Source organism: Triplophysa dalaica, chromosome 19 (genome assembly GCF_015846415.1).
Source record: "Triplophysa dalaica isolate WHDGS20190420 chromosome 19, ASM1584641v1, whole genome shotgun sequence".
Taxonomy (NCBI): Eukaryota; Metazoa; Chordata; class Actinopteri; order Cypriniformes; family Nemacheilidae; genus Triplophysa; species Triplophysa dalaica.
In genome coordinates, this window is record NC_079560.1 from 20,964,686 (window position 1) to 21,099,092 (window position 134,407).

At 40.1% G+C, this 134,407-nt stretch overlaps 4 protein-coding genes and 2 non-coding genes across 6 annotated transcripts; 5 read left to right on the forward strand and 1 right to left on the reverse strand.

The window, feature by feature from the left end:
* The first annotated feature begins 8,888 nt into the window (after window positions 1-8,888).
* Window positions 8,889-19,879, forward strand: LOC130407650 (protein NipSnap homolog 2-like). Its single transcript, XM_056730743.1, has 11 exons — window positions 8,889-8,907; window positions 11,639-11,765; window positions 12,328-12,437; window positions 13,580-13,625; window positions 14,242-14,336; window positions 14,486-14,556; window positions 16,492-16,632; window positions 16,813-16,844; window positions 18,780-18,874; window positions 18,975-19,058; window positions 19,239-19,879. The coding sequence occupies exons 1-11, from the start codon at window positions 8,904-8,906 to the stop codon at window positions 19,301-19,303; spliced, it is 870 nt and encodes a 289-aa protein (XP_056586721.1). The 5' UTR covers window positions 8,889-8,903; the 3' UTR covers window positions 19,304-19,879.
* A 337-nt stretch (window positions 19,880-20,216) lies between these two features.
* cct6a (chaperonin containing TCP1, subunit 6A (zeta 1)) lies at window positions 20,217-26,987 on the forward strand. The gene is made up of 14 exons (XM_056730741.1): window positions 20,217-20,421; window positions 20,757-20,820; window positions 20,993-21,127; window positions 21,214-21,387; window positions 21,799-21,902; window positions 23,857-23,967; window positions 24,038-24,197; window positions 24,631-24,713; window positions 25,005-25,101; window positions 25,173-25,320; window positions 25,515-25,648; window positions 25,723-25,825; window positions 26,446-26,518; window positions 26,751-26,987. The coding sequence occupies exons 1-14, from the start codon at window positions 20,285-20,287 to the stop codon at window positions 26,821-26,823; spliced, it is 1,596 nt and encodes a 531-aa protein (XP_056586719.1). The 5' UTR covers window positions 20,217-20,284; the 3' UTR covers window positions 26,824-26,987.
* Window positions 24,741-24,877, forward strand: LOC130408555 (small nucleolar RNA SNORA15). The gene has a single exon (XR_008904770.1). It is a non-coding gene; the product is annotated as a small nucleolar RNA SNORA15 (small nucleolar RNA).
* LOC130408554 (small nucleolar RNA SNORA15) lies at window positions 26,550-26,692 on the forward strand. Its single transcript, XR_008904769.1, has one exon. It is a non-coding gene; the product is annotated as a small nucleolar RNA SNORA15 (small nucleolar RNA).
* A 2,506-nt stretch (window positions 26,988-29,493) lies between the features above and the next one.
* LOC130408403 (E3 ubiquitin-protein ligase rnf213-alpha-like) lies at window positions 29,494-101,111 on the reverse strand. Its single transcript, XM_056731908.1, has 68 exons — window positions 100,634-101,111; window positions 98,420-98,535; window positions 97,342-97,502; window positions 96,661-97,232; window positions 96,472-96,538; window positions 96,225-96,349; window positions 87,724-87,894; window positions 86,931-87,127; window positions 86,569-86,852; window positions 83,321-83,580; window positions 79,189-79,404; window positions 77,698-77,890; window positions 77,546-77,601; window positions 72,931-73,090; window positions 72,681-72,824; window positions 72,501-72,599; window positions 71,794-71,916; window positions 71,052-71,244; window positions 70,796-70,969; window positions 70,563-70,715; window positions 69,886-70,481; window positions 69,649-69,808; window positions 69,352-69,569; window positions 69,137-69,274; window positions 68,576-68,740; window positions 67,223-68,492; window positions 65,707-65,888; window positions 65,446-65,601; window positions 61,757-65,359; window positions 61,136-61,260; window positions 60,944-61,039; window positions 60,735-60,856; window positions 60,527-60,658; window positions 60,381-60,442; window positions 60,136-60,289; window positions 59,725-59,860; window positions 59,446-59,631; window positions 59,099-59,229; window positions 58,805-58,962; window positions 58,512-58,721; window positions 58,233-58,420; window positions 57,744-57,864; window positions 57,569-57,669; window positions 57,045-57,227; window positions 55,781-55,947; window positions 55,598-55,703; window positions 55,413-55,527; window positions 54,793-55,000; window positions 54,504-54,700; window positions 54,296-54,418; window positions 52,210-52,320; window positions 51,718-51,960; window positions 51,557-51,632; window positions 50,812-50,846; window positions 50,574-50,674; window positions 49,238-49,394; window positions 48,985-49,159; window positions 48,801-48,895; window positions 42,683-42,934; window positions 37,428-37,560; window positions 37,240-37,323; window positions 36,909-37,089; window positions 36,605-36,806; window positions 36,447-36,524; window positions 35,349-35,546; window positions 33,375-33,464; window positions 33,122-33,300; window positions 29,494-30,134 (listed from the first exon to the last, which is right to left on the reverse strand). Exons 2-68 carry the CDS (start codon window positions 98,520-98,522, stop codon window positions 29,981-29,983), a joined length of 15,504 nt encoding a protein of 5,167 aa, XP_056587886.1. The 5' UTR covers window positions 98,523-98,535; window positions 100,634-101,111; the 3' UTR covers window positions 29,494-29,980.
* Window positions 101,112-109,984: 8,873 nt separating this feature from the next.
* Window positions 109,985-118,823, forward strand: LOC130407540 (interleukin-1 receptor accessory protein-like 1-B). The gene is made up of 6 exons (XM_056730528.1): window positions 109,985-110,111; window positions 113,425-113,604; window positions 116,815-116,955; window positions 117,222-117,392; window positions 117,794-117,838; window positions 118,420-118,823. Exons 1-6 carry the CDS (start codon window positions 109,985-109,987, stop codon window positions 118,821-118,823), a joined length of 1,068 nt encoding a protein of 355 aa, XP_056586506.1.
* Window positions 118,824-134,407: the final 15,584 nt, after the last annotated feature.

The window sequence follows — 134,407 nt, forward strand, 5'->3', positions numbered from 1 at the left end:
CGGCGTGAAAAAATGTGGCTAATTGCCACTGTCTGCTTCACCGTCAAAAAACTGCTGAGCGCAGTCCTCGATGGTGTTACCAACAACCCACCCTGCGAGATGGGTGCATCAAGAAAGCAGACTTCCTTAGTGTCACTCTTCTGCACAAGGTATAGCCGGGGGTGTCTGTCCTGGACCACTACCATGGACATCGTCCGACCAAGGGCCCGTGCCGGAGATCCTGCATTATACCCAGGTCGGCCTTACCCTCGTGGAGCTCTCTCAACGCGACATCTCATCTACGTCACAAACCGTTTCCGAGTGTGTGCGTGAGAATCCGGACGGTATGCCACCGCCCGTATGGGAACGTTCAGAAGAGCGAATCGGGGTGCGATCGGCCCGTGAGCACTTGGCTGGCGGGTTTACGTTCGCAGAGTTCCCCATATCACTAACGTGTCCATCCCCCTCCTCGATGAGGGTGCCGCACCCAAGAGAACAGCGGGACATGCCGCGCTGGAGAATGCTCAGTCAGTCCTGAAAAGGACGTTTTTAGAAAAAATCTCTAACGCCGAGACGCCCAGGGGAAGGTCGCTGTAGGTAGGGACGATCCGCTGCAACACATGGTAGATCCGGCAATGTAGAAGAAGAAGAATTCATTGAATTCGTTCTGTTCGTAGTCATGAGCGATGGCTCTGAAGAACAAAAGGTAAATGAATGCTGCACGCCGGCTTCCTTTTATACCGGACATCCGGGGGCGGAGCCCGGCATGCAAATTTCATTCGCCAAATTTCATTGGCCTTTTCTATAGTAGTCAGAGTTGATTGGTTCTCAAGGGCAAACCCGATCAGTCGTTCTCGACGCAACGTCGAGAGACCGACAGAAAGGGAACTATGTCTTACCTCAGGGATCGGTCTTAGGACCCTTGCTATTCTCCATATACTGTACATGCTGCCCCTTGACAACATTATTAGAAAACATGGAATTAGCTTCCACTGTTATGCAGATGATACTCAGCTATATATCTCATCAAGACCAGATGAATCCTTTAAGCTATCCAAACTGGCAGAGTGCATCGAGGACATAAAACATTGGATGACTAGTAATTTCCTCCTTTTAAACTCTAGCAAAACAGAAATATTACTTATAGCACCAAAATCAAGTAAACAGAATATCTCTGATTACAGCCTGCAAATTGAAAGCTGCACTGTTACTCCAACAAATACAGTTAAAGACCTAGGCGTTATATTAGACGGCAACCTGTCATTTAAAAATCACATCTCAAATATCACAAAAACAGCCTTCTTCCACCTTAGAAATGTTGCCAAATTACGAAATAGTTTATGTGTTGCAGACGCAGAAAAGCTTATTCATGCCTTTGTGACCTCACGGCTTGACTATTGTAATGCTCTACTTAGTGTTTGTCCTGTATCATCGATAAACAAACTACAGTTAGTTCAGAATGCAGCTGCCAGAGTTCTTACCAGGTCAAGAAAATACGATCACATAACCCCAGTTTTATCATCGCTTCACTGGTTACACATTAAGTAACTTATTGACTTTAAAACTCTTTTAATTAATTACACAACCTTAAACGGTTTAGCCGCCCCCCACATACTTAACTGAGCTTTTATCACATTACAACCCATCACGCTCTCTAAGATCTCAAAACTCTGGACTTCTGATTACACCTAGAATAACTAAATCCAGCAAAGGGGGTCGATATTTCCCTGATAGCACACATACATCTGGTTTACGTCTATTTGATGTCTGCATTTACATCTGCAAGACATCTACAATACATCGTTGGGTCATCTGCAACATGTCTCGGAGAAGTCTGCTGTCAGACGTCATATAGACATCTAGAAGATATCTGTAAAATGTTTATGATTTAGAATGGAAATGACAAAAACAGGATAGCTGGGTAATTCAAGCCCGTATAAAAAAGAGAGGTTACTTATACTCAAGAGTCAGTAACCACTCAGTTGACTCTGTGAGCCTGACTTAACTGTGGATCAGCGTATATGACAGCGTGTTCCAGTTCCTGCCAATATCCAGCAACTTCAAGTGACGCAACATTCCAAAGGCCACAATCAACAACCTGATCAACTCTATGCGAAGGAGAGTTGTTGCAGTCACGGGTAGACACGGATGAATGACGATGCACTTAACAAAAGGTATAATCCAAGGGTTTTAATGAAGACGAATCCAAACAAACATAAACAGACAAAACCAGGAACAGGAAAATCGGGGAAGACAAAAAAATTTGACATTACAATAACCGACACATAACTGAGAAACATACAGGGCTTAGATACAAATGCAAACACTCGAGAAAAACAGAATCAGGTGCGGACTAATATGGCAATAATGAGCAATAAGTGAAAACAGTTGACAATGCAAAACACGTGGGAAACACAGGCAGGGGACAGGCTGAAAAGTGTCACGCCGGTTTCATACCGCACGCGTAAGCAGATCGTGAGCAGCGCGTGAGCAGTACGTAGGCAGAGCAGGAGCAGCGCGTCGCCATTTTCCTTTCACACCTGAAGCGTTTACAGTGCGCATCTGAACCGCGTCTTGTTTACAGCATGGGTAAATTTGCATCCCTTTATCTTATTTGACAAAATATTTTGTTTTGGTTTTCTAAAAGAAGTTCATAAAACTGTATTTCTTAGATTAACATTATTTGTTGTTATCTTTGTTTGTGTGCAGGACGTATTGTAGATCGAAGAAAGGCAATTGCGCTCTATTTGCTTCTGAAGAGATTACGAAAAAGGAGACAACGTAGATTGTGGGTGCACCCAGTCAACCAACACAGGACAGAACAATCATGAAGTTATTTTATATGACATCTAATTTCAGGTGTGAAAGGAAAATGGCGACGCGGTGCTCCTGCTCCGCTCCGCTCCTGCTCTGCCTACGTACTGCTCACGTATGGGAGGTTATGGAACGCCAGGAGGGCCAAAAACGTGCTTATTTTAAGGCGTTGTTTGCGCGTAGAGTACGCGTTGTTTGCGCGTAGAGTACGCGTAGTCTACGCGTGAAAAATCGACGCGTACTCTACGCGCAAACAATGCGTTAAAATACGCACGTTGTTTGCCCTCCTGGCGTTCCATAGTCTATCGTCTGCGTTCCCTATCAAATCCATTCAAAACTCCACGCGGACTGACGGCGACGAGAGGGTAGGCTGCTCATTCTCCTTCTCCTGGTTAGGCTTCGAATTGGCAGAAAATACATCTCATAGCTCACGCACCGCTCACGCTCTGCTTACGCGTGCGGTATGAAACCGGCGTGAGGCACCTCTGTGCAAAAACCATGCGGTCTAATCAGCATCTTGATACGTCACACCTTTGAGTTGGATGGATTATCTCGGCAAAGGAGAAGTGCTCGCTAAAACAGATTTGTCAACAATATTTGAGAGAAATAGGCCTTTTGTGTACATAGACACAAATATAGAGTTCAGCTCATGAAAAATGGGGGCGTGTTGCGTTTATCATTTTGGTCAGTGTACATTATTGTGTTAAGGTAGTGACACAATTTAGGGAGAGAAAGGATATTTCCTAACTTTCTGAAATAACAATATGAAAATTAACTGCACAATTACTAGAAATGAGTTCCTAGGAATGTATGTCTACCATGAGGCAGACGCTCAGATCCCTGCGCAGAACTTTTCTCAGGCCATCTCCATCTTTAACTGCCGGTGTTGTGCCGAGAAAAGCACGCCTGCCGTGAAAAGCACCCCAGTCGCGGGAACGCGCATTTGCTGAAATTCTTCTAAATATAAAAGGCGGAAACTGCAGTGCTGTTTCAATCCACTAGATGCCCTCAGTGTGTTAAATTACAGTAATAAGACCCTCGAAGCAGTTATAAAATGCAATTGCTTTTAAAAACGGTTACTGCATACGCGTAACATAGTTTCATAAATACCAATCAGGCATTTCATAATTTATAAAGCAATTATAATTAGAAAATATTTATTAATTTTATTAAGCCATACAAATCAGGACCTGAATTGGCAGGATTTTTTTTGCCAATAAGCTTGTAAAGTGACATCTACTGTGTAATAATTTACGTGCACAGAGAAAGTTTACTGGTTTTCAGGACAAATCAACTCATTTAAATGAGCCAGTCTGCACCCTCCCGTATCTTTCACTAGCAATATTTGAATAGCTCTTTTCCAAAACGCTATAAATCCATTTTAATAGTTTTCATGAAGATGACATTTTTTTAACCTAGACCCATATATTTTGTTAATATTCAATTGATCCTGTTAAAATGGTCTGTAGCTCAGTCTGAACATGTTAAACAATGATTGTTAAATGAAACAACAATATTGCAGATTATAAATTCAATTTTTATTTTTTTCAAAAATGGTTTATTTTTTTTAAAAACAAACAAACAAGAGAACATGAAACATATGACATCAGGGACTCATACTATAAATTAATTTAAATCAAATAAATGCAAATGCATGAAATAAATAACAGCCAAATAAAAAAATTGTAACAAACTAAATGGTAAAAAAAAATAATAATTCATGTTTCAATATTTTCAATCACATACAACAAATAATTTGGAAATAACACATACAAATCCCACTAACGAACGAATTCTGATTGTCCAGAGGACATATCGCATTTAGGCTAAAAACAGGTTTGGGACTTACAGCGTTTTGGAAAGAAACTGCATCCTGCAGTACATTTTAAACACGGAAATATAGCGATTTGGCATGAAACATTGATGGAGCAGTGAATAGGTTTAGTAAACGGCAAAATGGCGTCACAAACTGTTTTTTTTTATTCGGCACTTAATGCGTTTTGGAAAAGAGCTCTTAATTTATTTCACGCTGAGGCACCTGTCTGTCAGGAAATGTACCCTCCCGTATCCCACTAGGAACGTGTCACAAGCATGAAACTCACCCCATCAGACTGTATGAGTCCTATAACCATACTTTCATAATCATTTCATGCTGGGGCAAACACAAGCAAATTTAAGATGGGGGTGCTTTTCACGGCAAGCCTGTTTGTCTGAAAATGCACCCTCCTGTATCTCCCTCTAGGAACGTGTCACAAGCATGAAACTCACCCCATCAGACTGTATGAGTCCTATAACCATACTTTCATACTTATTTCATTCTGGGGCGAACACGAGCAAATTTAAGATGGGGGTGCTTTTCATGGCAAGATTGTTTGCCTGAAAATGCACCCTCCCGTAATACCCACTAGGAACGTGTCACAAGCATGAAACTCAACCCATTAGACTGTATAAGTCCTATAATCATACTTTCATACTTATTTCATTCTGGGGCGAGCACGAGCAAATTTAAGATGGGGGTGCTTTTCACGCAAAGCTTGTTTGCCAGATGTGAAAGAGATAGAATACAATACAGTACATGTTTTTTTAGAGAGAGAAACAAAATTCTAATAAAGCAATGCTAATGAATAATACAGAACCATAAGCTAATCTAATATCACCTTGACTCCTATGATATTTTTTCTAATGTATATTTTATTATATAAAGTACCACTGTACTTTTTAGATTTGCATGAGGCATGGGCAGGGAAAGATGTGCATGTACTTCTTTCCAAAGTTGGCCCATACACACTGTTTTATGACAATATTTTGAAGATTCGTCCCAACAGGGAGCTTGAGAGTGAGATATCCCTTTTTTGTTATTGTATTACATTATGACTTTCCACTCCCTAATGTCTGGATTCAAACATATACGGTCACCACACACTGTATTACAACACAAAGACCTGGAAGTCATGCCAGGAAATTCAACAACACTTCAACAGCAAATAGTTGATAATAAATACTACAATCTGTCTAACACATAATGCCATTTGTGGGACAATTTGTTTTTATAGGTGATAAATGCATATTTGACGGTTCTTGTTCGGAAATACAACAAGTGCAATGCTGGTGAAGCAGCTGTAATTGACAGCTTTGCGATAAACGTAATCTGGAAGGGAACCTTTGAAAAATCCGGGTTTCTACTTGATCATAATAATTTCACATTCTGTAAATGATGCAAATATTCACTTTTCAGCTAAAAGCGACTTTGTATTTATTGTGACTGCATTCAGATTGATCCAAATGGCACACACAATTATTGTGGGACTTGTGAATGTGCACCATCATTGGATGTTGGTGGTGAGAACAAGAGCATTGCACAGATCTCACTACTTTAAGCTCTTTATCTATAGTGATATATACACTCCACAAAATAAGCTATTTATTAAAGAGATGGTTAACCCAAAAATAAAAATTCTGTCATAATTTCCTCTTCTTCAAGTTGTTTCACATCTGTACACATTTCTTTGTTCTGATGATGTGATGTTAAGTGATGACAAATCCAAGAGGAACAGGAGTTAAATAAAAAAGGTTTAATAAAAAAAAAGTGTAATCAGGAACAAAAAGGTCATCCAACAAACATCAACAGAACAAAATAATACAATCCAAAAACAGGGAAACATCCAAGGGAACAAATAACAAGATGATCCAAATAAATCCACGGAACATGGTACGATATATTACACTAATACTCGACAAAAAACTGTACCAAGGGTAGAAATTAAATAAAACCGATAAAAAGGACTAAACGGGGGAAGATAAACTAGAGGTGAAAACAGTCAATGATGAGGGAGCATGGGAAAAGTAACGTTCTTGGGCACTAACGGGGAAAACAAGACTAGGGACCGACAAGAATGTCACAGATGAGCATAGAGAAAAGTGAGCACCAGAGAGGGAGTTATTCATGACAGAATTTATTTTTGAGTGAACTATCCCTTTACCTAAATTGGGCTATATTTATACTATATTTAATCCATACACGCCCTCAATTATTAAAATTGATCTACAATACCCCATACTGTGCAATTTCACTAATATCACTAATACCATAGGTTTCTGCCTAATGTATGCTGTGATTCCATGTCAATAATAAAAGGTTGTATACCCACACGAGAAAAGAACCATTTTCATGGATCCAATTGGAGAAGCTGACACAAAGATGAATAGATGCCTGGAGTCTACAAGGTAAAATTGAAGTATAATGTAGTTTTACTGTCTTTTCTGTTGTTAAATTGTGATGTGTAACAGATTTCACACATATTATTTCCTTTAGAGCATTCATGAGGGAAAAGGGCTGCAATGTCTCAAGGAGGACATGCAGTAGTCTCCCTCATAGACGTCAGCAAGATGGCTCATCCTGTGGTGTCCTGGCCTTAAAAGTGGGTGTGAAATGCTGTAACCATTAGTAACAGTCAAAGTCTGCTTTATTGTTAATTCTGCCACATGTAAACTACATACATAGAGTATTGAAATTGCATTACTCTGAGACCTTTGGTGCACACAGATATATATATATATATATATATATATATATATATATATAGTGATGGGTAAATTACTCTGAAAAAGTAATTAATTACTAGTTACTCATTACATATTCAATAGTGTAATTAGATTACTGTCCAAATTACTCTGTCCAAAAAGTATTTAGTTAATCATCACTAATTACTTTCTATATCCTACATCAACCTTGATTAGTTAAGTGATTCAAGAATATACATGAAACGGCTTATTTAATTCATTCAAATAAATAATATTATTAACTGACTAAAGTATTACAAATGTGAGAATTATACATTAAAGCACAGATTTTAAAGTAAGACTTTGAATTTTGATGTCAATTACACTATTGCACACGCATTTATTTAACAAAGTATTTAGTTTAATTACATCAAAAGAAACTGTTATGGTGGTTTTTCTATTATAGTATTGAGTTTTCTTACATAAAATGATACATTTAGTTAGTTATAGGTTTCATGTATTCTTATGAAACAATATTGGGCCTCGTGTATAAGTATGAGCTCATGAACACCTGCATGAACAACAAGCATCTTATCTTAGCTGCACGTACACCACAAATAAGTTTTAATAAGGAAGTTTGGTTTGTCTCATAGAGTCAAGGACGCTGGTATCTCTAAACAGTGAGCTCATTTTAACAAAGTAATGTTATGAGTCTGAACACTTGAACATCTGCACACACACCAAATATCCTTTAACAGGGATATTTAAAAAGAAGAATAAGATAGATAATGGTAGATAGAGTGCAAAACAGTGGAATGTGGAACAGTTATAACAGTGAAACAGTTATGTCATAATCCAGCTAAATGAAATTCTCTTGTGGTTTGATATCATTCATAATTCATTAAGTTTTACAGGTGAATGGAGTCCTTTTTGCAGAGGACTGGTCTGGTTCTCATGTTTTAGCTGAGGTTTTGTGAAGGTGGACATCTAGTGACAAAGTCTTCACAGGCGATTTGTCTTTAAGACTCGTCTAGTTGTCAGTGCTGTTGTGGTCACTTCATTGTTTGAATAAGGATTGTATCTAGGTGACTACAGTGGTCATCTGGACTGGATACAAACTAGATCAAGATGACTACAGTGACCTTGGAATAAGACTGAAACAGACAAACAAATATTAGTGTAGATGTCATTCATTCATAAAGTAACAAGTACATTTAGGTATTTTCCTAGTGTTGGTTGACATAGTGCATGGATTGTGCCATTTTGCTAATAAAACTTTGCTTCAGTTTGCAGAGAACATTTTACAGACGTGATAAATATTCACACCTCACAGAAGGCAGTGGACAAGTTGAGGCTTGAGATAGCTACTTCCCTCCTCAGAGAATCAGGTCTGTTTTTTTTTTTTTTGCTCAGCATGTTAATCAATTCATGTTGTTGGTTTTATGCAATTAATAGGCCTATCATAAAAATGCAGCTCTATGCTAGTGAATCTTTGCTGTGTAATGCAAACTGTATTAGTCTGAACTTATTTGTTGAATACTGTTTGTCTTACCAGATGATCTAAGCGGCTTGTGCTTTTATTGTGGGATGGAGGACAAGGGTAAAACACAATGGGTGGGTTATTCACATTACAAAATATACAAAAAAATGTACCATTGCAGTAATAATTACATCTTTCTACAACATCTATTAATGCATGCCAGTAAAAGTTTCCCTTGCTGCAATATTTGTTTTCCTACCTGTGCCAAGTAGTTTATGTTTAACTTGTGTTTGTCGAGGTATCTTGGAAATGTTTCTTTTTCACTTTTCTGACAATGCAAGCCTTGAAGATTTTATCAGTTATATTTTATTTATTTCCTAGATTGTTTCTTTTGTTATCAAGATGTTTTTACAGATTTTTTTAAATTAAAAACCTTAAAAAAAAGTTTCTTGTAATAATTAGAACTATATTTCAATAAATGCTTTGTGTATGCTTTACCAGAAGAAGAGTTGAGGCGAATATGTTTAAAACTTCTGTCGTCCCATATCACCGTACATCTGAATTTATATTATATTTCACATACAAATTGTAATGTAATCATGAAAAACTATACATTGACGGAAAGATCCATGACTTGCCGTGAAATGCACCCCCATCTTAAATTTGCTCGTGTTCGCCGCTGAATGAAATAATTATGAAAGTATGGTTATAGGACTCATACAGTCTGATGGGGTGAGTTTCATGCTTGTGACACGTTCCTAGTGGGAGATACGGGAGGGTGCATTTCCTGGCAAACAGGCTTGCCGTGAAAAGCACCCCCATCTTAAATTTGCTTGTGTTTGCCCCAGCATGAAATGATTATGAAAGTATGGTTAGAGGACTTATTCAGTCTAATGGGTTGAGTTTCATGCTTGTGACACGTTCCTAGTGGGAGATACGGGAGGGTGCATTTCGTGACAGACAGGTGCCTCAGCGTGAAATAAATTAAGAGCTCTTTTCCAAAACGCATTAAGTGCCAAATTAAAAAAAAATAGTTTGTCACGCCATTTTGCCGTTTACTAAACCTATTCACTGCTCCATCAATGTTTCATGCCAAATCGCTATATTTCCTTGTTCAAAATGTACTGCAAGATGCAGTTTCTTTCCAAAACGCTGTAAGTCCCAAACCTGTTTTTAGCCTAAATGCGATATGTCCTCTGGACAATCAGAATTCGTTCTTTAGTGGTATTTGTATGTGTTATTTCCAAATTATCTGTTGTATTGAAACATGATAATATTTATTTTATTTTACCATTTAGTTTGTTACAATGTTTTTATTTGGCTGTTATTTATTTCATGCATTTGCATTTATTTGATTTAAATTAATTTATAGTATGAGTCCCTGATGTCATATGTTTCATGTTCTCTTGTTTGTTTGTTTTTTAAATAAATACCATTTTTTTAAAAGGATGGATTTGTAGCGTTTTGAAAAAAATAAAAATTTAATTTATAATCGACAATATTGTTGTTTCATTTAACAATCATTGTTTAACAATTTCAGACTGAGCTAACAGACCATTTGAACAGCAGTGTTGGGTGTAACTAGTTACTAAGTAATTAGTTACTGTAATTTAATTACTTTTCCCTTGAAAAAGTAAAGTAAGGGATTACTCTTATTTTTTCTGTAATTTAAATACAGTTACTTTTGATGTAATTAAACTAAATACTTCGTGAAATAAATGCGTGTGCAATAGTGTAATTGACATCAAAATTCAAAGTCTTACTTTAAAATCTGTGCTTTAATGTATAATTCTCACATTTGTAATACTTTGGTCAGTTAATAATATTATTTATTTGAATGAATTCAATAAACCGTTTCATGTCTATCCTTGAATCACTTAACTAATCAAGATTGATGTAGGATATAGAAAGTAATTAGTGATGAGTAACTAAATACTTTTTGGAGAGAGTAATTTGGACAGTAATCTAATTACACTATTGAATATGTAATGAGTAACTAGTAATTAATTACTTTTTCAGAGTAACTTACCCAACACTGTTTAACAGGATAAATTGAATATTAACAAAATATATGGGTCTAGGTTAAAAAAAAATGTCATTTTCATGAAAATGGATTTATAGCGTTTTGGAAAAGAGCTATTCAAATATTGCTAGTGGAAGATACGGGAGGGTGCAGACTGGCTCATTTAAATGAGTTGATTTGTCCTGAAAAGCAGTAAACTTGCTCTGTGCACGTAAATTGTTACACAGTTGATGTCACTTTACAAGCTTATTGGCAAAAAAAATCCTGCCAATTCTGGTCCTGATTTGTATGGCTTAATAAAATTATTAAATATTTTTTAATTATAATTGCTTTATAAATTATAAAATGCCTGATTGGTATTTATGAAACTATGTTACGCGTATGCAGTAACCGTTTTTAAAAGCAATTGCATTTTATAACTGCTTCGAGGGTCTTATTACTGTAATTTAACACACTGAGGGCATCTAGTGGATTGAAACAGCACTGCAGTTTCCGCCTTTTATATTTAGAAGAATTTCAGCAAATGCGCGTTCCCGCGACTGGGGTGCCTTTCACGGCAGGCGTGCTTTTCTCGGCACAACACCGGCACATCTACCTGTACACTACACGTATTTGACAACAACCCTAGATATTATAAAATTTCGATAATTTATAAAATATCGTATATTTATGCACATACCTTGTGTATAGTAGAGCTCCTGTAAATTCATTGTGTGTATGTGTAAACAATAGATTTGATATTGCGTTTTTTAGGTTTGTAATTTAGATTTTCTTTTCATATTTGTTATTGGTCTTGCAACATGTTTTGTTATTCCCTTCTCGGCCACCGTCTTGATGGGAAGGCGGTCACGTGAACAGGCATTGCGCGCTCACGGCAGCGAACATGGCGGCGAGAGTCCTGCACGCGCTGGGAAGCGGCCTGAGACACGAGACTCTTCAGTCAAACCTGCAGTTGCGGCTCTCTGTCAGGTCATATGAAGTCATTCATTATCATCATCATGTTATAAACACACGTTTATCTGCGCGCTGACTCACATGTGTCACACACACGCAAACGGAAGCTTTATAACGTGTTTAACAGCGTCTTTGCATGCATACGCACTTTAGATGAGCTCATCACTCGTTGCGTTTCTGTGACTCTTACCGGAAGTGTGTGATTATTGACTCGTGCTGAAGGTCAACATGTGTTTACTGTTTGATCACGTGTCACTGTAGAGCAGGGCTCCTCAAATCTTACCCTGGAGGGCCGGAGCACTGCAGAGTTTTGCTCCAGCCCTGATCAAACACACCTGAGCAAGCTAATCAAGCTGTTCAGTATCGCTAGAAAATCACAGGTGTGCAAGTGTGATCAGGGTTGGATCTAAACTCTGCAGTGCTCCGGCCCTCCAGGGTAAGATTTGAATAGCCCTGCTGTAGAGTTTAACTACAGCCACTGAGGGTCATGACAACATCACACATGAATACTGGACAGCATACTTTGTGTTGCAGGAATATATTTATGATATATTTGTTGTGAACTGTCTCATTTTAGGAGTGCGTCTTCAATCAAGTCTCTGTTTGTACGAAAGGTGGATCCCAGAAAAGATGCTCACTCTCACCTGCTCGCTAAAAAAGAAGACAGCAACCTCTACAAGATTCAGTGTATGTGTGTCTTCATGCGCTTTCACTCAAAACCAGCCGCAAGCTGATTTCCCCACATTGTCGTCTACATGTTTTATTTTGTCAGAGACATAATGTTTATGTTCATTTATACCATGGTCCGTTTGAATACTGGATTCTGATTGGCTGGAAGGTGTGCATTAAAAGCCTTTAATGCACGGGTAGCTCCAGTCAGTTTGATTACATTTAAAATTAACTGACAAAATAACCCTCATGTTCACCTGTTTGATCTAAAATGACACTGTTAACATTAAAAAAAGCTTGAACTTGGCAAATAGCCATGATATAAGCAGGATAATCCACGGCTAGCTCTTACATGTCCAGTCAGTAACAGTGACGTAACATCCCCAAAAAACATTAGAAAAAAGATGTTTGGTTCTTTTTAATACTGTGGTGAAAGAAATTAAGCTGCCGGCCTACTATTGAATGGGAAACACTGAATACTTCTAGTAGATAGCAGTGACGTCACATGCTTGATTACTCTTGACTAGTTAGATACAAGCACAGAAGAGCTGCCATTCATAAACCAACAAGCATTTACAATCCCAAACACCAGGTGGAAATGAAATGTTGCATGAATACAGTCAGTAGGGTTGGGAATCGAAAAACTAAGAATCAATCAAAACTAAAGGAATAAGAAGCGGATACTTGAGATTCAAATTTCAATTCCTCTTATCAATTCCTGTGTGCATATCATCAGAAAAGTACATGCGTTGTGTGATCTGCTGATATCTCAATAACAGCCTTTATGAAAATGAACGATGTTTTTACTACTATTTACTATAGTATTTGCATTAAAAAGCACAGCAAACACAAATTAAGCAGAGTTTCATTTGAGTTCATACAGTTGAACCATGATGTACTTCAGCTTTGGTAACCCAAATAGTAATGAATCAGAAAACATGTATACAAAACTGAGCTCAAAAATATATATATTTTTAACAAACAAGTCAATAAGCCAGCTAAATGACCGCTTGATGTCTAAATGTTTTACTTCAGCTGTGGATGGATAATCAGAATGGATGAAATTGAAACGCTGTCAGTCAGCACCTGACCTGTCTCTGATTGTGAGTGAAATATATCTGTGTGTGCAGGACTTCATCTCTCATGTCTCTCTTTTACAGTTCATAACGTCAAGCCCGAGTGTCTGGATGATTATAACAAACTCTGGTAAGATCTCCTCACATCTCTTCACTCGCGTCTAAGTGCATCACCTACATATTGTTTTGCATTGTATGTTACCAAATAACTTCTTGTCTGTTTTAAGTCAAGTTTACATGAAAATGTTGTTATTTAATCACAACTTTATTTCTTATATAACATATATGTCTACTCCTCTGTGTTTGACGAAATTGAAGACGTTATTGTCTTTAAATTGTGTTAGAACACACAAGATCAAGGGTTTGATTCACAGGACACACAAACACAGATTCATTGTAGAGAGAGTAAATGAAGACTTTGATTCCAAAATGAGAGAACTCCATCAAAAAAAATCAAAAATCATGTTGTGCATTCCATTTAATATCAATCATATTGCAGTTGGTTTGTTTTGATTTAAGCCATAATAACTCAAAAAATACAGCTAACTAACACAATAAAAACATGATGACATCATAAATAACATGATTTTTGAATCTCATTTTGGAACAAAACTCTTCAAATTACTTTAGATAAAAATGTGTTAGATTGGATTGGATTTATCGTGTTGTACAGTATTGTGTATGATGTGTTGTGTGTGTATGGGTTGGCTCATGAAGGATTTGTGTGTCTGTGTTTGTATATACAGTGAGGAGGTTTTGCCGTCTATTCACGCTGATGCCAATTACCCGTGTGAACTGGTGGGTACCTGGAACACATGGTATGGAGAACAGGATCAGGCTGGTGAGCTGTCATTATTCCCCCCCCCCCCACTGATACTTAAGTGTAATTGACCTGAACAATCATCAGCATCATTTTCACACTGCACATACAATATGATGTCATGTGTGTATGTAACACATGTAACTACTGACAACACATATGTCCGACAGTTCATCTGTGGAGATACAGAGGAGGATACCCAGCCCTGACTGATGTGATGAATAAACTCAAGCAGAATAAGGTGTGTAGATGTTCATACATGTGAATGTTTCAGTGCTGCAGTCAGGACTATATTCAGTTTTCTGTTCTGCTGTACTAGTAACAGACACTTATCCCATTGCTGCCGCTCTTTTTTCATTTCATTGTAATTTCTGTTTCATTTTAATACAGTTTATAATAGTCAAAATCCACTCGCTCCTTTCTTTTAATAACACATAAACCAGAAGTTCTCTCTAACGATGAGCGGATTCAGATTCTCCCCTATGATGATGTCATGGTGGGGAAAACTCCGCCCACAACCAGCAACAACAAAGAGCCCATTCCGTTTTAAAGGAAATAAAGCTAAATCATGTTAAAGTTGGGATTTGCCATTCTTTTATGAACGACATGCATCGCAATACACACAAGCAAACACGCGCAGAGTTTTGCACAGGCTCACTCGCTGTATTTCTCAATTTGCACAAAACACAGATCGAATACAAACATAAAAGCTCTGCGTGCAACCCAGCATTAAATGAAATTTTAAGAATGTGAGATTGTGGTTTAATTTCTTTTATTAATCATCATTTTCACTGCCATAATAGCCCATAGTTATTTACATCACATACCGAATGGGGCGTGACAAAAGACAATAGAACACATTAGAATATGACATTTTGTCCTGTATGCCTGTGTCCGGTGTAGACCTGGTGTTACAATTATGGGTTATATCCGAAAGTGTCCTTCGCCACCTGAAGTTTTGCATGAAAGATGTGAGAAACTTCCGGTTTAATGAAAAGAAACGTGTTTCTGCCGCAAGTCATTGGTTTATACAGAATGTGAACCTACAGACTGACAGCACTCATGAACTACATCAGCATTCAGTCCACTGCTTTATAGAGGAATAGATGAGGATTTTAATACTTGACAACGGATATTTAGCAACTTTATTGATTCAGTTGCTGTGACTGTAAACCAATGATCAATTAAAAAAAATCATGGAGGGTTTTCAGTTTCTTTACGTTATGTTGATTGTGTGCTATCTAAAGATGTGGTAAATCATCCTTTTTTCTGTATTTAAAAGCAAACTGCAAAGGGTTGCATGGGCCGCATGCACATATCATAAATCTGGCTATTAATCTGATAAACATTCGACTAGACACCACGTGCTAAAGCTGCCTTTTTACATTTTTAAACATTCTCTCTAGGTTAAGTTAAAAACAAAAGAGGATTCGTGGAAGAAATACCTACTGTACACCAAGCACATCCGAGGAGAAGCGTAGACCACATGATGTGAAATATCTCAACAGACAACACGTCAGTAAATCCAGTATTCAGTTTACAGTCTCGCCTTTTTATAGAAGACCATACAGTGTGCTGATGATTACATCAAACATATTTGAACTCCCTTTAAAACTGTCAACTCTCTCTTTACACTCTGAGCACATTCAGTCTGAGTTTAATGTTTGTTATCTATTTGCTTGCTTTTTAAAACTCTACAGTTCCTCACAGGAGCAGTCCGTCTTAACTTTAGATCTGTGTGTTCATCGGTTTCCTAATTATTTTGAATAGATTCCCCACATGAAACCAACAGTATTACAATTCAAAATATCAATCCGTCTCAGTTTCTGTCATCAGAACAAGTTATTTAACACTGCAATTAGTTCAATGCACTACTTTCAACAAGGACCGGGCCCGAACATGTTTATGTTTCTATTGATATTTTATTCGCCGGCGGTCGACCGTGAGGGGCTGCAGGCTGTCTTTTACTTTGGTATTGTTTTATTAAATGTTTAAATTCTTGCCGGTTCCCGTCTCCTTCCTTCCCTTTTATTGAAATGTATTACAATGTGTTTCTTAAGTGGCTGTAGAGAAATTCAAAAGTGTGAACGGAGCTTGAGAAAAAGTCAATTGATTGAATGAACACTTGTGCTCTTTTTTTTATATGTTTCTAATATTATCAATAAATTGTGTTCAGGAGTTTTTGGAGTACAGAGAGAAGCGAGGCAAGATGCTGCTGTCCCGCCGGAATCAACTTCTGCTGGAGTTCAGTTTCTGGAACGAGCCAGTGCCCAGAGACGGGCCCAACATATATGAGCTCAGATCCTATCAGCTCCGGGTGTGTACCTCCATCTCATATATGGCCCTCAGGGAACAAACTGCTTTATATGTTCAAAGTGTTTATGCCAGTTTACACTCAGAATATTTGATGAACATAGTGAACCATTTGTGTTAAAGAATGAGAGACTGTGTCATGAGCTGTGATGATGTCACGCTGATCTACTTCTTTTTCTCACAGCCTGGAACCATGATCGAGTGGGGAAACTACTGGTGAGACATTCCTCCTTCTCCTCCTCCTCCTTCTTCTCTTTCACCTTCTACTCCTCCTTCTTCTTCTCTTTCACCTTCTACTCCTCCTTCTTCTTCTCTTTCACCTTCTCCTCCTCCTTCTTCTTTCACTTTCTCCTCCTCCTCCTTCTTCTCTTTCACCTTCTACTCCTCCTTCTTCTTCTCTTTCACCTTCTCCTCCTCCTCCTACTTCTATTCCACCTTCTCCTCCTCCTTCTACTTCTATTCCACCTTCTCCTCCTCCTTCTTCTTCTCTTTCACCTTCTCCTCCTCCTTCTTCTTCTCTTTGACCTTCTCCTCCTTCTTCTCTTTCACCTTCTCCTCCTTCTTCTCTTTCACCTTCTCCTCCTTCTTCTCTTCCACCTTCTTCACTGCCTCCTTCTTCACCGCCTCCTTCTTCTCCCCCTCTTCCTTAATCTTCTCCTCATCCTCCTTCTTCTCTTTCGTCACCTTCTCCTCCTCCTCCTCCTTCTATTCCATCTTCTCCACCTCCTTCTTCTTCAATTCCATCTTCTCCTCCTCCTTTTTCTTCTCTTCCACCTTCTTCACCTCCTCCTTCTCTTTCACCTTCTCCACCTCCTCCTTCTCTTTCACCTTCTCCTCCTTCTTCTCTTTCACCTTCTCCTCCTCCTTCTCTTTCACCTTCTCCTCCTTCTTCTCTTTCACCTTCTCCTCCTTCTTCTCTTTCACCTTCTCCTCCTCTTCTCTTTCACCTTCTCCTCCTCTTTCTTCTTCTCTTACACCTTCTTCACCTCCTCCTTCTTCTCTTTCACCTTCTCCACCTCCTCCTCTTTCACCTTCTCCTCCTCCTTCTTCTCTTTCACCTTCTCCTCCTTCTTCTCTTTCACCTTCTCCTCCTCCTTCTTCTCTTTCACCTTCTCCTCCTTCTTCTCTTTCACCTTCTCCTCCTTCTTCTCTTTCACCTTCTCCTCCTTCTTCTCTTTCACCTTCTCCTCCTCTTTCTTCTTCTCTTCCACCTTCTTCACCTCCTCCTTCTTCTCCCCCTCCTACTTAACCTCCTCCCCCTCCTACTTAACCTCCTCCTTCTCCTTCGTCACCTTCTCCTTCTCCTTCGTCACCTTCTCCTCCTTCTCCTCCTTCTCCTCTTTCACCTTCTTCACCTCCTCCTCCTCCTTAATCTTCTCCTCCTTCTCCTCTTTCACCTTCTTCACCTCCTCCTCCTCCTTAATCTTCTCCTCTTTCACCTTCTTCACCTTCTCCTCCTCCTTCTTTTTCTCTTCCACCTTCGCCTCTTCTTCTCTTCCACCTTCTTCACCTCTTCTTCACTGTCACCTTCTCCTCCTCCTTCTTCTCGTTCACTTTTTCCTCCTCCGGCGTGTGAGGGGCGATGGGGGTATGTAGTGGAGTAGGCGGGGCGGGACCGTGGTTCGAGACCGTTGAGTAATTGTTGAGCTCCAGCTGTGCGCGTACCGGTCTCGTATCAGGGAGGAGATCGGGAGCATAAGAGAACGAGCGACCGGACTGTCGAAGAGAGAGGACCAGGCCAGAACATGTTTATGGTTGTATTCTCCGGCCGTCGACCGTGAGGGGCTGCCGGCTGTCTTTTTACTTCTGATTTTATGTGATTAAATGTTAAAATGTTTGACGGTTCCCGACTCCTTCCTTCCTTTTATTGAGCTTTTCTACCTTCTCCTCCTTCTTCTTTTCTCTTTCTTCACCTCCTCCTTCTTCTCCTTCTTCAGTCTAAGTATGTTTTGGGGCCGCTGATTTAGCTCTGCATGAGTTCTTTTAAAATGCTGCACCGTAACATCTGGAAGCGGTTCAATAATTCTCATATGAAAGAATCTGCATGTTTCTTAAAACAATATTGATTTGTTCAAAACACAAAGCATTCAGAAGGAAAATGTTGAAAAATGCAGTGGCATGCAGTAATAGTGTTGTTGTTGTGTTGTGCAGGGCTCGAGCCATTGAGTTTCGACAGCAGAATCAGGAGGCTGTTGGTGGATTTTTCTCTCAGATCGGTCATCTGTACATGGTGCATCATCTATGGGGTGAGAGAACCCTCCACTATGACTGTTTTTACAGCAGCATTATTTATGACTCTGTATTTTACACGCATCTATTCTAATGTAAAGTTTTTTTTTCCTTCAGCATACAAAGACCTTCAGTCGCGAGAAGAAACCAGAAACGCAGCGTGGAAGCATGACGGCTGGGACGAGATGGTGTATTACACAGGTGAGGCACATCTGGGGTGCGCTCATGATGAGCAGAGAAAGAAACCAGGGAGATTGTCTGCCAATAAAGTTATACAGACAATAACAGTTAACAATGCTCAAATAAATACACAAACCACAGGAACCCTAAATGATTCTGGATATAAAAACAATGCGTTGTGTTTTCTCCTGTGTCTGGCAGTTCCTCTGATTCAGCATATGGAGTCGAGGATCATGATCCCAATGAAGACGTCTCCTCTGAAATAACCTGCGGAGACTTTCAATTCTTGAATGTGTTGGTTCTTTTCAGTGGCTTTCACGATGCGTTTCTTATTGGCTTTTGTTGACTTTTGTTTAACCATTAAAAAAACATGACACCTTTCATCAGATAATAAAGTGTGTAGAAATAAGAGGAGATATCTGATATTTTCATTCTAGTTTGTTACAGAATTTTTGCTGTTCATCCGTCACAAGTTTGATTTCAGCAATGTTAACTGTCATTTATTTTCAATTTAATCTTTATTGTAAATGAAATCGGAATGAATAACTTGAAAATGATTAATCACAATGAAACACTAACTGAACATATGAAAATGTTGTCTTGTTTGGGCTTACATTTGATCATCTTAGCTTTTAGCGGTGACGATATTGTTTATATAACAGCACATGACTGTATTTATTGAGCTATTGTTGCCTTTCCACTGATATGAGAGCCTGCGTGTGTTAATCATGTCTTTGATATCAATAATAAAGCCTTTATGCTGTCCATGATATTTCAGGGAAGAATGAGAAAATAAACCTGTGAACTCACCCATGATATTATTAAACATTTATTTCTGGTCATTTGTGTTCAATGCTTGAGAAAAAACATTTGAACTGATGAATCATGCAGCAGTATAATGTACTATTTATAGCTTTCATTTGTCCTTTTCACAATATTTTACATATCGTTTCGCAAATGTTACGTTCGTTAAACGAGTTTTGTTTTTGTACTGCAGTAAACATCAATGATACAAAAGTTATAGAAATATAAACTCAAAAAACGTTTTTTTTTTGGATGAATCTGGATGAAGACGGACACTTCCGCGAGCCAATAAATGGACGGCATCGATGCGTCATGTGTGGATTGTCCTATGAGAGCGCGGCAGGGGGCGGGACCGAGCGTTTAGGCGCTGGAGGTTTCTGGAAGCTCGCTGTGTCTTGTGCGCGTACCCTGTTCGGTCACTCCTTCGCTGTTTGTCAGAAAGGATGTCGGCGGTGAAAGCTCTCAACCCGAAGGCGGAGGTGGCGCGGGCTCAAGCGGCTCTGGCCGTGAACATCAGCGCTGCTCGCGGGCTACAGGACGTGCTCAAGAGTAATCTGGGACCAAAAGGAACCATGAAAATGTGAGTTTGACGCGATGCGGTACGGCGCTTTGTTCGCGCACGCGCGTGATTCAGCTCGAGCTAATCCTCTAACCGGTTAAAATCCCGCATGAACACGCGCCACACACACACGTTTACACGACTAACGGACATTCAAGATGAGCGTTCGAGCTTTATCGGCGGATGAAAGAGTGACGTGTGATTTACACAGTCAATGCAGAGAAAGCACATGGTTGTCATGCTGTTAGCATTAGCGCTTAGCTTCCGCTCGTTAAGGCAGTAAGTGTAATGTGACGTGTTGAATGATCATCTTTTGGAAGTACGTCGGTTACAGTGACCCTGGATGTGTTTTACAGGCTTGTTTCAGGTGCTGGAGACATCAAACTGACTAAAGATGGCAATGTTCTTCTGCACGAGATGGTGAGAGCTTCATTTTGTGTCGTTCCGCACTCTGATGGTTTTTGATCCTCATTGTGTTCAGATGTTAGTCAGATCATCTGCTCTCTGTATATATATATATGTTTATCACATGACTGTACAGATTCATAACAGCTCGTGCTTGGCTGTGTGCCATGTGATTGATCTGTTGCAGCAAATCCAGCATCCCACCGCTTCTTTGATCGCCAAGGTGGCCACGGCCCAGGACGACATCACAGGCGATGGCACCACATCTAATGTTCTCATCATCGGAGAGCTTCTCAAGCAGGCGGATCTCTACGTCTCTGAGGTTCATGTGCACTTCGCCTTTCACAGATATCTCTGCGGTGTGACTTTTCTCTTTGAAACTGACCGCTGTTTGTTGGCCGTCTGAAGGGTCTTCACCCGAGGGTCATCGCTGAGGGCTTTGAGGCTGCTAAAGACAAGGCTCTGGAGGTGCTGGAGGAGGTGAAGGTCACTAAAGAGATGGACAGAGAGACGCTCATCCACGTGGCCAGAACATCACTAAGAACCAAAGTGCACGCCGAGCTGGCCGATCTTCTGACAGAGGTGAAGCATTAAACATCACCCGGATGAACAATAAAGTTTGGTTTGTTATTTTATGCCTGCATAAGTTCCTTCAACTGGTGACGTTGTTCATAAATAGATTTGATTTTATTCTGTGCACCTTGATGGTGTGAAGCTGCACCAGAACAATCACAATGAGTTCCTAGAACAACAGAAACTTGGAAATAGTTGATTTCATACAGTTTTATTGCACTTTGTGTGTTGTCAATACAGAAATGACTGAACAAACAATGATGACTGCTTCTGAGTTGTGTTGTTGTTGTTGTTGTTGGGTGACGGTGCGTCTCAGAATTGTTGTCATTTCACATTAATTAAGTGTGTTGCAGATGTATTGTGAATAATGATTAAGTTTTTGTAAGATTATCAATTTATTGGTTTGTGTTATGGTTTCAGGCTGTAGTGGACGCTGTTCTTGCCATCAGGAGACCCAATGAACCCATCGACCTCTACATGGTGGAAATCATGGAGATGAAACACAAAACAGACAGTGACACACAGTGAGATACTTCATTGGTTTTTCTTTACTGTGACATCACATCATGATGATGATCAATACACACGGGGGTGTGGGTGGGGGGGGCCTTCCACGTCATCAAACACAGACGAATGATTATTTTCACAGTTAACGCTATCTTAAAACACCTTTACTTAAGGACACAATATAAAGTGAAAACATTTTAAATTAGAAAATTCAGAATGATTTTATGGTCTGGCGCTGGTGTCATCTGAAGTCCTTTAAAGGGGCGATGTGTGATCAAATATTTGCACCTGTTAAAACAACGTAAAAAATGAAGGGCGTCCCTGCAGCCACATAATACCCCGGTGAGAGTGACACGCTTACTGCCTCCAATGATTGAAAATGTTAAAGAGGAAGAAGAATTGGATAAAGAAATGAAAACATGATGGATCAGGCTATTGCTGTATCTGCACAAAAATGTAGCTGTATGTAAATCGTGAGATAATCACTATTGTAAGCACAGATCGTGTCTGGGAGTCGCCTGTCAATCACGTCATATGCATGTAACCAAAGACACAACAAGGAAAGGCTGAAATCTTCCGCAGAATGCAGGGAAGCAGACTGGAGGCTGTTACATGATCCATGCTTTCTCCAGACCTTGAATCACCCTAATAACACAGTCTCTGGCGTTAACCTCGCTTTACTGCAGCAGAAACCATGACAACACAATTCTTTACCGTTTGCAGCTGGTACTGTCAACAAAGACAAACGGGTGAACTATATGACCAAAGAAGAGTTTTGGACAAGAAGATATTGGAGACATTAAACTAGGATCAAGCATTTCCTAAATGGTCAGTGTCTTCCTAGACAGAGACACTGATCTTCCTCGTGTTTTAATAGACGTGTGAGCAACTGTTTAGATTCATTTAATGACAGAAAACATGATCATAATATGGAACAAGGTTATTTTTAATGTTCAAATGTCTGTTTCTATATTTAGCACAAGTGTCATGTTTATATTTACTGAACAAGCAGTCATAGTTTTTAGATCATTTGAATAAATGGTAATATGTCAGTAAGCTCTTGCACATTTTTGTTCGCTGTGCACATACTCCCTGTTCAAACTTCGTTCACTCCGGGCACGGGTCCGATAAGACCTCTTTAACATGTTCCATACCCAATGTCCATGTAGAGCAGCAATACTCACCCAAAATACAAATGATGGTCAAGAATTCAACCAGAGCAGAATTATTCACTCGGCGATTGATATGGTTTAGTCGTGTGCACTGCCTCTGGAGGTCAGAACGAAGGGAAATAGAACCGTCACTGTTTAGGTCTCAATTGCAGAGAGGCACAAAAGTGCTTGTGTGCTTCCTGGACACACAATGATGCATTTAATGCTTGTGCTTCTCATTCTGTACAGTTCTGCACTTAAAGCTCTTCTCTTTCTGATGTTGCGGGGATCTTTGCTCATGTTCGTAACATTCAGAACCCAAAGAGTAGAGATTATCATGTTTAACACATTGGGTATTGTAGTTTCTAGTACAGTTTAAATGTGAGCTTTAAAGAGTTGTTGTGTGTGAATGAGGAACAGTGTTTAGAGCACTTCCTGAAACAATGACACTCATCAAAGAGGAACATCACCAGCTCCAGCGCTGGAGTTAAACACCCAAGTTCCCATCATTCAATGCGCCATTAACCTCTGCCATTGTTGATGTGTCGATTATGTGTGTTGAATCTACATACTGCGCCTATAATCTATGTAGAAATCAAACAGTACAGATCATTTTCAAAACATTTACAACTTCTGTTTGACCAAGCTGAAATACACAGATTATTTCATTTGTATGTTTGCTTTGACATGATGATTAGTGCTATTGCTCATACTTTGACAAGGTGTGAGCTGGGTTTGATGAATATTTAGACAAAGACTACTATCAGCAAGAAATCTAGACAATGAAAAGCTGACATCAGAGGTGTGTTGTGTTTTTCAGGCTGATCAGAGGTCTGGTGTTGGATCATGGAGCGAGACATCCTGACATGAAGAAGAGGGTGGAGGACGCTTACATTCTCACCTGCAACGTGTCTCTAGAATATGAGAAAACGTAAGCTTCTGTTCACTTGGCTGCACATTTGTCAGATGTTCGGAGAGCTTAAATATTTGTCATCTCATAGAGAGGTGAACTCTGGATTCTTCTACAAGAGCGCCGATGAGAGAGACAAACTGGTGAAGGCCGAGAGGAAGTTCATTGAGGATCGTGTGATGAAGATCATCGAGCTGAAGAATAAAGTTTGTGCGGATAGCAAGAAGGGATTTGTGCTCATTAACCAGAAGGTAAGAGATTATTCAAACTCTCAGGTGTATAAAGTTCATTGTTGTTGAGTCCGTATGTGACGGACATGTTAAAGGCAAACATCTTTGACTCTGTTGTGAGGTGTTTTAGTCAGCGCTTCTCAGACAAGACTGAAGATTCTGCTGTGGCACTGAGCAAAAGCAAAAAAAAATGTAATAACGGGATGTCTTTTTAAAACCAAGTCATTCATAGTACCTGCAGTAATGAGTGATGTTTATTCACTGAAGATCTGCTCTGGTGCTGTTATCTGTAGTGTTTTTATTTGTCTGTAGTCAGTAGTCCGTTTCCCTTTAACAGCACATACTGAAGTGTATGGAAACCCCACCTGTGAATAAACTGATCCACGAGTAACTTGAAGCATTAAAGGTTGTGTGGGGGTGCAGTAGTCACTGATGTCACTTTATATGTTCTCAGGGTACTGACCCGTTCTCTCTGGACGCGCTGGCTAAAGAAGGCATTGTGGCACTGCGCCGGGCCAAGAGGAGGAACATGGAGAGGTGAGGCCTCTAGAATCTTCTCTGCTAGCATGGCTGAATTCTGTGTTACTCTGTCAGTGAGAAAGACAGCCAGACACCATGCCACATCATCAGCATCACTCCTCACATGTGTCACGGTGGTATCACACCATTGCCATCACTTCTGCATGAGAGATGCCACACATGAATCCTCAAGGTTGATTTGTACTGATAGGGCGTCTGCTCTCCTGACCGACTGGAACCTCAGTCAAGGGTTCTCACACTAAAGAGAAGTGATGAGGTGAAGACTAACACTTGATTTCTTTATGTAAGGTTGACTCTGGCGTGTGGCGGTATCGCTATGAACTCTTTGGATGACCTGACGGCTGAGTGTCTGGGTCATGCTGGACTCGTGTACGAGCACACACTGGTGAGGAGCTGTCTCTGTCTCTCTCTCTCTCTCTGATCACAGCACATGGCTCATGTTTGTCTCTGTGTTAGGCTGAGGAGAAATACACCTTCATCGAGGAGTGTGATAACCCTCGCTCTGTGACGCTGCTGATTAAAGGACCCAACAAACACACACTGATGCAGATCAAAGACGCTGTCAGAGACGGACTCAGAGCAGTGAAAAACGCCATTGAAGACGGTATGTGCTGAAGAGAGCGCTGTGATGTTTCCATCACTAGAGGTTACGGTGGACTCACCTCTCTCTCTGTCTCTCTGTCTCTCTCTCTCTCTCTCTCTCTGTCTGTCTCTCTCTGTCTGTCTGTCTCTCTCTGTCTGTCTCTCTCTCTCTGTCTGTCTGTCTCTCTCTGTCTCTCTCTGTCTCTGTGTGTGAAGGTGCGGTGGTGGCCGGGGCCGGTGCGTTTGAGGTGGCCGTGGCAGACGCGCTGATCAAACACAAGCCCAAAGTTAAAGGTCGAGCTCAGCTGGGAGTGCAGGCGTTTGCTGACGCCCTTCTGATCATCCCTAAGGTAACATCATGCCATCTCTAACCTGTGATGTAGAAGTAAAGATTGTGTCTTATGTGGTGGTGTTGTTTTTAAAGGTTCTGGCTCAGAATTCAGGCTATGACCCCCAGGAGACACTTGTGAAGCTGCAGAGTGAATTTAAGGAGTCTGGACAGCTGGTGGGAGTGGATCTGGGCACAGGCATGTAACACACAGACACACATGTTCTCGGGGCATTGTGCTCTGACCTTTGTGCTCCCAGTGCGACAGAAAATGTTCCTGTAGTTCTGCTTTTAGAGCAAAGCGTAAAATAGTTTTGCACCAACTCTGATAGATCACCTGAAGAGTCTTTATCAGTGACTTCAATCTGCACGTGAATCGCTCACGGTACTTAAGTTTTTATTAAGTTGAACAATTCTACTGTAAAGACGCTGATAAAGTTCTTCAGGTGTTTTATATCAGAGTTGAGGCTACACTCAGCAGGAATATGGATCTCACGGGTCAGAGTTGAGAACCACTGCCTTACTTTATCACAATACATAATGAATGTGCTCACAGGAATAAGGATAGTATTGAATCTGCAGAGAAGCATATTGTCTCGAGGAAATATATTTATGTTTAGGACGGTTATTCTTTGTTAAGGTTTCTAGCACTTTTTTAGCATGAATCTCATTTCAACACCTACCTCAACAACAAAGTACTTTGCATTCTTTCAGCAGTCAGTCGAAGGTCTTATATAGATTATTCAAAAAGATTGTTGGTATTAAAAAGTTTTCATTTGTGTCTACTGTGTGTGTGTTGATGTTTTTCCTTGTTTCCAGGAGAACCGATGGTTGCAGCAGATGCAGGTGTGTGGGACAACTACAGCGTGAAGAAACAGCTGCTTCACTCGTGGTGAGTGTGAAGAGTGCGCTCAGCGTGAAGAGCATGGCCGAATTCTGTTGTACTCTGTCTATAGTGCACACAGCCAGACACCATGCAACAGCATCCTCTCTCTCTGTGCATTTCAATCGTGATGATGACCATCACACAGTCATCATCATCAGGCACATCAGAGCGAGTACATTCTCATCTCTAAACATCAGCCGTCTCATGTTTGTGTCTGTTTTTTATCTGCTTCTCACAGCACTGTCATCGCCAGTAATATTCTTCTTGTGGATGAGATCATGAGAGCCGGGATGTCGTCACTCAAAGGTTAAAGTAGTCCTGCAGCGTGAAGAGGTCTCTTCATCAGCTAAATCTGACCAATCACATGTCTCTCCCCATTTCACTCAATTGGTTTATTTATGAGATTGAGTTCAAGAACCACTGAACTGCTGTAACACACACTTTCCTTTGTATCTATTAAACATTTTGGTTCAGATATTAGTGTATTATTTGTGATGTGTGAAAACAGTTAGGTATGGAGAGAACAGCAGTCTGCATCTTTATTGATGTTGAGGTGAAAGAGAATGTGTGCAAAACCCAACCCTTCAGTGCACAAACCAAACTGTCAACAGATGCTTTTAATAAACATTATCATCAAAGTGAATAGTACAAATATTACACTTTAATATTCAAAACACTCTTTACATGGAATGACCCTCACTGGCCACTATACACATGTTCACTTGACCCTTCTCAAAGCCTGCCCACTTTTGTTATGGCTAAAAAATATTTATTTCGAAATAATCATTTCTGGGGGAAATCATGTGTGCTTTCAACATAAAGCGGTCTGGAATATGCATTTGAAGTATATACTCAGGATGTGAAATGGACTCGGAATAAAGAGAACGAAATTAAGATCCAAGCTCTTACCTAACATACGTAACTCAACTTTATTTATATAGCGCTTTTACAATTTCTACTATTACAAAGCGGCTGTACATGAGACGCATATTTACTACAAGCTAAACAACTAAAGTCATATACCTGTGAAAACACGGAAAACAGACACGCACATACAAACACTCCACACACAATATGCACACATAAACATTTAGAAACACGGATCAAATATTAAACGGACTAATTCTTCTATGCAAAATTAATTGTGTAAAACTTCTGAAATCTAAAGCAGCACCCCAACCATGCAAATAATGCAAAACAGCATATCTGCGTCTGTAATGGCTGCACTGTAGAGCCCAGGGGCCTCATTTATAAAATGTGCGGACGCACAGATTTGAACATAAAGCGTGCGTACACTGAAATCCACGGCAACCTTCATATTTATATAAACGGTCTTTGACATGGACCTACACGCTTTTCTTTGTCCGAGTGCTGCAGGTTTTTGGGAAATAAGCCTTGCCGCTCGTAAAGGATTTGGACAGGTGCTCTTTCATATATAAATGACATTAATTAGACAACATTAGAGCGGCCGAAACACAGGGTTTCTGACAATCTCATATTAAGTAGTAGTATTGCATACTTTGTATCTTCGAAGAGTCTTTGGTTTTATCACATTTATAATGGACACTGCATCGTCTACCAGATGACCTTGTAACAATGCGACACACACCCAGGTCTGATCAACCTGCGGTAAGCCTCTATTGGCTGATAGTGTCTTGTGATAAAGGACCAAAACACCCGATGAGGCTGAGGGAACCATACAAAGGGCATTATCAGCAGCACCCAACCAAAAGGCATCTTTCACTCAGGTGAAAATGTGATGAAGGTGGGACACTCAACTCATGAGATGTCTCTGTAATTCTATAATCATTTATCCCCCAAACACAAAGCATACTTAGCTTTCCTTGCCATTATCAGAGGATGACTACCCAAAGAACCAGTGAAACCGTGGAATAGTGGAATTATAACACAAATCGAACTAATTGCATTTCGATCTATATAGGTATTAGTATCTGTACAGCATCTCTGTTTGAAAGCAAAACTTATAACCCACCTTCTAGAAAAGGCCCATATATATGCTGAACTAAACTAATCTAAAAGAAAACTTCTAAGACTAGTCAGGGACCCGTTCTTTGCACCTCGCTTACATTTCTTAAATTGGGTAAACTCAGTACCAGTCGCAGGAGTCCACATCATCTGAAAAGTGCTACAGAGACCAGGAAAATAGGATTTTGTTGTGCTATTTTATTGCTGGTAATGTATTGTGAATCATTCATTTCTCTCCAAAAAAGGGCCAAGGCGCATCTATGTATAAGTCTTTAAAGGTTGGATATATGGCAAAACTTCAACACATTGACCTTGACAATATTAAGAGCATAACGTTTTTCTGCATTGTTTACTGACCTAACATCTCTTTTTTCAGGTTAAAGATGACACTGATACCTGCCTATTATTCAATGAGTTTAAAAATAAAAAGCATGTGGGCCTAAGCATGTTTGTGTTGTTTTTAACTTATATAATTAATAAAGAAATGGTATTCCAAAAGGTATATCTCATGAAGCTCAGTGTAAGTGCAGTGGTTTAGAGATCATAAATCTCTCATTAGATCACCAGTCCTGTCTTCAGTATTGACTACCTTGTCAGGGAGCTACATTTAAAAACTCACTAGCCAATCAGCGTAAAGCAGCCATAAGTCCCGCCTCCTAATGAGATTTGAGCCAGAGAGAACGAAAACTAGGAAAGAACAAATGAAATATCTAGGCATGAATTCAAACCTATTATTAGCAAAAATGAAACTTGTTAAAAAAATAGCAGTTTATTTGAAAATCATGTCACATTCCTGCATTTGAGTTTAAAGATTTCATTTTTAAAAAAAGATTCTCATTGTATATTTTTGTTCGTTATTTTTAAGTTTGCGTTCATTTTTAATGACTCAAAAGTAATCTCATAGAGTTTCTTGGTGTCTCTGGGCTGAATCGAGGGAAAAGTTTGGCATTTTCTAAAACCCTACAATGACGGCACTGGGATGAGCGAGACAGCAGAACATGTTATGAACACAACTTTATTTTAGCACATGTTAGTCATAGAAAAACATTTTGCACACAGCATCGTTTCAGCATACGTCTCGGTATATAAAACAATGTTTTTATCACAGAAAAAGAAAAAAAAAGAAAAACAACTTGAGGTTGGTCATAAGACCATCATAAGATTGTTCAGTTCTGGACTCATGATGTGGAGTGTGTATTTGAAATGACTTCTTACAAGCGTTCTTATGGATTCTAAAGTAAGAAGAAAAACGATTTTTGCAACAGATTAATGATTGTTTTGTATTTTGGAATAAATTATAACATAATTGTTAATAATCAAGAGATGAGTTTAACATAATAAGAAAGTACACAACACTGTAGAGAAAGAAGAATACAGAAGCACAGTGTGGAGCGCTGCATGAAAGGCACTGAAGTACGGCATTTGTACATCACAACGAAGCTTTCCCTGATCTGAGCGATACGGTAAGACAACGGCAGCACTTTATCTTTGGTTTCTTTCTTGTCTGAGAAGGACCGAGAACTCCCATGTGTTGGTGTATTGCGAGAGCAGGATCTCTTCAGGGAAGAACTCGTCCACCTCAGGAGGAATGTCCACATCTTTACGCTCCATGTAGGACACAAGCGTGTCTTTCAGACTGGAGGAGAGACAGAAATGAGCCAGTTATTACAGATTACACACTTTACTCTTACTTTCAGTCCCGCTCATTTTTCCCATGTTCACTGACAAACTATATGCTTATTCTGATGATAGTAGCTGAAGTATGATAAGCGTCATGATTACCAGTTTAGTGGACTGGGCCTTTTTGTAAACTAGACCAAAATTGTCGAAATGTGGTGCTGTAAAACAAAACCAGTCTAAAGGGCTCAGCATACTACACTCCAAATTGAAAAACGACCACCTGTGACCAGATTTCGAGCAAAATCTGGTCCAAACAATAATTTGTTTCACTAGTTCGCCGCAGAAAACCAAATCGAACTCTCTTTGAAAGTTGATGTTGGCCGGGAAACACCCTCGAGCCACCATTGGTCCATGGCCATTAGGTAATAGGTGGGTGTTTTATGTATCACCACCCGGTCTGTGGGAAATAACACCTCATTTTATTTAGCTGAGGTGAGGTCAGATATGCATACGTCATGTAAACCCCGCGGCCAGAAACAAATAGACGGTATAGTGTTTTAAAACAATTCAACACCTATCAAAGTTTTCGAGCTTCGTTTTACCCCAAAACGCAGAACGAAAGCGCAATTCACCTGGACTATGCCGAGCCCCTTATGGGAAATTTGGAATGTTTACATAATCTGAAATCTAAATAAATACGATTTCTATTGATGTACGAGTTGTTCAAATATGACAATATCTGGCTGAGATACAACTGTTTGAAACTCTGGAATCTGAGAATGCAAAAACAATGAAAATATGAAAAAGATTGCCTGAAGTTGTTAATCAGGGGCACTGTGACAGGCAATCCGTTGGCTGGAAGGTGTGCATTAAAACCAATTTGTAAATAGACTTTTGTTTCATTCTTTAATGTCCAGATCCCCACACCTGCATGTCTTTGGACTGGGTGAGGAACTCTTGTTCCAGCCGGGTCCTAAACTGGGGAACTTCTTGTTGTGAGACAACAGTGCTTACCACCTGCCACCTCATTAAAAGCGATTATACCATAGTCTGTTTGAATTAGTGGTGGGCCGTTAACGGCGTTAACGCCGTTAACGCAGTGAGACTATTATCGCGCGTTAAAAAAAATGTCGCCGTTAATCTATTCTCAAAGTTGGGTTGGGAGCTGGGTCTATACTACGCAAGCTATGATGACTTTCACCTTGATATTTTAGCGCGGATGTATACCAGCTTAACTGCACTGTACGGGGCGAGAACGAGATTTTTCAACTCGCGTGATTCGCGTCATTCGCGGAAGCAGAAGCCGCCTCATCATCTCATAACCAGGGCTTCATTCGCGCGATTCGCGCAGCAAGTAGGTCTATTGGCTCTTTTCATTAACATATAAATCACTCGCGCTTGAGGCGCCATTCGCGTTTGGTCTGAACACAACATAACGTTACTGTGAAATTACCGCATCAAACGTGACGTGCTAACATGCTATGAAGCCGCCGGGTTTGCTTCAGGGAATATTAATTTTTAAGAAGCTTCCCAATAGAAACATCGACAAGACTAAGGTTGTTTGCACATTGTGCAATGCGGAATTGGTTTAAAAAAAAACACTTTCTCTCAACAGGTAGTGGTCTAGCTTTAGTTGAAACCAGTAACTTTGTATTGAGATCTAATGCATTATGGCTCCTGTATGACACATCTCTTGTTGCTCCCTCACTCTTTGTAAGTCGCTTTGGATAAAAGCGTCTGCTAAATGACTAAATGTAAATGTACTGTAGGAGCTCTTCCAGTCTCAAGTACCACCTAAACGCAAATCATCCCTTAGCTAATGCGGAAGTAAACACAAGTACATCTTATTGAACATAATTTAATTTTCATCACCAATTATCATAGTTGAACAGTTTTCTCAAGCAGTTTGTGATGCATTTGGAAACAGGAGATGAGCCCCTGGTCTAATGCGCCACCCGGCTTGAGAAACCCGTTCTCAAAGACTTACTTTTAGTCATTATTTGGGTAGCACACATATTCTGAATGCCTTCGGCAGAATTCAAATGAGCCATTTTAATCTAGATTAATCTAGATTAATCTTGGAATTAATCTAGATTAATCTAGATTAAAAAAATTAATCTATGCCCACCACTAGTTTGAATACTGGATTTCGATTGGCTAGAAGGTGTGCATTAAAACCGTTTAATCCACGGCTAGGTTAGTTTGATCAATGTTTGAAATTAACCGACGGAAACGTTCACCTGTCTGATCAAAATATTATTAATAATTCCTTTCATTTATATAGCGCTTTTCATGGAAGGGGGGAATCTCCTTAACCACCACCAATGTGCAGCATCCACCCGCAGCCATACTGCGCCAGATCACCCACCACACACCAGTTTACTGGTGGAGAAGAGACAGTTGATAGTTGTGAAGCCTATGAGTATATCTGGAGATGATGAGGAGGCTTTGATGTGTAGAGGTGAACAGGCTAATTTGGCCTAACCCACCCCTAATATGATTCCAAAGACAGCTGGGTTTTTATTCTGAGATGGTGCTTTATTACAGTACTGGGGTATAAGGACCCTCACAGACCCCAGGATGTAAACCCCTGCTGGCCTAACGAACACCTCTTCCTGAAGCAAACTAGCTTTTACCAGGAAGTCGGGAAAAATGACGCTTAAAACATCAATAACAGCTTTAAGTTGGCAAATGACCACAGCATAAGCAGGATCATCCACGCACAGTCCTGCATTAAAGAATTGTAGATGCACTTCACTTCGGGTGGTTCTTTGCTTCCTTCAATGCACGGTTAGCTGTAGTTTATCCCTCATATATTACTACAGGAGTCAGTAATAGCCTTCATGCGCTTTCAGAACATATGAGAGGTCTGGTCAATCTCCTTGACATCTATATTTATCTATACACTTGGTCATAATTTACATCAAACTTCTGAAACACGAGGCAAACCCGGACCACCCTCCAGAGGAACAGTGTTATTTGCAGCACTGTTTATTTGCTCACCACCAGTCTGGCCTGAATGTGTCCGGGGCTTTGGGGTTCTTCAGGACCAAAAGCAGAAACTCATGCATCTCTAACAGGAAGGCATCAGCGCTGGACTTGGTGAAAAAACTAGTGAGCTTTCTCCTGTGTTCTTCTTGAAGAGGATGTTTGTACTCTTTGCTGATTCCCACAAATGGGTCCTGAAAAGCAGATGAAAAAAGTCAGAATCAAAGCACAAGGGAACGTCAAGTGTTTGCCGTGTTGAGTATCTTACCCTCTTCAGACGGAGCATTGTCTCTGATTTAAGAGAGCTGAGGAGCTGCCACAGCGCCACACAGTGTTTCAGACAGCACCTGCTCAATGCCTGTGCACACACACATATATAATAATCACTCAGGAATGTCAAGTTCAGTTTAATGAAGGTTGACTTCAAGTGTTCTAAGAAACCCTCCTGGATTTGACATTATGGGAGGCTCTTATTGTTTGAGGATGTTAACACAAACAAATCATTCAAATCATAAGGCTGCACTACAAACCATTATTTTCCACAAAACATGTCTTTCATGTGTTGAGGCGTGAAGAGAATAACGTAAAAGCTGAAATGTTATTGTTACTGGTTTAACATGAGTCTGTGTGACATGAGCTCTTTACTGTGACCAAAGGGCGGGCTGGAACTCAAATTTAGGCCAGGACATGCAAAATTCATCCAGCGTTGTGTGCTTAGCTTAGCCTAACTTAACTTAATTTAGGTTTAACTGAACTTAAGCTAAACTAAGTTAAGTTAAGTTAACTTAACTTAACCTAGCCTAGCCTAACTTAAGTTTGCTTAAGTTCAGTTAAATTAAGTTAAGCTAACCTTACCCTACCCTACCCTAACCCTACCCTACCCTACCCCTACCCTACCCAAACCTAACCCATCCCAACCCTACACTAAGCTAACACTACCCTAACCTAACCAAGCCTAACCTAACTTAACTTAACGCAATTGAACTGAAATTCACCTAACCCTAACCTTACCTAACCTAATCTAACTTAACCTAACTTAACTAAAATGCTTTGTAACCATCACATACCATGCTGTTAATGCTTAATTAAACCCAAAGTGTATAGTTTTTGAGCTACATGAATACGGTTTGACGCGAGAAAGTAACAAGAAACAAATATTTAAAAACACTGTCTGCATGATTGTTTTTCTCATATTGCCAAATGACAAAAAGCTTTTGTTTAAACCGGTAACTTTGTATAAGCACCTAATGTATTATTGATCCTGTATGACAGTGGTCACCAACCCTGTTCCTGGAGATCTACCGTCCTGCAGACTGTAGCTCCAACCCTGCTTCAGCACACCTGTCTGTAATTATCAAGCAAACCTGAACGCCTTGATTAGATAGTTCAGGTGTGTTTGATTGGGGTTAGAGCTAAAATCTTCCGGACGGTAGATCTCCAGGAGCAGGGTTGGTGACCACTGCTGTATGACATATCACTTATTGCTCCCTGAACTCTCTGTAAGTCGCTTTGGATAAAAGCGTCTGCTAAATGACTAAATGTAAATGTAAAAGATGTTGATCTCATGAATAGATGTCAAGGATTGTCTGGTGTCTTTTACACCTCTGACTGACATCATGAGGTCAAATGTGTGTTGGAGCTGCTGCAGAAGCACAGAAAGGAGTTTTAAACACAGACAAGCCAAAGTGTGCGCTTCTATCTATCATTACATTCATATCAGCACAATGAATGATAATAGAGAAACATGATGAGAAGCTTGACTCATCTTTCCATATAAAGGTCTGTAAGTGTCACCTCAGGAATGAGTTTTACTGTAAGTTATGTTGAACTTTTGCACCTGAATCCTGATGAAGATGAACCGTGGGTTTCCTATGGTTTGACAACACATACCACAGGTAAACCACAGTAACCGTACAGATAGCCCTCTCTTCAGATAGAACCTATAGCATGTGTATATATTGAGACCTTGAGCTCATTTTCAAACAAAGACCCAAAAAAGAAAAGAGAAAAATTTTCATGACAAGTAAAGGACATTATTTGAAGCTTGTCATTGTGAGTGGTAGGAGAATCATGAGCTCTGTTTGAAAGAGAAGAATTGTGATTGTCATTTTATCCAGAAGAGTGCAGCTCTAGAATGTTTCTCATCATCTCACAGAGCAAACAACATCTGTACCCCAAAGAGAAGAACATCTTGTGATGACATCATCTGTGACACTAAAGAATGTGTGTGTTGATGATTCACCTTATAGACGTGCGGCCCCATGTGATCTGTCATCTGTAGCACGTCCTTCAGATAGGTGCCCAGCTGCATGTGAGCCTCTCCTCCCGTCATGGCCAGGAAACCCAGAGCCAGCTGGACTGTAGAGAGCGCCTCACACACGTCACTGTGCGACTGAAGCTCCTTCACCAGATCATGGGCTGTCAGAGGCTGCAGACACTCCTGCGTGAGGTCAACAAAGCAGTATCAGTGTAACGTGCTGTTTAAAGGAAGGGTTTGATACCGGTTCCTGCATTCTGACTTCTTTACGCTGTTAAACGTGCTGGATTCTCATGATAAGCCCAGGGCAAAGTGGGGGAAAAATGTAACAGTTGGACATATAACAAAGTATTTCTGTGCCAGATTCACTTCCACATCCACTTGTGTTGATCACGGTTGTGCAGTGATGGTGTGTTGTGTGCTCGTGCTGTAGTCCCCCCCACACGCCTTCAGGGACCACCTATAGCCAGAACTAATGCTACAGCTGAATGTCTCTTTTATAAATGTGATGATCAACAATGTGCAACACGAGCGCATGGGTCCTGAAGACGAATCACAGATTGTGTTAGCTCTGCATTAAGAAAACTGCATGTTTACTAGAGTAAAACCAGGCTCAGAGGCAGAGTGAACAGATCGAATCTCATGATCAAACATCTATTCAGTTCTCTCAGGAGTGTGGCTGCCTCATGGGTTCTTTGTGAATCAAGCAGTCATGGTGAAGACAACATGTGTTCCTCACTTACAGAGGAACGCTTCCCAAACATGACACAAGGAGGTAACAAGCTTCTGACACTCATTCCTCACATTCAGATGTCAGTGTTCACTGTTTAATCTTTCCTACTACTGTAGTCAATGATCCCTCAGAACTGTCAGTTGCTCACATTCTTCCAAATATCTTGCTCTGTGTCCAAGCAAACAAAAACATGATGTGTACACACCTGGCGAGTAAACTAAGACAGAATTGTCATTTGTGGGTGAAGTCTTCCAGCACAACCATCTAGGACTTGAAAGATGACTTTGGATTGTGTTTGCACACACGCTTGGATTTTTAAGCTATTTTGCTAAACTCAAAGCGAGACTTACTTGTTGAACTTTGCTCTTCACATCTTTCAATATGTTTTCATAATTTCTGTCCTGTCTGTTGACCAGTGTAGGAATCCCCTGAAAAGAAAATGATGATGAACAAACAACTAGAGACTTCCTGCCAGTGTAAAGAAGGCCTAATAACAGGTGTGACGTACATTCAGTGTGATGTGTGGTTTGCCCTGGAGGAAGCGGGTGAGAATCTGCTGCTGAATCTTGGGAAGGTCACACTCCAGCAGTGTTTCCTGACCGCGCTCCATGCTGTACTGACAGTTGGCCAGCACCAGAGGCAGCAGATCTCGGTCGTACTCATAACTGATCACATGCAGCTCCGTCAGGTCACCCGGGCTTACCGTGTAACTGCAAGAGGACAACATGTGTGTACTTTCAGTGGCCAGAGCAGAGCTTCACAGATCTGCATCGTTGAATCAACATCCTATAAAGAGTCCAGTCAGGTCTTACCCAGACTCCTCTCCGGTGTGTTTTTCTACAGCGTACACAAGGTGATTGTGAAGGCTGATGAGGTAGCTGACGAGGGCAGTGGAACACAAGCCCAGACCTCGTCTCTGAGGCAGCAGCACCTGCAGGTCAGTATCCAGACTCAAGTCCTCCTGAGTGTATTCAGACGCCAGCTTGATCTCTCCTGACACACAAAACCCAGAGAAGACACAGGGTCACCACAGCCTTTCTAATCCCGCCCAAAATATGTTTTGTGGTCTGATCTCAGAAAGGAATTTATTTGCTTTCTGCATATAGAGTCTGGAGGGAATTTGGCAATTTTCAGTGGATTTACCGGTGGTAGCCAGAGCTCCTCTGATTTGGTTCCATGTTGACAAAAAGATTTTGACGCGTTGCTCATACCAGGCAGTGAGTGAATCTGTTGAGTGAAAACAATCACCATCAGCAAACTGAGTCAAAATTTTGGGATAAAGAAGTCATGAATGACCAAACGCTCTCTTGATTCATTCATACGGTCAGTACCTGCTTTCTGCTCTTGCAGGAACTCTCGTATGGTGCTGTAGGTCGGGTCGGTCACGTTCTGGAACTTCTTTACCAAATCCCTCTGGAGGACTAAGATGTCGGGAAGAAAGCGCACCAGCCGTAGCTCTGCTTCCTAAAAGAAACACTTCATCTAAATCTGTTTGTCAGAGTACTCATGTTTACCCAACTCTACGATCTTTTGGATAATAACCTCTACAAACATTATCTGCTATTTTTGTCGTTTCTTTAATATCAATTTTCTCACACTGTTGTTTCAGAGCAGAGAAACCTTTAGGAAGACGGCTGACGGTTCCAACTAACCAGAGACCTGTGCAGGATGGGTTTAACCATATTCCACCAGAACCGGACCATCCGGTATAAACCACTTTCTTTACGAGCCACAAACCCCCGCCCGGCCCCATCCACCACATGCGTCAGCTGCACTTTATCTCTGCGCTGGTTAAAGCATTCACGTCACAAGCCGAAGCAGCAGTGCAGCACTGGCACATCCGCATCATTCACACAGCGTTTGTCCACATTAATCTGTATGTAACAAAGGTTTTTGCAAACACTGCATGCTGCGGTTTTAGTTCTTGGTTTTAGAGACTTCAACATGTTTATATTAGATCAGCTATTTGTATAGTTTCAAACCATTACAACACAGAATGGTCGATTTTAGTCTCTGTGTGTAGATCATGCTATAATGTTAAAGAACATCATATAGACGTCTCAACTTCCACACTGGTATCAAAACACTGTTCAGTTTATTACCACTTAATTAACAATAACACCACACGCTTTTTTGAGTAGCAAAACAATTGTGTTCAGCGTCTATTTCTTTATTTTTTTAAATACTTTATTTAAAGCTTTACAAAATTAACAGCGTCTATTTCTGACGGACTCTCTGAATATATAAAGATAAATCAGCAAATGATGTTCTGAATGAAGCGGCCACTATGCATTATAAGTATGGAGCGAAAATTGTGACAAAACTAAACAAACAAATCCAGCATTTTGCAAACAAAAGCAACATCTTATGCAAAAGAAACTCAACTCTGAAACAAACCGAAAGCGTTTTACAAATACATAATGCAATTCGAGAGATAATGCAAAGGTGTAACATATAAATGTACTGTGTTTTAGTCATTTAGTCATTTTTTGAGTTTCTCACAAATGCATGTGCGACGCCCTCTTACAAAACAGCAGGTGGTGCTATTGGGAATTTGACACTAGTTTTTATAGAAAGAAGCCATGAACATTACCTTGCGTGTCACTCAATAATGAGTCATGCATTTGTTTTATATACAAATAACGTCCAGCATTTGCAGTGTTTTCACCCCTTCCATCCCATCTCATTCTCTTGTTCTTGTTTCCCAACTGTTTATGTTCACAAAACACACTACCATTACAAGGATACTGTCTTATATGGGAATTTTGACATCATTTTATGTTTATATCATGGACGGCTCTAGGCATGGGCAGGGTTGGCTGAACCCACCTAAATGTCTGGTCCTACCAATGAGAATAGAAAAATAACACAATTTTATTTAGTATTCTCTATTGGCTGTAAGCAACATCACTCTTAACTTCAATGTTCTTGCTTTAGTTTGTAACAGAGAAGCGTTCTACATGCTACAGGTGGAAGCAAAATACTTTGCAACGGAATTTTAGACGCATTGCACATTTTTAAAACTAAGCATGTCAAATTAATTGTGGAGTAACATAAGATTCATGTATTCGTTTTTGCGCTCTTAATTTGTACAGTTAACAAACAGCTATTATTTGCTTACAATATGCTACATTTTAACCTATTGACTTTCAGTTATGATTCAAAGATCCATCTTCCGAAGCTCCCGTTTCAGAAATAAATCTGTCTCTCTCCATCTCAAACACCCCAATTCATCCTGCAGGTGGTAGCAAAACAATGTGTTTTGAACATTGTGTTTGGTTTAGGCGCGACGCACGCTCACTATACCACATAAACAAAGGAGACACGATGTAAAGTTCATTGTGCAGTGTAATCAGATTAATTCATTCAATTCATTAAACGATGGGGAACGTTCTTAGCCTGCTTTCTTTTGTATGCTTCTATATATGTCCAGTTAACAAAACCGCTTTATTTAAGGTGTAAAACATCAATTAAATTACTATATTATTTATACACAATTAATATATGAAAGACAATAATAAACATTTTTTTTTACTGACAGTCTTCTGTAATGAATGCCTGTTTTTTATATACTCATATACTGCAGTGTTTGTTGAATTCCAACAAAAGCAAACCTCAAGAGTGACTGAGAGCATGATAATAAACAAATAAAAAAACAACTTTTCTAATGTGTACAAACATTAGTTTTACCAACACATTCTTATAAGAAAAAAAGGAAAATACGATTTAACTGGACTCTTAATTTTGTCCGCAGCTATGTCTGTGTGGTTGGGTATATATCCACCTAGGATATCTGCTGGTCCACCCTCTGCACCTGGCAGGAACCAGGGCTGGTTTATATGTCAATTTTTCAGTAAGATTTCAGTATAGTATTTTGTGCTCTTTCTGAGATAGGACTCGATTTTTTGTGATTTTTCTGCATGAAAGTTGCATTGATACATATGTTTGACTTGTATCCATAGCAACTCATGGATGAAAGTATTTAACATTATGTCTAAACACTATGGGATTAAAGTAGAGAGTTTTCTAGGCTATAAAAGATGAAAAAGTAAATAAATCCTAGTTGTCTACACTGTTTGGTTGCCATTAGCCTATTTAGGTTTAAAATGAATGGTGCTATTTTTTTGGATTTTTCAAACTAATTGGGAACTATTGCAATAAAATAAACCAGCACAAAAGAGTAGTGTAAATGTAAGTCAAAGATTTGAACTATCTGCTGTTTTGGGAGAAGTTGCATAACTGAGAAAATCTGATCAGTAACAGAAGTGAGAAAATCTGCACGGTCACATTTGTGAGAAAATCAAGCTGAGAATCTCATAAAAAGGTGAGACTTAAACAAAGTACATTTATATGTTTTACCTTTCCATTTTCTCTCGAATTGCATCGTGTATTTGTAAAATGCTTTCGTTTTGTGTAAGAGTTTAGTTTCTTTTGCATAAAAGGTTGTTCTTTGCAAAATGCTGGATTTGTTTGTTAAGTTTATGCACAATTTTCACTCCATGAATATCATGAAGTAGAGAGCGTGGATAGAATCCAATTTGCCGGCTGTGTGACGACTACACACACACAGTGTTGCCACATCAGGCAGATTCCCGCACAATTTATAAATAAAAAAATTGCGCTCAAGCAGCTTGCCTTTTCATTGTTTTTATTTAGTAAAGTTACTTCAAAACATTCAAAAATAATGTGTATGTCATAAACACTTATTCCTTATTGGTTCATTTTATCCACTCAGGTGTGGTATAGGGAGACCTGTCGATCAATCTACATCGAAATAAGATGACTCGTTTTGATGCGATAAAGGAGAAGATTTTGCATATTGAAGCGATCGCAATGCCAAAGTGGCCCATATATATGTTACAGGGTAGGGAGAGTAACTCAAATATCACATAGACAGACGACTCCAAGACTTGGTAAATATAACTATAACTGAATTGAGAGCACAATTGAATGATTAAATAAAAACCCAACTGAATATGGGATTAAACTACTTGTGTTCATCATCAGCACATTTAAAAAGTGTACAGACTGTGTTCTGACAGACTCGTCCTTGTCAGCTGATGGACTTCATCAATTTTGCACTATACGTTCTGCAATACACACTATAAGAAATGTAGGCTAAGTTCCTGTAGTTGTATCAGATTCTCATGGGTAAACAGATGATTGTAGCTGCTGTTCTTTGTCTGTTCTTAATGTATCAATGAATTTGAACAGTTTTTGCTGCTGTTGTGTGTGAATGAAGTTCATTAGCGAGAGTTCAACGCTTTCTGATGAATTATAGTGGGCACTTTATGCACAAAAATGATCATAGTGATGTATGTGTTTGTTAGAGGGTTATAGTCATTGGTTAAAGTTGTGATAGTAATGTGTCCAGAAACCACTTCAAAGTGACTCTTATTTTCTAACTCTATTTAAAACATTTGCATTGTTTGATCTGTTTGATCTGTTTTCCAGATTGGATTTTATATAATATAATGTATTTTGTCATCTTGTCATAGTTTGTTTCAAGGAGATAATATGGTCATTGTCATCGTTGGTTGAAACAGCGATACATTTCAATCACATTATTTTGTCAGTTACAATTTGGCCTGGTTTTGTTTGAGTGGGCGGGTTTGGGCGAGTCTTTGGGCTGGAAATAGTCCACCCAATCTGGCAACATTGCACGCACATCCCCAAACCCGTCACAAATAAAAAATAAATCAAATTAATCCTATTTACTCTGGTGATCCTAGCGAGGTCATAAAATGAATGCTTATACGGAAAAATCGCATCCCTGTTGCTGTTGTACGTATGTGAGAGGGTAAAACCACCACATCGCGCTGTCAATCACTCCTGTCAATCATCATTTCTTATCATTAACTGCAGAGAAGTAAATCTAACTTCATTTAGACATCACTTTCTATGCTTCTATTGCATATATGTGAGGGGGGAACAATCGCATAACACTGTCAATCGTTCTTTACTTCGCGTGTGAACCCTTCATCTTCTTTTATTATTTCCTTTAAAGCTTGAGATAAGAAACGAAATAGATGAAACAAATACAAGTTATACAATCTACATTGTCAGTAAGATGAGCTTCTTGAGGAGGTTTTGCTCATTAATGTATTTAACATGAAATTCATTTATTCTGCCATGCAGCGGCATGAGTGTTGGAAATGCTCTCTCTACAAGCGCTGCTCATGTCACGTGAAGCATTATTTAGTCTCTTGTCTATATCATTAAACTAATTTGTATTCCTTAACATTTGATTAAATAGTAGTAAGAAAAACTAATAAGAGCTAAATATTAAATACACTTAAATGAATGTCTTCCAGAGAGAAACATCAAGCCAGTGTGTAAAGTTAATAAAGATAAAGTTACTAAGTTAGGTTATTATTATTATTATTAGGTTCAATGTGAATCTAGTGTTCCTTAGCATTGCTGGTGCCATGCCATGACCCCTGCCCTCACATCACACACAATCCCCCTGAAACCATGTGCCCAACCGCACACACCAGCGTCTTCCTGTCCGCACAAGCTGCTTCAACCCCTGCTGTGAAGTACATGTAGTGTAAGTGTCGTTCACTCTGCTTGATGGACATCTTACCCGCTGAAGGAACCTCCAGAGCACAGGTAAAGCATCTCGGCCATTGTTCTGCTCCACAACGTGACTCAGACTGGACATGGACACCTTCCTCCTGCAGCTCCAGATGGATGAGTTATGGATGAGGGAGTTCTGGGGCAGAGAGCGCAGGAACAGTCCTGGTTCCCCAAACGTCAACTTCATGAGAGGATTACAAGACACTCGATCATCTTCCCTGATGAAAGCATTCACTTCCTTCAACTGATGCTCCAAAACCTGAAAGAAAGATCAAATCATGTCAAGCAGAGCTTCAAATAACAGTCCATAGCTCTTCTCAGAGACTAACTCAACGTTCAGCTTTTGCTTTACGATGTACAACATTGGGCTCACAAAATCCGAGAGACCTGCGATCAGGTTAAGTATGCCCAGAGATGAAACTTATAAAGCTTCAACAGACATGACCCAAATACAACAGAACACGCTTTAAAAGAGCATGTGTAGTTTGTCCCTTCACACGTCCTGTAGTTGGGTTGTTTTAACTTTGTTTGGTGGCCAGCTGAAGGTTTTTATTGACATGGATGGATTTGTAAGTGTTTGCATGCTGCAGTTATTATTTACAAGAACCCTTTATGGTCACAGTACTGGAAATATTAGAAATCAACCTGGTTTTATTCAGAGTGGTCTGCAGAACACAACACAATAACAGGTGTTTGGTGAACAGAAACAGCCACAGCTAATGTGGGGTTCAAAGGTTTTATTGGTTTCATTGGGTTTCATATATTGCTGTTCCAGTAGACCAAGAGCAGACAACCCAACATTACCTACAGACCGTAAATATGACCTCTGTGATGTAGACCTCATCTGTGGTTTGCAGTCAGTGAGCGAGTGAGTGAAATATGCAGTTGTGAATCCTCTCTACTCCACTTCAACAAAGGGCACAAATGGACAGTGGATTAGAGTGAGAGTTCTCCAAAAAATTTGGTCATCATTTACTCATCCTCTTGTCATTTCAAACATGTACGACTTTCTTTCTTCCACAGAACACAAAAGAAGATCTTTTGAAAAATGTTGTTGACCGAGCAGAGATAGCTCGCATTGACTCGCATTGGTTTTGTGTCCATCCAATAGAATGCAATGACTGCCCCCGTGTTCGGTTTGCCACAGTTTTCAAAATATCTTTTGTGTTCTGCAGAACTGAAGAGGGTGAGTAAATGATGACCGAACGTTCATGTTTGGGTGAACTCTCCCTTTAAGCCACAGATGCAGCACTGTTCACACCAACAAACAGTCTGGGAGCTTCACACACACAAATGGTTTCACAGGAGAAACAACTGAAATACGGGAGATTCCCGGGAGAAATAACAAGAAGGGAGGGTGGTGGGAGATGGGTGTGAAAAACAGGAGTGTTGATAGGTGTGGTTATGTCCATGTGATGGAACAACTTCTCAACAAGGAAAACACCTTTTCTGTTGTCAGACATTATTAAAAAGGAAGGAAATCCGGGACTTCCGGTTGACGATGTAAAGGACGGACGTGTGGGGCGTCCCTTCGACGATTTTGCGAAAATCTTTTAATTTTCAGTCAGCAAGCTACGGCAAACCAGGCTTCAAGCCTTAGCGTTAACTATGGTGAAGTTAGTCACACGGCACAATTCTGATGTGTGTGCCGAACAGTTTCTTATGGTCATTAGCCAAGAGACATTGGTTTGTTTTAACAAATAATTATTAAAAATGTCATGACCATTGTAACCCATGTCATTTATTTGTGATTAATAATTACAACTGTTATATCCACTGTAACCTAATTCACAGGTTTGTTCAGTCAGTGATAAAAAAAATGTCACAACCTTTAACCTAAGATTAATTAATCACCATACTATTTAATTAATTAGATTAAGAAATTGATTCGCATGACAGCACTATTTTTACGTGGAGGCCTTTTCTGTTAGTTTTCTTCATCTGGATACTACCGTAATGCTCATCTGGCTCCTAATCAGGATGCTCATTTATTTGCCACCATTCTTGTTAATATCCTTGTATCTAATCATTCACAAGTAATTAATGGTTAGCCCAAATATTTCCCAGAGAGGACTGAGTGGGTCTAGTATTTGGCTTGTGAGTTGGAACGTTCGTGGACTTGGGGGCCCAATAAAGTGATCCAAAGTATTTTCATACCTCAAGGGCCTTAACACTGACATTGCTTTCCTTCAAGAGACCCACTTTCGTGTAAATGATCATCACAGAATACGCAAACCATGGATTGGGCAAATATTCCACTTTCAATAGCAAATCCAGGGGTACTGCTATTCTGATCAACAAACGTATCAAATTTTCCCCTGTTCAGATCATATCTGATCCCCATGGGCGCTATGTTATAGTAAGTGGCCCATTATATCAGACTTCAGTTGTATTGGTTAATGTCTACGCCCCTAATTGGGACAACCCAAGTTTTATCACTTCGCTTTTTTAAAAAATTCCCAACTTAGACACTCATCGTCTCATTTTAGGGGGAGACCTGAACCTAGTAATTGATCCCAAGCGGGATCTATCCCACCCGAAAGTACTTATACCCTCTGCCATGTCGAAGACATTATCATCTATTATGAGCCAATTGGGCTGTATAGACGCTTGGCGCCTGTTCCACGCACTCTCTAAAGAATTTTCCTATTTCTCCAAAGTACACCAAGCTTATTCCCGAATCGACTACTTCTTTATAGACAGGGCTCTTCTACCTGCCGTGAAATTCACTGAATATTCTGCTATTGTTATTTCTGATCACTATCCTTATATTTTAGATTTAGCACTCTCACCTATCACTACAAAACAGTGGAAGTTTAATACAGGGCTACTATCGAAAGATGAGTTCTGTGATTATATTTCAAAACAAATTAAGTCCATATCACCCTCTCTGTTATGGGAAAAATTAAATGCGGTAATTAGGGGAGATATTATTTCATACAGTACACATCTGGCTAGGAAAAATAAACAAAAACAACAAGAGCTTATTGACGCAATCCTCAGCATAGATAGAGAATATTCAAACTCCCCCAGGCCAGAATTGTCTGCTAAAAGGGTTAAGTTACAGTCTGATTATGATCTTGTCTCTACAAATAAAGCAGAGTATCTTTTAAGACGGACCAAAGGGACTTACCATGCAATGGTGATAAAGCCAGCCATCTTCTTGCTCTCCAACTTAAACGTCAGTCTGCCTCAAATTTCCTATCACAAATATATGACTCCTCTCGCTCCCTAACTACCAGCCCAGCTGAAATAAACTCAACCTTTGCTTCCTATTATTCTAACATGTATCAGTCTGAATCTCCTGCAAATAAGACCACAATGGATAATTTCCTGGATAGCATCGATGTACCTACCATAGATCCTCTTCTTAATGAGGAGTTGGAAAAACCTATACAGTTGGAAGAATTAACATCTTGTCTTAAATTAATACAAAACAACAAAGCTTCAGGGCCCGATGGATTTCCGGTTTACTTTACATATATAAATATATAAAAAGTTCTCCCACCAACTTATTCCTTTGTTATTAGACATGTTTAATGATTCACTGAAACAAGGCTCTTTACCATCAACCCAGGGTCAGTTGTGGTCTTGTGGTTAGAGAGTTGGACTCGTAGCCAGAAGGTCACTGGTTCAATTCTCAGTGCCACCAGAAAATAACTAAAGTGCCCTTGAGCAAGGCACCTTACCCCGGTTTGCTCTTCATGTTTCAATGGTATTTTCAGATCTGGACTGGAACATCGAGTGTCTCTCTATGCTGATGACCTGTTGCTATAGATCACAGACCCAGTTAGCTGTATAGATAATATTTAAAAAAATTTGACAACTTTCGGATCATTTTCAGGCTATAAATTAAACATCAGCAAAAGTGAGTTTCTTCCGGTAAACATAGCAGCTAAACGGATCACATCAAATGCACTACCATTCCGATTGGCTCATAGCAGCTTTCACTATTTAGGCATTAACATTTCCCACTCCCTCCCCTCACTATATAAGAATAATTTCGCAAAGTTGGTAATGGAAATTAGGTCTGATCTGGTGCGCTGGGACTCTCTCTCCCTCTCTCTTTGATAGGCAGAATCAATTCTACTAAAATGAATATTCTTCCGAGATTTTTGTTTCCTTTCCAGTGTCTTCCAAACTTTTTACCAAAATTCATACGGGCTGGTAAGATCCCGAGAGTGCGTCGAACAACACTCCAAAGAAGCAAATCAGATGGGGGCCTTGCACTGCCCAACTTATTATTTTACTATTGGGCCGCCAATCTTCAAGTTCGCCCTTGAGAACCAATCAACTCTGACTACTATAGAAAAGGCCAATGAAATTTGTATGCCTGTCTCCGCCCCCGGATGTCCAGTATAAGTGGAAGCCGGCGTGCAGCATTCATTTACCTTTTGTTCTTCAGAGCCTTCGCTCATGACTACGAACAGAACGAATTCAATGAATTCTTCTTATTTCTACATTGCCGGATCTACGACATAGAGCAGCGGATCATCCCTACCTGCAGCGACCTTCCCCTGGTCGTCTTGGCGGTTCCAGAGGTGTTAGAGATTTTTTCTAAAAAAGGTCATTTTCACGATATAGCAGTCTCCAGCGTGGCATGTCCTGCTGTTCTCTTGGGTGCGGCACCCTCATGGAGGAGGGGGATGGAAACGTTCGCGGCAGAGCAGCCTTCCCCCTTAGGCCGGGATACCATATGAACTATCACAGATAGCTCTAACCAGACCTAGTGCTACCGGACGCAGTAACACCCCCCCGTGGGCTGTTCCGTCTGATGTATCCTCATGACAACGGTTCCCACACATGAGCTTCCCCAGGTGGGCATCCACCTCACGGTTAACTACCCAGTCCGCACGTTCCATAGGCAACCCCATCTGTCGTTCTTGACACAACATCGAGAGACCGACAGAAAGGGAACGTCTTGGTTACGTATGTAACCTCAGTTCCCTGATGGAGGGAACGAGACTTTGTTTCCCTTATGCCACAAACACGTATCGTATTCTGCTGCAGTCGTGAGAGGCTCTCAGGCTCTTCAGAACAAGAGGTAAATGAATGCTGCACGCCGGCTTCCTTTTATACCGGATATCCGGGGGCGGAGACCAGCATGCAAATTTCATTCGCCAAATTTCATTGGCCTTTTCTATAGTAGTCAGAGTTGATTGGTTCTCAAGGGCGAAACCCATCTGTCGTTCTCGACACAACGTCTCGTTCCCTCCATCAGGGAACTGAGGTTACATACGTAACCAAGACGTTAAATATAATTGACCCCAATCTCATATGTTTCGATACTTCCAAGCACGGAATTATGCTCGCACACACTTTACTTCTTTCCCTCAATCTCCAATGGGATCTCTTATTACGGAGTTACTCTCTCTTCCAAGGGCTTCTAGTAGGATTACAATATTATTTAACCTCATATCATCTTCGAACATGTCCTCCCTGGTGAGGGGTAGGGAGAGTTGGGAAAGGGAGCTTGGTTTTGATTTGACAGATGAGTGGTGGAGGGAAGTACTGATCAGGGTCAATTCTACTACATCTTGTGCTCGTCTTAGCTTAATTCTGTTCAAGGTTTTCCATAAGACTCATTTCACAAAAAACAGACTTGGTAGGCTATTTCCAGGCACAAATGATATCTGTGATAGATGTGGGTTATTACCACCAGACCTTATTATGTATGTAAACACACTCACCTCTCTGGACCCCAACTGAATCAATCTGACGCATCCAAAATAATTGAATTTTTATGTTAGCAGACCTTTTAGTGAGCACCCTATTATATTATGGTTTTTACTATGATTGTTGATTTTAATTTTTCGCCTCCCTTTGCGTGTTGTTCTATTCCTTTTATTTGTTCTCTGTATTTATTATTTGTTGCCACCACCTGGTTGATTACATGTGTATCTTGTCTTTGCTTAATTTCTTGTCTATTTTTGTTTTGTTTTCTCTCCCTCTTTGTTCTTGGGAAATCTTACCATGGAACCATGGAAAAGAAAAGAAAAGAGTGGAAAACAGTCGTGGAATAGCGGTATATTGTGTATCGATGCTTGCGAAATGCTGTTCTCCAATAAAAATTCATAAAAGAAAAGGAATTAAAAAAAGGAAGGAAATCAATGTGCTGTGTTTACCTTCAGTTGATGTGCGATGACATCAGTATTCATGGCATTCTCCCATGCATTTCTTGCATCTTTGGTGGAAAGGTTTGGATCATAAGAAGCAGGCCCTGTTTCAAATAAATAGCCTTTTGAATATCTGTGGCAGAAGCTGAATATGGCCAGTGTGAGATGTCAAGTGAGTTGTGGTGTCTCTTACACTGGCTGGTTTGATGGGGCTCCAGTAGACTGTGGATGGTCAAATGGATGGTAATGACCACATCATCCACACCTTTACCCAGAGCTCTGCTCAGCTGCTCCATGTCCTTCAGAAGATGAGCCGTGAGGAATGAAGCCGGATCGAGCACAGCAGGCTTGATCATCTGAATGAGGCTCTGGACAGAAACATGCATCGACACTCATTATCACGCTCAAGAGCAAAACTACACATCATCAGGTGCAGAATGAACTACCTCAGGGTGGGTTTTAGCTCCATACAGCAGAGACACGTGTGTGAGCAGTCTGAGAAGAGCGAAGGGGGCAGGTGACATATTCTTGGTGTCCTGCATGTCAGGCTGGTCTCGGCGTTGGGCGTCACCCAGAATGTGTCCTGACTTAGTACGGTCCTCTCTGCAAAGAGCAACAACTCACAATCTGTCACCACAAACCATTATTAGCCAAAACTTACATTCAAGTCTTATATACACAGTCGGATGATGTGCAGTCATCCAAAATAAACTCTAACATTTGTCACTAAAACGTTCATTTTTTAGTTCAGTACTTTTCCCACAGTATTCTTCTTCGCTTTTATCTTATGGTCTTGGTATATTTCTGGATTGGTATTATTTCAGTTGATATAACCATTTCATGAACAGTCAAAGAACAGATATTACTACATTGACATGAACCTTAAACTAAGACATAAGATGTGCGCTGTTAGTTCATGAGCTGACTCTTATTGTGAAGTGTTACTAGAAATATAAGTTTAAGCACAATTATATCAAATCTGTCTACAAAACTTATTCCAAACATTTCAATATAAAGCTGTAAATGAAATCTATGTTAAGATCTGTGTGTTTAAGCGTCAACGTATTCAGATGTGTTCAATGCAGCGATTGTACTTCAGAGAGACAGCTGAGTGAACACACTCATGTTGTGATGATGGATCTGGACCGGACCGTATTCCTGATGTACAAAGTAATGTTCCAGAAACTTCAATTTGTGATTCCCTACTGGTGGTGAGGATGTAGGAATCTCAGAGATGAATAAACATTAGATTCTTGTCTTACCACACAAGTTTAGCAGGATGTCTGTGTTTTGAGATTACAATGATCAAAAACTTCTTCTGTTACACTCACAAACATCAGGGTCTGTTCATTTAAACACGCTAAATCAATCAAAAATCACAAATGTAAGGTGAGGTGAGGTATAAAGTAAAGAAAGAATATCAGTAATATATCAGGCAGTGAGGTCAAAAGAAATGAGCATTAATGTTTAAATGAGCGCGGAACTGATTCATCAATCAAATGACCAGTGTCCAGGTTATCTGAAGACCAGTATACATCTTTCTCAATGGGATTCATTCATCACAAGGGTTTTTTTGAGGACGCCGCTACGACCTTTAGCAAAAACTCTAAGAAATGAAATGCGGCCAAGACGTCCTCAGAGCGGGAACACAGTAATGTCACCGAGACCAAATGAAGAGGAACTGGTGACGTGGTCAGAATGTACCGTGTTTGCTGGAAGGTGATCCATTATATTTCCTAAAACTAGACAGAAACAACAAGCATTCACTGCCAGATAACTCACTGTTTCTGCATGACCTGGAAGCCGAGAACAGGATTGTGGTTGGTGCCACCTATTTCTATATTACAATCTGGACAGCGACTGATCTCCGTGGGTCGACCACACTGCACAGATGGAGGAGCAAAACAGGTTTTCTTTTTATTTCAATTCTTCTGTGACTGTGTATATATATATATATATATATAACACAGTACTCAGTGATGAAAAGCCAAATGATAGGGATGAAGTCACATGAACTTACCTCACCAACAGTGCACGGATGACCATTAGGACAGACTGCCAAGATAAAAAAGATATTTAATCATACATCACGTTTGGCTCCAAACTTGTCCTACTTCATCACAGAGGACACAATGCTTAGGAACAAATTAAATGAGTCAAAATTATATTAAGCATCATGATTATTGACCCGCACATCAACATGAACAGTGTTGTCTTTATCAAACATTATGTGTAAAACATACCATACGCTTCAAATGGTTTGTTGGTATGTTGACGTGCACTACAACACTAATGTATGTGTGTTTCTACGTGTCCGTGTATGCTTGTGCTTTTTACCATATCTTCTCTATCTCATATTACTCTTATCTTGTGTGTGTTCAACTTATGTTTGGTTTTCTTGTACAGCTGCTTTAATGCAATGCTAATTGTAAAAGCGCTATAGGAATCACATGAATTGATTAAATCATACCAGTCACAGAAGCAACGCTGTTCCCTTTACCATATCTATAAATTTCATGGCACTCTGGAATTACCCTGGAGCTTCCCAGCAGTCAACACAACTCTTGTATATGTGTCAAGAAAAACCAGACATGAGTTCTGTTATCACAACATGAGGTGAAGGGTCAGGTGCAGGGTACAGAAAGGTGCTCCATTCATCAAAAGACCACATTTGTTTGTAATGTAACTGGTTCTGACTAGAATCACACGAAGCACAACAGTGTAACACGATGGATTGGTTCTGATGTCTGTGGCACGACACTCACAATACCACTGAAGCTGTCCCATGGCCTGCTGGGCAACAGCCAACATGTCATCAGGCATAGTGGGGATGAATGAAGCCTGTGAGGAGAACACAGGACAGATCAATATCACGCTCGCCTCCGTACAGTCATCTTGTCTCTTTTATTCTCATGCGGTCTCATACCATCATGTTGTTGGGGGTCAGAGCCAAACGCTGCAGTGGTTGCAGCAAAGGCAAATTTCCACACAGCAGGACTGCAGCCATGTGAACTGTGACCTCCAGCAGCACAAACTCTCTGCCTGTCATCTGCGGCCGTACACGCAGCGCACAAAGCCCGTTCATCACCAGCGCTTCAGCAAACGCTCTCATTTCATTGTTGACAAACAGGTCTGATCTTCTGAGAAATTCCCCAAGGCCGACACATTGCTACAGAAAACAAAGGTAACATGAATTACAGGCGTCAGTGAACTGACACTGATCAACAAGCTTCTGATGGATTCATCTGCATCATGAACGAAACTGAGCAGTGTCTTTTCATTTGACTCTTTCATGCTATTCCTCATTTGATGTTACCCTTTGACTAAACATTATAAATGCTTTTATTCCCGTTCTCCATAGACGCTTCTTCCAAAAGCATGAAGCAGATTTGTTGTGTAGGTGTGTGTTGTGTTTTACCTCAGGTTTAGGGTGCATGTTGGTCTTTTCACTTCTGTACAGCGAGGTGACTTCTCTGAACAAAGCCATGAGCAGATAAACAGCTTTCTTCATGGGTGTGCAGTTGCAATCCTTCAAACAAAGACATCGGCTGACTGCATGCTAAACCCGTCATGACACTGTAATAGCTCGGTCCCAATCACGTTAGTGCAAACATACATTACACTGATCTAAATATGTCGATTATTTTTTCGATTAATCGACGAATCGGATTAAAAAAACAAACAAGAAAAGCATTCATTTCCAACCCTTTTTTCAAAAACAGAACTAAAATCTTTAGAAAGTGCACAAACATGTTGCTCCTTGAACATCCCTGAGCTGTTATAATAATAATAAAATAAAAATGGAATAACTCAAAAAACATACACATGTATGCTTTACATCTGCCAAATATATAGATTTTTTTTAAAATAAAAGTGCCACCTGAGCTGCCAGAACAATAAATAATTTATAAAAACTAAAGAACAATACAAATCAGAAAATTTAACAGGATTTGTTTGAATGTAAGAACTTGTTCTCTACACTACACTCGCAGACCCACACACTCGCAGATGCACACACACGCAGACACACACACTTTTGCAGATGCACACACACAAACACATTGACAAACACACACACAAACTCTCTCTCAAATTCACTTGAAGCTTATTCATTAAATTTTTACCATCATTGTAGTAAGTGAAAGGTTCATTTATACACCACATTTAAACGCAGCTTAAGATGACCAAGTGCTATAAAATAACTTTAAAATTAAATTAAAAAGTACAATACACACAAATATATTTTCAATAATAACCAATATGGGACAAAGCACAGAATATACACTGCAAAATTGCTTTTCTAACTTAGAAGTTTTGTCCTGTTGTCAGTCCAAATATCAAAAAAATCTTAAATCAGGAAACAATAAACATGTACTAGACACATGAAAAAGCATAAGAAATTATGTCTTGTTTTCTGAAAAAAAACACCTCAAAATGAAGTGATTGTTTGCTTAAAACAAGCAAAATGATCTGCTAATGGGGTACGAAAAATAATCTTAATGAGATATAATTTCAAACAGAAGTTTTAAGCATTGCTTTAAAAATTTTTAGATATTTGGACTGGAAATTAGACAAAATTACTAAGTAAGTTTTGCAGTGTAGCTATACATGACAACAGATTGATAAATGAATGGTCCAAAAAGGCGAGTGAATAAAAACGTGTCTTTAGTCTTGCAATGCAAAGGTCAAAGTAACTAACCCTACCCCTGCTTCACTACTGTTATTAACGAGCTAATGCTAACTTGTGATGCTTGTCAAGCTGGATAACGAGTAAACACCAGCACCAGGGACATTACGTTCTTCACTTCGAAACGGAACAAAGGTACGATTCCGTAATGACTTAACCTGCTGTTGAACTCCCTTCCTCCTCATCAAAGACTCCAACATGTTTGCGTTTCAGGTGCTGGATCATTGCCGTGGTGCTCCCGTCCCATGTCGCTTTCGCATATTTTGTAGTTAACACACCTTTTCTGTTTATTTAGTGTGAAATGCTCCCGCACATTGGATGACTTGGGTCGCGCGGATTTCTCTGCCTCCGCCATGTATCTTTCCTCCGCTCGTTTATTTTATTTTTGCTCCGCCCCGTCTATGACGCGCCAAACTCTGCTAGCATCAGTGCGCGAGAGAGACCTAGTGTGTTCACTCCGCTCCGCGCTCAAATATATATATTTTTTTAATTAATAAAACGTCTCTGCGTCGCGCGACACAACGAATCGATTATGAAATTCATTGGCAATATTTTAAATAATCGATTTTTATCGATTTGTTGTTGCAGCCCTACTCTCAAGGTTCATAACAGACAAGTGTGTGAATGATAATAATGCTCAACACAGTCAAGAAATCAGAAGCAACGTGATCCACACTTTCATTCTTTTCATATTTCACTTGCATTACATCAGCAATACACAGTTACTGTGGCTATTCTATTTGGGTGGCCCTCGTTTTGACCCTGGGCACTGCAGAAGTGACACACAGGCATATTTGACTCGGGTTTAAATACACACCTCAATGGATTTCTGTATTCTGTCCATGTTACAGTCTAGCATGGCTTTGGCTACTGCATCTCGAATCGTTTTGTAACCCATCCCGCATGCTAGATACTGGTCGATCTGACTGCCGTCTTGTTTCTGTGAATAAAATACATCGAATAGTTCAAGCACAAATACTTCTGACTCACGTCAGCATCATGACGTTCATTCAACTTAAACCCACCGACTCAAGAATCTCCTGAGGAAACAGCCACCTGAACTCTTTTTGTGGCAGAAGCTTCTGGACATATTCAACCCCATGAAGACTGCAGATCTTTCTGATGAGATAAACCCTGAACCAGTCATTCCCACTCCGGCAGCACAGATCAACCACACTCTTGTAGAACTCTGGGCTAGAAGCCAAATCATCACCACGTCCACCTAAAACAAGAAGACCATTATCAATCAATATAGATGTATATCACACAAGGCACTCAAAGAGGGAGGATATTTTATGCACATGAAATGTTTACCAGCAGGAGTCAATCTGTTGACCAGCAGCTCAGCGGTGGTGTCCAGACACAGCCGAACTCTGGCTAGCCGCTGCAGGAGATCTACAGATACAGTGTGTGCAGAGACAGAGTCAGTCTGAAGAAACTCCAGCAGAAAATGTCTTTCCTCCTGCAAACAGATCTGACGCTTGCGGACAGAGTGCCACTGTGTCCGATCGTACATGGAGTCCTGCGCACACAGAGAGAAACTTGACTTTTGACCTTAAACATACACAGAATCTTAAGAATGTAGCTTTGTAAACTCATTTTATTTGCATGCACTACCAAAAGGAAATCAATCTGTAAAAATGAACCTTAAAACATACATTTCCAGAAGGGGCCAATAGTCAAGAGTTTGGACAAACCAGACTGAATTTATTGTTGTCGGTTTTGATCCAAACGAAAAGAATGGATGGTGAAGGACAAGCATGAGAGTTTTTACCTTTTTGTCAAGTAGCTTGACCAGACAGCACAGCGGTCGTGATCAGCATGACATAGATACTCAGTAAATGGTATCATCATCATCCTCAAAACTACTACAAAAGTTGTAAACGACCATAAATAAGCTGCGACTAGGTAGGTGAGGACGGTGACATACACACCTCCAAACAGTTTATGTACAAAGAATAAAGCTCAGTTTTATCAGTCTTCTCAATGATGTTGCTCTGCTCAACTTCAGTCAGATGTTGCTGAAGATAGTGCTTCACGTCATCAAAGCTGAAAGAGGAAAAGACAAAAATGATTTCATCCCTCAATGTGAAAGAAGGGTACGCTGTGAGCTACTCACCTGTACTTGAGCAGGAGCTTCAGCACCACGGAACGCACCACTGGATTCTTATCCACAGAGTCATCGAAGGGAGAAAGAGCCTTTGTCAAGAACCTGCGGTCTTGTCCTGAGAGGAACATGGGTCTCATTGTCATCTATCCTCCACACATACTGTACATGTACACACATGACAAACAGATTTACCTCTGATGTGAGGGAGCAGGCTGACCTCCACCATCAGGAGGGACAGCAGGTGGTGTATGATGTCTTTGCTGGGCGGAGTGTTGTCTTTGAAGCACACGGTGGACACCAGATCAATGAAGAAAGCATTACATCGCATTCTGAACAATGAGTTCTGATGGATGAGACCCCTAGTGACCAAAACAAGCACACAAGAGTGTTTAGACTGCTACATACATGAACAGATACCCATCAAGCATAACATTAGAACCTAACGCCTTTCTCAGATTGCCTTGGTCCCCCTTTTGCTTCCAAAACAGTCCTGACCCGTCGAGCCATGGACTCCACTGTGGTCTCAGGCAGCAGATCCTCCCATGGATCAGACTTCAGCACGACCCACAGATGCTCGCTTGGGTTGAGATCTGGGGAATTTGAAGGCCAAGTCAACACCTCAAACTCGTTGTTGTGCTCCTCAAAGCTTTCCTCAACCACTTTGGCTTTGTGGCAGGGCGCATTGTACTGCTGAAGGAAGCCACAGCACCAGGGAATACAGTTTCCATGAAAGGGTACTGCACCAAGGCTTAGATAGGTGGCACGTGTCAAAGTAACATCCAGATGGATGGCAGGACATGAGGTTTCCCAGCAGAACATTGCCCAAACATCAAACTGTCTCTGCCAGGTTGACTTCTTCCCACAGTGCATCCAGGTGTTCTCCATGCTACCTTCTTCCATTTCTCTACGGTAAGGTTGAGATGCTCAGGTGCCCTCTGTTGGCAATTTTGCCGATGTCCGGGGGTCAGTATGGGCATTGGGTATTCTGACACCTTTCTATCACAACCAACATTAACCTCTTCAGCAATTTAATCTGCAGTAGCTGGTCTGTTGGCCTTTGCTCCACGTGGATCAGTGAGCCTTGACCGCCCATGACCAGGAACACATCACAAGAGCTGCAGTTTTGGAGATGCTGTGACCCAGTCGTCTAGATATCACAATTTGGCCCTTTTCAAACTTGCTCTAATTCTGACGATTTACATTTTAACAGCTTCTGACACATCAACTTTGAGTACAAAATGTTCTTGCTCTGCCTAATATATCCCACCTGCTAACAGTTGATGTAACGAAGAGATAATAAGTGTAATTCACATCACCTGTCAGTGCTCAGATTTTTATGCCTGACCGGTGTTTATATATATATATAAATATAGAGAGAGAAAGATAGAGAAAAAGAGAGAAATAAAAAAATAGTGCAATGGTAAAAAAATATTCCCCAACACATGTGTTCGTTTACCTTATAGTCTCAGAGGCCTTGAGCTCAAAGTCATCAGGCACTTCCTGTACACACAGAGGGCAGTGCATCTGACCGGGCACCAGCCACTGTTTAATGCAGGTTAGACAGTAGATGTGGTCACAGGGCAGACTCAAAGGGTCCTGAGGGTCTCCCATACACACAGGACAGAGCTGAATGCCAAACCTGGGTAAACAAACACTCACTGCATTTACGTGGATCTCAATAGAAAGTGTGTTTTATTTAATGACACCTAGCCACGAATATGAAATAACTGTCTTATAAAAGCAATAAGCTTTTAACTTTATTGCTTTAACCTTTGCATGTCAAAAGATCTAATAACGTTGTAAAGCTTGTGACATATAAATCAGCGAGACCACTTTATTTAGCATTTACTGCGTGTAAACACAACATTTAGATTCAACAGTCCGAATGATTTCACCTAAGATGTTTCTAGTCACATGCCACTACAATCCTGTAAAAGCAGTGTGATGATTTAAAAGAGAAGACCTGATATCAAATCAAACCTGAAAATGCTCCGAGAGGCTTCATCTTTGCAGGTTTTGAGCACGGTGATGACTGCCTCAAACGGTTGCTTTTTCTTGAGGTCTGACTTCTGTTCGAGGACCTTCAACAAACAGATGAGTCAATCCTGGTGCTGAAATCAAACAGTTCTCCACAAAGGACTATGAGTGGACTCACTTGTGCTAGGCGTCGAGTGTGCTCCAGAACCAGCAGCCTGAGTTTCACGTGCACGTCTCCTACACCCAGCAGCATGTGCTCCACAAACAAGGCCAGTGAGTGAACACGCTGCCAGCCGTGTCTGAGAATGAATACCACATGCATTATAATATTGATCATTACAACGTGCATGAGAAAAATGTATGAAAAGTCAGAACATCAAAGCTCCAAAAAAGAAACACTTTTTAAACAGACTTTCACAAAATGTGTAAGGTTTCGAGCACACAACTTCTTCATCAGTTTCGAGCATGTGTGCTTAAAGTCTAATAAAAAGTGTTTGATATTTTTGGAGCTTTTGCGTGCTGACTTTTCATACATTTTTCTGACATGATTTGTTTTGGTCGAGCACCCATTCAAGATGATCTGCATGTTTTTGTGGTATGTAACCCATACTATTATTGGATCAAAAATACAGAAAAAAACATCCCCAGACATGAGCTGTTAACTCACTTGACAAGTGTGATTATCTGTTTGCTTCTCTGTCCATAGTGCCGCAGACTCTCCTCACAGCAGACCAGCTCAACTGGCACCTGTAGCTTTTTGACACGTCTAAGCCAGGCCAAACTTTCAACATCTCCATCTAGAGTCTGGGGCTCCAGGTATTCAATACAGGCCAGAGCAGCGTACACGTCTAATACCTGAGAAACATAAACATGATCCGAGCGATGTAACTTCAGCACTTGCACATCCCGTGGCCCACTAGAGCAAAAGAAACGAGCAAGCACTTGCCAGTTCTGCTCCCTCTCTTGCACTGGTGTTCTCTAGAAGCATCTGACCTATCTCTGGCTCTATACTGATCATCCTGTAGAGGTTCTGTACTCGGATCTTGAAGTGATGGTAGGCAGCATGAACCCACGGCAGAGAAATCACTTCACTCTCACGTGCTTCCTGATCATCTCGGAGCTCGTTTACACCACAGGTAAGAGCTCCACGTAAGAGCTAAAACATCAAAACAGATACACTAGCATATCAACACCTGAACAAGTGTAAGCACATGGACAACAACTTTGAAAGGCTCTCACCTTAAGATCCACCTTAGATGTTACATTCATGGTCATGGAGAGGAAATCCTGAAGATACCTGTGGAAGAACTCCATCTGCATCTCACGGGATGCTTCAGAGATGTATCTGCCTAAAGGGGTTTTCCAAAAGAACTTTTCAAATTGCTTTAGAGTGTGTCCTGTTGACAGAAGAAAAAAAAAACACAAGGTCTATTGTTTATACTAATGACTTAGAACTGTAAGAACAGAGTTCAAGCTATGAAAAATCCTCAATGTCCATGAGAACTAACCACACAAAAAGCTTCGAAAAAATACCTTCTCGCTGTAAAGCGTGGACCCAAAGTTCCTCTAGATAATCTTTAATTCTCCAGCTGAAAGGCATCGTGCAACCCATGTTCCTGTCAACTGCCACATAGTTCTGAACCAAGATCGTATTCATCTCTGAGCTGTGAAAGATGAAGTGTTTTAGCAAAATCTTCTTTTGTCTGCTGAAGATGAAGGAAGGGTTAACGGTTGTGGTACGAAATGAGAATGCGATTCATTTTCTTTTCTAACCCAGAACTCACCCTAAGTGATGTGGTTCTCAGGTTGCTTAGGGTCATTTGTGTGGGTTTGAGACCCAAGGCGTACAAAATGCATTTTAAAATCATATAACCACATACTTGTTTTTCAGGCAAGGAACATCCAGCAACTTGACATCTCCAAAAATGTTCAACCAGAGTTTCTTCAAGGATTCCTCAGAGTTCGTGTCCAGCAAGAGGTCTAGATTGCAGTCCCGATCAATAATTGAAACAAGTTGAGCCAAGAAGGGAGTTATCACAGCTTGAACTCGCCTCCACAGAGCGTGTCTAAAAGACAAAACAGCTCATAAGGCCATGTCAAAGTCAACATCTGGAATGCTCCAATCCAAATCAGTGTGCAGTTCACTCTCTCATATTTACCTGAAAGTTCCACCCTCCTGCAAGGCATCAATATTTAGTGCTTCTTTGGAGACCCAGCTATTGGCAGAGATTGTGTTTTCATCTTGAATGATCAACAAGGAATGGATTCGCTTCTTTAACGTCTTCAGGAATTCAGCTGGAAACAAATGAGTTGAAAAGTAATCTTAAGCTTTACGGAGTTATTTCACAGTGGAAGAAAGATAAGATGATCTCGGCAGGCCCATTAAGATTCTTTCAGGACAATTTGATACAATATTTTCACTTTATTCCTAATTTTGCCTATTGAATGTATTCCTGTGTATCATTGTCATTCCTCCCCGTGAGTTTTTTCTTTCTCTTGTGTTGTTCTCTTTGTTTAAATGTCCTCATTATGTCTGCTCTTCTCCTCGCACAACAAAAAAAACCTCTCACCTTGTAGAGTCTGATTGTCAGCGAGGAGCATGAGCAGAATCTCTAATCTCTTAGTGCTGCGAGTGCCCGTCTCCGTCTGATCTCTCAGCATGCCAACTGCACTCTGAACGCAGCTACGCAGCAGTGCTGTGGTGTCCACAACACTCTCCCAGACCTAAAGCCCAAGAAACACAACAACAAAAACAGAGAGACGATAGCATCACAAATACACCAGACTGTTATTACAGTGATGGTGTTGAACTCACAGTATTGTCTTCTACTTCCATCTTTTCTTCTTCTTCTGCGTACATTTCCTCAACCTCCGAAGCTGAAGGCAGACAACATGATAAGATTAGATTGATAAAGATTGCAGATCTTCCCTTAAGAATACACTAGCTCTCAATGACTTTACCTTCAGGCTCAGTTGCTTTCCCTGCTTTCTCTTGAAACAGCTGGCTGATGGTCAGACACTGCAAGGCTTTTATATCAGAGACGATATCTTTCGATCTTCTGAGGTCATCTACGTGGACCGACTTCCATGGGCCTTATCAAAAGAATCTTCAATGAGGTTTCCTCTAAAACAAACAATGTTGGTGGGGGTCCAATCAAACTTGTCTTACCGCCATGAAATCCGATGTAAGAAGTTCCGCCGTCCATTCTTGGTAGTTTAGTGATGAAGTACAAAAAAATCTTTCCATGGCTCTCTTTCCTGAACTTGTTGATTTCATTGATAGAGGAATACCTGGAAATATATTTTGAGTTTAAATCGTTCTGTTTTCATCTCATTTACGGAAGAAACTAAACGTGCAAACAGTCACATTCAACTCACTTTGCAGATGCAATGACATTAGCACTTTGGGAGCCTTCATCAAAATCGCTCTGGATGAGAAGAATCTTGTCCCCAGTGGTGCTTTCCAAGTAATTTCTGAAGACAGAAAAAGGGTTTTAATTCATTTTATTGAGAATATTTGTGCTTTTTGTTGCGATACGATATAAATGTGGTGGTGTGTGAGCACAGTACTTGATTTTCTTGAGGAATGAGTGTTCTGTGTCAAACTGCTGTAAAGAGAGGAGCTCTATGTTTTGGACGGTATTCTGTAGCTGTTCAGTTTCAGATGCGGTCAGAAGCCTTGAGAAAGTCGTCACCTAAAGGATTAGGGATAAGATTGCAAGCTAGGTGTACAAAGATGTTTTCCAAGACAGAAATGTAATAGATTGTACTAGAGCAGTGGTTCTCCATCTTTCTCTCAACAACCCCCCTACCAGCCCATTATCCAATGCAATGCAGGCCCCCAGATGTAGACTTTCTGGTACTTCTGCTGTAATGACGACGAGAAATTACTCAGCAGTTTCTATCAAACGAAATATTTTACATGTTGACATATGTCTAGAATTCAAAATGTTCCTGACTTTCTAAAATGTGATACATTTCCTCCCAGGTCTATAAATCACCCTTTTAAAATGTGTTGTCCAAGACCTTGATGGTTGATGACGGAATTGTGTAAATCAAGATACATGCTTTTGAACTTTAGCTATTTTTCATAATTTTTAAGTTTGATTTAAACCATCTTGTTTCCCCCTTGGAAGTATGCTGAGAACCATTATTCCAGAGTAAAAAGAAGTATTGAAAGTATTGCTTTACCTCTGTAAAAATGATCTGGCTAGGCCCTGCTTGCTGTGTGTGGGAAAGGATGAAGTCAGCAAGGGAACTATGCTTCTGGTCTTCGAAGTATACCCTTGACAAGTGGTCAATGTCCACACTGGAGAGGGAAGTGCAGTCTAGCCGAACAACAGCATCTGGTGTTGCACAGTTCAAAAGGATCCATTTAGCCTCATCTATGATTCTAGGATCTGAGAACTCCATTTGCCCTTTAAGTTGCTCTGTGACTTGCAGTACAACAGATGCACATGTGTCTGAGTGGTATCCAATGAACACATCCGCTGGACAATAGCGCCGCGCTTGAGGAACAACTGAATGCTTGCTTCGAGCAGCAATGAAGCACTCGACCCAGTGTTCGAGCTTCTGAACAAGGTCCTTCTGCTCCCTACTTAGCACAGTATTGATGTCAAGATAATGTTTCTCCAATCTGTTGATCAGTGGAATGGGAAACTGCTTGTACACGATGTCCTTCTCCTCAATGACAATGAGCCTGAAATCCTTGTGCACTCTGCATTTGACTCTGTGGGTTCCAAGTCCCAAATCCACATATTTCTGACCTCCAAGGCACACGTAATACTGGTTGAGAGCATCATACAAGCTTTCGTACAAGTTCTGCAAGTTCAGAAGGACAATGGTTTGACCAGTTTCCATACAGATCTTGACACGGTTAATGTTGCGACATATCTGAGTGTATTCTTGGTCTTTTGGAAAGCTTGACCCAAAGATAATCTCTGGATGTTGCTGGTCTGAAAAATACGTTTGCTGTAGTATTCGAAGGGCTGCATAGTTTTTGGTCAGAACAAGTAGGTATCTGCATTCCTCATCTTGACCAATGGCTGTGATGTTTTCTCTTACAAGCTCAATGGCACTGAGATTCTCAAGCTTTGGTGTGATATTTAGTCTGCTGGTGAAAACTTTGACAGCATCGACATTGTCCTTGCCACTGAAGTTCCTCAACACAGCCTTCACGATCTGGTCAGCACTCGGCTTCCGATCAGCAGCTTTGGCTACAGCAAACATCATCTTGATCAAGCTGTAGTAGTCTCGAAGACCAAAGAAACCTTTTCCCTGTTTCTTACAGATGTTCAGGTAAGCACGGGCGAATGGCTGAAAGTACTCTCTCACCCTGTCAAGGATCATGGCATCCGAGGAACATATTCCTTTTGCGCTCTCGATTAACTCCCTTTCATCAGGATCGCCACGTGAAACAAATATTCCTCTGTTCATCTTGGCTGGGTCCAGAGCCCAGTTTGAGATACCGATGAAACCCACTTTCTTGTGGGGTACTGGCTGATCATCTATGCATCCCTCTTCTAGCAAAGGATGTAAAGTTTTCAGAGGCATTTTGGGGGAATCTTCAGCCAAGCCAATCTCATCTAGTACTACTACTGAGACATACTCTGTTAGATTCTTGCCTTCCTGAAAACGAGCACATTGCTTGAATGTGTTGATGATTCCGTCTGGTGTAGAATGAGGACTGCACTGAAAGGAAACAAGATGGATCTGCTTCAACTTTCTGAACAAATCCGAATGGGCTGCTTGGCCTTGCATGCCATCAGCAACCAGAGTTTTAGACAGGGACTTGGAGCTTCCAGGTTTTCCAACTAAAAAGAGAGGTATTCGTAGTTCAATGCAAATCACCATCATGAACACATTCTCCTTCAAGGCACTGTTTCGAGCAATGGTGTCCCCCAAAGGAACTCCACTTAAAAAAAGATCATGAATAAGTGAGATCTCTTGCATCACCTTCATTGGACTGTAGGCCTCTGGAAGGTACCTGCAAATTTTCCTTCGGAATTTCTCTTTATCCTCCAAGCAGGCATGGTAACACACACCAACAGCCATAAGTAACGACCAAAGAAACGGGTTTCTTTTATTAGCATGCCCCTGTTGTTGATCGTTTCTCTCTGCCCGCTGAATGCCTTCAAACTGGTCAAGCTCAGAGAAGATCATTGGGTAGTTTTTGTAGAACCAACCGAAAACTTGCATGCAGCGCTCAACATCCCTCAGACTCACAAAACTACATTCATCCTGTCTCGTACGCATATACATCTGTGAGGCTGAAAGAACACTGGTGATTGTCGCAATGTAATCTGTATCAATAGAATGGGTTTCAACTACCCGTTCAACTATTTGCTTGATGTACATTTTCTCAGTATGGTCATTGAGCTGCCCAAAGTCCCAAACTAGTGGAATCATGCTAGGTGGTAAAGCCTGCACTCTGTACACTAGCTGTCGGAGTGGAATGGATCCAAGCTTTTCGTCTGCTTCCTCAGCACGAACTTTGTATCCCAAGCCAGCTGACTCCAATCTCTTGATCATAACATCGGTGTGCTTTCTGTATGGGTTGCAGGCGGCAATAATTTGCAAACCAGTATCACTTGTCAAATGCTGTCCGTCAACACTCTGGTCACAGAGGATTTCTTTAATGCTGCTAACGGCCTCTGTTGTGTTTGCTTCATCAAAAAACAAGACTGAGTCAAAGCCATAATCCAGCTTGTTTCTTAATGCCATGGCCTCTGCTTCTCTCACTTTGGAGTAGATCATGTCTGAAGTCGTCCCTCCGTGAACCTTAACAAGTTTCATGTTGTCAGTGGCAACCCCACTTCTGTGCATCTCACAAAGGAATTTGATTAACCGGGTCTTCCCGCATCCGGTCTCACCCATGATGATGACAGGAATCCCACAGCGGAAGCGCATGTGAATTGCCAACATTTTTAATATGTTGTCTGTGGTGAGCTCATATGTTTCGTCTGGATCAAGAGGCCACTGTATTCCCAAAACCCTGGAAAGTCTCTCAATCTTCTCCCATCTGGGGAGCTGGTCAAAATCAATATCGAAGGGAACTCTCTGTAGTTTAAGGCCTTCGTAGAGCTCTGTGGTCATGATGTTCTGCTTGATCACTCTTTTTGTTGAAGGATCAATAGCATCAATTCCATTCTGTACATTCGGCTGAAGATGAAAGCCAATGAATGTCATGGACTCATGGTCATCATTAAAGAAAATGTACGGATGCGGTTCTGACTCCCACCGTTTTCTTATCCTAAAGGGAGCGAGATCTTCTTCACTGGCAGAGAAAAGTTCATTGTGCAGTTTCCCTGGACTCTGGTCAGAGATGCTGAGTGAAGGAGTGGCAAAATCCTTTGCCATGAGAATCATGAAGTCAACTACAAAGTTTTTGAATCCCAAAAGAGTATCCCCTATGAATGAAAAATCACAAAATACTGATCTCTCACAATCCCGAAGTTGTAAATTCAGGAACCAAGCAAAATTCCGCAACTCTGCCCAAGAGGGGTCTATGATGCCGCAGTACACAAACAACATCTGCAGGCATTCCACGTGAGTGCCCTCAATTCCTTGATACACGAAGGAATCTAAACTGACATTGTTGTAGAACCGTTGCAGGTACTGATAAGGGCGCTGGAATGCCTCACTTTTGAACTCTTGGTCATCCATAAGGGGATCATCCTCCTCCATTAATGACAGATCTTCCTGGATTCTCATTTCCAACTCAAGTACCTCTTTGGGTGGACGGCAGTAAACACTTGGAAATACATCCAAGAAAGCACAGGGAACTTTTGCACCCTACCAAGAAAAATTCATTCATGGTGTATTACATTATGGACACCATCCTTACATGATCTAATGAAATCAATTATTCGTTTACTTACAGCTCTTTGGTCATTTCGGTACGCACCACCATCAGGTCTCAGGATCTCGATGACATACAAGTGCTTGTTACTGTTTTTCCACATATTTCCTTGGGAGTCCATAAGGTATCCAAGGATCAACAGTCTGAACAGAAATTCATGAAGTCCCTTTTTTACCTGAAATATTCCAGAAAAAAAGAGTGAAAAACACCAGCAACATTCCCTCTACGCTAATCAAATTAATAATAATAATAAAAGATCAAAGTCAAATCCAGTAGCTACCAGGGTGGTGACATCAAAATGATAGACTGACAGCTCCTCTTTCTCAGGGCTTTTAAGCAAGGACTGAAGGATGACATTTTCATCTACTTTTGACTCAATTAACCTGATGCACTTCAGCTGTGAAGGCTTCTTGGTGACCTTCTTCAATTTCTCATACATTCGTCTGATGTAAAGGGATTTACCTACAATAACCAACATAGACATGATTTACGCACACACACACAGAAAACTAAATCTAAATAGGCTATTGTAGGTCAGTGTAAAACTAACATGAGTTCTACATTGACATTTTTGCATTTGGCAGACACTTTTATCCAAAGCGACTTACATTGCTTTATCCCATACATTTATACTAGTGGTGGGTATAGATTAATTTTTTTAATCTAGATTAATCTAGATTAATTTTTGAATTCTGCCGAAGGCATTCAGAATATGTGTGCTACCCAAATAATGACTAAAACTAAGTCTTTGAGAACGGGTTTCTCAAGCCAGGTGGCGCATTAGACCAGGGGCTCATCTCCTGTTTCCAAAATGCATCTCAAACTGCTTGAGAAAGCTGTTCTACTATGATAATTGGTGATGAAAATTAAATTATGTTCAATAAGATGAACTTGTGTTTACTTCCGCATTAGCTAAGGGATGATTTGCGTTTAGGTGGTACTTGAGACTGGAAGAGCTCCTACAGTACATTTACATTTAGTCATTTAGCAGACGCTTTTATCCAAAGCGACTTACAAAGAGTGAGGGAGCAACAAGCGATATGTCATACAGGAGCCATAATACATTAGATCTCAATACAAAGTTACTGGTTTCAACTAAAGCTAGACCACTACCTGTTGAGAGAAAGTGTTTTTTTAAACCAATTCCGCATTGCACAAGGTGCAAACAACCTTAGTCTTGTCGATGTTTCCATTGGGAAGCTTCTCAAAAATGAATATTCCCTGAAGCAAACCCGGCAGCTTCATAGCTGCATCCATGTTAGCACGTCACGTTTGATGTTGTAATTTCACAGTAACGTTATGTTGTGTTCAGACCAAACGCGAATGGCGTGTCAAGCGCGAGTGATTTATATGTTAATGCAAAGAGGCAATAGACCTACTTGCTGCGCGAATCGCGCGAATGAAGCCCTGATTATGAGATGATGAGGCGGCTTCTGCTTCCGCGAATGACGCGAATCACGCGAGTTGAAAAATCTCGTTCTCGCCCCGTACAGTGCATTTAAGCTGGTATACATCCGCGCTAAAATATCAAGGTGAAAGTCATCATAGCTTGCGTAGTATAGACCCAGCTCCCAACCCAACTTTGAGAATAGATTAACGGCGACATTTTTTTTATCGCGCGATAAGAGTCTCACTGCCGTTAACGGCCCACCACTAATTTATACATAGGTATTTGCAATCCCCTGGGATCGAACCCACAACCTCGCGTTGTTGACGCAATGCTCTTACTGCTGAGCTACAGGAATGCTCTAATTCTAAAAACGAAATTTATCTCAATGACTTGCAAATATACTCACCAACTCCTGATCTGTGTGAGGATACAACTCCCACACACTGTCTGTCTTTGAACACCGCACCAGCACTGGATACGTCAGTTGGCACTGTAAAATGTCTACCAAGGTATTGCTGAATACTGATGATTGGCTCTTGGGGAATCAAGTGCAACCTAAATTGACTAAAAGCTGACGGAAGGTACGTATGTTCTCTATTAGAGCTGCAGATCAACACCAGCCTGTAATCTTTTCCGCTCTTTGCATTTTGATGCTGAAAAAACTGCTCCACTTTGTAGCTCACTTCGTAGGTCAGTTGGTCCACATAGAGCATTGTGTAAATCTTCTTTCCCCTGTAGCCAGCAGAGAGACAGCGCCGGAGGAAAAGTTCCACTTCTTCACATGGAGTGGAAGCACTACACAGGAGTACTTCATCATAGGTTGGTAGAGGCTCATTCTTGCTGCTCATGTAAATTGAAAGGCATGACAGCAGAATTTCTTCAGAAGGGCAGACGATCAGATTTGGTCTTCCAGTAGCCATTCCCTTCGGAAGTTCCCTCTGAATGTTTGATCTTTTCTGATTCTGGGGACACCGGTCACCCTTGTATTCGCTGGGGCTGTTGGCCAAAATGTCTAGAAGATATCCAAGACTTCTGACATCAAGAGAGTCTGGCAGAAGATTGTTCATGTCTCGCATGTAAAAATTCCAAATCACATCTAGCTTTTCTGCCTCATTAGCATGACCCATCTGACTTTCCAAGTCTTCAAACGATGCCTGCTCAGTACAATCACTGTCAATCAAACTTGGGACTTCGACAAAAGTTTGAAAGTCAAAGTCATCGCTCTGCTCAGGACCCTCCTTAATGACTTCATACTGAAGCCTGTGCCAAGCCTGTCTCAAATCTGAAGTAGAACAATTAGGTTTGATAAAAGAGAGCATCATAAGAGCTTGATCTTCTATTTGAATCACATTGTTTTGGCTGAGTTGACGGCACATGTAGACTAGTTGTTCTGCAGTGTAATAGTTTAAGTAGTAATGCTGAGATCTCTGTTTGTCCATAAAAACTTTCCAGAAACATAGGCACCTCTCCATTTTCTTACAGACCTTAATCAACTGTTCTGTGACATCACCTTCCACCATGATGGCACTGACCACACTCCCTATGTTGAAGTCCATTATGATGCATGCTTCTTTACTGTTACAGTTGACTTTTGCCTCCCAGTGTCTGAACAATGGATTTCCAGCCACATACAAATCAATAAACGCAGAGGCCAACCTCTGTACACTGGCAAACACCTGGAAACAGGGAAGAAGTTCATTTTGGGTAATTACAATAGTCCTTGTGAAATATAACAAAATCAAACAGCTGGAAAAGTCACCTCTGCAAACTGATCGACTTCACACTGGCCCTGGTCTCCTTTGCCAGACATAAGCATCAATTTATTCTGAAGATCCCTGAGGTCTTCAAGAGAATAAATGCGTGTCTCACAGCCCTCATCGTGCTCTTCCTTAATTTGTATCTTCAGAATATTTTCCAAGCATAACTGAAAAAGTTAGTTAAAAAGGGTTAATAACATTAGATAAAAATAACCATTGTGCTGATTTGACATGATACTGCACCTCAAGAAAATATTCTGAGTTTTGAAACCTTATAACTGGACTTGTAGTTGGTCCGAGCTAGTTAGTTGCTGGATTATGCTAGATGAGATTGTAGACCATCTTGGTCAAACACAAAGTAGCTGCCATGCTTCAAAATTCTGATTTCTGAGCAAAAGCTCCCTGCAAGGCCCCTAAGCAAGATGATGGTGTTCCAAAACCCACCAATTAATATACTTTAATGTTTTGGTCAAAAATCCAGCACAATGCTAGCAAATATTCATTCAAGTATTTCAAAATGTTGGTGTGCATTATCTGTTTAAACTCAAACAGTAATGACAAACCTTCTTTTGATTTTGTGCACTGATAATGTAGATGCCGTTTGTGTTGATAGCTGATGCCAAAGACAAAGAGGACAGTTCCACTGAACCATGGCTGTCCTTGACCGTCTTCAACCATTCTAGGTGCCTTGCAGAGTCGCACTGAAACAGAGAAATTGTTGGTGAACCAAAACATGAAGAATCTGGTTTTACTTCTTTTGGTTGTCAAATACTCGTACCAATTTTTTGGGGAGGTTGGAGTCATTGTCGAGTGCCTTCCACAGTTTCTTCAGCACTTCTTTAAAAAGATTGAAGTTGGCCTCTGGCTTTAAATCATAGAGCATGCAGGAGTAGCCAAGAACTGCATCATGAAAACAGGCCACACGATCCACATCCAAATCATTCTCTCCAGCAGAGATGGAAGCCAAATCCACAAACACCTTCAACTCATTGATGTCTGAAATGATAAAGAGGAACAACATTTGCTTACGAAAGAGAATAAAAACAATGAAGTCCCCCTCAATGTGTTTCTTTACCTTCAAGAGCCTCTTTAACCCACAAGACAAAATTCTTTCTGATGCCAAGTTCCTGAAGGCACAGTCTGCGGGACTCTGTGATGTCCACAAGCATAGTTTTTGCCTGAATCAACTCCACGTCAATGCTGTCCAGACGATCCTGTTTAAAATCCAAGCGTGTCTAAAGAGAAGAAAGGCTTAAACTCTTAGCCTAGACAAGACAAGAGAACACATAACGGCAAAAATGAGATGACTTACAAGCAACTTCTCCAAGACTTGAAAGTCTCCTTGTAGGCAGAGCGTCTCTTTGACTTTCATGACCACCTGAGCCGACTCGACTGCCAGATGAAGCTCATGGTACTGCTGGATCTGCTGGATTCTGCTCTGGACCCAGCGCTGGTCATCACTGCCATCCAGTTTGCAAATGACGGCAACTTCCGCTGCAAGTTCTTCATACTTTCCCTTGTAGGCTCTGAATATTACATCAACGTCTTCAAAAGTGATGCAACCATCTTTAAGTGTTGTGTATATGGTTTTGTAGGTATCATAACAAGTTTCGAATATTTCTCTGTTTAGATCTTCAAGTGTGATGATATCCGTTTCCTCCTCTGAAGGAAATACACCCCTCTCTGCAAACTCTTTTGCCTCATTCACCCAACACGATTTGAAAACAAAGCTTTCTTTATAGATATTTAGGACCTCTGCCATAGAGCGAACATCGTCCTCGAGCTGAAAGTAGGTGACTCTTGACACTGGAGAGGAAACTTGATTTAATAAATGAACATCCATGAACTCGGCCAGCTCCATCTCATTGGTGTCAAAATGGTGTTTTTCTTCCAACTCTTCAAATTGAACTGTAAAATACAACAAGAGTACTATTAAAACCTCAAAATAAAGTGATCTTTACAGTCAGGTGTTCAGAAGATAGCTTATACCGATCACATGTTCCTCTAGACTGCGGCACATTGTAATGAGAGCGACCACCAGCTTGCTCTCGTGATGGATAGCCTTCACCTCCTCTTGTCGAGAGCGAAGAAGCCTCTTCATGGCGTTGATGTCCTCGTGTTGTTCATTTTCACAAAAACACTCTGGGAAAAACCAGTGGGGTCATGAGTCCTCACAACGCAGTATGTTACAACGAGGAAATGTCACGTGTGAGGTGTTTTACCTAAACTGAGCAGCTCAAGGAATGCAGCACTCTTCTTCAGAATGACATTGAGAAGTTTAATCTTTATGTTTCCTGTCACAAGTTGATTTAAAATGCTTGTGAATAATGATGTTGCGATGGCTAACTGCTCTTTAGCTTCTTCAGAAAGCTGATCGATCAGTTTTTCATCAGCACCTGCAGTCAGAACACACAGAATATTGCCGTCATCGGGTTTAAACATTAAAGATAACGAGGGCATATGGAATACATGAATTACCATGAAGCTGAAAGATATTTTTGGCCGCTGTCCAGCCCAGAAGATGTTTGAGAACAACTTCTTCTTCGTCCACATAGTTTCCTTTGTCATCTTTTGGCCATGACTTTAAGATGATGGTGGACACAAGCTTTCCAAACTTCCAGTTTATGTGCAATTTACTGAGTCTCTCAAAAAGTTTCCCCTCAGATTTAGTCTGTTGAAAAGAAGTCTGTACATTGAGTTTATGTGCGCGCACACAAAAGCCTGTATTACTGATGTGCTCTTGTCATGTGATATCAATGCACTTGGAAAACGTACATTACACTTAAAATATGATATGATAAAGAAATATGATTTTAATGCACAGAACTAATAATGTGAAATATTAACTGTCTCTAAGCAGTGTTAACAGAGCTCTCATGTTATTCCACACAGACACATCCAACTACTTTAAAAGTACACGAAGGGACTCAAGGCTAGGCCGCCCGTTTAATATCAACTTTACATTCAAAGACTTCTGAAGGCTCCTGTTTTAGGAGAAGACCAACACTGAAACCATTATTCTGTGAAAACCTCTGTAAACATAATTTGTTGTGTTCCATCGTTTCTGTTCATTTATTATTTATTTATTATTAATGATCATTTCTATTTGCATTTGTGAGCCAGATTTAATAACAGGCAAATACCATTGAACTGGATGAAGCCATTTTCTACATGTGTGACAAAATGAATCTGAATGAGTCATGAAGTGCGAGTCCTTTACCTGACATATTGTGGTCACAGCCTGGAGAGCACACTTCTCTACACAACTCGCAAGAAAAGGCTGCGATCCATTAAGTTCCTCAATCTTTGAGCAATAAATCTCAATTTGATCAAGTTGCTCTTCCTAATAAGAAAAAAAAGGAATAGTTTTTCACGTTGACTCTTACACAGAGAAGGTTATCAGGTGCACACACATCTAGTCTCATTTTTTGTAGTTTCACCGGGACATCTGTTGTTATGATGTTCTGTTTTAAGTGTGTTGGCAGCTCTGAAGTTCTATGCTTTCGCCAACTTGATCAATGTTCACGAAGCAACAAAGCAACACATTCAGATGAACTGAAATAAACCTCAAGAAACAGCAGGACTGAGGGATCATCAGGAATGAACCAATCCTAAATCTGAAGATGAAATCACAGTACAGATACACACAGTTGCTTGACAAATCTTCCCTAGTCATAAAAAGAGAGACATCCTGGCCTTGTCTCAGAAAAGGAACTATTTAAGAGAATAGTAAAATACATCTGATTCAATTCACACCTGTAGGCTGTCTAGAGCATGTTTGAGAGACTCTGCGGATGATCTGTTCATGTTTTTTGGTTTAGATGACTGAAAATGTGCACCTTTCAGATTCTGGCGTGTTTGTAAGAGAAAGAAAACCAATCCTAAATCAATATCCTGGACGGGTCTTACTAAACACATATACTGTACCTGTTGATATTTCCCCTTAAAGTCTCGTATAAAGGTCTCTCTCCATTCTTTAGTGAAGTCCTTACTGCTGAAATCTATGGCAATAATGTTATTCCACATCTGGGGAAGAAAATATCATTATAATAAACTAAACACAAGTGGAACAAAGGAAGTGAACATCCAGACGACATGTTGTGTTACCTCGATCTCTGAAGTGAAGCTGACAGCCGCCAGATAGCTTTTGTTCAAAAGCCGGCCTCTGAACGCTTGTCTGATCCACGCTCGGACGGTCTGTCTGGCCTCACTGAGGAACGCAAGACTCTTCTCAGAAAAACTCTCCTCCTGCTGTGTCGTCAGAAAGACGAAGAAATATTCAGATGGACAGAGAACTTCTTTTATGGTTGTAATTAGTCATTTAAATCAAGCATAAAATGATGTAAGGATGAAATACCTCAGAAAATCCTGATACGGAGGCCACCAGGTTGATGCAAGTGACAGGAATCTCAGTGAAATTCTGGGAGTAGGTGTAGTTAGGAACTCCTCTGCAGATCTTCTCTAGAAGTTTGCAAGCTGCTTGTATGCACAGAACGCCATCGGCCTCATTCTGACAGCTACAAGAGTAAGACACTGAACTTTGATAGTGCTCTTTGACTAGTTCTGCTTTCTATTGAAGATCCTGCTATTTCTTTTAAATCACAATTGTGTTTGCATTCAACCTAGATCACGGATTTCTTTGACACCTGAGAAAAAACGTTTCCATGTCAATTTCTGGCATTAACTCTTTTACCGCCATTGACGAGTTATCTCCTGAATAAAGAAAAAAAACGCTTCCCCGCCAAAGATGAGTTATTACGGCAATCAGTTTTTCTACTGTTGTACAGCAGATGGTGCTATTACACACCTTTGGGAAAAAGTACAGAATCTCTGAACCTTGAACGTATATATTTTATCTTTTTTTAATGAGTGTTGTGAGAGTAATCTGGCCGGAATCTTTGTCAAAAAAATATATATCATCTCAGCATGTTTGAAGAAAACTACCCACATCTACAGAGTGATTAAAAAAAAGAACAAATGAAGATAGAAGAATACAGTTTCTTTAGTTTAAAAGCTGAGACTCTGAGCTTTCATTTACCATAATGTCTGTCCATATATACTTTACAGAAAATTTACTCTGAGCCATTAAATTTGGGCGAAAATGTTAAAAAAACGCTGGCGTGGGCTGGCAACTTTTTTTTAAAAGGCTGGGGCAAATGAGTTAAAGGATCTCTCCACCTAATTATAAAAATCATGTTGGTGTAGTAATGTAATGTAGTTTGTTTTATGTCACTTATTTGAGGATGGCAGCCGCAGACCCACACAGATTTTTACCTTCTGCTGATAACATTCTGACTGCCCTTCCAGAAATGAAATGTGTACGCCTCTGTTTCAAGTGAGGTTTACAATGGCATGAAACAGAAAATTGTATTAGACCTCCTATTACATGAGATGAAGTTCAGAGTTCTCTTAGAGACCAAACGGCTTTTTAAAAAGGTTTCATTCTTATGTTACAATATAAAGAGGATGAGTCTGACAGTATAGCTGCGCGTGTATAGAAGACAAGATAATCAACTGTTATGACTCGGATTGCTAAATAATAGATCTCTCTCTAATAAAGCACTTTTTGATAACGATATGATAACAGATAATAAAATAGACATGCTCTGTCTCACAGAAACGTGGCCAAAGCCAGATGATTATATTACTCTAAATGAATCTGTCCCCCAAGATTATTATTTTTAATACGAGCCTCGTCTAAAAGGTACTTTACAATAATTCTTCCCTAACCCTTACCCATCTCCCAGAAGTCTAGTCTTTTAAAATACAATTATTTTGAAGTCATGCTACTTCATGTATCAACATCTAACAGTAAGGACACATTTTTTATTATGTATTCTAGCTATTGTATATAGGCCTCCAGGGCACCACACAGATTTTATTAAAGATTTTGGTGGGTTCTTATCAGAACTAGTACTGGCCGCAGATAGAGTCCTTGTCGTTGGTGACTTTAATATCCATGTAGACAATGATACAGATGCCTTGGGACTGGCTTTCAAAGACACTCTTAACTCCATGGGCGTTAGTCAACATGTGTCAGGACCCACTCACCTTCGTAATCATACTTTAGATTTAATTCTTTCTTATGGTATAAATGTGGACGATGTTAAAATCGTTCAGCAGAGTGAAGACATTTCGGATCATTATCTGATATTATGTTTGCTTCAATGGCCTACGGCTGCAAATCAAACTCCTTGTTAGAAATATGGTAGAACGATTACTTCAACTACCAAAGATGAGTTTCTCGACAATCTGCCTGAATTGTCTCAAATATCTAGAATGAGTAAAAGCGTTGACGATCTTGACATTACTAATGAAAATTTGAACACTACTTTCTCGGAAATATTAGACACAGTTGCTCCTCTGCGTTTACAGAAAATTCAAAATGGCAGCCCAACACCGTGGTATAATGAACACACTCAGGCTATAAAGAAAGCGTCCCGGAAAATGGGACGGAACTTTAAGAAAACTAATTTAGAGGTATTTCGTACAGCGTGGAAAAATAGTACTCGAAAATACAGGAATGCCATAAAAACCTCTAGATCCGCCTACTTTTCATCACTAATAGAGGAAAACCATCACAACCCTAGGTTTTTATTTAACACCGTGGCTAAATTAAGCATAACAGTGATGAATTTATGAACTACTTCACAAGTAAAATCCAAGATATTACAGAAAAAATTATAACAATGCAACCAGAAGTGAAACCCACTGAACAAACTAATTACAGCACCCCTAAGGAGAAATTGCAATTATTTTCTACAGTAGATCACTTGACACACAGCATACTCCTACATAGACTCCAAAATTACGTCGGCATTAACGGAATAGCATTGAAATGGTTTAAGTCTTATTTATCCGACCGTTTTCAATTTGTAGCAATAAACAATGATGTGTCAGGCAAGTTATAAACAGTTATGGATTTGATCTAAAATCCTGAAAGAAAATTACGACTTATTTTGCCGGCTACATCATATGTATAAACACAGACCCTTTACATGTATGTATAAAGAAAAAATATGAATATATACACAAACGTGAAGTCGAGTAAAGCTGTTTCTGACCGACAGATCTCTCGAAATCAGATTGAGAGATGTAGTCTTCACTTCCTATCATGAACTGCTGTGGCTCTTTCTTGTCCAGCAGCACACACTTTATTTACTTTAAAAACAGATGTGATGGTTTTATCTTGTACAGCTATTACAGACACTTTGTAGAGTCATTTGTATGTCGAATTAGCATCTAACAGCTTTAACGCTACACAACACTAGAACTTTACACTTTGCCTTACACAGTGATTAAGATAAAGAAATAGGCTCTGAGGGAATGCGCTTTCATACTGAACTTGTTGAGGTAGAGAGAAAGAAAGAGATTGCGTTAAGAACTGTCTTTCACTCTGTAGTGGAGTAGGCGGGGCGAGACCGTGGTTCGAGGCCGGTGAGTAATTGTTAATGAGCGCCAGCTGTGCGCACACCGGTATCGTATCACGTAGGAGATTGGGAGCATTTAAGAGAATGAGCGACCGGACCGTCGATGGGAGAGGACCGGGCCCGAACATGTTTGTATTTGTATTTATGTTATTTTGCCGGCAGTTGTCCGTGAGGGGCCCCGGCTGTTTATGTTGCCATATAACACATTCTTTCCTAAGTTCCTAAGCAACAGAGGTGGCAAAGCACATTTTCAGGGTGCCAGCTGCCAGAGAGAGAGACAGAGAGAGTGAGAGAGAGACTCCAGACTTAGGCTCAGAAAGGATCTAGGACACTATTTTTATTTTTCTCCCCACAATGAATTTTTTTGCCTTGTGGTTCAGGGCCACCGTACGATAAAATAATATAAAACATGATTTTTAAAACATCTTTTAAGATCTTTTGCAATGAACTCTTCACTTTTAAAAACTATGATTATTATTGGTGAGGGTCAGGTTACAAACAAAATAATATAGATTTCTGTATGCAAGGAATTATTCATGAAATATTAAGCATGTACACATATCTGCTATTAAAGGGTTGGTTCACCCAGAAATGGAAATTCTGTCTTACATTTACATTTACATTTATTCATTTGGCTGATGCTTTTATCCAAAAGCAACTTACAAGTAGGGTGCAGTGGGCAGCTATCACTGCAGAGCAAACAGGGGTAAGGTGCCTTGCTCAAGGGCACTTCAGTCATTTCCTGGTGGCGCTGAGAATTGAACCAGTGACCTTCTGGCTTAGAGTCCAACTCTCTAACCACTAGACCACAACTGACCTGTCTTCATTTACTCAACTTCAGATGGTTTCAAACCTGATCAATGTCTTTGTTCTGCTAAACACAAAGAAAGATATTTAGAAGAATGCCTGTAACCAAAGTGATCTCATCCCCCATTGACTCCTATAGTATCTATTATGGTGGTAAAAGGGGGTTGAGATCTGAGGCCGGTTGCATAAGCTACTTCGACTAGTTTTGCTAGTCTCACTATCTAATTTGTTTTCTTCATAACTTCTTAAAGTCAGTTACATCAAAAGATAGACTGGTCTAATTGAAATCTGTAAAGTAAGCATGATTGCTAATAAATAATTGCTAGTCAGTGAGACTAGTAAGCGGCCCCTATGCAACTGGCCCCTGTTTGGATACTGACATTCTTCCAAATATCTTCCTTTGTGATTAGCAGAACAAAGACATAAATTCAGGTTTGAAACAATCTGAGGGTGAGCAAATGATGACCAAATTTCTATTTTTGGGTAAACTGTCCCTTTAATGGCAGAAATACATTCAAATACATGGAATAAAATAAGGAATATCAGTTCACAGATGAAACCTCTTCTAAAAGATCGGCCAGATCTGATTTCCCAGTTTGCTTGGGTCTCATTCATGGACATTTATGGAAACATTTCAATGCCAATTTTGTTCAATTTTGTTTTATAAAAAGGGCTATAATTCTTTGCTTTATTCAAATGTAGAAAATTTTTTAGAAGGAAATTGATCAATTTTACCTGTATCTCTGCTCGAGCAACTGACTGTGAATGTGTGCCAGAGTCTCTGAAACACCCTAAGATCAAATAATGACAATGAAATACATACAACAGAGGCATTTATCTCAATTCTTCTTCTGTTTGATTGTCAAAAGTCAAAGGTTGACACTCACTGTGTAAGAGCTATAGTTGATATTATCAGGGCATTTCATGGTGAAAACCTGCAAGATGTCCTGGAGCTCCACATGAATGATGGAGCTGCATTCCACCAGCTCATCTACTGTCACCAGATACATCCAAGACCGGGCCAGCAGCCTGTCCACCTCAACTAGATATCCATGAGTCTTCATGAGGTTCAAGATTGCCCTAAATCAGTCAAAAATCACGAACAGTTCCATGATACACACTTTAAAGGGCTTAATTGGAGTGAACACATGCTTTCTATGTCTTTGTATTAGACACGTACAATTGTAAAAAGTTAAGTGTGAGAACAAAAGAGTAATTCTATCTAAAAGCGAAGGCTCATCCAGACCTGCCTGACTCACCTACATTTCCGTATCATGAAAGTTGGTTAACTGGCAAATCAGAGCACACCTCGCTTTTCAGAGCCAGGATCTTTCTAATGAATCCACATGTTTCAGAGAGGCGGAGCAAAGAGGAGATACTAACATGCATGCTATGTGGACAATACAGCATGTTTCAACCTTAAATCAGGTATACACATTGCAATAGGGGTTGACCGATTATCGCCCTGGTTGATGCAGTTTGTAACAATTTTGCAATAAAATATCCCAAAACCACTATGCTAGAGTTATGTATTTTGTTCAGCTGAGTACTTACAATATCTTAAAGGTTTCCTACTACTTGTCTCCAAATCTCCATTCTAAACAGTGACACGTGGCTGTGCAGTCGCTTGTCAATGGCATCATATCCACATTACTGCCTTTACTGATGTAGAAACTGCATGACAACAGTGTCGTGAACAAATGCAGAAGTGGTGTCTAGAGTCTAGCAAGCCAATTACTTGTTTCCAGCAGTCACTCATTTATAGACCACAATTATGCGCAGCATGTATAAAACTTTCCCTCATCTGCTAACATGATTTCTCCTTCCCGTCTGATTGATCGCCATCAGCGGTGGAGTTGAAGACATCAGATCCCATCATTCCATGCTCATTTACAGCGTCATCAAGCTATGCCATTATTGTTGTATTGATTCTTACAAGCATGTACCTTTCAGCATTTTTATGATTATGGACATCGGTCATTTTCGAAGGCGATTTGCTTTGAAATTAATTTATTTGTAAAACGCTCTATTTGGCTCTAATGCTGTTGTAACACGTCACTCTCTGTCCCAGAGCGATGCCGCCCACCGCCCATCTGATTGGGTGAAAGGGTCATGAGTCTGACCAATCAACGCGAAAGGCTGAAAACACTGAAAGGATTGCACTCCCTAACCCTAACTCTCTTTTCATTTTTACACCTGACAGATATATTAGTTATGGGTCTACTTGATTTGCATTAATCCATATTGACATCGGCACATATCGGTCGACCCCTTCATTGCATTCCATCTAAAACAAACGCTTATATTGGTTTGAGCCATGTCACATGACTCCTTCAAACAGTTATTGGTCTAAACATTTGAAAAGATGGATTAAATACCTTCGTTCTTGGCTTGAAAAGGAAAGTACTTCAGCTCCTTTGAGTCCCTGGAGTCCAGCCCAGATCTGTCCGTACTGTGAGTTGACCTTGTTAAACACGGGCTCAAATGGTTTTGAAGTGCCTTTGAGAAAGTGCATCAGTGGAATGACAATGACCCATTTTATCATTTTGGCCGCACTCACTCGGAGGATCAGCGTCATCACCATCTCAGACCAGCTGAAGAGTAATGAGATGTTACAACACATTTGAGATTTTCATGAAGAACTGTGAAGCTTGTATTTTTGCTGAAGCACTTCAATGAGAAACAAACATTTACATTCGCATTCACATTCCACTTTCTTATGAGTAGACGAGATGATTCTGAAGTAACTTTTTTGTCAGATATGGTGACCCATACCCCAAATGTGACCTCTGCGTTTAACCCATCCGGAGAGTAATGAACACACACACAGCAAGTGGTGAACGCACGCACACCCGGAGCAGTGGGAATCTATCACTGGAGCGCAAGTAGGAGGTAAGGGGGCTTGCTCAAGGACACCTCATTCGTTACCCACCGCCGCCAGCCCTGAGGATCCAACCGGCAACCTTCTGGTCTCGAGTCCGACTCTAACCATTAGGCAACGACTGCCCTATACTTATAAGTTCACTTCCTAAACAGAATGTAACCTGTCTCGCAGTGAAAAACCACCTGAAGCATCTTCCAGCACAGCACCGATCAGTCAAGATTTGGCTTGCGGAAAAACACACAAGAATCAACACAACCACTTTGATAAAAATGGAAGAGTGACATCAACAACAGCACATGACGGGTCAGGGAACTGAAGAAACACAACATCCTGCAGACATGAAAGCTTTCTTTGTCATCATAGGAACAATATATGGATATACATCTCATATCCTATGATGGGTTTCACCTGACAGCCACTGTTGCATCACAATGTTTTTGAGATAGAAGACCCCTGTCCTCCACATCAGAAGGTTCACTGTTGGAGACTCCACGTGTCATGCTGTGCTGCATCCTGTGTACTCTAAATCTGGTTAATCCCAAATCCTCCGGATCTGAAGGCCGTCGGTCATTTTGATGAATTACAATAAGGGCAATTGGTACGTTTACAGTTTGGGTGAGTTGGTAGCATCCAATCATTTCCTTTCATGGTAACGTGATGGTGAATGGACACAACGTGATTGAGAGCGGTCAGAGGTACTAACCTGCACTCAACGAGATCACAAAGGGACGCCGTTTCCCATTTATTACTTTTAAACACCTCGTCCCTTTTGGAAAACGCATTGTGTGGACACACACACACACACACCCTCCCACAAACAAGTGGTGCGGTGATTACAGACTTTTTCTTTCAGTAAAACATCCGTCATTTTGGATAAACATTAGTTTTCAGTAAGTGTAAAAATGTCTCTTCTACGTTCAGTGAGCAGCAGAAGCCGCACATTCATTTTACATTTACATTTACATTTAGTCATTTAGCAGACGCTTTTGTCAAAAGCGACTTACAAAGAGTTAGAGAGCAAAAAGCCATATGTCATACAGGAGCCATAATACATTAGGTGCCAATACAAAATTCATGACCAAACCCCAACATACTAGTGAATGAATGAAGAAATACAAAATAGACTTTACAACAACATACATACGAACATAAACATTTGTCTGTAATGACTTTTTTATGTTTGACAACAGAAACATGAAATATATAAATGACCACAGCTTTATTATGTATTCAGTTGGGTTAAAAGTACATAAGTCTGGAGAGTAAACACAAGTACAGTGTGTGATATGGCGTTGTGAACACGCTAGTGAACACGCTAATGAACACATAACTTCACCTTGAAGTCACAGGGACAGGTAAGAATAGGTTAGGCACATTTTAACCAGCCTTTCCATCAAAATGACAGACAATGATAGAGTATAGCACATCACAGCTGAGGGATGATAACAGCTAGAAGGAGCACATATGAGGACCTCCTGAACACTGATCCCACTCCTGAGACGAGGCTTCTCATCACCTTCTATGGCAGCAAGATAAGAAACTTAAGAAACTGAGAAAGGAGCAGAATGACATCGGGAAGAAGAAAAGCGACAACGCTGAAGCCTTCCCTTAGCTGCGCACTCACAGTTAAAGAAAGTGAAAGTTAAGATGATAATCTGTACAGGCTTTATAGAAGTCTAATATTAGCTGCACTGCGAAAAATCAACAATGGACCAAATTAAGCCGTATGAAACACATGTCTTAAATTAACTGTTAAATATACATGTATAATGCATGCCATAAATAAAAAAAATATTTCTCATCATAAAATGCCCATGTGACAAATGTCTGTAAACATCAAATCATCAAGCAAAAAATTCAGAGACACAATTTAAATGTGCGTGTTAAATGTTGAACTTAATAAGTTAAAGATAACATAAAAAACATATTTTGCCTTGATTTGTTGATAATTTCATTTTTTACAGGGTATCCACAAAGGCCTTGTAAAGGCTATGGGGCCCATATATTAAACCAGGGCTATTCAATTGGCGGCCCGCGGGCCGAACCCCGCCCTCGATGTTATTTGTTCTGGCACTTCAATTAGCATAGTGTGAAAAAGAATCTCTAGAATAAATTTAGTTCAGTCGGGAACGGACCCTACAGTTATGAAGTGATGCACACCTGTTCCATTCAGTGCGAGCTGCAGCAGCACCGAGCAGGAGTCACATGACGTTGACGCGACCTGTGAGACGCAGTGAACAGGACGATGACAGATGATAACTTTTATTTAGTTTCATTTCTGACATTTTGCTAGCACGAATAGGACCACCATTGCAAAAGTACTGAGGCAAGGGCAGAGAATAGTGCGTCAGAGAACAGTGCCTGTGTAGGTTAATGCTGTTTCACTCACTGAATTTTCCTTGTTTGTTATGCAGTTTCAAAATACAACAAATTAACATGTTTGAATGTAGAAAAGCCTGCTTGGGTGGCTTATAATGCATCGATGTTGAACATCAGCATGTTTAAATGTAGGAAAAACGTATGGGATAAAAATACCACATACACGGCCCTATGATTGAATCACGGATTCTGCCATTAAACTGATTTTGCTGTATAAAGCAGAATGGCACAGAATTTTGCAAATGTATTATGTAAGATTCTATTATTTCTATTTTTATTTTCCCCTGTATGGTTCCTCGTATCTACTGCAGGGTTTTTAATATGTTTTATGAGTAAATACTGTTGTATACTGAAGTATTTTTTTTCTTGTGGACAAATATATTACTTTTGTATAATAAAGGACAAAAAATGCAGAATGCAGAAAAATGAAAACAGTAAAAACAGAATTGGGGTTTCTTTTTGTTTTGGTTGTCATCCCTCATATTGCAAGCCATGTCTCTCCGGCCCCTCATTTGGGATGCTTTTCAAGAACTGGCCCCCATGCCAAACTAATTGAATAGCCCTGTTTTAGTCGTTTGTTTTCATTGTTTTTTTCTGTACCAAACTAGATGGTGCAACCTTGAAGCCCAGGGCTCCCTTGGGCTCATGGTAGTCGAGGGCCCCTGGGCACTGGCCCCATTGGCCCGTTCAGTAATCCATCCCTGTGTGCTAGTGCTGTTGTATGAAACTGCAGTCCTGCCCACCCTAATGTCCAGCTCACAGACACACACAGTGTACAGAAAGCACTTGAGTTCACTAGAGGTGCAGAAACATTTGTGGGGAAGCTCGCGTGTAAACCATCATACACCATCATTCTACCTGACTCACACCTTACAAAACAAGTCCTGTACTCAGAGACAACAACATAAGTGACAGATGGATCTCAAAACTGGAAAACTACACTCCTAAACAACGACCCATGAGAACACTAGCAGACTCAAGCGGTTCCATGAAGCTTCATCTGAACACCACAGTGATGAACCTTTGGCTTCTGGAGAACAATTTACATGATCAAAGATATAAATCAACCAGATCAAACATCCGACATGCTTTGGTCCAGAGATTATGTGAAGGATATCATTAGTTCATTTTCATTTTATTATGAGTTAACGCAAGAGTTCTTTTTAAATAAAAAGTTTATTAACAATTATGAATAATCAAAGAGATTTAAAGAAGAAAGAAAAGATATGATTTCTAACTGTACTCACTTCTTTATTTCTGAGAATGATTCAGTCAAGTCATCCCAGAAGGACAGGAAGTCATTCTTCTGTAGATTAGGCAGACAGAGGCCAAAGCAGAGACGAGAAAGAGCAGCGTTGTCCAAGTCCAGAGCAAAGTGTTTCCAGACATAAAGCATAATGAACGCACGCTTCATGGGCTCCTGGATGAATGAACTCTTTCCCTCGCAGTCCTTCTGTAGCTCTGGAGTCACTCGCTCCAGCATGAAGCGCTTCAGAAGACTGCTCACCTGAAAACATCCAAATGACAAGATGGCTTTACATCTCTTACAGTGGGCTCTGACGTGAGGATTCACAGGGGTGTTTAAGATTAAATGTGTTCCTCCCAGGCCGGGCCACTACAGCTTTAAGAAATGGTTCATATTTTTGATATCAATAATTATTGAAAACTGTTATAAACTATTAAACAAAGACCAGTTAAAAACGTTTGAATTTAACCACTGTATTATTCATTTACGCCATTTTATTAGGGCACACCACAAACAATTTTAAAAATACATTTGAACACATCTTCTTTCTTCTAGATCATATACAAATCAAATAATGACCTTTTAAAGAAACGTATGTCGGCAGGATTCTGACAATAAAATGAAGTTTTCAAATGGCAAATGCACAAGAGATCCCCACAGAAACACAATTATAATATATATCATATATTTTTTGAACATTATCAATAAAGCTGCAATGTCGACAAATATTGATACCATTTTATCACTCAAAAGTTCAAACATAGCATTTCATGAAACCCATTTTTAAGAGAAATGATAAGGTATTATATCAGCTCATTGAATGGTTCTGGATACATTATCATCCAATTTTTTTTAGACTTTTCCAATGCACGTTAAATTATTTGTCATTCAAATGTAGAAACATCATTGTGAATGAAGATGTAAATCCATTGTGTGTAAGTACCCAGCCAGCCAATCAGAATCCAGTATTAAAACTAGTGGTGGGCCGTTAACGGCGTTAACGTGCTGCTTTAACGTGAGACTCTTATCGCGCGATAAAAAAAATGTTGCCGTTAATCTATTCTCAAAGTTGGGTTGGGAGCTGGGTCTATACTATGATGACTTTCACCTTGATATTTTAGCACGGTTGTAAACATAGCTTAATTGCACTGTAGGGGGCGAGAACGAGATTTTTAAACTCGCGTCATTTGCGCCGCCTCATCATCTCATAACCAGGGCTTCATTCGCGTCATTTGCGCCGCCTCATCATCTCATAACCAGGGCTTCATTCGCGCCGCAAGTAGGTCTATCGCGTCTTTGCATTGACTTAACATGTACATCAATCGCGCTTGACGCGCCATTCGCGTTTGGTCTGAACACAACATAACTTTACTGTGAAATTACCACATCAAACGAGACGTGCTAACATGGATGCAGCTATGAAACCGCGGGGTTTGCTTCAGGGAAAATATATTTTTAAGAAGCTTCACAATGGAAACATCCACACGACTAAGGTTGTTTGCACCTTGTTCAATGTGGAATTGGTTTACTGTATGGAATAGGTTTACATACAGTTGGTTTAAAAAAAAAAAATCTTTCTCTCAACAGGTAGTGGTATAGCTTTAGTTGAAACCAGTAACTTTGTATTGAGATCTAATGTATTATGGCTCCTGTATGACATATCGCTTGTTGCTCCCTCACTCTTTGTAAGTCGCTTTGGATAAAAGCGTCTGCTAAATGACTAAATGTAAATGTACTGTAGGAGCTCTTCCAGTCTCAAGTACCACCTAAACGCAAAGCATCCCTTAGCTCAGTGGTTCTCAACTCCAGTCCTCAGGCCCCCCCTGACAGAATACTTTGGATGTCTCTCTATTGAACACCTGAACAAGTTAATGAGATAATGAAGTGATGATTGAGTCATTAATGATGAACAGGTGATGTTAACTAACACAATCACTAGAATAAAAACCATAATAGTGTTGAGCTTTCTTTAACTGTGGCTCTTACCCTTGATTTATTATGTTACATTTTTTGCTAGCTGAAATAGTTTGTTTCTGAAGCATATTTATAAGAGCCTGACAAAAGACAAAATTATGTCGTCCTGGTGTTGGTAATAGCTGTGCAAATGTTGGTTGATTTTTGGTGTGTCACGATATTTGTCAGACTTAAATCCCCCTTATTTGTATCTGTTTTATAACAATTTAAGAAGGTTTCATTCCAACAATTTTGTCTTTTGTATGGCTGTTCAGAAACACACTATAACAGCTGATATAAAAAATAAATCAAGGGTAAGAGCCCCACTAAAGGAAACATTATTATGGTTTTTGAACTAATTTATGATGTTTTCTTCAGCGATTAACATCACCTGTTCATCATTATTGATCAATCATCACTTCATTATCTCATTGACATGTTCAGGTGTTCAATAGGGAGACATCGAAAGTATTCTGTTAGGGGGGGCCTGAGGACTGGAGTTGAGAACCACTGCCTTAGCTAATGCGGAAGTAAACACAAGTACATTTTATTGAACATAACTTATTTTCATCACCAATTATCATAGTAGAACAGCTTTCTCAAGCAGTTTGTGATGCATTTTGGAAACAGGAGATGAGCCCCTGGTCTAATAAGCTACCTGGCTTTAGAAACCCGTTCTCAAAGGCTTAGTTTTAGTTATTATTTGGGTAGCACACATATTCTGAATGCCGTCGGCAGAATTCAAATGAGCCATTTTAATCTAGATTAATCTAGATCAATTCCAAGATTAATCTAGATTAAAAAAAAAATCTATGCCCACCACTAATTAAAACACACCATGGTATAAAAAGTGATGTTAAATACATTGGAAATAGAAAGTGCTTGTAGGTGCTTTATTTGATTTGAGTAAAAATTTGATTGAACTTGCTTTTGTTTTTATAATAAAGTCATGTGTGCATGTATAGATGGATGTTGCTTGCAAACCCAAATGTGCTACGTTGCTAAAATCTTGGCACTGGAAAAAGAGATTTTAAATCTCAATGTGCTTATCCTGCTCAAATGTATCTTATAACAATAATAATAAAATGGCATTAGATGATTACTTAAAAGCATTTCATAGACTGAATCTTCAAGAAAACATTTGCAGTAGAGTGGTCTGGCCGTATCTCCACTGCATTTACATGTTTTGACCGGCAACGTTTTAACATTCAAAGCTGTGTAAAGCTTTCTTTCTCCCTTCACTACTGTCATGTATGAATGTGTTTATGTATCCTGATATGCATGTGGTTGACTTACATCTTTTTCATTATAATCCAGTGAGAACCATTTTGTCTCTTTCTCTTCATATACCAAAGGGTTTCCATAGACTTCATAAAACTGTCTGAGCTGACTGAAGAAGTTGGTGAGGTTGGTTTTGCTCCAGTTTCTCAGGAGGTCAAAGATCGTCTCCAGCATGACCCTTCCAGCAATTTCTCTCCCCTGTATGACACCTTTCCTCTGCTCTGGCCAAAATTTTTCTTTAAACCGTGTTACCTTAGACGGTTCTGCACAGATTATATCGTCATACTGATGCCATTCCCCTGCAATATAGCAAAAGAAGAAATTAGACCTGGTAAAGAAGAAACAAAGAAATATAGCTTTTAATGACCTTCACCTACCTTCAGCGTTTAGTAGATGTGGTTTGAAGAAGAGACATCTGTTGGTTGTTTCTTTTGAATCCAGTTTGTAGATGTATTCAAACTCATACTTCCCCTTTATTTCTTTATACACAACATACTTGTATGGGAAGGGTCCTGCACCGGTCTTTTTACACACAAGTTTCCCTTCAACAAGGAATCCATGCACGTCAAGATCCCTGCAATCAAACCGTTTCAAAACAACAGGTTCACATCACAAATAATCATTATGATGAGCTGTGCTGACAAAACAAAGAGTTGCCAGATTAAAAAATGAATTCACATTATTTCACATTCTCCTTCAATATATCATTTGTTGGAATTAGTCAGCAAAATGAGTTTTGAGAGAAACCAAGTTTATCAGATCTTAAAATGAGAACAAAGATGCAAATAAACAGCAGAACAAAAATCTGAAAAATGAAATCAGTGCATTACTTTATTAATCTTACATATAAACAGAATAACAAATAAGTCAACTGTATATTGTTATACATCACGCGTCTATTACACACTATGATTATTCACAAAGCTGGCAGAAGTGCCGTTCAACGATACATCGGGTGCTGAGGGAAACACTGGGCCTCAAGAAGGGAGTACCCATAAAGATCTCAATAGATTTTTCATTATTACTTAGAAAATTTGCAACTTATTTAAGTAATTTTGTGAAAACCTTGAATTCAAACAAAATTGACATTTTTCACTTCTTTTTTTCTGTAGCTCGAAATCAGTCAGCATGCATTCAGACATTTTTTTTGCCTTCAAAGGTTCTACTTACCGAGACACAGTAAGTTCAACCAGATCTTTTTCCCAGTCACCAATGTGACCTCCAGCCCTTATGAAGACACGATCCTCATTTAAGTTAAACTTGAAGTCTTTTGACAAGACTGCATGAAAGTAAATAGTAAGTCTGTCACTGGAGTTTATATGCTGAGTGGGTGTTGGATTTCTGCAATTCAAAAACATTAAAAATAGATAAGATAAGAGTCGACACAAAACCAGAAAAATGATACTAATGCTGCACAATTTTCAATACCAATTTTTAAAACTAGAAAAGAAAATTCTTATATTTAAAATTAGAAAATATGAATTTATATTGTAGTAGAGTAGGCGGGGCGAGACCGTGGTTCGAGTCCGGTGAGTAATTGTGAATGAGCGGACTCGAACCACGGTCTCGCCCCGGCTACTCTAATACATATATAAATAATGATTATTACTAAGAAGATATTGAAACATTAGCATGTTGCCTACAAAAATATGTCATGTTTGTAAACTTTAGGCCCGGTTTGACAGACAGGTTTTACTTAACAATAACAATATTTAAGTAACTTTATAAAAATATCTTACACTAGCGCGAAATTAAGACTTTGATGTTTATGTTGACACTGTCTAGATCATCCCCTATCTCTCATCTAGTGCACTGTGAGTCATTCACCAACCATGTGTTAACAAGTGGCCGATGCCGCTTCAGCAGCTCTGATAATGAAGGGGGCGGGACTCTTCCCATTCTAAAGCAGATTTGATTTGACGAGAACTTTGACAAGAGGCTGAAAGGGATATTTAAGAGATAAAACAAAATTTCCCCAAGATGTACTCCTCCTCAACTTATCCTGACTGAATATGAAGAATAAGGCAGCTGGAGTTATAACACCTTAATCTTTAGCTTTGTCTGTGAAACAGGGCGTATCACAAGTGTAATATCAACTGTAAATGTAAGTGATATTTGCAATAAAAATCTCAAAGTTGTGCAACTCAAAACTTTGCATTGTGTTTGTGGCCACTGGTCAACTTAGCAGCATGAAAAACACTACATTGAATCACTGATAAGCGTCAAATTCCTGTCAGAGCTCCACTTTGGTGGTATTTGTTGAGAATCCCTCGCGTCTGGTTGTTCCATCCCAGTGTGGCACCAATTCGCTTGCAAAAACCTTTACTCATTCAGTTCCCCTGTGGTGCATGCTCTAAAGAAACAGCTCAACACACACCAGTTCAGCAGTTATATGACTAACCAATAACTGACTATGTCTTGTGTCTAAAATAATATATCTTGTTCATTCTCTCCTTTGCTTACTGCAGCATTAATCCTCTAGTAGCATGGCCTTGTAACTAACAGTGTTGTTTAGCATGTGGACAACATGTTTAAAGGTCTCTTACTTTGGAGAAAAGCGTCTGCCAAATGAATCAATGCACAAGTATATGGCACAAAATTCACCAATTCCTTCTTTCTAGGTTTTCTTTCTCAGACGGGATTCAGAAGTGGCTTCTAAAACAAATCTGAGCCTGTTTTATGGTCAGCTGGGACTGGTGAAGCAGTCAAGATACAAGACAGGCCAATTTCACAAGAATTGGAAATCACATGTTGTGGCGTAAGGTTAGTGTCAGGTTTGGCAGAGACGAAGCAGACAGAATGGTAAGGTTTTATGTTTTAATTTGCAGAATGGATCGGTACAGCGAAACAGGTGAATGACCAGTAAGATGAAATAACAGATGACAACTTATCAGTAGTGTAACCAAGTCTCTCTCTCTCTCTTTATCTTGCAGATGATGATGAAATTCCTTGGCAGACGGGATGAAGATAGGCATCGCAGGTAGGAATGCAGGTAAGTATGGTAGTGAGTCTGTGTCATGTGTAGAGGAGATCAGACAATGAGTGAATGTTGGTCTCTGGTATAAATGGGTGCACTGCTGATGAGGTCCAGGTGATAGTTATTAGTAATCGGGTGACAATGAGCGTGTGAATGACTGAGTGGGCGGAGTGAGGGAATGAGTGGAGGGAGATGGTGATGGAATCCTGACATTACCCCCCCTCCCGAGGCGGCTCTTGACGGCTGGGAAGAAGAGAGATTTAGCCGGCGACGAGGTCGACCACGACCCCTGGGAGCTGGGCGGTCAGGATGGTCAGCATGTAACTGGGAGAGTATAGCAGGATCTAGGATATCATCACGGAGTACCCAAGAACGTTCCTCTGGACCGTAGTCCTCCCAGTCCACCAGATACTCCAGACGGGGACTTCGCCGACGTTGAGTGACGGAATTTTGGGCGTATTCAGCCCAGGGGAGGTATCGGTTCCAGCTGTCTTGGTACTGGTGGCAATAAGTCCGCAGATAACGTCCAATCTCCTGAATCTTCCGCTCAGTCTGGCCGTTAGTCTGCGGATGATATCCTGATGAGAGGCTGACAGTGACCCCGAGGAGCTTGAAGAAGGCGTGCCACACCCGGGAGATGAATTGGGGTCCCCTGTCCGAAACAATGTCTTCTGGAATGCCGAAGTTTCTGAATATGTGATGAAACAATGCTTCAGCAGTTTCTAAAGCTGTGGGTAAACCAGGTAAAGGTATCAGCTTGCAGACTTTGGAAAATCTATCCACCACAACGAGCACACAGGTAAATCCACCGGATCTAGGAAGGTCAGTCATGAAGTCCACTCCGATGTGTGACCAAGGGCATCTGGGGATAGGTAGAGGCACAAGTTTACCCTCAGGTAGTTTTCTGGGCGTGTTTGATATGGCGCAGACTGAGCAGCCACGGACAAATCTGGCGACATCCTCGGAAATAGACGGCCACCAGTACCGCTGACTGAGGAGCGAGAGGGTACATTTGCTACCTGGATGTCCAGAGCCCGAAGTTGTGTGAGCAGAGTCCAGAAGGGGAGAACGAAGATGTTGAGGTACGAAAGTACGCCCCTCTGGACCTCCGGGCGGAGCAGGATGGCGAGAATTTTCTTGAGAGATTTGCTGATCGATGTCCCAGAGAATGGGGCTGAGGATTAAGGTTGGAGGGAGGATGGTTTCAGTACTGATGTCCTCCGAAGATGAATAGAGTCTGGAAAGAGCGTCAGCCTTGCAATTCTTATTTCCTGGACGGTAAGTAACAACGAAATTGAATCGAGTGAAGAAAAGTGCCCAGTGGTTTTCCCTGGATGGTTTGTATAAGGAGGTCTTGGGAGTTACGATGTTTGCGGATGTTCAATTTTTGGAGAAGCTGGGTGGAGATGAAATTCCCCGCCGAACCGGAGTCAATAAGGGCTTGTGCTGAGACACAAATGCGAGAGGTTAATATATGCACAGTGGTGCGATTTAAGGCTTCCACTTTAGGAGAGACTTGAATAGTGCCTACCGCAAGGCATGGAGGTCGAATAGGGCAAGTGCTGAGAAGATGATTATCAGAGGCACAATAGAGACATAGTTTATGAAGAATTCGTCGTTGACGCTCTGAAGCTGGGAGATGGGCGGAGCCAAGATCCATAGGCTCTGGTGCTGGAGGAGAGACTGATGGAAGCGAGGGCGGAGGACATACAGTGGGAATCGGAGAGGCACAGGCTGATAATCTTTGCGAAACTCTAATGGATTTTTGAATTCATTTCTCAATCCCCAGACTGTCATCATAAACCACCATCAATTGACGAATGTTAAAATTCAAACCATGACGATAGGCTGTGATCAATGCTGTCTCATTTCATCCACTGGATCCCGCTAAGGTACGGAATCGTAAGGAGAATGTACTCACGGAAGATTTGCCCTGACGAAGATTGTATAGTTGATCATGAACTGACAGATCGGCAGCAGCTTGACCGAAAACTTCTTTGAAATGTTGTATGAAGGCGGAAAGGGATTGGACGACTTCTGAATTTGAGTTCCACAGCGACTGTGCCCACTGAAGTGCTTGCTCAGACAATAGTGAGATGATAAAAGCCACACGAGCTGAATCGTTAGCGAATAACTGTTCTTGCATGGAGAAATACAAAGATACCTGAAGAAGAAACCCACTGCAGTCCTCCGCCTCACCGGAGAATGTAGCTGGTCGGGCCATGGGACACGCTGAGGCAGTGAACGAAGCAGCAGGCGTTTGAGGAAGTGAACCTGAAGAGGTTGGTTGATGAGAGGTTGTTGGATTAACCGGTGAATTCGCCGCGGATTCCGAAGGATTCTGCATGGTGGTCTGATCTTCTGTCAGGTTTGGCAGAGACGAAGCAGACAGAATGGTAAGTTTATATGTTTTAATTTGCAGAATGGATCGGTACAGCGAAACAGGTGAATGACCAGTAAAATGAAATTACAGATGACAATTTATCAGTAGTGTAACCAAGTCTCTCTCTCTCTCTTTATCTTGCAGATGATGATGATGATGATGATGATGATGATGATGATGATGATGATGATGATGATGATGATGATGATGATGATGATGATGATGATGAAATTCCTTGGCAGACGGGATGAGGATAGGCTGAGAAGATCGGGATCGCAGGTAGGAATGCAGGCAAGTATGGTAGTGAGTCTGTGTCATGTGTAGACGAGATCAGACAATGAGTGAATGTTGGTCTCTGGTATACATGGGTGCTCTGCTGATGAGGTCCAGGTGATAGTGATTAGTAATCGGGTGACAATGAGCGTGTGAATGACTGAGTGGGCGGAGTGAGGGAATGAGTGGAGTGAGATGGTGATGGAATCCTGACAGTTAGTCTGCGCACAATCTGACTAGTAAACCCAATCCCTAATAATCACAACCTAATAAATCATCAAAACCTTTGTGTTGGCAATCTTACAGAGACTGTGTCTGTTCCCACAATAGTGAGGTCAACTAATAGGTTAAGATAAGGACCTAGTAAATATCTGATCACCATCAAAACGCTAAAAAATCTAAATCAACTATTTTTATAGTTATGGCTACTAAACATTAGACGGCTTTCACCTAAGGCAGTCATCGTACATGAAATGATATCAGATCATAAATTTGACATACTGCTCAACTGAATGATCCCAGTGGTCTGAACCAGTCTGCTGTTATAAGCATGAAGCATGTTTATTCGCTGGTGGAGGTATACATTACATTTACATTCAGGCATTTGGCAGACACTTTTATCCAAAGTGACTTACATTGCTTTATCTTAACATTTATACATAGGTATGTGCAATCCCCTGGGATCAAACCCACAACCTTGACCCCAAAGAAATGGGCCCTGTTTTAACAATCTAAGTGCATGATCTGAAGCGCCAGATTTTTTATCTTTATGTCCACAATAATAATCTTAAACATTGTAATCCTTTTATTTATAATTTATATCCTGTAGCTCAGTGATAAGAGCATTGCGTTAAAAACGCAAGGTTGTGGGTTCGATCTCAGGGGATTGCAAATACCTATGTAAAATGTATAGGACAAAGCAATGTAAGTTGCTTACATAAATGTATAAATGTAAATATTATACAACAGTTGTCTCTGGTTCTCGAATCTGATTAGCTGACAGCCATGCGATATTCCCCGTTTCACCACTTGTATCCCTCCTCCTCCAGCAGTAAGACAAGTCTGGCTGAAAGTGCAAGTAACTGAAAGTAAACAGTAAACACATGCACATTTGCATGAGCTTTTCGAGAATGGTTTAAAAAACTGATAACGCTGGATACTCGGGTCTCCAGATGCGCTTATCATTTCATGAATCGTCATGTCAAAATGCTACTTTAAAAAGCGCAAAATAATTGACAAGTACAGCAGTGCAATGGGAATAACTCATTCTCCGTGAGTTTCCTCTTACAGTCTCTCTCTTTCATTCACACACACACAGCCTCTGCCTCCTAATGTCCCACTAATAACTTCACTGAAGCAGACAGCACACAATTAAAAAAAGTGATTGGAATGTGCATGTCATTAGCAGAGTGTACGCTCGTTCTATAGGCCCATATTATCAACGCGCTCTTTAAAATACCAAAACTATATATATTATGTCATTGTCTGTGGTGCAGTCTATGTCAGTTGCCTCAAAACAGCAACGTACCAGCAATCCACTAGACCAGAGCTGCACACACATGGGTGAACAGATGAGGGCGAGTGTGTGTAAGAGGCAAGACACAAGATTCTTCCCTGCTGTTTTATCAATCACAAGCTTTTTAACAAGGAAGGGTCAAAAAACAAATGACGAATGAAGATGCAACAAATCCAGTCAATAGACTGCATGGTCCAGGTGTATTAAAAGCAATAGGAGTTTTAGTTCATTTAATTATTGGTAAATGTTCAAACTAAGATGAACTCGGATAAACTATCTAGTAACTAATCTAGTAACCAATGTTAACTAATGAACCTTATTGAAGAGTGTTACCAAAATCTAACAGCCACAGTATTAACAGCTCCTGATGAGCTCTTCTGTTGGGCCATCGCATTCATGCGTTCAACGGACACGTCTGGACACGTAACTACATTGCTCAACGCTGCAAAACTCAATAGAAATATTTGAAAACAAAAAGATAATACAGCAAAGACAGATAGTCCAGTATGTTTCATAGATAATGTACGCTTGTGTGGCTACATGTCAATTCTTCAATTGATGAAAGATGGTTCCAAATCTTTAAAGCCATTTTGCCCCAGGCCATCTGAGATCCCTTTCATGAGAAGAACAATAAAGAAGATTTTTAAGTAAATCCACAGCTTTATATAATTGATGTAAGCAGGGTCCAATGTTACAGAACGTTTCTTATCTTAGGTTCTTAACTTAAGATATGACAATAAACTTTTAATGAAGAATTTTTCCCAAATTTGTATTACAGAAGAAAATCTTAACTCGAGCTGCTGATGGGGTCAACAAAATAGAAAAACAAAACCGGCAAGCTTTTAAGTTAAGTGCCCCGGAAATAGAAACTTGAATAAGTTTGGTAGAAATGGCAGAGCCGATGCTATTTGGTAAGTTTTTTACCTTCGCTCACTCATGAAGACAAACACAGGGAGTGGGCAAGAGTTCCAGGAAATGTGTCTGTGGTGTCCGGCATTAACCCTACAGCTGGAGCTGTGAAGATAGACTTTACCACACTTCCAAGCGAATAAAAAAAGAAAGAGATGAAGAAAACGAGAGCGGGGAAACACGAATGATGGGTGTCATTGAGAAAGTGTCCCATACAGGTTAAGTAAAAACAGGTTGTTTTGTGACTTCTTCATTTAAGGTACTGCATTAGGCATTAGGCACTATAACCGCAAATGCTCTGTGACGCTCTGCTGGCCTGTGTAATGCTGCTTGAAGTTCCTGTGCTAACTGTAATGTCATGTTGTGCGGCATTTTGTAGTTACTGATGTGTTTTGTCATCAACACATCTTTAGGGTCCTCCAAGAGTCTTTCTTCCATTAAACATCTCCGTTCTTCATTTTCAATGATTAATAAATGTAATACCATTGTTGTACAGCGCGATTGTGAGCATTTCTGTCTGTTTTTAAATGATTTTCGAGTTAAGGCAGGTGTAGGGTGGTCCTTAAGTTAAGACCCTTCTGTAATACCCCGTTCCTTTATGTAGTTAGGATAAGGTTATGCACTTAGGAAGTTCTGTTCTGTAATAGCTTTTGTCCTAAATGAGGTCCTAACTGAAATGACCATGGTTATCAAACATGTAGGATAAGATTTTCAAGTTAGGATCCTTCTGTAATACAGCCCAATTTCTAAGAGATTCAAAAGCACATTTCCAACACAGGTGTGATCCCGTATTGACATCTTTTGAAGAGAATCGATTGTTCAGTGCAGTAAATGATGAGCAGTCATCTTCTGATCGTAAACCAGCTTCTGCTGAGTTTAGTGCCACCTCTAGAACTGGAGTGTTGAGCGACTTCCTGACGCAAATGACATATCTTAAGATCTGAACACGCGTCCTCCCTCTGCATTGTATACAAACCCTGCCCGCTCATGTTTGAGATGAATCGTATGTCATATAACCGATCGCACAGAAAGTGCGATCAGGATGTTGAAGAGAACAGAAGCTGTAGATCAGGTGGATCCAGTGCTGCTCCTGGAGATCTACTGTCCTGCAGTGTTCACTTCAACTCTAATCTAACACACCTGAACAACTAATCAAGATATTAAGGATTACTAGACAAATTAAAGACAGGTGTTTTTGAACAGGGTTAGAGTCGAACTGTCTCTCCAGGAGCAGGACTGGGCACCGCTTCTGTAGAATTCATGCTCATAATGTTATCAGTGACCTTCAGTTTATTGCAAATAAAAATCTATTCGCTTCCCAAGATGTCAATATGTCACCAGGACCTGTGGGGATCACGCTTGCGTTGGATGTATGTGCTTTTGGAACTCATAAACTAGCACAACTAGGAATGAACAGGAAATGGTGCGGCACCGAGATGCTAAAGCCGCAATGTGGCGTCACGCCGTGGCAAACGGGATATAGTACAAACACTGAGGTGACAAAAACCCCATGAAACAGTTATGAAAGCTGAATTGTAAACATTGCATGTGGTCCCTCACAATCTTGTTTACATCTTTTTCAAATTCAATACATTGGCGTCTAGTCTGAATACCTTTTAGGAGGTGCGTCACGTTGACTCTCTGTCTTGCTTTCATTGGGTTTGTTGTGAGCAGCAGAATCTTTCTTCGGTCTGCGCTCTGACTTCCCTGGTGAATCTCCACTGGTGCCGTTATCCTTCTAAATGTCAGAATAGAAATGTTTCCTACAGTTGTAAACTCCATGTTTTGATTACCAGTAACAGAGAAATAAATAGGTTGGACCTTAGAATCAAATTGATGTCTTGGGCCAAAACATCATACCTTGAGTCCAGTCTGTGGCCCAAACATCATCTTCTGTGAGGACTCCTTTGGTTCATCATTCAGATTTCTGTAATTTCAACATAAGTTTATTTATGGATATAATACAAATGACACGAGAAGCCGTAAAAAAATGGAGGCATTTATCAAATCTCCTCAAAACGAGTTGAGTACTTCTTTGAAGTGTCTTGCCTGGTTTCCTTGTGTTTCTCAGATTCTGTTTTCTTCTTGCCAGAACGAGTAGACTGCTGCTTCTGACTCTGCTCAAGCTTGACTGGTGAATGTCCACTGGAGATCTGATTCTTCTGTTCTTCAGCATCCGTCTCTCTTTGACTGCCTGTGCTGCTCTTCATGTTTGCTTTCTGATCGACTGGAGTTTGTGCTCCTGTGGTTGTACTCGTCTGGCCTTTATTCTCACGGTCAACTTTCTCAGTTGGCTGATCTGGTGGTGGACAAGCTTTGGCAGTGCAGGTACTGCTCAGCTCTTGAGTCAATCCAGGCTCTGCACAACTCTCCACAGACTGACCTTTAGCAGCATCTAAAGATGAAGCGCTTACGTTCCCAGTGCTTTCCTTCTCTGCTTTGCTCAAATGAGAGGAGGATTCAGCTGACTTCTGCATGACCTGTGCAGTGCAGCTGGAGTCATCACTGTCAGACGACTGACCTTCATCCATTTTCTCATCTTTACCAGTCAGAGATATGTCAGAGGTCAGAGAAGAAGGGCCCACTGTAATACCTGCTTTTTTCTTCTTTTTCTTTCTTTTCTGTACAAGCAGAATAAATAAAAATATTATAAATCATCAACAACAGAATTTAATGATAAGAATAAGAAATAACCCTTCGATTGTTAAATTAGATTTTCACGTCCAACACCTTTTTTTGGGGGGTAAGGTTGGTATCTTCATTTGGACGCTTTGGAGATATACTGGCATTCTGGTCACCCAGCATTTCTGACTGCAGTCCCACATCACTCATTTCTGCTTCCATGCCACATGGAATGTTTGCCGAAGATTGAGACTCGACTTGTGACATGGCTGATCAACAAAAAAAGGTCAATAATGAAAATGCTAAGTATTTTCCAGACTGTAAAACATGTCATATTGGGTTGTAGCACCTAAAATATGCTGCAACTTATACTCCAAAGTGACTAAAAGCAGCACATATAATAGGCCACAAGCATTCACATCCACTATTTAACAGCTTATTTATCTCTGACATCAGACACATTGCAGTTAAGTATATATTTGCGTGCATTTTGAAGTTGTGCTTGTTAAAATTTTTACAGATGTTTCTTCTGACATGTTAGCGCGCCTCTGATGCACATGCACACAGACACGTGTTCACAGCACACGTATAGAAGGTCTCTATATCAAATGACATGAAACATATTGATGATACATTTTTCAGCTGTATCGCCCAGCCCTGATTCTTATTATTTTCAATATACTTTACCTGAAGCAGTTTTTTCACTATTTTATAGTCTTGGATAAGTTATTAATCAACAACAACAATAGTGCATTATTATTTTTGGAGCAATTTAAGATTTAAAACACTCACACTTATGCTGAAAAGGGACAAAATTCTCCATGTCATAAAAATATTCTAAGGTATATAGATATTTTTTCACCAGAATCAGTTCTTATTTGCCAACCAAACAATCGTACATTTTCAGAGATTTGACCCTTTAAATCCTAGTTTGTTTACATAATAGATAGATGAGTAATAGATGGGAAACACGTGTGTCCCTTCGCGATATCATTCAGGGCAGGGTAGAAATCATAATAAAGGACCCCTTTAAAGCTACAACACGTCTTTCTTTTTTGATCATTCTTTAACAGTAATAAACAAGAATAAATAAAGGGATAAAACTTGGATATTACTGTAAGAAATGAAAGAACAAACATCAGAGACCATAGAGAGAAATGTGCTGCATGAAGCCTGGAGCTCCTACCTGTTGCCGTCTCACTGGACTCTGATGACATCTTAAAGCCGCACTCACTGCAGAATTTAGGAAACTTTTCCAAAGGCACGTGATTGCATTGAAGACACTTCATTCTGAGGTGATGTCTGCAAAGAGTCCATCAGTATGAGTTACTCAATTTTTAACTCGCATGATTTCTGAGAATTACGTTTGCTTTCAGTTTCCATTTGCTTGAATGGGGCTCGAGATTTTAAAGGAAAAGTTCATCTAAAAAAATCAAATCTTTTTTACTCACCCACATAACGTTCATCACGGTTTAAGACCTCCTAGAGTCTTAGGAACACAAATAAAGATATTTATGTGACTTAATGGATAGGGACTGACCGATTATCGGTCTGGTTGGTTACCGACGTCGATATTTAGCATTTTTATGATTATGGACATCGGTCATTTTCAAAGCTGATTTGCGGATAAATTGATTTATTTGTGAAACGCACTATTTGGCTGTAATGCTGTCGTACCATACTCCCCCAGCCCAGAGCAATGCCGCCCACCCGCCCATCTGATTGGCTGAGTCTGACCACTCAACGCAGAAGGCTGAAGACACTGAAAGGATTGCACTCTTGCAAACGTTTGCTAGTTTGATATGTATGAAAGTTAAGACAGGTCGAGTTTCTCAATTTGTGATGACATCCTTGTACAAATATGTTGATTTTACTTCGCATTTGCTGCACATGTGCAGTGGCCCAGTCCTAGGACCCAGTCCTAAAAAAGGAGGAAAGGTTTACATTCCCTAAAAAAAATCACCACTCCAATGATAAAGGGTTGGAGAACATTCTTTCTGAGCAGTATTGTTTCTTCTGTCCTCACGGTTTACCATGATGTTCCATCCGCTCGCAGCTCAATTGAACTATTCTGGACCTTGACAACAGATTTAACCATGATGTCTTTCAAGAGGCCTAGAAATCTCTAGGATGACACCTAAACATCTTTATTTGTGTTTCAAACATGTTAAATGTCACATGGGTGAGTAAGAAATAACACAATTTTGAGATGATCTTTTCCTTTAAAGCCCAGAAACTGCATTCATCCATCACAAAAGTAGTCCAGTGGGTCAATAAAGACCTTCTAAAGCTAGATAGCGAGTGGATATTTTGAATACATCTCAGATTCCATTCCTCAGGTAAGGGTCAGATAGACCTAGGATGAGTATATCATGGAATAATTTGAAACAACTGGATTTCTCATATTCCCACCTCAAACTCAAAGACATGTATACGGGTTTTGAACAACTAGAGAGTGAGTAATGTTTAGGTGAACTTTCCCTTTAAGTCATGCTCAAGATGCTTCCAGTGATTTTATAAATAAATTAATTTCCACACACAGAAACAACATTATGAAATCAGTTGTTTGGCAAATGGTTCCTTTAGTAAATAAATATGGCGTCCTGTACCAGCATTATCTCCAAATACAGTTTTATTGTGTAGAACTGTGGTTTAAACTACCATATATCAACTGTGCACAAAAGAGTAGCAGAAGTTTCCCTCCACTTCAAGCACTAAAACATACAAAGCACATTTAACATATTCAAATAGAAATAAGCGAATAAAAGAAGACAACCCACTACTGTTCATCTGCACGCTGCCAATAGAGGCCGCTGTCGCGCAATTTATTCAATTCAAAATGAAACTTAACTGCGTCCAATGTCTTATCATTGATCATTATTCATTTATAGACATGACCAACTGAATCATTGAGGGCAGACACACGTATGTGTATACATATAAATATAGAACAATATTTATATATGACATACCATGTCTTTAACATAATGTATTATTAACCATCCTGGTCACATGACGTTTCTGAATTGCGAACCTGTATCTCACAAGTCACAACCAGCTTCATATTTATAAAACATACAAACCGCGTCTCGCATTTATCGATAGCTCAACGATCGCGATCTGTGCATAATAACACAGTATTATTATATCTGTACATTTGCAAAACATACAGCCCAAAACAAACACGACAACACAATGACAATCAAGCTAACCATTGTTTAGCTCAGACAAGTTTACTTTAAGGAAGAAATAGACTGTGAGTGTCATTTTAACTGTAGAGATGATTTGATGTGTGATATTAATGCCCAATTTAGCAGAACTCGCTGTCAGACATATTTCTCCAGTGACGTGCTAAAGCTAAACAAACACGGAACACAACAGCAAGTGGACGGTGTCTTACCTACAGAAGTGCAGGTGTGTGTGTTGTCACAAATGAACATACATGTCAAGGCATGTCATCGTGTATTTGACACTCGGCTGCTCTGATCCGATCACGCTTATATCATGAGCTCCACAAACATGATGCGACCGAGGAAGAGCAATAGAGCTCGCGCATTTCTCTCAACTTTCGTTTCGTGAAAAGTGGGCGTGAGTTTAGGGTGCGTCTGAAATGTAATAAGCTACTTAAGATAAACTACTTTCATGACATGGAGCCGATAAAGGAAATCACAGACTGCTATATGTGTCCCTTTACTGCTTATTATCATTAACGCGACGTCAAACCGTAGGCGATATAAGTTACGGGGCTGAAGGTTCCATGATTTTATTCACCTGTAAACACCATATGGCACAAAAATACTCTTTCCTAAACATGCACTTTTCCATCTGCACGTGGATCTTCTGCTGATCTTGGACACGATCGCGGGCAGCAGAGCAAATTTGATTTGGTGATCATTTGATCTCATATTTGATGCTTTTCAGAATGTTGTAGATTTAAGCAGTGAATGCGAATTGTTAAAAGGACTTTAGATATTTTGAGATAAATGTCTTTTGTTAATGGTTTTCAGTTCTGTTGAAGTAAATGAATGCAACAACTTTTCAATAACAGAATAATATCTAAAAGTATGGTGATTGGGGTAAAAAGCACCCCTGCTGTTGGAGTTACAGTAGTCTCGCGCAGCCATGACCTCTCTGACGCGCGGAAGTTGACAAAAGTAAAGGGAATGCAGAGAGAGGGAGCCAACGTTTATGGCAAGCCTAGAGGGTCACAATTACGCCATAGATTAAACGCGTTTGTATCGGAACGCCGTTTTTGACAGCGTTTTAAACAGTACTTGCGCCGCAAAATACGGCGTCGCGATTCCAAACGCCGTAAAAAACGCGCGAAAAGCCGTTCATAACGGCATATTTGACGGTGTTTTAAGGCGGCCGAAAAGCGCCGCTTTGGTTGCACAGAGCGCGCGTCATTTACGGCGTTTCGTCTGTTGTATAATGAGCCCCTCCCACTGATTTCCAAAGCCAGTAAATTTGAACCGTTGTCAACCAATCCCCGATGAACTGAGCCAGACCAGAACAATTTACCACTGATCATTTCACAGGATTGTATTATGTGCGCAGTGTTTACTAACATTAAACACATTATTGCTTGCTTTCTGAAGAAAATATTCATTGTTTTGGTAATCTAAGGTTTCACAACGTCGTCAACAATTATATAAAGGCCAACCAATCCTATTGTATGTATTTTGCTTATTACATAGGCTATAGCACGTATTGTCTACATAAAATGTAAAAAAGCAATCGGTTGAAATATTGCATAAAATTATCATTGTACTATAAATAATTCCTGGTACAAGCCGTGTCAGATAAAGTAAAAGGTAAAGTGCCTTCCTTTTGTAAAATTGTTGTGGTCATGTAGCCTACTTAGTAGCACCATCGACTCGTGATCTGTATTATGGTCGTTTTTCGGTCAGAGGCCCGCTCAGATCACCGGTCACTTTTTACGTTGTTGGCCTTGATCTATTTATCTGTATCCCCGGGTAGTTTTTAGATTTATATTTCAGTACTTAATGCATGGCCAGTATGAAAAGAGAGTCTGGAATGAGAGATCTTATTATAAAACTGATCTGCACTTGATTTTTGCTGCTGAACTCACACATCAGTGGACTTTCATGCTAAAAACAGGACGAACGAACAGTAATAGATGTTGCATTTACGGATTTAGCAGACACCTTTATCCAAAGCAACTTACACGGGCCTTTTAGTCTATGCATGTCTTTTATCAGTAACCCAGGTGATTTTGGTTTCCATATTACAAAAATTGATTGACTATAAGGATGCGCAATAATGTTACGCAATGATTGTTATGTAACAAGCATGGACTTATTTATTCAATATAGCTAACATAGCCAAATGCCTTGCCGTTTACCTCCGTGAAGAGGCTGACGCTATATCGTGTTTGCAAAGAAGCATACAATGAACAGCTACATATATGGATATAGGATTCAGGCCCAGTGACCCACCCATGCAGCCAAGCATATGCGAGAACGTAGCAAAATTGAGTCGGGATGCGCGCATTTAGCTACAGTAAATTGTCGGTTTGCACAAAGATGGTTGTTAAGCCTACGGATCCCTTTGCTCCGAATATTAGCCAATATTTAACGTGATTACATATACACTGCTATCATAATAACATAATTAAAAAGCATATCATACATATTAACGCACATATTTATTCTAGGCTTAATAAAGTTTATTACTGCAAAAGCTGCATATGCTATGTCTGTCAGGTTTTGGCAGAGACGAAACAGACAGAATGGTAAGTTTATAAGTTTAATTTGCAGAATGGATCGGTACAACGAAATAGGTGAATATCCGGTAATATGACAAAACAGATGGAAACTTATCCATAGTGTAACCAAGTCTCTCTCTTTATCTTGCTGATAAAGCTGATGATGAATTCCTTTGCAGGCGGGAAGAAGATTCGCTGAGAAGATCGGGATAGTAGGTAGGAATACAGGTACGTATGGTATAGAGTCTGTGTCATGTGTAGACAAGATCAGACAATGAGTGAATGTTGGTCTGTGGTATAAATGGGTGCACTGCTGATGAGGTCCAGGTGATAGTGATTAGTAATCGGGTGACAATGAGCGTGTGAATGACTGAGTGGGCGGAGTGAGGGAATGAGTGGAGTGAGATGGTGATGGAATCCTGACATTACCCCCCCTCCCGAGGCGGCTCTTGACGGCTGGGAAGAAGAGAGATTTTGCCGGCGACGAAGTCGCCCACGACCCCTGGGAGCTGGGCGGTCAGGATGGTCAGCATGGAACTGGGAGAGTAAAGCAGGATCTACTCAACTCAACTTTATTTATATAGCGCTTTTTACAATTTTCATTGTTACAAAGCAGCTGTACATGAGACACATTTAATACAAGTAAGAATTCTAAAGCAGCCCCCCCGGCCAGGCAGATAGTGCAAAACAATATGCAAACGGTGGTGAGGAACCCAAAACTCCCATCGAGAAAAAAACCCTCAGGGGAACCCAGGCCCAACCAGGGGATTCAAGTTCCCCTCTGGCAAAAGCTGCTGCCTCTGCACAAGCTCAACAGTGCTTGCACAACAAGGCTTAATAAAAATATAAAAATTAAGGAGTTAAGATTATCATTAACAATCTAATAGCATTTGAAATGTTGTAGGAAAAACAAAGTTGTCGCGTCCTTTATCCAGCTCTATCCTCTTAGCACTTGTCAGGTCACCGCTTCCCATTCTCAGCTCTGCCATCAGGTCTGGGCATGAACTGCATCCTGCGGTAACCTTGGAACAAAGAGACAAGACTGGCTGAGAGTAGAGTACTGTTCTGCACTCTTTGATGCAACAAGTACATCATTTGTTGTTGGATGTGTTCCTGGTTCCGGTTGATCTAAATAATGCAGCCTAAATCCTCTGAGGATTAATATTATGGAGGTGTAGTGTATGCAAGATTTAAAAAGATGAGTCTTTAGTCTAGATTTAAGATGACAGAGTGTGTCTGCCTCCCGGACCGTGCAGGGAAGAATATTCCAAAGTTTAGGCGCTAGATAAGAAAAGGATCTACCACCTGCACTTGATTTTGAAATTCTAGGTATTACCAACTGACAGGACCCCTTAGAGCGTAATGTACGTGGAGGTCTGTAATACAATAGAAGTTCATTCAAATACTGCGGCGCTAGACCATGTAGGGCTTTATAGGTAATAAGCAAGATCTTAAAGTTAATGCGATGCTTTATAGGTAACCAGTGCAAGGTTGACAGAACCGGGGTTATATGCTCATACTTTTTTGTACGTGTAAGAACTCGAGCTGCCGCGTTTTGAACCAGTTGCAGTTTTTGTAATAGGCCCGCAGGGCAACCACCTAGAAGTGCATTACAGTAATCTAGTCTTGATGTCATGAATGCATGAATTAATTTCTCTGCATCTGACAGTGACAGCATATGACGTAATTTAGATATATTCTTAAAATGGAAAAATGCAATTTTACAGGTGTTTGCGACATGGCTTTCAAATGAGAGAGTACTGTCGAATACAACGCCAAGATTCTTAGCTGATGACGAGGATTTTATGGAGCATCCGTCAATCGTTAAGCAGTATTCTTGGTTGTTACGCATAGCAGTTTTCGGTCCAGTAAGTAACACTTCTGTTTTGTCCGAGTTTAGTAGTAAAAAATTGTTACTCATCCACATTTTTAAGTCAACTATGCAATCCTTTATTCGATGAAACTGCTGGGTTTCATGAGGCATCGAGGAAATATAAAGTTGAGTATCATCAGCATAACAGTGAAAGCTAATTCCGTGTCGCTTTATTATATCTCCTAGAGGTAGCATGTATAATGCGAAGAGCAGGGGTCCCAAGACTGAGCCCTGTGGTACACCGTACTGGACTTGTGATTTGCGGGCCACCTCATTGTTTATTGCTACAAATTGAAAACGGTCGGATAAATAAGACTTAAACCATTTCAATGCTATTCCGTTAATGCCGACGTAATTTTCGAGTCTATGTAGAAGTATGCTGTGGTCAATGGTGTCAAATGCAGCACTGAGGTCTAGCAGCACCAATAACGAAATACAGCCACGGTCAGACGCTAAAAGCAGATCATTTGTAACTCTGATCAAAGCAGTCTCTGTACTGTGACATGCTCGAAATCCAGACTGGAATTCATCATTAATGTCATTCCTTTGGAGGAAGGAGCATAATTGAGTTGAAACTACTTTTTCCAGAACTTTAGATATAAAAGGTAAATTCGATATAGGCCTGTAATTCCCTAGTTCTTTTTGGGATCGAGTTTGGTTTTTTTTAAAAGAGGCCTTATAACAGCCACCTTAAATGCTTTAGGCACATGTCCTAATGTCAGAGATGAGTTATTAATACTGAGAAGAGGATCTATAATTTCTGGGAGCATTTCTTTCAGTAGTTTTGTAGGTATAGGGTCTAGCATGCATGTTGTTGATTTAGATGATCCAATGATTTTAGACAGTTCATCGTGATTGTAGGAGCCGCATTTGAGTTTGTTTTTGGTTCCATAATTTACTTATAGTTGTCTTTTCTATTGCTTTTGGGTTGTACACCTTCCAAAAAGCCAGGGGGCGCGCCACCCTATAAGTTGGAGCAGGTAGCACATGATAGGGGAGAAGAAGTGCCAGCAGATACGTCTTTGACCTCGGCCTGGATCTGCGATACCGGAAAGCTTGGCTTATAGGAGAAAGCGCTACAAAGGAATATTTAAAGACATTTGAAACAGTTGTCATTTTTTTGTTTAGTCTTTTACTCTATCTATTTTACAATAAACACCCGCAACATCCAACTACAAACACTCTTGGATTTTCTTGGATTTGGGCTGTGAGTCTGACCCTGCATTTGCATTCTTTTTTTAGAGTCTGAGTGTGTTCATTATACCACGGTGTTGGGCTGCCATTTTTAATTTTCTTTAAACGCAGAGGAGACATTTAAACTATGTCTAATATTTCCGAGAAAGTAGAGTTAAAATTTTCAATAGTAGTGTCAAAATCGTCAACGATTTTACTCATGCTAGATATTTTAGACCATTCAGGCAGATTATCGAGAAACGCAACTTTGGTAGTTGAAGTAATCGTTCTACCATTTTTCTAACAAGGAGTTTGATTTGCAGCCGTAGGCCATTGAAGCAAACATAATATCACATAATGATCCGAAATATCTTCATTCTGCTGAACGATTTTAACATCGTCCACATTTATACCATAAGAAAGTATTAAATCTAAAGTATGATTACGAAGGTGAGTGGGTCCTGACACACGTTGACTAACGCCCATGGAGTTAAGAGTGTCTTTGAAAGCCAGTCCCAAGGCATCTGTATCATTGTCTACTAGGGTGACCACCTGCTAATAAGCCGAAGGGGGGACAAGGGGTATGTTTCTGAGGGACAATGTGGGACACTGCCTGGCGCGGCGGTGCCCCCACCCCCCGGACAGACTCACTAGTGGTTTACCCATTTCTAGCACATACCACCTTACATGGTATATTAATAATGCCCTATTCCCCTAAACATGTGTAATTGCTGATGTATGCTCTTGAATAGGCCAGCCAATGTATATTTTTTTAAATAAAGATTCACAATATTTTGAACATTCAATGAATTGACAAATGGACTTCCACTTACGATTTACTTTAGCTATTTTATTTTCCCAGTCTTTCTTGTACCCACACCTTCTCTTTTTAATTAATGGCTCAGACCAGTGGCGTTGCTAGGCCCTTTTTAGGGGAGCTAAAGCCCCCCTAAAGTTCTAGCTCAGCCCCCCTAAAATATTGTGTGTAATGTAATCTGTACAAGAATTCGAGATCGCTTTATAGCCCCCTTTAAAACTCTTATTATGAAAACGGCGTTAGGCTGCGTTATTTAGCGCATTCTTCAGTTCACACAGTAGCACATTGGAGTTAACGTCATTAGCAGAGTAACTTTACAAGGTGTGTTCATTAACATGACATCTGCATTTTTGCCATTCTTTGTTATAAATGCATCTTAATATGATGTGGAAGCGATACAAGACCCTTTTCCCTTCCACTGTTTAAAAGTTTTATGTGCGTTCACCTCTCGTTAACTATTTGTTAACGTTACCTCAAGCGAAATGAAAGCACCATAAGTTATTTTTACTAAATAATGATTCAGCAGTTGATTGTGACATTTATTTTATGGATTTGTGGCTGTTGTTGTCACTTTGAAATATAAATGTTGCAGATTGACCGATTAATGTGATATTCATTTGAATAACGATAACTTGTATTTATGATTTTCTGCATATTCTTTCTTAATTATTTATTTTAGTAACGTATACAATATATGGTGATTAGAGTGTGTCTCTCTCTCTATATATATATCCTCATTGGAGACTGAGCCCCCCTAATATTGAAAACCTAGAATCGGCCCTGGCTCAGACTCTCTTTCTCCATTTTTCAAATTGGAGCGCGCATCTAAAAGTTCCTTCTAAGTGTGTGCATGTGCGCGCGCTGTCATGACAACAACAACGGAACAACCTAGTCAGCAGTTCAACTGAGGGGTGGGTGTGGCAACAGTAGCGTGCTGAACTGTCAAGTAATGTTCGTTTGGCTGCCTGGGGCTCGAGGATATAGAGCGACCAACTTTTTTTTGAGCAAGCATTGATTATGCGTGACAGGGTCTCAATTTGCGGGATGCATGAATTGGGCTTCAAACGCTGTGCGCGCACGCGCTACGCGGGACGGGTGGTCACCCTATTGTCTACATGGATATTAAAGTCACCGACCACAAGGACTCTATCTGCGGCCAGTACTAGTTCTGATAAGAACCACCAAAATCTTTAATAAAATCTGTGTGGTGACCTGGAGGCCTATATACAATAGCTAGAATAAATTTAAAAAATGTTTTGTCCTTAGTATTAGGTGTCGATACGTGAAGTACCATGACTTCAAAAGAATTGTATTTAAAATTAGACTTCTGAGAGGTAATAAAATAATTATTGTAAAGTGCAGCGACACCTCCCCCTCTACCTTTTAGACGAGGCTCCTGTTTATAGTAATAATCTTGGGGAACGGATTCATTTGGAGTAATATAATCATCTGGCTTTAGCCATGTTTCTGTCAAACAAAGCATGTCTATTTTATGATCGGTTATCAAATCGTTAACAAAAAGTGCTTTATTTGAGAGAGATCTAATATTAAGCAATCCGAGTCGTAACAGTTGATTATCTGTATTTTGTTCATGTTTGATTTGTTTAACGTTTATTAAATTACTTTCAAGAGGTTTACACAATATCTTATGTTTGCTAATCCGGGGGACAGACACAGTCTCTATTTTATGTTGTTTGTAAAAAGGGATTATTACATGTTGTATATTTTGTGTATTCTGTAACGCGAGACGGCAAGCAGACAGTTGGTTAAGCCATTCTGTCTCCTTCCTGACCTGGGCCCTAGGTAGTCAGACTTTAGCATTATTAAGACTGTGTGCCAAATTTCTAGAGAGGAGGAAAACCGCGTCCCAAGAGGGATGGAGACCATCTCGTTTCAACAGGTCAGGTCTGCCCTCAAAACTCTTCCAGTTATTTATAAAATCTATATTATTCTGCAGGCACCACTCAGACAAACAGCCATTTAGTGATGATAATCTGCTATAAATCTCATCACCACGGTAAGCAGTAAGGGGGCCAGAGAATATTACAGTGTCTGACATCGTGCTCGCGAGCTCACACACCTCTTTAATATTATCTTTAGTGATCTCCGATTGACGGAGTCTAACATCATTTGTGCCGACATGAATAACAATCTTACTGTATTTACGATTAGCCTTAGCCAGCACATTTAAATTTGACTTGATGTCAGGCGCTCTGGCTCCCGGTAAACATTTGACTATGGTGGCTGGTGTCTCTATGTTAACGTTCCGGACAATAGAATCACCGATCACTAGGGCACTTTCAGCAGGTTTCTCAGTCGGTGCGTCACTGAGCGGGGCAAACCTGTTCGAGACTTTAATCGGAACGGTTGAGTGATGTTTTGTCCTGCGACTATGCCGTCTCACCGTTACAAAGCTTCCCTGCTGCAGGGGATTTTCAACCGGAACCGAGCTGTGTGCGTTAACATTGCTCGCATCCGAAGTGTTTTCTACGGTCCTTACACTCTTACTATCCTCAAATAAAGATGGGATGCGAGACTCTAATTGTAAGATCTTCTCCGTCAGCCTAACTACTTCCCTGCATTTATCACATGTAAAACCCTCGCCGCTGACAGAGAAGGCTAAACTAAACATATGACATGAGGTGCAAGTAACAACAATAGGAATAGAAGCCATAACTCACCGGGTATGAAGAGCAATCCTAACTTAGCAAGGTTGCTTGATGAGTCTTAGTATATAGGCTTAAAAAGAGAAACAGTTAGCACACAAGACAAATATGGGGAGATGATATTCCACAATGTAAACAGAAGGCAAGCTAACACGCTAATTTGCTAGCGGCGTTACGTTTCAATTAATATAGGTTTAGAATATAAAGTTATAAATAATTCGGCAACGACAGTGATAGGTAACGATAGTAAAATACACTAATAATAAGACCAAGAACAAATGTGAGGTGAAGCAAGTGTCAGAGGATACAAACTAGCCGCCGGCAGCGATGCAATCAGGAACCGGAAAAAACCCATGTAAACCTCACTTTCCGGCCTCAAGGACTCTCTAGCGACAGACGCTAGAGACTGCGGTCTTTAGCCTCCTTGCTAGAGCTGAACTTCTGCCCAGAACAGCCGTAAAAGTCAGTAATAGTACACCACCACAAAACCTGCAATGGCTGGGGAATTAAGTAGTGTGACGAGTCACCCCTTGCACAATCAGCGTCGCCATGGAGACGGGGTAATTAGAGTGGCACACCTGCCGGTCATGAGGAGACAAACTCAGCTGCCTTTAAAAGGAGGTGAGCACCAACTCCACTCTAACTAACCTTTACCCCATGCTGATGGATAGGCTTTGTCTCTGTTTCCTTGACCTAGGATCCGAAGAATAGGACAGTCAAGACATACCATTGCTGGAAGCTACAAGCACTCTAGACGGACCAATCTGGCTAAATCCCACAGCCTCTGGTTTCACGTGGATACACTCCGGATTACCTCCGTTTTACCGGGCTCTGGGTTGCTCGCTTTTGCTTGTTCTTGCTCAAATCTTGTTAATAAACGTACCCTCCGGGGTTGTATCTGCCACTTCCAGGTGTGTGTCGTTGTTCTGCCTGTCACAGTAGTTATACAAATGTCAGGACAGAAACACTGAGCAGAACAAACACAAACATCATCAGACACATACACACACGGAGAGACAGATAGATTTGTATCCCTCATTCTACCATGGATTTTTCCCTTTTCCACTAATCCACACCGTTTCTCAAACAATCTGATCCATTCTGCAGTGTTTTCAAGCGGCTCGACTGGATGCTGTGTGAACCCATAGCAGGCACATACCAGAATAAAAGATGTACATGTCCAGGTTTAGCTCGCTGATATCTTTGAGAAACAAAGGGAAGAAAAACTTTTAGTCCGCTTGACACACTCGAGAGCATATTCTCCATCATCACGACAAAGCCAAAACTCCGACAGATACAGCCAGTAATAATCTGTGTCCACACAAGCGTCCTGCATTCCTCCAGATACTCCAATCGTGCCGTGCATGCTTGCTCTAAATGGATTTTGACACGAGAGCTCAGTTATGCCTTTTTGAGAGCACAAGTACTCCCGACAGCGTTTTAATGGGCAGATTGTGGATGATCCGCTCTGCTGGAGGGGAGTCAATAGAGCCAACACAGACAAAACACAATGAACAACACCACAGACTGGTGCCCGCTGACTGACGCTCTTTCATCTGTGCTCCTTATCTACAAATATTAATATTATTATTATTGCATACCGGATTGTGAAGGAATCAGCCAAACACTTGTTTACATTTCAGAAGTGTGTGTATGTGTGTGTGTGGAAAGGGCTGTACAGAATAGTAGTAGAAGAATATAAGGTAGAATAAGTGAAATGTCATTTTTTATGTTTATCATTATGCATAATTACACAGTATATACAGACATGAGTAAACGTATTTGCTTTAGGAGAAAAGAGAAGTACACACATCTGCAGCTTATTGAGGTTTATGAATAGTGTCTCTTTTTCTCCTGAGATCTGTCTCTGTTCTCGTTCTGAGCTATTGCACATGAATTCCCTCTTCTGATTATGTGCTAAAAGTTGATGTGATTTAAACCCCTGTAGAGTAGTGACCTCCAGTGGTCAGGACCTGAAATTACAACAGGTGTGCCAAACACCTTCTGAAAAGTGAACAGATGACAGCACTAATCTTGCCCACACTCGCTGTTCGAAAATATAAAATGGGGCATTCATGCAACTAGCCTATTGTTAACCTCATTTGTGAGTTACTTTGGATAAAAGCGCCTGCTAAGTGACTAAATGTGATGTCCTCCTGTGTTCCGTTTCGCTCCGCCCCCTTGTTTCTCCGTCTGATTTCCCATTAGTGTTAAGTCTTGTCACCTGCCCTTCTCCGTCCCTGCGCAATCTCCTCTCGTTATCGTGTCCCTATTTAATATCTCTGTTTTTCCCCATCACACCTCGTTCGGTTCATTGTGTATTGTGTATTCTTACTTGTCTTGCCCTGCGTTACTCTGCATGATAGATTTAGGATTACCCTGAGTGATTTTCCTCCCCGTGAGTTCTCACGGAGTATTTCGTGTTTTGGACTTATTATTTACTAGCTGTTTTGTTGCCCTCGTGGAAGGTTTTCTGTTTTGTAATGCGTCTGTTTTGCCCCATCGTGGGTTTTGTGTTGTTTATTTGAATAAAAGTCTTTTGTTTAATTTCGTCTGCCTGCATCTGATCTGCTCAGTCATTTTGTGACAAACATGTCTAATCAACTAGCCCAACTTGAACTAGTTTGAACTATGTGAACATGTTTACATTCCTGCATTATAATTTAAAATGTGTAGAAATTAAACAGGTCTCCAAAAACATTGTTCAGCTGCAGGTTCAATGACTGCCTTTTTACAGAAATTGTTTTAATTGTTGAGCTACAGGTTAATGCTCACTTCACTGACTCAAATATTTATTTTAATGATTTAATCTGACATGTTTACTGTTCCAGAATGTTCTATATGTTTCTCAAAAATAAAACATATTGTGTTCAGTGGTACAAACGTTGTTTTTATTTTAAAATTACACATTGTAGATATGTAATGGTAATACCGTGACACCGTTTAACCGTGGTATTAGGTATGACGACATCGTAACCACTCGCGGCGAACATTCTGACTCAAAAATGTGTTCCAACCCGCGCGGTACTAAAATGTGTGTGTCATTCAATATCTTCTCCTGGCCGCCTGGTGGGAGGATGTTTTTCCAGAATACGACGATAACTACATCGAGTGTGAACCCCTGAAGCGTTGGACACTTCGGGATTTCAGCCCTAATGTGATTTCAGGTCACCGCGGCTTTCAGAAAATTTGCGTTGCGTTCAACCGGTCGGTGGGCTTCATCTAAGCTTTGGACACTAATGAAAGGTAGTTGGACCTAAATACATAGGTCTTATCTTGTTACTTACGAAATTCCATCGAAATCCATCGAGGAGAAAGTATTTAACTAAATCGCGGAAATTGTGAAGTCACATTTGTGGCGGGTAGATTAGCGAATGTACTGCAGGCGCCGTTCTAAAAAAAACATCGTCTGTATTCAACTCATTCTGACGGTGTTTTTCTTGAAATTTCTCTCAATTAGTCATGCTATGTAGTTTAATATGCACATCATATGTGTTGTATGAATATGAATTGGCAATTAATTTTGATGTGTATTGTTTTTTTCTCTTGTATTCTCAAAATAAATGTTTATGAATATGAATGAACGCTTATTAATTTTATTTGTTTTGAGTGAGGTACCATGGGTCTGATGCCCATTCAAGCTAAAACAGTATATTTTCATGATTTCATTTGAAAGAACGAACACAATTCTACCTTCTATTCAAATTTCATGCAACTATCTGATAAAATAAGGAAGTTACAAGCAAAAACGTGTGAATAATAAGCATTTTCGGTCACACGACTTCTATTGTAGTTAATGTTTACTATTTGACTATATTCCTCGGTACTATAAATATCATAACTTTCGCAATCCTCAACTGATTTTCACAATTCAGGTGTCGTCGGAAAGGGAAATTTCAGCTCTGTCTATTCATGTGATCCATTTTGAGATTAGGGGTGTTTGAAAATTTTGTCATCATACCTAGTGGTAGTCTCTCGCTCTCTCTCTCGCGGTCTTACAAGACCACCACTGGTTGGGGAACAGCTCATCTTCACTCGCTACTCCAGATATATGTACCCGTCAGATCCCTACGCTCTGCAAACGAACTGCGTCTTGTGGTGCCATCCCAAAAAGGTAAGAAATCTCTCTTGGGTACCTTCTCCGGATCTGTTCCACCTATGTGGAATGATCTGCCTGCTGAAACAAGATCTGCAGATTCTGTAGCCATCTTTAAGCCATCTTTTTTTTTGTTGAACTTATGCTGTCCCAATTGCTTCTATTGCCTAACCCACCTGTAAGTCGCTTTGGATAAAAGCGTCTGCTAAATGACTAAATGTAAATGTCTCTCTCTCTCTCTCTCACTCTCTCTCTCAATATAAACCGAAAAATAGTTTTAATTAAAGTTCTCAATGAGGGTGATAGTGTCAGTTTGTCTGTGTGTTGTCCTGTCAGTGTTGTTTTGTGTTGTGCTGGTTGTTCTTTGGTCGTGGCAGGATTTGACATATTAGACGATACAGTCCTAATTCTGCTCTGCAGGCGTTGTTTGGAGTTTTTCTCTGTACCCGTAGAATGTTTTACACATTTCTGTTTGCAGAATCTCTATTGGGTGTTTGTCCCATCTGCTGAACTCTTGGTGGGCGAGAGGACCCCAAACCTCACTTCCATACAGCGCGATTGGTTCTATAATTGATTGTATTATTTTCGGTTGGGATGTCAATTTTGATATTCTTTTTGATTGCCTAAAAGACTCTTCGTGCCTTGTCTCTCAGGTCATTCACAGCCTTGTTTAAGTTTCCGGTGTTACTAATGTTTATACCAAGATATGTGTAGTTCTTGGTGTGTTCTACGGGCACGTTGTTTAGTTTGAAACGGTGATGTTGATTTTGGCTACTGGGCTTTTTTTGTAATATCATGACTCGAGTCTTCTTAAGGTTAACCGATAGGGCCCATGTTTGGCAGAAAGTGTGCAGGGTGTCCAGATGTTGCTGTAGACCCTCTTTTGTGGGTGACAGCAGCACAAGATCGTCTGCAAACAGGAGGCATTTCACTTCGGTGTCTTGTAAGGTCGGACCCGGTTCTGGTGACTGTTCTAGAGCTCCAGCTAATTCATTCATGTAAATGTTAAATAGTGTAGGACTTAGACTACAGCTCTGTCTCACTCCTCGACTCTGGGAGAGAAAGTCTCTGTGCTTGTTGCCAATTTTAACTGCAAATGTGTTATTGGTGTACATTGATTTGATGATGTCGTAGGTTTTTCCTACGATGCCACATTGAATCAACTGAAGAAAAAGTCCCTCATGCCAGATTGAGTCAAAAGCTTTTTTGAAATCAACAAAGCATGAGTAGAGCTTTCTTTTCTTTTGGTTTGTTTCTTTGTCAATTAAGGTACGAAGAGTGTATATATGATCGGATGTGTGGTATTTGGGTTGGAAACCAATTAGCATTTTCTCAGGATGTTTTGGTTGTTTAGATATTGGAGAAGTCTGCTGTTAAGAATGTTACAGAGGAGTTTACCTATGTTGCTGTTTACACATATTCCGCGTTAATTATTAGGGTCAAATTTGTCTCCACTTTTATGGATTGGAGTTATGAGACCTTGGTTCCAGATTGTGGGAAATATACCTATACTTAAAATGATATTAAACAGTTTGAGCTTGGCGAGTGTAAGTTTTTTTTTAAGTTTCTTTTTCTTCCTTAGTGTGTCCTTATATTGTTTAACTTTTTCATGGTAGAGTTGACGTGTGTTTACATTGTCAGCATCTCTGTGTTTCTGATTTGATAGAATTCTTACTTCTTTTCTAAGGTTTTTACAATCCTTATCAAACCATTTCTCATTTACAGGCTTTTTGTTTGGTTTTGTGTTAGTGGGTTTTAGGTTAGATAGCGTTGCAGATATTGTAAAAATTTGGTAAATCCTGTCTACTGCTAAATTTACACCTTCATTATTGTGTGGAAATGGGGTATCTAGGAATTTATTCAGTAGGTTTTGAATTTTTGGTTCACGAGTTATGCTTTTGTATGTCTCTTCGCAATTTTGTTTCAACCTGAAAGTTTGTTTTAGGGTATGGAGGTGAGTTTGTTTTGATGCCTCTGTGTTAGGTTTGGATCTATTGAGGTAGAGATTGATTTTACTGTGATCTGACAATGGGGATTGTGGGCTGACTGTGAACGCTCTGAGGGAGTTAGGATTCAGATGCGTGATGAAATAGTCTACCGTACTGTTACCCATCTTAGAACTATAGGTGTACCTACCGTGTGAATCTCCTCGTAGTCTACCATTGACCATGTACAAACCCAGTGTGCGACAAAGATGGAGAAGTCTTGATCCATTTTTGTTTGTTGTTTTATCGTAGTTTAGTCTTTGTTTGAGAGTAGCTGTGGAAAGGACTTCTCCTCCTGGAATGTGTTTGTCTCCCTTGGAGTGAACTGAGTCTGATTCTTCGCCTGTCCTGGCATTTAGGTCTCCGCAGATCAGAACATTGCCCTGTGACTGGAAGTAGTTGATCTCCTCTTCCAGGATCGTGAAACTGTTCTCATTGAAGTAGGGTGACTCTGCTGGAGGGATGTAGGTTGCACACAGGAAGATATTCTTATCTGTTGAAGTGATGGTCTTGTTGATTTCTATCTATGTGTAAAACTGGCCAGTTTTAATCATTTTTATTGAGTGGGCGTATTCGGACTTATGCCAGATCAGCATTCCGCCTGAGTCTCTTCCCTGTGTGACGCCAGGCAGTTTGACGGATGGAATGATGAATTCTCTGTAGTTTGTAGGGCGACCAGTGGGTCCATCTCCTCTACTCCATGTCTCCTGTAGGATGAGGATGTCTGAGTTTTTTGTTTCAGAGCTGAAGTCTATGTTTTTGCTTTTCAGTCCAAAAGCAGATGACCTCAGGCCTTGAATATTCCAACATGATATGGTAATCTCTCTCTCTCTCTCTCTCTCTCTCTCTCTCACTCTCTCTCTCTCTCTGTCTGGCTGGGGTTTGGGGTTGACTTGGGCATGTTTGGGGTTGTAGAGTTAGTTGTGAGATCAGTTGGATGAAGGGGTTTCTCTCTGGGCTCAGCTCTTGATGACTTAAGGCTTTGTGATGGAGTGTGTCTGTGTCACTGTTCTGAAGGTGCGTGTAGAATTTTGAAGCCCTTTTTTATTTTAATGATTAGAGGATACAATCCTAATTCTGCTCTGCAGGTGTTGTTTGGAGTTTTTCTCTGTACTCGTAGAATGTTTTTACACATTTCTGTTTGCAGAATCTCTATTGGGTGTTTGTCCCATCTGGTGAACTCTTGGTTGGCGAGAGGACCCCAAACCTCATTCTCTCTCTCTCTCTCTCTCTCTCTCTGCAGATCTCATGTACACAGTGGAGTTGGCAGGGGGTTTGGGACCCATTCTGCTGATGTTGACATTTCTGGTGTGTTTATACAAATGCAGAATTGAACTCATGCTGTTCTACAGAAGTCACTTTGGCAGTGAGGATGTTGACGGAGGTATGAAGCATCTGAAAATAGATTTCTGTATAAACCAATTCTGACAAAGCACTGAGACATGTTTGTAGAGATGATGACAAAGATGTACACACTGATGATCTGTTTAGATCCGAACTGTGTAAAACAAACTTTATTATAAACACAATTTTCCTATAATCAACAAAGCAGTTTTAAATGTTAGATTGGCTTCCGACTGAAACATTTAGTTTTGTGTTTAAACTCTTTTCCTGTGATTCTTTATTCATAAACGCTGTGTGTGTGTTTAGACCAGAAAGACTATGATGCATACGTTTCCTACACTAAAGTGGACCTGGACCAGTGGTGTCAGGAAACCAGAGAAGAAGAGCGTTTTGCTTTGGAGATTCTACCAGATGTTTTGGAAAAGCATTATGGGTATAAACTTTGCATTCCAGACAGAGACTTGATTCCGACTGGACGTAAGTTGCATAACGTGACCTGCTGAACTCTTATTTCATGTTTTTAAGCAATGTTCTGATCTGTCCAACTGTGTATTCATACAGACGTTGTTGTTTCAGTACGTATGTTGCCGCTTTGTTAGTATGTTTTTGTGTGCACAGCATCTGACTTTGATAAAAATCTGTGTGTGTTTCCTGTAAAATGGGTGCTAATATTGTCCGGGGACTGTTCGCTTTTAATATGGGACGAAGAGCTGAGAAAACAACATTCCTGAATACCGGTGTGTTTTCCGGTTAGTTACATGTCTAATGAGCAGCTCTAAGTCCCATATTAAGCTTGATAAAATGCTGATTGTAACCGAAATGTTCTCTGATTGAGTTTCTGTTGAGCAGACTTTCAGTGATGAAATATTTATGGTTAGGTTTCAGAAATGATCATCTTCATGATGACACAAGACTCCTTAGAGGTATTCTGCACCGGACAAATGTGATTTACACCCTTTGAGTCAGGGCTGATTGTACTGAAGAACAAGAGATTTGCTTTTGGATACCTGTACACAGCACATGAGCTGTAGAGATGGGATGGTATAGTAGGGTTTTGATATATATTTGTCATGAGCGAGGAAACAAAAGAGAATGGAGACCCTGCCACGCATGTCATTGCTGATTTATAACACAGAAATGTTTTGGTCATCTGGCACCAGTGAAACATGAATTTTGCCCGTTGTGTGTGTGGCTCGTCACGTCAAAATGTGTGTTCGGCGTGTCATGTCAAAATACGTGTCTGCCTAACCCTTACCCACACGTCGAAAGGTTTTGATGACCAAAGAGACACTGGCGCAAAACTTAACTCTGATTACACATGAGACGAAGCGAGGATCTAGCAAAAACGAGCATCTCTTTGATCATAAACCCTTTTCCATTTTTCGTTTAACTTCACACGATTAAACTGCAGTATAAACGCTAGGGCTGTTCAATGATAATAACAATTAAAAAGAGACATATTGAACTTAAATATGGACCCTTTTCCTGCCTGCCCTTGTTTCAGCCTACATCGAAGATGTGGCTCGCTGTGTGGACCAGAGCAAGCACCTCATCATCGGCATGACACCCAACTACGTAGTGAGACGTGGCTGGAGCATCTTTGAGCTCGAGACACGTCTGCGCAACATGCTGGTCTGCGGCGAGATAAAAGTCATTCTGATCGAATGCGCTGAGCTGCGAGGAGTCATGTACTACCAGGAGGTGGAGGCTCTCAAACATACCATTAAACCTCTGACGGTCATCAAATGGCCGGGACCCAAGAGAAGTAAACTCAACTCCAAGTTCTGGAAGCGGCTGCGTTACGAAATGCCCTTTAAGCAGCTGGAACCCAAGCTGTCGCACGAACAGGTACTGGACGTGAGCGAGCAGGGACACGTCTCTCTGCTGCTCTGTGTTTCTCTCTTATGAAACTTTCCAGTAAAAAGCTTAGCTGTAAGCTTCATGGAGAGTAATTTCAGCTTAAGAAAAACTAAATTGTATATTATTTTCAAGTAAAAACTATATTTTTGTAACAAAGTGTTTGCTTGGCAAGACATACTTCAGTCACATTTCGTTCAATTCAAACATATGGCAACAGGTTGAGCTCATTGATTGATGGGTAAATTGACAAAGGTATTGACAAAAGTTTCTGCCATATTCTGAGGAATCTGGGAGCATGAATATTTGTGTATTTAAACGTCCCCACAACAATATGGTCCAAAAATGCATTTAATGTATAGTAGAAATATCTTTATATTTACAGACGCATTTCACCCGTTTTGATGCATGTCTCCAGATGATATCTTGATTTCTTCACTGCATATTAAGACCTGTTAACCTCCACTCTAGTGCCTCCAGCTGCTCCATACCTGCAGGTTTCAAATCCCATTTGCTCAATTCCTGTTTCTAAGGTAATACTGTGACATCACATCCTGAATGCAGCTCATCATTACAAAGCTGTTCACATTAGGTTTGTTATTAGAAGCAACAGATCAGCGGAATTTTTATAATGAGCAACACCTGTGATAATGTGTGCTTTTCTTATTTCTTAATTCAAAGGAACGAAGTGAATTTTAAGGCCAAGGGGGTCACAATAGGGTCCCTCACACACCCGATATGTGCTGGACTGCCCAGGCATTTTTTTTTAAATGCTCCCCATTACACAAAATACCAAAGCCTCACGTTCAAGGCAAGGCTTTACATCAATATCTTACTGCGACCTGTTATCGAAATAAAACCAAAGATGGCAAACAGTGAGCTAGTGTTGGGGAAATGCCTTGAATAGCGAAATGATTTTCCTCAACCTCAAAAACAGAGCAAAGCAGTACCAATATCTCTAGAGCAACAGAATCTTGTTTTCAGACTGTTTTGTGTTGCTCACAACATGGTAATAAGATAAAGACAATCTAGCCACATTCATGAACAAACAAATGTTTCCTCACATTATTCTGATCAAAACAATAATGAGAACAATTATTATGATATAGAGCACAGAAATGGTCTCTGGTACTTTCACCAATCTTACACTAAAGATTAGGGTTCTGTTTGTCTCCTATTTCTCAAATTTTCTCTATTTTTATTATGTACATGCAATGTTACAGAGATATTATCATTTTTATTAATAACAATAAAATGACACATTTAATAATATTTGTCATGTTATCCTATTTGTGTTGGGAGTTTATTGTGCAATAAGAAAGAGATGAACAAAACAGCAACAAAGTAACGGCCCAGTTCCGGCCCACATCTGGCCCCTGTGAAGTCCAGTATCTGGGCCAACACACTATGTTTCTGTCTGGGAGTTGCAGGTTACTTGCGGATACTTGCGAGCTCTGTACTGGAACAATATCTGTATGTGCTGGAAAGATGGAAAAGTTCTTGAAGTTTCAGAATGAAGTCCTACTGAAAAACCCTAACTTCCGCAATATTTGAAGGTTTGCTCTACATGCCCCCCCACACACACACAAAATATATAATGTATTTATATTTACAGTATATTAGGGCTGTCAACGTTAACGTCTTAAAACATGCAGTATATTTTTTTCTGATGCATGCGTTAATATTTAACATCATTAACGCAACATCCGTTTTTTCTGTATTTATTGTCTAGCGTTACATTACATGATCAAGCTCTTATTCAGATAAAGCATTTAAACTATCTGGACGCGATTTGAAAGCGTTGTATCGACAGGTCCAATTTACATTGACAGCATCTGGCTGTGGAACATGGCTCAACACCACGCGACAGTGTTCCCGTCGGCTAAAGGCTGCGTCAGAATTTGTCAGACAGTGCACCAGTATTAACATCTTTCATGCTTGAATGAAAAAAAACATACAAGATTATGCCAGAAAGCACGTTTTGTCCAGTCTTTCTGCAAGCACAGTCTTCAAATACATTTTATTAAATACAGTCTTACATGTATTCAAACAGTAGTGAAAATAGGTAGCGCATTAGACCTGCGTAAAGAGGCAGCTCTTAAACGTGCTGCTGTAACTCCTGTCACTAATGTTAATCAAAGAAAAAAAGAAAAGAATTTGTAACTTTAATGAGGATTCTACTGTATTTCATGTATTTAGCAGTAAAGACTGTAAAGTGTTTGAGAACTTTATTCATTTATTTTCTGTATATTTCCTACTTGTTAGACAGGAGGAAAGACACTCTTATCATAAGTGTGCCCTATCAAGGGTTGGATTGGTAGAAAACAACATAGCCTACTATTTAATAAAGACATCAATTGCGAAGCCAATAATATGAATGTTGGCTTTCATTCATAAATGATGATGTTACAGAAATGTGTTGATTCTACATTAATTTGGCGATAAATGTGAAATTATCAAAGATAAATGTGAAATTATCAGAGATCAATGTGAAATTATTAAAATGTCTTCTTCTGTTATTATGGTTTGATTAATATAAGCGGTCTGACGCCAATAATGCCGTTGTCGTTTCCCTCCCCATAGTAGGAAAAAAAACTGTGCGATCTCTAACAAAGATTGATGTTTGCACATGCAATAGCAGACCTCCGTTACACTTAGATCGATCCGCATGTTTTTAAGAGGGGGACTGACCAATCACTACAGCCTGATAAGCGGAAGAAAATTCCAAGCACACTTGGCAATAAAGCTATTCTGATTCTGATATGGTATGGGTGGGACAGCTTCACACACAAACACCCACACACTCACACACTCTAAGCGGGTAACAAATCACGACAGACCAGGTCAGCTTTACCCATTTACAGAGTTTCAGAAGGATGGACTTTATATAGACCGGAAGACATACAGTCGTTTTGTTAGAAGAGGGACAGCCGGGAACAATAGACTTGAAATATGTGAAAAATAAAGCCTTTTTTGAAATTATAAACATGAACATCCATTGAAACACACCCAAAAAACATCATCAATGGCTCAAAAACAGCAAAAGAATGGTTCCTTTAAAAACAAAGGCTCTGTGTGTGATAAGTTAGTATAACAAATTATTGGTTTTACAGCACTAAAATAAACACATTAAACAAAGTAGTGTATTTTTGATTTCACTACACATGTGCGATTAATAACACGAAAAGGGTTTGATAAATCGCAATTAAAAATGTTAATCTATTGACAGCCATAATATATAAACATACAAATACAAAAACACACACATATATATATATATATATATATATATATATATACTGTTTATATATATATATATATATATATATAAAATATATAAAAACTGTTTTCTTTTTAAGAATTTGGTGCCCTTATAAGCTGAGTACTGTATCTTAATTTTTTAAGTGATAATGTAGGTATTTTGTACTTTCAGTACATTTAAATAAAATGTATATTTTTCAAGCATCTCTTCATCAAAACAATTTCATAAAGGGACACAAGTATAAAATATATTTTGTATATATATTTTCTACTAATAACGTTTCCATTATCTATAAACATCCACATAATACATTAAGAGAAACATAAAAGATAGACTTCTGTAAATATATCTGTGTTTTAGTTTTGACTAATAGGTGATCAACTTTTACAATGCAGATTTATAAAACAGGTGAATCAAATATGTTTGTAGAAATCTATGTTCGGTTATCATCTTAAGATGCCTAAAGTTCTATAAACAGAAACAAGACATCGCCTCATCAAAGTCCTGATTTATTGACCAGACTTACATCTGATGGAGATGATGTTCATGGATAAGGTATGTATGAAGTGCATCACACTGCATCTTCTGGACATCTTACAGACAAAAGTGATTCAAGAAAACATTTTATGTGAACACACTATTAATATTTACTAAAAGCAGATGACCAAAGAATTACAGCCATTTTCAGTGGTGGTGGAGGATGAGAAATTATGAGCAAAGATCTTAAAAAAAAAAAAACACTTTAAGGCAAAGAATGTCACTTCTTTATACCACTGCTGTGTGCCACAACTGTTTTCTCATTTTTGAGAGATGTGCAAAGACCTCATTGGGTCAATTGATTCAAAGCTTGGAACCCTAATGCTTTGTTTCTCCCATTAGCCTACTACCTGCAGATCAGCAAGAGGGCACTCCCCGGGATCTATATATTCACTCTGGACTACAATTCCCACAATCCTTAGCATGGACTCATTGTTCCTAATTATTGTCACCTGTGTCTCATTTCCCCTGTCTACGTAAACCTGTTTTTTTTTTTATATACTTCTGGGGAGTATTGCGGTTAACTGTAGTTCTGGCTGTGTGTGTCCGCACGTGCATCATGGTAGAGTATTGGATTTGTTTACCGCCTTGTGAACCTTTGCTGCCTGCCCAGACCATTATCAGTTTCATCGTATATGCCTGTTTTCTGCCTGCCTTGACCATTGCCTTTATTGTTTGTGGATTGAAGCTGCATTTGGATATTCAACCCCTGAGGCTAAGAGCAGTTTTATAGCAATTACTCTCCTCCAATAATATAACACACATTTATCACAGACTTTTACTTGTGTTTATATCTCTTAATGTGGTTTTGCTGATTTAAATGTTCTTTGTGGTTTGAATAGTAGCATGCATCCTCAAGGAAACATTTCTGCTGCTTATGTTTTATGTCATTTCCTTAAAAATTACTATATGCTGTGGAAAGGGTTACAAACAGACATTCAATATCATGTCTGCAAAAGCTTTTGGATTTCTTTTTTGTGTAAAATGAGTTTTGCCCAGGGTCTACAAGTCGGTTGAGTTCGTGGAAGAGTGGGTTTCTAGTATGCTGTTTTTACACACTGGGTAAGGTCTTGTGGTAAGGCCAGCATCTACAGGTGTGGTGAGCGAGTTGGGATGTTTTTGCATGTTGGGTAAGTATGAGGTTTCTACACATCTGTGAAGTCCAAGGTTTCTACAGTGATGGTAAGGTCTTGTGATTCTTCCAGTGTCTTCAGGCCTGGTGAGTATGTTAAATATTAATGCAGATCTGGTGCGCGTGTCTTATGCTATTGCTGGTCTGTGAGCATGCAAGTTGTTTCTACTTGTGTTTTTAAAGATGGCACAAGCACTCATCACAAGTGTTGTATGCTCTGTAGTCTCATGAAATGGAGTACTGAAGCAAGTAAACTTTCTCGGTTTAGGTTTCTACAGGTCACAATTGTAATATATTTTTTTTTTGGCTACTTTTCTTTAGTACCTCTTTCAGTTCAACAGTGTAGACCCTTCTCCATGTATCTGCAACAGATGTCTTTGATATAACATGCCATACCATTCTGTAGTCTTGCGTGTTTCCCGCACTTGTATGATTTGAATAATTTGGCAGAATATTTTTGTCATGAGGGTTCCACTACAACACTCACAAGTACAAGTGTTGCATATTTGTTAGCTTTGCGCACTGCTGACAACTGGTGTGCATAGCTTTTGGAAGTTTATCTTAAAATACGTTTTTACAAACTCGACCCACCACTAGATATGAATAATGTGAGCTACACAAAGTTTTCCTCTGATTTAGTGTAATCGGATCAGCTTTTTTCCCATTTTATATTTTTGCCCCAGTTCCTGTTACTTATTATTTGAACTCAACGAAATAAGCAATAAACATGTGTACTATTTTTTTTTTTACACCACCCTATCTCAGCTTGAATATGAAGTTATTTCACTCTGCATGCAACAGTCTAGTGGTTGTCTCGTTTTTGTCTGTTTTTCTAGTGGTTGTCTCCGTTGTTCCTGTTGCGTCACCGATTCGTTTCCCAGTGATGTCATCTGTGCGTTTCTGATAAGCCTCCTGTGATTCAGTTGACCTGGCATGTGAATCTGGTGCTCATTGAATGATTGAAATTTATGGGTCATCTTCAATAGTTTGCTGTTCCTTGTACCTTGTTTTTCCTCTAGTGCTGAATGTGAATTCAAAAGCTGGATGTAGTTGATATTGTGGCTCACTCTGTAGTACAGTTGCAGATTTAATGTCTCTTGCAAAGGCTGTTCATTTTCCTTCCTGGGGTTCTACATTACTGTTAATTTTAAGACTAATAATAAAATATAAAAGACTCTGAAGTGAACCTGTATGCGATCAACAAGGATTTTGAAGTGCTTTTTTGTGTTTATACACCTGTAATTATCTTAAATTTGAATTAAGGTCGTACTTTTGATTTCCAAACCAGAATGAAGTTAAAACAGATGAAATATGAACTTTCTTCTGTCTACACGTTTTGATGTGCGTCACATTCTTTGGCTATATTTTTAATTGAGCTTCTTTACTATCTTAATATTCTGCTCCCCCTTTATTTTGATGCCAAATATGAATATCAATGCTAATTTAGGATTATAGCAACTTTCCTTTTTCAAATACTGTTATCTTACAGCCTTAAATGACCTGAAGCTAGATTGTATTTACATCTGTGTTTGTAGTTTAGGAGAGAGATTTTGTCAGATATGACTAGTTGTAGTGTTTTTCATCAGCATTGAAGGCTCTTGTGAAGAGCAGCACATCTACCTGCTGTAGTCCACCTTCCAGTTACACAAAAACAGCATGTCTCTTTTTTGTCATTGTGAACATTGGCTTTCTGTACATTCTGTTATATTAAGTCATGTTTCGGTTGTATTGCCTATTGGCTGTTAACAGAGTTTGATGTTTTTCTTTTCTCTTGTTGTTAGGCTGTTCGTTCAGTCTTGCTCGGAGATCTACCTTAATCTATTTTGATCCAATACTAATACAATGCATAGGAAGCAGGCACAGTCTTACAAGTTACTTGAAAATTACAATATACAATAATAAATGTGTTTGGGGTTTGATCTGTACTCGCCAGGAAGGTTAATGTTTTAGGAGGCAAAGGGACTGTAAACTAAACTGGCTGTGCTTTACATTCCTACCTCATGTCTATAGAGTTTGGTGATCAGTGCGTTTTCTAGCTCTCGTTTGTCAGAAGTTTCTAGCAGTGATTGCTTTTGGTGTGTTTCTCAAACCATTCAATGTCTTAAACAATATTGGGCACATGAGGCTTTAAGTTACAAATGTCACATATAATGCCACATATAATGCCAATGGTTCTTCCTTTAATATGTAATTCTTTAAATTTGGCCTGTATCGTGTGGGAGCAGAAGCAGCTTATCACGGCTCGTGGTTCTGAGTCCGTATCATAATTTTCTGTTCTGTGCTCATCACTTGTGTGAATATAGTGCTTGTGCTCATCTATTGTTCATTTACAATTTAAATAATTTATTGTAATAAGTGGTGGTGTGATCTGCTTGTCCAGTGTCTGTATTTTTCTGTTGTAGACTGTACGGTGGGACTGTTTAAAGTTGTATGGAAACTTTATGGTGTTCAGGTCAGCAGGAGAATCTTCATAGATTCTTTCTCTGGGGAAAATTTCACACAGAAGTATGTCTGTCAGGCCATCAGAATCCATCGGAGGAATGTATGCTTTCGTTTAGTTTTAATGAGATTAAATGTGAATTACATAAACATAACATTTAATGTCATCACAGATCTATTGTGAAGTTAGTGTTTGCTGTCAGACTGTATGTATTGATGGATTTAAATTTTTCTTTAAATGTACTACACTATCATTCCTTAATTTTGTTCACGCTGGCAATGTAAAGCTTTTGATTGGTCATTACTGAAGCATGTTAATTATTAGTTTTTTCTTGATTCAACAGATCTAAAGATGTATGATAATGTCTTATCTTTCTCAAATATGTGGATTAACTATAAAAATATGTGGTCTTTTCCTAACATGCCATATTTGTGTTGCCTGAATTGCAGTCTATGTGAAGTGAGACGCTTATGTCTGGTTTTTATTTGGATTAACTACTTTTCTGCGTGATGGTGATTTTATCCTAAACAATTCTCCAGTCACTATTTTCAACAGATCTTATTTCTGTGGATGCTTCATTAGCGGAAACTGCAGATTAACCTGCGTGTAAATGCTGCTTCAATCCACCCGTTACACTACACCCACCTGGTAAAGCCCTGGGCTTTACTTTAACACGTGAGCAGAGACCATTATATGAGTCTCTTGTAACATCTATTTCTGAGCTTGTAAAAGGCTTTGTACAGTAACATTAAAGTGTTTGTTGGTTTGGGTTAAATGTAAGTAACTAATTTGTCTGTCTTGGTCTGCACTGGTACAGCCGTAATCTCAGGGCAACCACCTAGAAGTGCATTACAGTTATCTAGTCTTGATGTCATGAATGCATGAATTAATTTCTCTGCATCTGACAATGACAGCATATGACGTAATTTGGATATATTCTTAAAATGGAAAAATGCAATTTTACAGGTGTTGGGATTTTTGGCGCTTGACTAATGCGGACTAACTTCATGTTTTTTTGCATGGAGTCTTTATTGGTGTATGTTTTGGGAAGTTCTAATGCATATGTAGGCCATGAGCACATTCTTTATTGCTTGTGTTTGGCACAAGCTCCGGCTTCCTTAAACCTGCCAGTAATTCAACTTAAATGTAATTGTCATTTGCTGTTTCAGGTGTTTTATTGGGATTGGATCTGTACTATGTGGGGACATAGGTACTCCGTCTTGCTCTATTTGAGATTTGTTTAATGGTTCCTTATTTCTAACTGTAAATGTTAAAGTTCTTTAGCATGAAATATTAATATTTTTAGCCAAAATTTTGCTGCGTGCTTTCACAAAGTTGTAATTGTGGATGGGTTTATGGTAACGTTTTGGTCTCCTTTAGTATCTGAAACTAGGAGCTGTGGCTATAGATTTGGATCTTGCCTCATGTGAGTACTGCTGTCCAGACTATATGTGAGTGTTACTGTTGACCGCTGCATGCATGACATTCTTTTATGAAGATTCTGGATCTCTGCGTTTTTGATTTTCCTCCTTTGGATCAAACTTTATTCTAGCTCATATCTCTATTTCACTGCGGTGTTGTGAAGTACTTGGTCCAGCCCGTATCAGCTACAGTATATGGTGAGAAAAGAATTCTCAGTGGATTCATTGCTGCACCTTGCGTCTTATATTACTTTAAAACATTACTTGTTCTTTTATTTTAAATGTTACATTTTCTTTCCTTTTGTTTTCCTGAGGTTACTGCAGAATGTGTTTCTGCTTTGGATTCTTGATGCTTAACATTTGTCATCTTAAACTCATGTCACTTCTGGCAATATCACTGTTAACTGCTGTGAGTATTTCTGTTCCTGCAGACCAGATCACAGCTTTGACTCTAAAGGGCTTTGGGGCAAGTTGTATACATCTACGTGACTATGCTTTCTTGAAGTTGCCACACCTCAACACTTGATATAGACGGTTTCATCTTAACAACATGGAGTTAAAAAAGTGCTCATGCACATTTACTTTAGTCTAATTTAACTTGCGGTATATATTCACAAACAATGGTGCCTGTAGATTATTTCTGATAAAAAGCAAAAGAAACTGAGAAGAACCGTTACTTGGCTAAATTTGTTTCTCCAATATTTAGAATTGAGACACTGATACCAAGCTATACCGCTACATGTTAATGTACCTTATTTCCTGGGTCAACTACAGGACTCATTCAACACATTTTTATTTAATAAAATGACCATACAACAAATTCAACATTGTTTATTTAATATTTTTATACTGCAAGATATAATATCAACATATTAATGGTTATATTTTTAGACACTAGACAAAAAGAAACCAGAAGTTAACTGGGGGTCAGGCGTGTGTGTCTCATCTACAACGGTCTATACCACCAGTTTAATCTACAATTAACTCTGTAATACCTGTTCATTTTTGCTCTTTCAGTATGAGGAATCCAGTGTCAATCAGATCAACATTGATTCAGTTTGATAACCTGCCTCTGCAGTGTGTTGAAGCTGATAACTACTTGAGTCCACCAGATAGTTCCTTGTTTTTCCAGTCCAGTTCTTGGAGATCTATATCGTTGGAGTTTACCTCTAACCACAGTTTACCGCAGTTACAGGCAGCTGTATTAATAAGACTTTGATTGGCTTCAGGTGTTTTTTAGTTTACTAGAGACTCTAGTTTTAGATTCTGCTTCACGTGTGATTTTTGTCAGCTGCTGATCACTGTCAGTATTACACAGATTATGAGGATTACTGTCAACGGTGTGCATCACATCATTTTTGTCACAATCTCACTGTAAGACAAAATATACGATGTAAAATTATCTGCAAGTCTGATTTTGCTGTGGTCCAGCTTGGCGTTCTATTTACATTGGAGTTTCATTTATGCATTTGGCAATAATTTGGGAACTTCTATTCAAAGCAACTTGCTTTGTATTATACATTTGTTTCTGACTATGTGCAATCCCATGGATCGAAACCCATGACCTTGGCATTTCTAGTGCCATGCTCTAACCACTGAGCCACAGGAAAGCTTGTTTATCATCACGCGTTGGCACCCTGCTTATCTACGGTTTACTGTAACTTTGGTTTTGTTACTAAAACCTAAAACCGTTGTGCATTTATTTAAAGGTATATTTAAGAACTCAACTAAGATATAAATTACCGGACACATACCTTTTTAGTATACTTTTTGGGAAAAGGGTGTTATCAGATTTAAGGTGAACAGGAGGGTTAAAACACATTTGCAATTCTGTTGACAAGATTTGTTTTGTTTATTTTTTTTTGTATTTTTACATTCTGTTGTACTCCCTACGTGGTTTGGAATCTTATGGTATCTTTCATTCAGTTTAATTAAATTGTTTTGAGATTCTTTTAAGCTTTGGATTTCATTGTGTGCATGTTGTCACTAACATCTACTTGTTTGACATTCATTTCATTTGTAAATGTTTTTTTTGTCTTTTAACTAATTGTTTTTGATATGAAGAACATTTTTATTTGGGAACTATGTACTCTATTGTAAGATTTAATTAAATTTGGTGGTGTTTGTTCGTAATTTAATTGTCTTAAGTTTGTACTTTAACCCTTAGATGCTGAATCAGTGCATGTATTGAATGTTATTCAAGTCATTGGTACTTTTATATTTATTGCTTTTAAGTGAATGTGTTTGTATTTTCTTTTGGTGTACAGATGCGGATTTAAAATAACTTTTGCATTTTGTGCTTTTATTTTTATAAAATTGTTATTAAAAAATTGCTGGTAGAATGTTGAATTTATGTAGCCATCAGTAGTGACTTCCTCAATAGACTGGATACCTTGCGGTGTTAACGAAAGGCTATTTGAGGAACAGTTGATCCAATTAATATGTAGTTATACAGGAAAAACTTATCTGAACACTAAGATAATACTAAATTACAAATTTAAAGTAATCTTGTACTAGTTCCATTGTACGCAGAGGAAACACATTTTTATGTGATTGATGGTTATTATATTTTCTGTTATATTAATTATTTAGTTATTTAACAAAACAAAGAACGCAACTGAAGATCATCTTTATTTTCTCATTGTGGATATTGTTCCGTGAACATTGCTTTTATTGTTTTATATTTCATTCTGCCAGGAATATTGTACTAGAGCATCGGAGTGTATTTTTCTCTGAATGATTTCTTTACATTCCTTGCTCCAGGTTTTAAGAGGGCCAAGCTAGTAATCCAAATAAATCCTAAAATTTCCCCTCTTGTACTTCACTTCAAATTTATAACTTTGCTTGTTTTCTACTAATTTGCCTATCTCATTCTTAGGCCTGAATATTATCTTGCTCTTGTTGCAAAGAATTTTCCACTGATCCAATGCATCTTAAAATATTCCCAGCAGATGTAATGTATAGTTGACTTATTTTTGTCATTTAAATGTGTTTGCTGTTGTTTTAAAGAGCTGAAGAATGGTGTAAGTATTTTTATTGTTCATTGCAATTATTTCCTTTTGTTCTTGGGTATTTCTGGTAGATGCTTTATGCATCTGCCAGTGATGGTGCTTTTTTTTTAAGAGCCTGGATACCTTGCGGTGTTCACGAAAGTCTATTTGGTTAGAGCAGCTAGGGGTGAACTTACATGGTTTTTATATTAGTAGCTCTTTTACATTTAGAAAACTTTTTCCATCAGGTTCTGAATACATTTTATTTTGCTTGTTTAATTGTATATTACCGGTGATTATATGTTTTGCAGTTGTTGAAAGTAATTTTAGGCATGTTTTGTAATCACTTGCAGTTAATTCAACATTGTTTGTTTTGAATAAAATGTTTTTAATGTGTGTATATGGTTTTGTTCAAAGGTAGGGTTTTATGACTAAGTGGTGGAGGACCCTTGTTGTTTTTCTTCCGGTTAGGGTTGGTGCATAAGTGGTGGAGGACCCTTGTTGTTTTTCTTCCGGTTAGGGTTGGTGCATAAGTGGTGGAGGACCCTTGTTGTTTTTCTTCCGGTTAGGGTTGGTGCATAAGTGGTGGAGGACCCTTGTTGTTTTTCTTCCGGTTAGGGTTGGTGCATAAGTGGTGGAGGACCCTTGTTGTTTTTCTTCCGGTTAGGGTTGGTGCATAAGTGGTGGAGGACCCTTGTTGTTTTTCTTCCGGTTAGGGTTGGTGCATAAGTGGTGGAGGACCCTTGTTGTTTTTCTTCCGGTTAGGGTTGGTGCATAAGTGGTGGAGGACCCTTGTTGTTTTTCTTCCGGTTAGGGTTGGTGCATAAGTGGTGGAGGACCCTTGTTGTTTTTCTTCCGGTTAGGGTTGGTGCATAAGTGGTGGAGGACCCTTGTTGTTTTTCTTCCGGTTAGGGTTGGTGCATAAGTGGTGGAGGACCCTTGTTGTTTTTCTTCCGGTTAGGGTTGGTGCATAAGTGGTGGAGGACCCTTGTTGTTTTTCTTCCGGTTAGGGTTGGTGCATAAGTGGTGGAGGACCCTTGTTGTTTTTCTTCCGGTTAGGGTTGGTGCATAAGTGGTGGAGGACCCTTGTTGTTTTTCTTCCGGTTAGGGTTGGTGCATAAGTGGTGGAGGACCCTTGTTGTTTTTCTTCCGGTTAGGGTTGGTGCATAAGTGGTGGAGGACCCTTGTTGTTTTTCTTCCGGTTAGGGTTGGTGCATAAGTGGTGGAGGACCCTTGTTGTTTTTCTTCCGGTTAGGGTTGGTGCATAAGTGGTGGAGGACCCTTGTTGTTTTTCTTCCGGTTAGGGTTGGTGCATAAGTGGTGGAGGACCCTTGTTGTTTTTCTTCCGGTTAGGGTTGGTGCATAAGTGGTGGAGGACCCTTGTTGTTTTTCTTCCGGTTAGGGTTGGTGCATAAGTGGTGGAGGACCCTTGTTGTTTTTCTTCCGGTTAGGGTTGGTGCATAAGTGGTGGAGGACCCTTGTTGTTTTTCTTCCGGTTAGGGTTGGTGCATAAGTGGTGGAGGACCCTTGTTGTTTTTCTTCCGGTTAGGGTTGGTGCATAAGTGGTGGAGGACCCTTGTTGTTTTTCTTCCGGTTAGGGTTGGTGCATAAGTGGTGGAGGACCCTTGTTGTTTTTCTTCCGGTTAGGGTTGGTGCATAAGTGGTGGAGGACCCTTGTTGTTTTTCTTCCGGTTAGGGTTGGTGCATAAGTGGTGGAGGACCCTTGTTGTTTTTCTTCCGGTTAGGGTTGGTGCATAAGTGGTGGAGGACCCTTGTTGTTTTTCTTCCGGTTAGGGTTGGTGCATAAGTGGTGGAGGACCCTTGTTGTTTTTCTTCCGGTTAGGGTTGGTGCATAAGTGGTGGAGGACCCTTGTTGTTTTTCTTCCGGTTAGGGTTGGTGCATAAGTGGTGGAGGACCCTTGTTGTTTTTCTTCCGGTTAGGGTTGGTGCATAAGTGGTGGAGGACCCTTGTTGTTTTTCTTCCGGTTAGGGTTGGTGCATAAGTGGTGGAGGACCCTTGTTGTTTTTCTTCCGGTTAGGGTTGGTGCATAAGTGGTGGAGGACCCTTGTTGTTTTTCTTCCGGTTAGGGTTGGTGCATAAGTGGTGGAGGACCCTTGTTGTTTTTCTTCCGGTTAGGGTTGGTGCATAAGTGGTGGAGGACCCTTGTTGTTTTTCTTCCGGTTAGGGTTGGTGCATAAGTGGTGGAGGACCCTTGTTGTTTTTCTTCCGGTTAGGGTTGGTGCATAAGTGGTGGAGGACCCTTGTTGTTTTTCTTCCGGTTAGGGTTGGTGCATAAGTGGTGGAGGACCCTTGTTGTTTTTCTTCCGGTTAGGGTTGGTGCATAAGTGGTGGAGGACCCTTGTTGTTTTTCTTCCGGTTAGGGTTGGTGCATAAGTGGTGGAGGACCCTTGTTGTTTTTCTTCCGGTTAGGGTTGGTGCATAAGTGGTGGAGGACCCTTGTTGTTTTTCTTCCGGTTAGGGTTGGTGCATAAGTGGTGGAGGACCCTTGTTGTTTTTCTTCCGGTTAGGGTTGGTGCATAAGTGGTGGAGGACCCTTGTTGTTTTTCTTCCGGTTAGGGTTGGTGCATAAGTGGTGGAGGACCCTTGTTGTTTTTCTTCCGGTTAGGGTTGGTGCATAAGTGGTGGAGGACCCTTGTTGTTTTTCTTCCGGTTAGGGTTGGTGCATAAGTGGTGGAGGACCCTTGTTGTTTTTCTTCCGGTTAGGGTTGGTGCATAAGTGGTGGAGGACCCTTGTTGTTTTTCTTCCGGTTAGGGTTGGTGCATAAGTGGTGGAGGACCCTTGTTGTTTTTCTTCCGGTTAGGGTTGGTGCATAAGTGGTGGAGGACCCTTGTTGTTTTTCTTCCGGTTAGGGTTGGTGCATAAGTGGTGGAGGACCCTTGTTGTTTTTCTTCCGGTTAGGGTTGGTGCATAAGTGGTGGAGGACCCTTGTTGTTTTTCTTCCGGTTAGGGTTGGTGCATAAGTGGTGGAGGACCCTTGTTGTTTTTCTTCCGGTTAGGGTTGGTGCATAAGTGGTGGAGGACCCTTGTTGTTTTTCTTCCGGTTAGGGTTGGTGCATAAGTGGTGGAGGACCCTTGTTGTTTTTCTTCCGGTTAGGGTTGGTGCATAAGTGGTGGAGGACCCTTGTTGTTTTTCTTCCGGTTAGGGTTGGTGCATAAGTGGTGGAGGACCCTTGTTGTTTTTCTTCCGGTTAGGGTTGGTGCATAAGTGGTGGAGGACCCTTGTTGTTTTTCTTCCGGTTAGGGTTGGTGCATAAGTGGTGGAGGACCCTTGTTGTTTTTCTTCCGGTTAGGGTTGGTGCATAAGTGGTGGAGGACCCTTGTTGTTTTTCTTCCGGTTAGGGTTGGTGCATAAGTGGTGGAGGACCCTTGTTGTTTTTCTTCCGGTTAGGGTTGGTGCATAAGTGGTGGAGGACCCTTGTTGTTTTTCTTCCGGTTAGGGTTGGTGCATAAGTGGTGGAGGACCCTTGTTGTTTTTCTTCCGGTTAGGGTTGGTGCATAAGTGGTGGAGGACCCTTGTTGTTTTTCTTCCGGTTAGGGTTGGTGCATAAGTGGTGGAGGACCCTTGTTGTTTTTCTTCCGGTTAGGGTTGGTGCATAAGTGGTGGAGGACCCTTGTTGTTTTTCTTCCGGTTAGGGTTGGTGCATAAGTGGTGGAGGACCCTTGTTGTTTTTCTTCCGGTTAGGGTTGGTGCATAAGTGGTGGAGGACCCTTGTTGTTTTTCTTCCGGTTAGGGTTGGTGCATAAGTGGTGGAGGACCCTTGTTGTTTTTCTTCCGGTTAGGGTTGGTGCATAAGTGGTGGAGGACCCTTGTTGTTTTTCTTCCGGTTAGG

Coding starts and splice junctions, on each gene's coding strand:
- LOC130407540 (XM_056730528.1), top strand. CDS start 109,985: ATGGCTGGGGAATTAAGTAGTGTGACGAGTCACCCCTTGCACAATCAG. Junction 117,393..117,793: donor AGACTTGATTCCGACTGGAC/GTAAGTTGCATA, acceptor ATTTATGGTTAG/GTTTCAGAAATGATCATCTT. Junction 117,839..118,419: donor TGACACAAGACTCCTTAGAG/GTATTCTGCACC, acceptor CCCTTGTTTCAG/CCTACATCGAAGATGTGGCT.
- LOC130408403 (XM_056731908.1), bottom strand. CDS start 98,522: ATGAAGTGTCTTCAATGCAATCACGTGCCTTTGGAAAAGTTTCCTAAA. Junction 70,716..70,795: donor CCTTGAGCTGCTCAGTTTAG/GTAAAACACCTC, acceptor GGTTTTTCCCAG/AGTGTTTTTGTGAAAATGAA. Junction 37,561..42,682: donor TCTGGAGGTTCCTTCAGCGG/GTAAGATGTCCA, acceptor TGTTTCTTTTAG/GAAGCAGAGCTACGGCTGGT.
- cct6a (XM_056730741.1), top strand. CDS start 20,285: ATGTCGGCGGTGAAAGCTCTCAACCCGAAGGCGGAGGTGGCGCGGGCT. Junction 21,388..21,798: donor TGGCCGATCTTCTGACAGAG/GTGAAGCATTAA, acceptor TTATGGTTTCAG/GCTGTAGTGGACGCTGTTCT. Junction 25,102..25,172: donor TCGTGTACGAGCACACACTG/GTGAGGAGCTGT, acceptor TCTCTGTGTTAG/GCTGAGGAGAAATACACCTT.
- LOC130407650 (XM_056730743.1), top strand. Junction 11,766..12,327: donor CAGTTGCGGCTCTCTGTCAG/GTCATATGAAGT, acceptor GTCTCATTTTAG/GAGTGCGTCTTCAATCAAGT. Junction 12,438..13,579: donor CAACCTCTACAAGATTCAGT/GTATGTGTGTCT, acceptor TCTCTTTTACAG/TTCATAACGTCAAGCCCGAG.